This window comes from Lactuca sativa, chromosome 7, assembly GCF_002870075.4.
Source record: "Lactuca sativa cultivar Salinas chromosome 7, Lsat_Salinas_v11, whole genome shotgun sequence".
NCBI classification, from domain to species: domain Eukaryota; kingdom Viridiplantae; phylum Streptophyta; class Magnoliopsida; order Asterales; family Asteraceae; genus Lactuca; species Lactuca sativa.
In genome coordinates this window covers 137,945,819-138,089,997 of record NC_056629.2, presented here as the reverse complement: position 1 = coordinate 138,089,997, position 144,179 = coordinate 137,945,819, and the positions used below count along the sequence as shown (strand labels likewise).

At 39.5% G+C, this 144,179-nt stretch overlaps 1 protein-coding gene across 1 annotated transcript; it reads left to right on the top strand.

Annotated features, from left to right (window-relative positions):
- The first annotated feature begins 110,135 nt into the window (after positions 1 to 110,135).
- Positions 110,136 to 111,848, top strand: LOC128127334 (uncharacterized). The gene has a single exon (XM_052765798.1). It carries the CDS (start codon positions 110,136 to 110,138, stop codon positions 111,846 to 111,848), a length of 1,713 nt encoding a protein of 570 aa, XP_052621758.1.
- The last annotated feature ends 32,331 nt before the right edge of the window (positions 111,849 to 144,179 follow it).

Here is a 144,179-nt window from a genome sequence, read left to right as displayed (position 1 = left end):
GTTTTCTGATAGCTTGGTTATCCTACACTCGAATATCGAATATCTACTTTACTTATCCGTAATTTTGAATCTTTGGAGACACTCAGAGACGTACATTAGCTGTAAATTCGATGTTCTAGTGACTTCCAAAGGCGTACTTTAGACGTATTTCCGAAGCTCTTTCGACATCCAAAGGCGTATATTTTCGAAACTCTGTCGATATCCAAAGGCGTACTTTCGAATTATTTCCGAAACTCTGGTGGCACTTAAAGACGTACTCTAGCTGTAATTTCGAAGTTCTGTGCCATCCAAAGGTGTACTAGCTGTACTTTCGTGGTTCTGTTACTATCCAAAGGCGTATTTTATTAGTAATAATCCTAATTTATGATTAGTATGAATCCTTCGCAAATTATAAAATGTAACATAGATTATAACACTTTATAAAAAAAATCTACAATTAGTCTGAAAGCTAACTCTGCAATTCAAACTATTGGTTAATACGGTTTTCGATATTAAAAACATATAGAATATGAATATTTGAACTGAAATAATAAGTTTGAGTACAAGATTTCCTTGTACTTTTTCTTGTATTCCCCCATGAAAACATTTGAAAAACACGGAAAAAGGAGTAGGGGTATGAACTCACTCGTCGACAAATGTGTCGGCTAGGATGCTAAGTATCAGTTCGGGGATTGATTACGCGCGAGGTTCCTATGTAATATGAAGAGATACACATTTGTATCTAATTATACCTTGAACCACTAATCAAATATGAATAAACACTTCGAGACGCGAATACACTTCAATTCAAGTGTTTGGAGTGACCCGGGTGGCATCTATGAATGTGTATGGCCTAGATATGGAGTTTGCTCTTCAAGAGTAAACTCCTAAGGGAGTTTACGGCCCTAATGACCATTTCCCCATGAGTTTACGGCCGTAAACTCATGGGTGGTGTTCTTGGGTGCTTAATGGCCTTATAGCTCTTGAGGGATGGTGCTAGGTTTAGTTAAGACTATGGATGGGGACTAGATCAACTTATGGACCATTTGAGGAGTTTACAGCAGTAAACTAGGAGTTTACGGCTGTAAACTCTCAAGTACTCATTCCTTATGTGTTTTAGTGGTCCAAGATTAATCACATGTGATTCTAACTCATTTTACAAGTCATAGGATGAAGTTAAGGCACCATTTGACTCATTTATAGGAGTTTACGGCCCAGGAACCTTTCCTTGGGGGGGGGGGGGGGGGGTTATGGCCGTGAACTCCTAAAGGAGTGGTTTTCTTGATGATTAAGGCCCCTAACACAATGGTGGCTGGTTCTAGACTTTATTCCAAGGCTTAGGAGGTGTTTAAGGGGCATCTTAACACCTTAAAAGGTGTTTACGGCCTAAGAAAGGGGGTTTACGGTCCAAGCATGATCTTGGGCCGTAAAATCATGTTTACCCCTCAAATTTTAAGGTTTTGGTGTTCTAAGTCCAGTCTTGAAAGCCCCTAAGTCATATCTAAGCTCTAAAGGTGGTTCGGAAGGGTTTTAAGGGTCAAAAACCCCATTTGTATGTGTTTGCGGCCTAAGGCTGTTCCAGGGCCGTAAACACATGATTATGGTCCTATTTCATGATTTAAACATGAATTTGAAGGCTAAATATGTTATACTATGAGCTAGGATTGATTCCTTACCGATTTGGAGCTTGAATTGGATGGTTTTTGGATCAACAACTTGGATTTGAGGAGAGAGAGTAGAGAGAGTGAAAAAGCTTCAAATGAGGCTCACTCAACTTTAAATATGGTTTGAGTTTGATACACGGTGGAAATCTACCCGATACTGGCGTTAGACGGGGCTTTTGGTCGTACCCGATTTAATTGTCGTAACCCGACGTGGTCAAAACTAAAAAAAATACAAATAATAATTTGGGGTGTTTTCATGTGTTTCTAACAGGTTTGGATACTTACGAGATCATAATAAAAGTCTTAACTTAAATTACTTAAACCAAAAACGTAATCGGAACAATTTGCTAAAGACGAGTTTTATGGACGAAAGCGAGTTACGGCAATGGAATAAACTTTGGGTTGTCACAACGTGCAAAACAATATGCTATGGAACTGTTGTTGGGATCCTCTGAAGAATGTTTTTCCAAACTTCCTATTTATTTTCACAACTTGAAGAATCATAATCCTGGTACAGTGGTCTACATACAAACAGATTCTAAAGATCACTTCGAGTGTTGTTTTTATGAAATTAGGGCCAGGGTAAATACAATAAATTTGTTCTTATTTAATATATAATAATTTGTAAAAAAGGTAGAGTGTTTATGTATTCCATACAAATATATTGTAGATACGAACGTTCAAACGTTTTTGTCGTAAAGTCATAATTATGGATGTTGCCCATTTGAAGGTGGATTTTAAGCGAACCATACTGCATGCAATAGTTATGGATGGGAACAACCAGATAGTTCTTGTTGTGCACGAAATATAAAAAAATGAGTGACCTTACTTAGACATGGTTTCTTGAAAAGCTGTATGAATCCATTAGTGATTGTCAATATTTGACCTTTGTAACTGATAGGGGCAACGCAATTCAGGTTAGTATTGAAAATGTTTTCCCAAACACTCATCATGGAATGTGTGCTTTTCATCTACTAGGAAGCATAGTACACAGGTTTAGGAAAAATGATAAAACAAAAGTCTTGTTTTGCAGACTTCTGAGAGCTTACAAAACAAATGTATTTGAAAATTTGTGGTAAAGATTTAGTTCTACTAGGCCGCAAGTAATGGCGTACCTTAGTGAAATTCCACGTGCTAAATGGACTAGAGCGTATTCCCCGTCGAAACGCTACGATTACATGAACTCCAAACAGTGTAGAGTCCATGAATGCTTTATCTGTAGATGCAAGGAAGATGCCTATAAAACCCCTTCTTAAGTTCTTCCGCTGTCTTTCATAGGAATGGTGTAACAAGCGTCGCATGGATGGAGGTATGACTTTAATTTGGACTTTAATTAAGTTGAATAATAATTTAATTATATATATCACTACTAGAAAAACAGTCTTTTACGACGCTCATTGCGCGTCGTAAAAGGCTCAGACGACGCGCAAATGCGCGTCAAGGAAGGCCCTGTCATAAAAAGAGACGACGCGCATTTATGACGCTCATTTACGACGTGCAATTACGACGCGCGTTTACGACACGCAATGCGTATCAAGGAAGGCCCTGTCATAAAGGAAGACGACACGCATTCGCGTGTCGTAACCTTACGACGCGCGTGTTAATGACACGCAATGCGTATCAAGAAAGCCCCTGTCAAGAAAGGCCATGTCATAAATGAAGATGACACACATTTTTGCGTATCATAATTTTAAATGTTTAAAAAAATATATTATTTATATATTTACTTATTTTCAAATTAAATTTGTATTTAATGTTTCATAATAGAAATTAAAATATATATATATACGAAAAATAGAATCCATTGCATAAATCTAATGTCATACAATTCTATTTTTCTTACAATATATAAATTTGCATCTAATCTACTATGTACATCAAATTCCAACTAAGTAAAGTTGCATCTTTCCTTTCATAATTCTTTAAGACTAATGCTCCAAACAGTTGATTATATGGATAAGCAGTTGTACATTGGCCCATCTCACTCAATAATGACTTAGCCAAATTCAACTCCAAGTCTTTACTGCATTTTGCTAATAATGCTGCAAGATTTAAATCAAGTGGCTTCATTTTGCTGATTTTGTTCTTCAAGTATCTGTCATCAGTTAGAAATTTAGAATACAATTTCATATGTAAAGACTTCTAGTCTGATGTACATTTAAGTTTTTATATTTGTAATATGGATTGTTATGAAAGTAATTTATTCCATCAAATAAGTAAGATAAACATAGTTGACATAAAAGTCAATGATGGTGTCATTGACAAATGTGTCTGGTAGCAGCAAATCAATGTCTCTCTTACTAATGGAAACAACATCAACATCCTCTTTTGGATATATAACTTCTTCAAAAGGCTGGTCAAAGCTACAAGCATCCAATGAAATATAAAATCCAAGAATCGGATAAGAGCAAAACAGTCATATTTATTAATTTAACAAAAGGGCTGTTAAAGTTAACACAAGGATCAAAATTGATATGAAACTTTGCCAAAAGAAATCTTTTTGCACTTACTTGGGAAAATACTTTGTAAAAGGCTTCAGCTTCATCATAAGGTTGTTGTAGGAGATCATACACCAGTCTCTAAATAACCACCCTTTAAAAGTCTAACATTATATATATATATATATATATATATATATATATATATATATATATATATATATATATATATATATATATATATATATATGTATGAGTAAAAGTCAGTCTTACCGTTAGTAGGCCTCATTCACGAAGCTGGTCTATGAGGGGTGTTTAACGAAATTGCCTATAAAATGGCGATTGAATGGGTATCCACTCTTACCCACCGCACTCTTCACTAGTGGAGGGTCATTAGTCGAACGGGTAGGATAGGACACAACCTTCCATTATAAGTGATGAGTTATAAAAGAACTCTTTGATCGATTAGATCTTTGTAACAAGTAAGTAATGAACGTAAAGATAGTAAAAACGAAACACAAGTATGAATCAGAATGTGTCGAATGATTAGATTACTCAATCCTCAGCAGAGCTTGACTAAGAACTTCCACTGTAGAGGATTCTAGGGTTACAAAATAAGAACGATGAATATGCTAAACAATACTTCTCTTATCGTTTCTAATCCTTGCTAATCCTCTTGTTCTAGGATGCATGCAAGCATCTATTTATACTAAACCCTACAAAACTCACGGATGGACAGGCCCATACCGGAGATAAACATTGGACTAGCTAACGAGCCCAATAGACGCAACACAATACTGATCCTAACAATCTCCCCCTTTGCGTCAATTTGGAGCGAGACTATCGTTTCTTCTTGCTTGGACCAGCAGCAGGAGCCTTCTTTACTGTATCGAACAGACGTGTGATAAGTGCAAGGATTGTCTGTCTGAAGCGAATGTACCATTGAATCATGTCATCAAAGTACTTGATATCATTCGTTGTGTTCTGCTTGCATCGATGGATGATCCCTAAAACGTGTTCCAAACATGCAGTGGTGTAGAGATGTTTGTCTGCCAAGGGAAAAGACATTTCTGTCCTTCGTTCCTGGTAAACATGACGGAGTTTCTCTTTGGGTCAATCTTCCCCATCCTCATCATGTTGAGATCACTGGCAGAGCCAACAGGAGATATGGTGGGCTTTTTCTTGAATACGCTCGCTATCTCCTGATCCATCAGAGCAACTTCCATGACATAGCATACAAGCATCCTCTTAAAGTGGTCGATGATCGGACCATATTCAGCTTTGTTTGTAAGAAGGATGTTGTGCAAGATAATCCAGTCATGGGGATTAAGGTTGGGAAGATATGCAAGTGAGATGGCATGTTCAGCTTTGGCAGATCCCCTTAGTACCTTGAACCGTACGTTGGTGAAGTTGCCTTCCCTGAACGGCTTTAGGACCCGAACATTGACGATTTTTTGAGCGCTCCAAGTTTGGTATTATGGTTGAGCTGCCCTCAGATAAAATTCGACTAAGTCCCGATCAACCTGTGGATGAGGATGGGGGAACTCAGCAATGTTTTCAAAGGCATGAAAAACAAACACCTTTCAGGTCAGTGGCATATCGAACTGAGAGTCGACAGTGTTAGAACAATCTAAAGAGATCACAGGTTCTAGCCACAAGATACTTGGTGTTTCGATGGCTTCTTTAATCAGCTTCTCAAGAGTCCTAGGTGGAAAAAGAGTTTTCCTGCTCTCGAGAAGATCGTGGGCTTCTTTCTGTCTTCTTTCGGCTTCTTCAGCCTCTCTAGCCACACGAGCTCTGATGTCAGCCTCTTTATCTCGACCCTGTCGCTTCAAAAGGTCGGCAATTGTCTCCTTATCATCATCGTCACTCTCCTCAGCAATGTTCTTGCCTTTGTCTTTCACACCGGAACCTGAGGCTTGGCCTACTGGAGGAGGTTCGGTTGTGTGAGTTGCTGAAGTAGAAGGTGGTTGAGAGTGGTGGGGGTTATAGGGGGAACGGAAAAAGGAATTGTAACCGGTGGAGAGGAAATAGGAGAAGTAGAAATATGAATCTCTGGTGTAGGCGAACGTGGTGGAGTGTTACCACATTGAGATCCATCAGAATCAGAACCCGCTTCCTCAGATTCGCTTGAGGACGAAGCAATGATCAGCTTTCGCCTTGGCTGGTTTTTCGCTTCTTTATTGGAGGGGATTGGGCGGCTCTGGTGGGTTTCGTCTTCTTGGGAGATGGGCCTTTTGCTCCCTTTTCAACCTGCTTGCCCTTATTAGCCTTCTTTCCTCTGGGGGCAGGCTTGTCAGCATCATGAATCGATTTGAGCATCTCTGGAGTAAGGTCTCTCGGACCAGACCGTCGGAACTCCTTGTACGTTTGAATGATCCGGTTGTCGGCAGGAACATCACCATACATTGTTTTAGGGATAGAACCATTGAAAGGAAATTTGGATGCGTCAGAAACAATGATCTTCGTGGTATGGAAAGTACCAATTGAAGACATTGGAGCACCAGGGACAATGGGGACGTGGTACTTGTCCATCACCCATTTAGTGACAAGTGTCCAGAACCGGGCATATGAAATCTCTGAATGGCGTGAAGTGGAAGAAAGACTCTGAATGAGTTGTTGCCATAGGACCGACCCGTAGTCCATATTGATACCGTTGTAGATCCCGTACATGATTGATAGGAACAAACGACTTGCCCCGTCTGATCCAACACTTCTTTCAGACAAGCCCTTGAAAAGCACAGTAAACATCCCATTCCACTGAGGGGGCAGGCACGATTTCTTGAATTTCGTGACCGTTGTGAGCACCTCAGTGTACCCCATGTTGTAGAACATGTTGAACAGATGACCCATCGAAATGGTTTCAGGATTAACCCTTGACGAATAAGGTTCAAACCCTAACAGCGTATAGAATCTCTGCTTGGAAATCGACGCCTTGTGCTTAAAGACATCAAAGAAGATCTGGTCGACGACCTTGTCGTAGTGAGCTGTGGAAAAAATCTGTGACAGGAACTCCATGGGAACAGCTTCAGCCCTGGTAAGAGCAGGAGCGATTGGCAAGTATTTCAGGCATTCGATGATGGGAAACATGAAAGCGTCGTATGCCTGAGGAGTAAGATCAATGATCAAACTCTGCTGGGGATGAATAGGCAAGATCTGAGAAGTTGCGTGAACTGATGAAGAATCCGCCATTGTTGTGAGGAAGATGGGAGAGATGATGAACAGTAGAGGTTGGAGGATTTCTTGCTCTTTGGAAATATAGGTGCAGTAAAGAGGTAAACGGTGGTTTACATTACCTTTTATACTGTGGGTAAAGGAGAGAGAAGAATCTTTCCCAAATCTTTGACTGAAAAACAAAGAGTTTTTCGGAGGCGATTGACGCGTGACAGTGGGTGTTGCCAATGATCACGCATGAGAGAGAGTGTCAGTCCCTAATTACACGCCTTCCCATCAGGCGCCATTTTCAGATGAAACGGTTCCACTTCGCACGCGTGGCTATCTTGCGCCGTTTGAAATCAAATCGATTGGACTCCCGCCTGAGTCATCATTTTGTCATCTTATCCCTTTAGAGTTTAACGACATCTTTAAAATAAAATCGCCCACGTGGATCAATATCAACCACAACCTTTTTATAACAACCAATCCAATTAAAATGTCTTGAAATTAATGAAACCAGAATTTTGGAAAATCAAAAAAAAATTAATGTTGAGTGTGTAAAAGAAAAAGAAATAAAGCAACACTTTTGAGGGATTAGGTGATGTCAATAAAGACACGAAACAATTGATCCCGGGCACGAATCTCTTCCTTCAAGGTCAAGAGAGACCTTAAAGTGTTTGTGTGGTTTCCCGTTGAATAACGATCAGACACTTATTAAGAAGTGTTGAAAGGCTTCTTTTAATTAGGTTTAATAGGTTAGCTTTCGCTTCGATTCATAATTCCTGATCTTGATATAAGACAGAAATCGAATGAAGTACTTGTGAGACCAATGTAGTCTGTTGAACAAGTAGGTTGGAGATAATTTAAGTGGCAAGGTAAACGAATGTATGCGAAATCTCAAAAAAACTAAAATTGGATCCCAAGGGAAGAAATGTTATTGGATTTAACAATTTAATAGGAATCACTCAAAAGAAAAAGGGAGATTTCATGTTGTACCCTCATGGATAATTCCTTCAATTCATTAGTGAAAGCTAGAGCAAGTTAATTGTTCACCGTCAATGCATAGTAGGTATTGAATTGAGGGTTTCACTTAGCACGTAGTGACACGAAGCTAAGATCATGAACACAGAAATTGTGCAACCATAAACCTTAGTGGTAATGTCTGACAGCCTCAAGGGTTACGTTTGCGAAGCGAATGAGATGGAGAAAAAGTAATGTAGATGGTGTAAAGAGACCAAAGTACCTCTGCTGTGAAAAATAAGGACTAAGCAGAAAACTCTTATCTCATGTGAGAGGAGAGTTAGGTAGCTCATGATTAGAATAAATATGAGAGCCTAATTGGGAAGACAAGGTTTGTTTGTACCAAGTCAGTAAGGCTTTTATTCAGAATCAGGTGAGGCTTTAGACACATACAGCAACATGCTTCTAGGGACACTTAGCTAGTGAAATGATTTACCCACAAAGAGACATACAAAAAGATAAGAGCCAAAATTAAAATAAAATAAAGAAAGAGAAAAATAAATAATAATAATAAAATATTTTTGGAGTTTTTGAATTAAAAAAATAATAAAAAATATTTTTGGAATTTTTGATAAAAAGGAAAATAAGACATAAAAAAATATAAAAAATGTTGGAACCGAACCCGAGCGTTCGGTTTATTTCGGTTGAGAAAAATTTTGGAACCGAAGCCGAGCGTTCGGTCTATTCGGGTGAGAAAAATTTTGGAACCGAACCCGAACGTTCGGTCTATTTCGGTTGCCAAAAAAATAAGTTTGAAAAAGAAAAGAACTTTGAAAATAAGATAAATGAAATTGGAAAAATAATACAAAACATTTACAACAAAAGAAACTACCTTTGAGTGATAAGCGAAGATCAGATGATACAACCGAACCCGAGCGTTCGGTTCATTGTGGTACACCAGAACAAGACCCGAACCCGAACGTTCGGTCTATTTTGCATCTTACTTTTAATCTTGAGAGGTAATTTTTGGTACTGACTCCGATTCCATCATTCCTAGCCCTTGTAGAATTTTGTTGAAAGAAGCTTCAGGAAGAGCTTTGGTGAAGATGTCAGCCAGTTGATCAGTGGTTCGAACAAAATGAATTTCGACGTTCCCATCTTCCACATGATCCTTAATAAAGTGATACCTCATTGCTATGTGCTTAGTCTTGGAGTGTTGTACTAGGTTATGACAGATCCTAATTGCACTCTCGGAGTCGCAATATAGTGGGATCTTTTTCATATTGAGTCCATAGTCCCGGAGTTGGCTTTGGATCCAAATCACTTGAGATGTATAGGAGGCAACTGCGATGTATTCTGCTTCAGTGGTAGACAGAGATACACAAGTCTGTTTCTTTGATTGCCAGCTAACCAACTTCCCGTCAAGGAATTGGCAGCCTCCAGTGGTGCTTTTCCTGTCTAGTCCACAACCTCCAAGGTCTGCATCTGAGTAGGCTTGAACGAAGAAACCTGAGTTTGATGGATACCAGAAGCCGAGAGAGGTAGTTTGTTTTAGATACCGGAGTATGTTCTTCATAGCAAACATATGAGGTTTACGAGGATTCGCCTGAAATCTAGCACAATAACAAACATAAAACATTATATCAGGCCTACTAGCAGTAAGGTACATTAAAGAACCGATCATCTGGTGATATAGCGTAATATCGACTGCTGGCTTATCCAATGATGGAGTGAGCTTGGTGCCGAACGCCATTGGAACTTTAACCTTTGAGTCCCCCATCATGCCGAATTTAGCAAGGACAGTCTTGGTGTAGGCTTCCTGGTTAATAAAGATGCCTTCGGGTCCTTGTCTAATATTTAAACCAAGGAAAAAGTTAATCGGACCCATTGCGCTCATTTCAAATTTAGTCTCCATCAGCTTTCTGAATTCAGCTGTTAAGCTAGGATTCGTTGAGCCAAAGATGATATCATCGACATAGATTTGAACAATCATAAGGTGGTTACCTTCCTTCTTACGAAAGAAGGTTGGGTCAACCGAACCTTGTTTGAATTTGGACATCTTTAAAAACTTGGTTAGCGTTTCATACCAGGCCCTAGGTGCTTGTTTCAGCCCATAAACCGCTTTGTCCATAATATAGCAGTGATTGGGGTACTTTTCATTGAAGAATCCCGGAGGTTGCTCCACGTACACCATTTCTTCAAGTTCTCCATTTAGAAATGCGCACTTTACGTCCATTTGGTAGACCTCAAAGTTCTTGTGTGCAGCATAGGCAAGAAATATTCTAACAGATTCCAGCCTAGCTACAGGGGCCAAAGTTTCCTCATAATCGATTCCTTCCTCCTGGCAGTATCCTTTCACCACTAGACGAGCTTTGTTTCTTATCACATTGCCTTCCTTGTCCATTTTATTTCTGAAGACCCATTTGAGACCAACAACCGAGGCATCTTTAGGAGTTGGAATGAGGCGCCAAACCTTATTGCTTTCGAACTCATTAAGTTTGTCTTGCATAGCTTGAACCTAATCAGAGTGATCAAGAGCAGTATTTACTGTCTTCGGTTCAACTTTTGAGACGAAAGAGTTAAACATGCAGAACTCAACTTTTGAGAACAGAGATGCTTGCTTTGCCTTCAGTTGAGATCGGGTCAGGACCTTTTCGGAGACATTACCCACTACCTGTGAAATAGGATGATCTCTGGTCCATTTGACAAGAGGAGGGTAATTTGGATCATAGGATGGATCCAATTCAGCATTTACCATTTCTTCTAATTCAGATTGACTATCATCGTCATAAAACATATCGGCATTCTCCCCCTTGACTGATGAGCTTTCAGGTGTATCTTGACTTTCCGGTGCTACAGGACTTTCGGGTGCATTTGAGCTTTCGGGAGCCGCAGTACCTTCGGGTGCAGTAGAGCTTTCGGGTGCAGCTGGAGAAGAGTTCTCCCCCTCAACTTGTGAACCCAGCTGTTTTGAAGAAGATGGATTCTCCCCTCAACTGAAGCACCGTGCTGAGGAGGTTCATTTGAAACTGATACTCCTTCATCCATTCGATTGGCAGCGTCTTCGACGATTTGCTTCAGATGGTCAACTTTATTGTCTGCTGCATTGGCTTCTGAGAGAGTAGCCTTCTCCGGTTCATCGAATAACTTCACAAACTACTCAAATAAATTTGCAATCGAGGTCGTGACTTGACCTGTTTGAGAGAAAATTTCTCCAACTGTTTCTTTAGTGGCCTTCAACTTCTTGACGTAGCTGTCATCGAAAGTCACATAATACACTTCTTCAATCTTCCTCGAACGCTTGTTTAAAACCCTATATGCTTTCGAAGTAAGAGAGTATCCCAGAAAAATCCCTTCATCGGCTTTAACGTCGAACTTGTTACGATGTTCTTTAGAATTGAAGATAAAGCATCGTGAGCCGAATACATGGAAGAATTTAACATTTGGCTTCCTGTTGTTGATGATCTCATAAGGAGTGAGAGTGAAACGCTTATTGAGATACGAGCTGTTCTGCGTAAAACATGCTGCAGCAATAGCATCAGCCCAGAAATATAAAGGTAGAGAAGCGAAACTTAGCATGGTTCGGGCCGCCTCACACAAAGATCGGTTTCGTCTTTCGACAATCCCGTTTTGTTGAGGGGTGTAGGGGGCTGAGAAGTTGTGACTGGTTCCTTTTTCTGCCAAAAAGTCTTCAAATTCTTTATTTTTAAACTCCAGCCCATTGTCGCTTCTGATGTTGCGAACGACTTTCCTCAGTTGCACTTCAACCTGCTTAATAAACATCTTAAGCTTGAGAGTTGCCTCAGATTTGTGCTTCAGAAAGAACACCCATTTAAAACGTGAAAAGTCATCGACAATAACAAGAATATACTTGCTACCGCCAATGCTTTCGATAGATGATGGATCACGCAAGTCAATGTGAATCAACTCAAGTGGTTCAACAACTTTAGTGTTTATGATGGATGGGTGACTTTGACGACTCTGCTTCCCCATTTCACACGCAGCACATAAATGTTCTCGATCAAACTTCAGCAATGGAAGACCCCGAACATGACCTCCTGTGACAAGCTTGTTGATATCCTTGAAATTGAGATGGGAGAGCCTTCGGTGCCACAGCCAGCTTTCGTCAGAATGTGCTTTGGATAACAGATAGATAGCTGGATTTCCTTTGATAGGTTTGAGATTGAGAGGAAACATTTCGCCTTTGCGCTCTAATTTGAGAATCAATCTTTTTGTTGTCTTCTCTATTATTTCCGAACCCTCATCGTCAAATGAAACTTTAAGACCGGTACCTCCAACAAGCTGAGATACACTGATGAGGTTATGTTGTAGTCCTTCAACGTATGCAACCTTTCTAATCGTGAAGTCTCCATTTGTTATCATCCCATAACCTTTTATCGTGCCATATGAGTTGTTCCCGAACTTGACATTCCCGCCGTTTAGAAGAGATCGAAATTCCCTCAGCTCTTCCTTCCTTCCCGTCATGTGACGTGAGCAGCCACTGTCAATATACCATTCTTCGTCGAATTGCTCGTCACTGATAACCTGCAAAAATCAAGCAGATTTAGGAACCCAAAGTTTCTTGGGTCCACGTGAGCCTTTCACAGGAACAGGAATAGTAAGAGAAATGTCAATGAGATATGTTCTTTTTATTAGAGTTGTTTCATCTTTCTTGTTAATAGTGAAAACTTTAATTTTGTTAGGATTTGTTACAGTCGGTTTGGATTCAGGTTCAGGCGTTTGGGCCTTGGAATGCTTTTGTTCATTCTTGACTGAGGAAACCTTCGATTTTCCTTTCAAATCTGTTGAAGATTTTGGATTTTGAGTTTGAACAGAATTGGATTTAGAATGGGGTTGAGAAGACTTAGAATGAGAGAATTTAGACTGAGATGTTTTCTTGACTTGAGGTTCTAAGTGACCCTTTAGGTTTTGGTCATTAGTGGGACCGAACCTTGAATCTCGATAGCTTTTGTTCTCTGAACCGAACATATGCTTTCGGTAGCTGGTGTTCTCTGAACCGAACATTTCCCTTCGGTTGTTATTCCTTTCTTGCGGCCTGACAGTACTTTTCTCTGACTTTGAATTTTTGTCATGATAAGAGAAATGGGCGTTTTGAGATCGCCAAAACTGTTTTCGCTCTGAGAGATTCTTTTTGTATCTCAGATTCCTTTGCTGCTTTTGATCCTTCACTTGCTTCGGCTGTCGGTGGATGTTGGCTTTTTGCTTTTGCTTCCTGTCAGCCGGTTCACTTTTAACAGATGATGTTTCGCTTGAAGGAGTGACTTCTTCTACAGGAACTTCTTTTGCACCACTGGTACTTGGCAAATCGAAGTTGTCAGGCCTGTTTAGTGGCTCTAGCACATATCTGCCTTTGGTTTTCCAGGACATTCGCTATGGCATTATCTATAGGACCAGACCAGAAAAACTCATCACAACCATCTGCATTATCTTTGTTTACTATGGCGGTGAGTTCGGCTGTCTGATGTTCGGTTACTCCTGTGACCTTATACAGCTGATTTGGTGTTGTTCTCACCTTTTGGTACACCACGGCCTTTTCTTCAAGAATCGGGGACTTATTTTGGGATAAACGAGCAAACTCCAAAGAATTTTCAGAAATAAGATTTTTGTGGTTTTCGGGTTTTCTCTTGACAAACTCAGAACAGTCAACTTCATCCTCTACAGAAATTACGCTCATATCATCATCCTCATTAAGCTCAGACGCGTTTTCAACATCAATTTTATTTTTTGAGCTCAAGTTGGCATTCAATGAGTCAAATTTTTGTATGGTTTCGGTCCTTAGTTTCAGTTTATCATTTTCATCCAAAAGGTTTTTCAGCATGTCCTTATGGTCCTTGGACTTTATAAAAGATTCGATTTTGTCCAGACCATACATATAAGTCGGATTCACATCATCAAACGAAACTACACTTTCGCAATTATATGCTTCAGCATCGATTTCATCCTCCTTAAACTCAAGGAAGGGCAAAATCATGCGATGAATTTTCTGCCCTATTTCACAGTTCATATGAAGTTGAGTGATGTTAGCATAAAGCCGTTTAGCAATTAAACAAAAAACATTTCTCTGTTTCAGAAGTTTTAAATTGTCTCTTTGTAAATAAATATTTTCGTCCTTAGACTTTATCAGCTCCGACTCCTTCAGGTCTATCCACATCCTCCGTTCCTCACTCTTGGATGACACCCTGCTTATTTGGTCGGTTAGGTTAGAATTGGTGGCCCGTGTTTGAGTTAAACTGCTATCTAGATTTGAGATTCTTGAATTTAAGCTTTTTAATTCTTTTTCATATGAATTTTATGGGACTTTGAATGAAACAAAAACGGATTGTACCTTCTTGATCAATTCATCAACCTCATTGAACTGCACACAGAGAGGTTTTGCTGTGAAGCATAAGTCCTCTCGTTCCTTGGTGTCCTCTTTCCCACCGTCTGTATTGTATCCCCTCATTTGAGATACATCTGTTACCATCAAACACTTCCCACTGCTTTCATCACCTCTTGCAACATACGACTTTCCATGAGATGGCTTCCTGACTTCATCATCCTCTGAGTCGGTTGACCATACCTGCACGCCACCGAACTCATCATCCGCTGCCGAACCCTGCACAATTAAAGCATTCATCGAAGGATTAGTAGCAGCTTTCTTTCTCTTGATCTCTTCCAGCTTTTTCATCAACACTGCCTCTTCATCTTTTTCTTCATCCTTCTCTGCCATTTTATTTAGGACACAATCTTTGGCATAGTGGTTCTTTCCTCCACAGTAGTAGCAGTTCACACCAGAATCTCCTTCAACTTTCACCTCTTTCTTTGATTCTTCTGTCTTTGGTTCCTCCTTAACCTTTTCAGAACTGTAGCTTCCCTGCCAATTTCGGTTCTTATTGGTAGGGAACCTTTTCTTAATGAACCTCTTTGGATTCAACACCATCATTGCATAGTCTTCAGAAGTAAGATCATAGTCTTCTAAGTTGAGATCTTCGTCTTCTACCACACTTTTGCTTTTAGACAGGAGTGCCAAGGACCCCAAACTTGAGACCACATTTTTCTCTTGCAAGACAATCTTTTCTTGGGATTTCAGAATCCCCACCAGCTTTGCCAATGAATAAGATTTAAATTGCTCATGAGCTTTAACAGTGGACACAACCGCTTTCCACTTGGATCTAAGGCCATTCAAAAAGGTTACTTTTTTTTCAATCAGCTTCCTTTCTATATCGTGTTTGATCATCTTGCTAAGAAGATGATTGAAGCGATCAAACGTCTGAGTAACAGTTTCATTAGAGTTTTGTTTAAATTCACCAAACTCAGACAAAAGCAAGTTCTGAATAGAACGCTCCAAATCTTCATCTGTGGAATATAGCTCTCGCAGCCTATCCCAGATTTCTTTAGCCATGCTGCATGAACTCACCAGCCTGAATGTATCTGATTGAAGAGCGAATCGAATCAGTCTCAATGCTTTAATATTGCATTGAAACTTTTCCTTTTCGTCTTGAGCAACATCCTTTACGTCCTTTAACAGATCGTTATACTCTTTCTGAGTTTTAATGATTTTTGATGTTCCTGAGTGAGCAAATGGTCCAGATACGATTGCTTCCCAAATAAGGTATCCATTGTCTTCAGATCCGATGACATAATCTTAAAAATGATGCGCCCAGACTTCGTAATCCTGGGTGTAAAGAATAGGAATCTTCATCATTGATCCAATGTTGTTTGAGATGTTGATGATTTTAGATTGTGACTCGTCCATGCTTGATCGCTTAACCTGTTTGAAAGATCAGACTTGTAATATGTAATATTAGGGCAAAACAAATAAATGCTGAGTTACGTCAATTATGGAATGACGACTCAATAAATATTAGTTAATGCGGAGTAACCCTAATCGCAAACTCTTTCACAGAAAAGATGTGTATGAATTACACAGCCTCCTGCTCTGATACCAATTGATGAGTTATAAAAGAACTCTTTGATCGATTAGATCTTTGTAACAGGTAAGTAATGAACGTAAAGATAGTAAAAACGAAACACAAGTATGAATCAGAATGTGTCAAATGATTAGATTACTCGATCCTCAGCAGAGCTCGATTAAGAACTTCCACTGTAGAGGATTCTAGGGTTACAAAATAAGAACGATGAATATGTTAAACAATACTTCTCTTATCGTTTCTAATCCTTGCTAATCCTCTTGTTCTAGGATGCATGCAAGCATCTATTTATACTAAACCCTACAAAACTCACGGATGGACAGGCCCATACCAGAGATAAACATTGGACTAGCTAACGATCCCAATAGACGCAACACAATACTGATCCTAACAATAAGTATAATGAATTACTAAAGTAACTAAATTTTTTTCAAATTTCCAATCTTAGTTACTTAGGCAAAGTGAATTGATGCAATTCCATGAAATTACACTTTGTCCCCTTGCGAAGACGTTAGTGGAGCATGTGTGGTTTACCGGGTCACTAAATGGGTCTAAGCAAAGGTAGCAAAGGGTGACTCAATGTTTGTCATAGTTCGGTGGAGCGTGTGTGGTTTACCGGCACATCGAATAGGTGACTGTAACATGTGAGGGCACCAAGTAAGTTTGCATGGTTATTCACACCCGCATTGTGATCCTCGGCATCCCAGTCACAAACTAGAGGGGCATATCGAGATTTAAACATGCCATTGAAATGTTCAATGAATCTCAAAGGATCTAGGAGTTTTCATAGATTTAAAACTTAAATTTCTTTTTCGTTTTTCATGGTGGAATTTAGTGAATCGTCATTCACTTACCTTCAAATATTCTGCAACCAGATTACGGCATTCCTTTTCTAGGTTGTAGCATATTGTGTTGGGTCCTAGCCTTAGTATCTCATTTGGGTGATGTACTAAGGACTCAATCAATCAACTAACTTGAATTTGTTTCTCCTGTTTTGTAGATGTCAAAGTTCGACAACTATGGTCTTCCCAAATCCCATGGAACAAGCATTCCACATGAAGATGATACTCCACGATTTGATCAAGGAACAAGAGATCATGCTTCACTTCCTCCACCTCCTCCAATTGTTCTCCCTAACCCACAAGATCGAAGAATTGAAAGGTTCAATATCACTAAAGCTCTATTAGAAATGAAACATGAAGATGGTAAACCCGTGTGTGCCCACGTTCTAGGAATGAAATCACACATTGATAGGTTGATAATGTTGGGTGCGTCATTCCCCGATAAGTTGGCTGTGAACTGGGTTCTACAGTCACTTCCTGAATCATATAATGAGTTCAAAAGAAAGTATTATATGATGGATCATGACGATAACCTCATTGACCTAACTTACATGCTCATTGCTGCTGAATCAGAAATGATTTGGCATAGCAATGGAGTGTATTTGTTGGGAAAGTCAACCGACCATGCTTCCGAGGACTTTCTAGGAGAATCGACCTACGTTTGCTGCCAAGAGAAAGGGCGTTGGATAGAAGTCTGCCAAGAGAGAGGACATTCCAGAAGATGGGAGAGTCAAAGAGAATGGCTATACTTCAGGTAAAATCCACTATCTAACTCCATTAAGTTCCTATTCGTTGATTCTTAATATATGATGTGATAAGATTGCATTTGAATGTTTTGCAGGATCGGTGAAAAGAAAGGAAGCTTGATGAAAGAGCAAGATGAGTCTAATCACAAAGAAATGGATCTCGATCGCATGGACTTGAAGATTAGATTTTGAGCTTAGATAATTATAATATATAGTTGTTAGGAATTTTCTTTTTGAATACATAGTTTTCAATGGATTTTGCATTGTAAGGACAAATGTTTTCCACTGCTTTTATAAATAAAATAAATTTTGGTTTGACTTATTTGTTTATTTCCTTGCAATGAAATCATTATGAAAATTGATGTTTGCATATTTCTACAACGAGTGGATATGATTCTTATTTATGATAATAATGGAAAAGTCGAGAATTTACCAAATGGGGAGAGTTTCTCATCGCCCAAGTTTCAATTGGGCAGAAACTTGGAATCATGCAACTTGGTTGCACGATGAATGACAAATTTCATATTTGGAAATTAGACTAATTCATTGACAAAGTGTCAAGTGAAGGACTAGGAGATCGAGTACACAAAGTTGCATGTTGATCAAGTCCACCATAAGAGTAACAAGATATTTGTAACGCCCAAAAATTTCAAAACAATTTTTCATTTAAAAATAATCGTTTAATTCTTAAAAACACTTTACTTGAAATCTCATTCATAATTGAATTACAAAACATAACTCCATTTTCACTTGCATAATAAACCAGGGTCCTCAAAACATGACTCTTTCTCTGGTGTGTACAATCGAGCCGGTGCCGTCCCGTGATCCTGAGAGAAACCTGAAACACATAACACAAAACACTGTAAGCACGAAGCTTAGTGAGTTCCCCAAAATACCGCATACAACACATACGCCACTCGAGGCTACAGTACGACCCTCCGGTCGGTGTGTCTCAGCGGGACCCTCCAGTCCCGTAGCTCGTTGGACCCTCTGGTCCGGTCATAGCTCGTTGCGCCCTCTGGCCCGGTCTGAATCATTGGACCCTCCGGTCCGGTCTATAAACTCCGCATAGCATAAATCACAAAGACATAATGCATAGCATGTCACATACAATAGGATAACATAATACTCAATGTAAGCACATACGACCTTCCGGTCACACAATACTACCACTCAAGGTAACGTAGAGTGAGAAGACTCACCTCGTGGAAAGTCTAAGATCTCGTGTACTCAATATCTCCAAATCCCAACGACGACTCTACCTCACCTAATCATAAAAATATCATTTAATAATCAAAGACTTCCACAACTAAAACTTTACCCCTTATCATCATCCCTCAGAGGGTAAAAGACCATTTTACCCTTCCTTGACCCATAGTCTCCATGTTGACCAAAACCCTAAAAGACAACAAAAGTCAACCCTATGAGTACGCTGGGCGTACTGCTTGACGTACGCGGGGCGTACATCGCCAGCCCATGGATCGGGGTCTCCACCCAGTACGTTGCGTGTACTGGGAGTTACGCCCGGCGTAACCATCAGATTCTAACATACTTCATTTCTAGTCTTAATCGGTTAAGCCATTACTCCAACTTCTAGATCTGACTCTGCTTGTGCATCTAAACCCATAAAGTCGAGACCTTTAAGCCTTGGCATGGTTGTAAAGGCTCCAACACTTCTTAACATCATTCTATTCCTACTCAAGGACCTAGATCTCATGCATGGTGCAACATTCACGTCCAAGGTGTCATTTTTATGAGTCTACAACTCCAAAAGACCAGAAGTATGATGGATCTAAGCTTATGGAGACCATTTGCACAAAAAGTCTCCACCTTTGGGACTAAAACCCTAGAAAATGGTACTTGAAGCATATAACATGAACCAAGTGACAAGATCCGAACTTTTTACCTGATAATGAAGCTTCAACCCTTGCAAAGCTCAGATCTACACTTGAACACCACTTCTAGCCTTCCCAATGAGTTCTTCTTCTCCTTTGCTACCTTGGAATGGCACCACCAAGCTTAGAATACTCACAAAATGGCTTAAGAACGAATGCACACTCTCTTTAGGGTTTCTCTCTGAGGGATGGTGGCTGAGAAGTCCAGCCACACATTCTTTTTATAGCCCTCCCAAGGAAATTAGGGTTTTTAGGTCTGGACCGGTTACGCCTAGCGTAATCTTGGGTACGCCCAGCGTACCTGAGGGTGAACGTGTCTAAATGAGGCGCGCGGGTACGCGCAGCGTACACCTTGTACGCCCAGCGTACTCGCCTATCCTGAAAACCCTAAAATGACAACATAACCAAGATGAATACCTTGATTTCGGGCTGTTACAATTCTCCCCCACTAGAACCAGACTTCGTCCCCGAAGTCTCATACTGAAAACAACTCTGGATATTGATCCCGCATCTGAGACTCGGACTCCCATGTCAGCTCAGACCCCTTCCGATGTTGCCACTGCACTTGTACCAGGGGTACTTCCTTGTTCCTCAGAACCTTAACCTTCCGATCCCTGATCGCCACTGGTCTCTCCACATAGTTCAGGCCCGCATCCACCTGAATATCATCCAATGGCACCACTGCTGACTCGTCGGCAATACATTTCCTCAACTGCGAGACATGAAAGGTATTATGGATCTGTCCCAACTCAGCAGGTAGATCCAACCGGTAGGCTACCCTGCCTACCCTAGCAATTATCCTGAAAGGTCCAATATACCGGGGTCCCAACTCGCCCCTCTTCCTGAATCATATCACTCCTTTCCAAGGAGAGACCTTCAGGAGTATAAGGTCACCGACCAAAAATTCGAGCTCGGATCGGCGCCTGTCCGCATAACTCTTCTGGCGACTCTGAGCGGTCAACAACCTCTGCCTGACCTGCTGTATCTGTTCTGACGTCTGATGCACAATCTCTGTACTTCCTATCACACGTTGCTCTACCTCTCAACAGCAAATGGGGTCCAATACCCCCTTCCCTACAACAGCTCAAAGGGCGGCATACTGATGCACTAATGATGGCTGTTGTTGTAGGAAAACTCTGCCAAGGGCAAATACGGGCCACAATTCCCCCCGAAATCTAATACACATGCCCGAAACATATCCTCGAGCATCTGAATCGTTTGCTCGCTCTGAAGTGTCCGCAGACATCACCATGGTAAACTCTAGCTCATTTCTCACATTCATCTTCGATCCCGAGCACTAGGTCAGCTTTTCGCCCCACAGCTGAACCCCCAAAGGTCACACATAACATGATCCAAAACATCTCACTAACTTCCTCCCCGTGACGACTATCACAGCCTAGTGACACACAAGTCACGAAATTCCCTATTCCTCATAAAGAAATACAATCCAATCGAAGATCGACTCAGCTCTAAATTCTGGCGTCTGCTGTGCATATTCTCCGGCGCCTCGCTGACCCTCCCGACAGAGACGGAGACCCCAGTCTCGCCCCGGTTTTAACCACCAGGCTCCAAAAACTAAACACTAGGGCTACTCAAGCCTAAAACTCTTCTACATCAGGCACTTATCGGAGAACACTCCATCATCACACTCTCTTGCCATCTAGTGGGTACTATGGCTTCCCACAACATTACGATAGCCTCTGACTAGTGAGTACTACGGCTCCTCGTAGTATCACAACGCCAACTAAATAGTGAGTACTACGGCTCCCCGTAGTACCACGACTCCCTCCCTCTGATTTGTGAGTACTACGACTTCCCGTAGCATCACAACACCCTCTGACTGGTGAATACTACGGCTCCCCGTAGCATCACGACTCTCTCTCTCTCTGACTTGTGAGTACTACGGCTCCCCGTAGCATCACAACACCCTCTGACTGGTGAATACTACGACTCCCCGTAGCATCAAGACTCTCTCTCTCTCTGACTTGTGAGTACTACGACTCCTCGTAGCATCACAACACCCTCTGACTGGTGAATACTACGTCTCCCCGTAGCTTCACCCTATACTATCATTCTCATTACAACGCCACACTATGTTCACTAACTCATGCACAGAAGACTATCATAGATAGCTACACACACTTGCCCCGATATGCATTACAGACTCGGGAGGTAACCGCCATAAAACAGAACCTACCTCTGCAGAGATCCACTTCCTTAAATAATCCTTCTTGATGACAATACACGAAGGGCTCCCACTGGAACCATGGATACATGATACATCACTAGTCATCTTAAACCTAAGACTCTAAATAACTCTGAAATCGGGATGGTATACGCGGAAACCACAAAACACCTTAATAGAGCATCACAATGTCATGTCTCTACCATTGATTCCCTTACTCCCAGCACCATACACATACAACAATACATTTCCTCTAAATCCCATAATAATTTCCTATATCATTGGATGCGCAACTTCAGTGCATCCAAACACTCAATTGGAATACAAGGAAGGCGCTAATCCTTCAGAACACACTGATGATCTTCCGAAACCCTTTCCACTACTGCTCAAAATCCAAGCAAGAATACACATCCCAGCCCGGGAGTTGGATGCTCGACAATCTTCTTCCCATATTTCAACCCAAAAGTTCTCTATTGCCCATACCATCATTACGAGTCTACGACTTGAAACGACTCTGACCACCACCAGATTCCTGACCATTGACCACCCGCCGTGGAGACACCCATCCTTCTCCCAGACATATACCACATGCTTTATCTTGCCCTACACCTTTCCTTGGTCACCAATGACCCTGATCTCATGAATTCAAGCCGCAGGAAGCATCCAACCCCTAACCGCTCTTGCACAAATCTCTGGTTCTCTCAATAAGTCACCCGGTTCTCCCCCACTTAGGGTTCGAACCATCACTATCTGACACATCAACAACCTCACGAACTATTTTCACCAGCAATAACGCACCTGCCCCTAGAGAGTGCTACACAACGCCCGATAATCCCCTTTAAGGAAATCAATCGATCTCATAACTCTGAACCTCAAATGAAATCCTCAAGAACTTCTCGTTACGACCGCCTCTAGTCGTTCCAAGTCTCGTACCAATCCAATACCAAACAACCCAACTGTCCAATAACATCACTGACTCCTAGACTGGACCACGAAATCATCATATTCCCTCACCTCGACTCATCAACCGACGTTCCAACACATGGATCATCCCAAGAACAGGGACCCACTCCCATATTCAATACCCAACATAGATAGAAAAACCACTGCACTGATTAACTCGATTGGACTCTCCACTGATACCTCTACAATACGCCCTACTATACTTAAATAGGTGTAACGTGGTCCTCGACTATCTTAGTCCCAACTGACTATCTGCTCATGGTAAATCACTGTCTCGCAGCACACATGCTACCTGATACTCTGATGGAAAATTATCATCAATGACAACCTGCAGGGTTTTACCCCCAAACCCGAAACTTAAACATCAGGCCTCTCAAGTTCTGCACACGAACATAAATAGCACCACTCAGGTCATGGAAGGTGACATTTCCTCTATCGACTGATTGCTCAACTCAGACCGAAATTTTCCCCTCCCTCTAACTCCTTACCAAAATACTCTGATAGGCTCTCGACCTCCCTTCCAAGGGACTCCTCTTCAAACTCAATCATGGCCCACAAGCCTAAAACCCATAGCGTCCAATCTCTACCTCATCAATTGTGACCGGATAACCGGAGAACCACAAGCATCATTCACTACGAACCATGGTACTCATCCCATGACATCTCTTCTCAATATGCTCCGGTGCATGGTACCCAAACCATAGCATCACTCCTCCATCTGCTCCGATGTATGGTACTCGAACCATAACATCATTCCGTCAATCCGCTCTGATGTATGGTACTCGAACCATAACATCACTCCTCAATCCGCTCCAATGTATGGTACTCGAACCATAACATCACTTCTCAATCCGCTCCGATGTATGGTACTCAAACCATAACATCATTCCTTCAATCCGCTCCGATGTATGGTACTCGAACCATAACATCACTCCTCAATCCGCTCCGATGTATGGTACTCGAACCATAACATCACTTCTCAATCCGCTCCGATGTATGGTACTCGAACCATAACATCACTCCTCAATCTACTCCGATGTATGGTACTCAAACCATAACATCACTTCTCAATCCGCTCCGATGTATGGTACTCGAACCATAACATCACTTCTCAATCCACTCCTTAGAACCTTCGGAATACTCCCTGTATCAAGTATGGGTCCTCTGCTTTCAGTAGTACGGGCACATACTACCTGCCACATCTACCCATACTTTCCACATGGACTATCCCGAAGCTCCTAAGTAGCTGCTCGACCTTCTCGTTCGCCAATTCCGTCGCGCGCTCTCTCCCTAGCGAAATTCTCTACTGTGCCAGCGCACTCATCTGGCTAAGGTTACTCCCTAGGCTCTTCCTAGATTCCCACACTTCTCTGCCATCAGCTGCTGAAGAGCTCCTAATGATGCCAGCCATCTACCTCCTGAATATCGTCATATTCTCTTGGTAGCTGACTCCCATCATCGAGAGTTCCACAAAGCACGAAGCAAGCAGCATTCGAGCATCGAAGAATATATATAACTCACGCTGGGTGATAACTCCGTTTGCTCTGCTCATCCTCAAAAGTACCACCGAACTATGCAACTCTCCCCCTCGCGGGTTCTAACTATTCTTTCTCTAAGTACCACGGTACTTATCTAGGTATCTCCCCTATATTACTCCTCTACTCAAATCCCCTAAAGGATTCCAACTAAATATTCTCACTCATCACATACTCAAAAGCACATCGCATATAACAACAATCCCTAGGCTAAGGCAACACAAATCAGGCCACTCTAATCCTAAGATATGAAATACCTAGCCTGTCTCTAGCATGCAATAATATCTCATAAAGTGCATCATAAATATCTCATGTCACAAAAGTAAGGGTATTTAGGGAAATCACCGTTCGGGCTCTGGCTGATTGTACACACTGCTCATTCTCGCTTTCTCTTTGAAATCTTATTCGCTTTAGAAAATTATTTCTTTGAAAACTTTTCTTACTTCCTCAGTTTGAGTCCAGATTTACCCAAAGGAGCATCCGAATCCCTCAAACCAAGGCTCTGATACCAACTTGTAACGCCCAAAAATTTCAAAACAATTTTTCATTTAAAAATAATCATTTAATTCTTAAAAACACTTTACTTGAAATCTCATTCATAATTGAATTACAAAACATAACTCCATTTTCACTTGCATAACAAACCAGGGTCCTCAAAACATGACTCTTTCTCTGGTGTGTACAATCGAGCCGGTGTCGTCCCGTGATCCGGAGAGAAACCTGAAACACATAACACAAAACACTGTAAGCACGAAGCTTAGTGAGTTCCCCAAAATACCGCATACAACACATACGCTACTCGAGGCTACAGTACGACCCTCCGGTCGATGTGTCTCAGCGGAACCCTCCAGTCCTGTAGCTCGTTGGACCCTCTGGTTCGGTCATAGCTCGTTGGGCCCTCTGGCCCGGTCTGAATCGTTGGACCCTCCGGTCCGATCTATAAACTCCTCATAGCATAAATCACAAAGGCATAATGCATAGCATGTCACATACAATAGGATAACATAATACTCAATGTAAGCACATACGACCTTCCGATCACACAATACTACCACTCAAGGTAACGTAGAGTGAGAAGACTCACCTCGTGGAAAGTCTAAGATCTCGCGTACTCGATATCTCCAAATCCCAACGACGACTCTACCTCGCCTAATCATAAAAATATCATTTAATAATCAAAGACTTCCACAACTAAAACTTTACCCCTTATCATCATCCCTCAGAGGGTAAAAGACCATTTTACCCTTCCTTGACCCATAGTCTCCATGTTGACCGAAACCCTAAAAGACAACAAAAGTCAACCCTGTGTGTACGCGGGGCGTACTGCTTGACGTACGCGGGGCGTACATCGCCAGCCCATGGATCGGGGTCTCCACCCAGTACGCTCCGCGTACTGGGAGTTACGCCCGGCGTAACCATCAGATTCTAACATACTTCATTTCTGGTCTTAATCGGTTAAGCCATTACTCCAACTTCTAGATCTGACTCTGCTTATGCATCTAAACCCATAAAGTCGAGACCTTTAAGCCTTGGCATGGCTGTAAAGGCTCCAACACTTCTTAACATCATTCTATTCCTACTCAAGGACCTAGATCTCATGCATGGTGCAACATTCACGTCCAAGGTGTCATTTTTATGAGTCTACAACTCCAAAAGACCAGAAGTATGATGGATCTAAGCTTATGGAGACCATTTGCACAAAAAGTCTCCACCTTTGGGACTAAAACCCTAGAAAATGGTACTTGAAGCATATAACATGAACCAAGTGACAAGATCCGAACTTTTTACCTGATAATGAAGCTTCAACCCTTGCAAAGCTCAGATCTACACTTGAACACCACTTCTAGCCTTCCCAATGAGTTCTTCTTCTCCTTTTCTACCTTGGAATGGCACCACCAAGCTTAGAATACTCACAAAATGGCTTAAAAACGAATGCACACTCTCTTTAGGGTTTCTCTCTGAGGGATGGTGGTTGAGAAGTCTAGCCACACATTCTTTTTATAGCCTTCCCAAGGAAATTAGGGTTTTCAGGTCTGGACCGGTTACGCCCAGCGTAATCTTGGGTACGCCCAGCGTACCTAAGGGTGAACGTGTCCAAATGAGGCGCGCGGGTACGCGCAGCGTACTCGCCTATCCTGAAAACCCTAAAATGACAACATAACCAAGATGAATACCTGGATTTCAGGCTGTTACAATATTCGTCATGATTTACTAAAGGTTTAGTAAATATGATTATACTTATAAGATTACGTTTAAAAAGTTTAAATCAATAGCAGAACGAATAAGAAGAATCAAGTAAGCAGAAAGGTAAAAGTTTCTCCATTCTAAGAAGAAGGAAGAGAACCTTTTATGCTTTATGATAGGTCTTAATGATTAAGAACCATATCTCAATTGATCCTCTAAGTGAGTCTTAGTACAATTGTATGTCTAAGAAGAGGAATCAAGAATTGAAGAAATGGTTAAATCAAGAAGTCAATCATACTTAGTTCCAAAACAAGTCTTAGAGTTAAGATTGTGACATTGAGTGAAAAGTATTAAGAAGGTTTATAGCATTCATCAAATATGGAAAGTTGTGATGTCTTGGATAAGACAAAGACCAACTAGGACCAATTTATGAAGTGTTTTGATAAAAACTACACTAACTCTTGAATATTTGTTTGTCAAGAAATGTTTATTGACAAGAGAATCTTATATGTCAAGGAGTCAGTGGGATTCTTAATCAAAATAAACCTTATCGATCATCACTAGCACACGAGTTGAGGTTTGCAACCTATCGTGTTGACACTATTTTGTTTCTGTGCCATTCCAATCGAATTAATTATGCATATGAGTTCTATGAGTTCGCATTTGAATGCATAAAAGGCAAGGACCTTGATCAATGAAAAGTACATTGGTAGGAAAGGGTGAGCTGCTTAACTACTTGGAAGACATGGTGGGCAGCTGTGCTGCCATAAGGCAAAAAATCAAGATTAAGAAAGTTCGGTCCATATGAGTTTGAATTTGTCGTAAACTTTGGTTTTGACAAATTCACATGGATAGGAACACATACACCATTAAAATCTAAGTGTCATAAGATTCCCTCCTTCATGAAAATGATTGTGAGGAAATGCTTTCACTAAGAAAGATTTTAAGAAGATAGTATTTATGAAATTGAATTCTCGAATTCAATTATGGTTACAGTATCCCTTTCCATGATTCGAATTGTGAGATTTGGCAATTAGTCTAAATTGCTTAGACATACATATGAGTTATCTAAGACAAAGGTGTATAAATTTAAGAAGCCTTGATAAAAGATTATCAAAGCAATGGGTATTAGAAACATGAACTTAAGAAATTCAATAAGTATTGTTTTTCTGGAAGTTAAGCTGGTTTCTGAATAAATGTCAAAGCTAGTGGGAGCATAAGTGTTATGTTCATAATAATCATCATGAAAGTGGGAGCATAAATGTTATGATTGCATGATTATTAAGGCAAGTATTGCAAGTTAGCAATATTAATTATAGAAAACAAGAGTTATACTTTTCAAAGTCGCAATGGTTGTAAAGTTGTTTTCCTATAATTAAGGGAGAGAATATTATTATGCTTCATTTCAAATTTAAAGGTTTAGGTTGTGAAATGTTAATAAATTTAGTCAAGGAAACATAGTGTCTTCTCAAATTTCGATTATGATTACGACATTCCTCTTCATAGTTTGAATTTTCAGAACGTAGCACATAAAATATTATGGAAGAAGATTGATAAAGTATTGAACCTTCGTGTAAGACATTATGCATCGTGTCCCATACGCTTCGGGTATAGGATCGATTGCAAATGCTAGAATATTTGACCATTCTAGTAATTTTCCAAATGTCTAGCGCATTTAGAGGGAAAAGGGACAAGAATCGGTTTTGACTAAAATAATTAAACAACTATCAAAGGACAATCCAAATTTCGCCGAGGATTGGTCGCTTGTGAGTAGTTGGAAGTATAGTATTGGAAAATATGGAAATGTTTCCATATTGGATGGACCATATCGACATTATTATGAATAGAAAAGATTCTGTTAAGAATAAGTTGTCATATGGAAAATATGGAAACGTGTCCATATTGGGAATTGAATATTGAAAATATATGTCTAGATTAGAAACTTTTATGCAAAAGGATGTTCAAAGGAAATTACTTTGAGTGAGAGACATCATATCTAAGGAATTGTATTGTAACAATCTCCGATAGAGGACCTTGTAATTCATTGGCAATAGTCTTTGTGACTTTGGTGTAGTGATATTACGAAAGGATCATTGCATAAAATGTTAGAATCTAGCATATTCTATAAGTGGCAAGAATTTGATATTCTTACACTTATGAAAAAGTATTAGGAGTTGTGAAATGAGGATGATTGGAAATGTGTTCAATTTGATCTATTTCACAAAGTAAGAACCATAGGTAAACATTGTGTGCATGCTAGGAGCATGGGACAAGTGTTGTAATTCAAGTAAGAAGTTAATTACCCGAAACGACAAATAATGAGTAATCGATATGGTGATAAATAAAAGGAGTTTTATTTATACTCAAAGGTTTGAGGCCATATAGGATTATTATTATTCTTGTGTTTCACTTTGCATGTTTTGACTTCCTGAATAATTTAATTGGTTAAGAACAGTCAAATTATTAGAACGGGCCACAGTCGTTCATATGTTGGAAGTAGGTATGGATGAAGAGTGTCGTGAATTGGTGTATGGATTGTCTAAAAGAGTATTAGACATAAGCAAATGTTTGTTGCAACGTTCATGAGTGCTTATGAATATGATTTAAGCATTGGATTAAACCCACGCTCACTTAGATCACTCCATGGATTATATCACGAGTTATTGGTGAGACGATAACATCTTATATTCTTGAAACCGAGATGTGTGAGTTGTATCTTGCAAATCGGTTGCACATTGATAATATGTAAACGCACTAGTAACTTGGTGTTATAAAACATATTGTTGTGTGTGATTCGGTGAGTGAGTGCAAGCGAGCATTGAATCAAAGTTTATCCGTTCCTTTTATCCAAAGTAGGATAAAAGCAATATCTTTGGGCCCCTCGATGATTTAGTGATGACAAACGTAAATGCTTGGCTGGGCTAGGGCTAATTTGATTTGTTCAATTAGTCAGTCATCATAAATCGGAAGTCGAGAAATAGTACAAAGAGAATGATTTGAAATCATGTCTCATACGATATCTAGAATGGACGAATGTATGATCCCTTATCTAAAGGACACGCGTATCTGATAGGATTAAAGTTGACAGCGGCTTTGGAAAGCTACGATTGCAAATCAGGATTAGAAGTCATACGCATAATAGTTATTAGACTTATCCAAGTGGGAGACTGTTGGACTAGTGTCTAAGTCCATAACTATTTTGGTATGTACTTGACCCGATGGTGCATGGTCATTTTAGGTTGCCTTCACCAAAGCAACTTGATAGGATGAATTATGGAGAGAAAGGATTAAATATGATTTATTAATATATTATGAGAATAATATATTAAAGAAGAAAGCATATTGTTTAATTAATATTAGTCAATAATTAATTGGTAATTATTTTTGTGACTAAAAGAGATTAATTAAACTTAAGGGACTGGAATTGTAATTATAAGATAATTGCAATTGGGCCATGGATTGCCTTATATTAAGGAGTGGAAGAATTCTATGGGGGAACCCATAAGAAATCGTCCAAGGCCTTAAGGAAAGGGATCCATGGGTTGCTTAGGGCTTAAGCATCCAAATTAGGGTTTCCTTGTTAGATAACCTTAATAGCCTAACTATATATACATCCCTTATGACCCAAAAACGTGGACAAGACTTCTCCTAGGGTTTCACACGTTTTAGGGTAGCCTCCTTCACCTCTCCTCTTCATTCTCTTGCTATTGGTGTTTGTGAACCATTAGAGGAGTGACATTTGTGACTCTAAGCTTTCTAAAGTCAATACAAGGAGGAATTGGGATTGTTATTGCTACATAACAATCAAGGTAATATCTTAAACCTATTCTTATGTTAATATGATTATTTGTATGCTAGAATTAGGGTTTATAGCCTTGGATAACTTGCATGTACAATAGAGAAACCTAGATCCAAGCATTAGGGTTTGTATGAGCACATAGGATGTTCTTATAGCCAAAACCCATCAAAACCTATAGTAAGAAGGTGTACTAGATGTAATAGTACAACACATAATGCAGCGACTTGTTTCGGCATTGGTCCCAATAAAGCAAAAGAAGCCTAAAAAGTAGCACAACGTCATGTAGTAAGACAAAAGGGAAAGGGACGCAAGGGACACACAGGACGCAAGGGACACAAGAGACGCACGGGACGTAAAGAGAAGACTATTGTTTAACGTTTGATTTGAATGATTGATGTTGTATTTATAATTAAGTATGTTATGTCTCGGAAGACGTTGATTGTGTATTTTGATTAATCTATCCAGGAAATTAGCTTTTGTTATCAACATAACACAACTAAGGCTTACATAGAAAACACAATAAAAATACATATAGATAACCTAAAAACATAAGAAGCGTACAACATTTTTTTACAAGTTATTAACTTCCGGGAACTACTTTGGATATTTTTCTTTCTCCAGTGTTATATAGTCATCTCTAATTCTCATTTTATCTTCAAAATGATCCTTTTGCATACTAAGATCTAACATATTTGCATCCTTCTAAGCAACCTATTTTTCAGTCATTTTGACACTCTTCTTAGTATTTTTGATCCATTATTTATGCTCTTTTATTTTCTTTTCCTTGATATATATTCATTGTTCAGCCTTTTTGCATTATGATGCAATGAATTCAATACGTTCAGTGAGATCCTGGGATGACTGTTTATCCTGTTTTTGTTGTCTTCGGCCGTTTGCAGTTCTTTCATACTTTCATCGGAAATATATGGCCCTTCCGAATAGGCTATAGCAAAGGGGTCGATTTGATCACAATAGTAACTATTAACTTCGTTGCAGGAGCAAATCTGAAAATTTGAAGATGAACTCATAATGAAGTTGAAAAAGGATATATTTTTATATGGACTTTGAAAATTTAAAGACACATGACACCGTCAACTGTTCAGTGTTAAAAAGGGGGATGGAAGAAAAACAATTGAAAGGGAACCTCATCAAGGTGGCACAAAGCCTCTGTGCCAAGTTTGATGCCGAGAATGCCAAGGACACAGTTAGGGAGCGTGACCAACCTCACGAAATCATGATGATCGGCCCAAGAGAGGAAGGCAGAAGGAACATGGTGATATAGATAATCTCACTATATCCATGCAATGATTGACGTTTTCAGCTAAAGATGCTTGAAGAGCTGGATGGCGAGGCGACGACCCACTAATAATCCAAGGGTCCATAAAAAATGTTACGATCCACCGGGTGTACATCGATACAGGCAGTTCAGCGGACATCATATACGAGCATTGTTTCCGCCTTCTACCCGATAGGTGGAAGGAGAATCTCAAACCCACAACAGGATGACTAACAGGTTTCACAAGGCACAGATTATGGCCCCTAGGCAAGAGCCACTTTCCTTTCACGCTGACCAGCCACAACAAAACAAAGAAGAAGACAACTCTCATAGATTTTGTCGTGATAAGGCATCCAGAAGAGCATAACATCATCCTTGGATGGATGACCCTACTCAAATTCGGGGAAGTCCCGTCAACAGTGCATGGAGTAATAAAGTTCAGTACAACGAAAAGACCAGGGACGGTCCTGGAAACACCGTCGAGAGAGTTACGATGTTATGAAATCATCCAGCCGAAAGAGATCATGTAGAAAAGCAAGAAGTCACAGGTAGAGCCGGCAAGTGTAAAGAAATCATCAATTAGGAATACCCAGACCAACTGGTTGGCGCAGGCAGCAATCTCCCACTAGCCACAAGACAGGCGTTTATCAACCTCTTGAAGAAATACAAGCATGTCTTCGCTTGGACCCCTACGGACATGGTAGGAGTAGATAGGGAAGTTATGGAGCACAAGCTTATGATCAAGCCAGGTACCTAGGAAACCAAACATGAAAAAGGGTTCAAGAAGGAGACAGGAACATGGCAATCAATGTCGAGGTTGCTAAGCTGAGCAAGGTAGGGATACTTCGGGAAGCAGTCTTCTCGATCTGGATTGCCAACCCCGTCATGGTGAAAAAACACGACGGCTCATGACGCATGTGCATCGACTATTCCGATCTAAACAAGGCGTGCCCCAAAACTGCTACCCCTTACCATAAATTGATTAAAAAGTTGAATCTTTGCAAGGTTTCAGACTAAAATGCTTCTTAGACGCATATAAGGGGTACCATCAAATCTTGATGAGCAAAGAGGACGAGGAGAAAAAAGCTTTCTACATGGACCACGAGGTTTATGCTATACCAAGATGTCGTTCAAACTGAAGAATATAGGGGCGACCTATGAACGCCTTGTCGACTCTATTTTTGCCAAGAAAATTGGAAGAAACATCGAAGTATACATCGATGATATGGTCATAAAAAGCCCAGATGACAGGAGGCTACTGGAATACATGGAAGAAACGTTCAAAACATTGGAGAAGGTCACGATGAAATTAAATACACGGAAATATACCTTCGGTGTCGAGGAAGTCCAATTATTGGGATACTACGTCACCACAAAAGGAATTCAGCCTAGCCCAATCAAGGTGGACGAGTTGATGGAGGTACCATCCCACTACACCCGGTGGGATGCTCAGGGGCTGATTGGTAAACTGATCGCACTAAGCCATTTCATTTCCAAATCAACAGAGAAAGCCCTACCGCTTTTCCACACTCTCATAGGATGCATCAAAAAGAATAACTTCCAATGGACAACACCAGCTAAAGCAACACTCAAGAAAATTTAGGAAACCTTAAAAAATTACCTATGTTGGCGAGTACTGTCCCCGGCAAAACACTGCAAGTATACCTCTCAGCCTCAGACGAAGCCATCTCTTTGGTACTGGCAGTAGAAAGGGAAGGAAGGCAAGTGTTGGTTTACTTCGTTAGTCGAGCACTGCAGGGCCCCAAAACCAACTATCCCATTCTCAAAAAATTAGCGTTAGCACTCATCTAACGCGACACAATGCTTGAGGCGCTATTTCCAAGCGCACCAAATAGAAGTGCTAACAAACTGCCCGATCAAACAAATACTACTCAAGCCGGAAACATCTGGGTGATTGGTGAAATGGGCAATCGAGTTGGAGGAACATGACATCAGCTATCGCCCGCGTATTAGCATCAAGGGACAAGCGTTAACAGATTTTCTCCTCGAAATTTCGGGTAAACCAAAGACATCAATCCAGAAGAAAGAGTCATTGGGGATAGGCCAGCCAAAGGACGGCCAGGAGTGGACCCTATACACCGAAGGAGCATCCAGTAAAGAAGGGTTAGGGGATGGCCTGGTCTTAACAAGCCTAGAGGGGGAAGAGATCACCTACGCTATCCGCTTCAATTTTCACAATTCTAAAAATGAAGATGGATACGAGGCGTTACTCGCCGACCTACGAATAGCAAAGTAGATGGGTGCAGAAACTATACTAGCCTTGACGGATTCAAGGTTAGCAGCTAATCAAATCAACGAAGAATTCGAAGTGAGAGACAAGTGAATGGAGAAATATATGAAATTCTTGCAACGGCATGTCGAGCATCTCAAAGAGTTTGTTGTTAAGCAAATCCCAAGAGGGGAAAATAGAAGAGCAGACACCCTCAGTAAGCTAGCATCAACATTCTTCGATCACCTATCTAAGAAGGTCCTAGTGGAAGTACTCAGAGAGAAGTATAAACGAACAGCAGGTACACACTATGGCGCCATCCCGGCACACATGGATGCCATCGATAGTTGAATACCTACAACATGGCATTTTGCCAGATAGCCATCGATAAGCTAGAAGAGTACAGATCAAAGCACTGTTGTACGCAATCATGGATGGAAGATTATATCGAAAGGAATTCATGAAGCCATGGATAAAATGCGTAGAGGAAGCCAAGGGAAAAGAGGCACTCCAAGAGGCACACGTCAGCCTGACAGGTGCACACGAAGAGCAAGGGCCCTTGCAGGGAAAATACATCGAATGGGCATATAGTGACCGACCATACACCAAAATATGTAGGAGGTAACACGAAAATGTGTAGAGTGTCAGACTTACTCCCTAATCCAAAGGAACCCACCAATGCCTCTGAAAAGTATCTCTAGTCTGTGGCTTTTCTACCAGTAGGGAATTGATATCGTTGGATCATTCACATATGCCCCAGGCAAAATAAAGTACATGGTAGTCTCGGTAGATTACTTCACTAAGTGGATAGAAGTCGAGCTGTTAGCATGCATATACGGAAAACATATGATAAAGTTTCTATGGAAAAATCAAATAACAAGGTTTGGAATACCGAAGGTACTCATCAGTAACAACGGATTCCAATTTGTTGAGAACCCGATTTGAGGTTGGTGAACTGAGAAAGGAAATGAGCAATGATTCACATAGCGCACCCCCAGACCAATGGCCAAACCGAAGCGTCCAACAGGATGTTGGTAAATGGAATTAAGATGTTCTTGGGAAAAGCTAAGGGCAATTGGGTCGAAGAACTACCGGGAGTGCTTTGGCCGTACAGGACGACGCCAAGAACGAGCACAAAAAAACTCCCTTTAGCCTAACCTTCAGCACGGAAGCGATGTTGCCAGTACCACTAACGGTAGGGTCATTCCGAACGACCCATTTCGAAGAAGAAATCGATGACAAGGATCTAAGAGCAAACATGGACCTCATCAAAGAGAAGCGTAAGCGGTCAAACATCCGTCAAGCAGCCTACAAAAACATTGTGGAACGGTACTATAACCAAAGAGTCAAAGAGAAAGCTTTCAAAGTATGTGATTACGTCCTAAGGCGAAATAAGGAAAGCCATGCCCAACCACAAGGAAAGCTAGGCCCCACGTGGGAGGGACCATACAAGGTCATTGAGGCCTATCGCAACAGTGTATATACGCTCGAAACAATGGAGGGAAGGCCAATCCTAAGAACATGGAATGCCATAAATCTAAGGAAGTTTCATTTCTAATCTGCTGCCTGGACTGATCTGTAACACCCATAAAGTTCAAGCCAACTTAAAACTTTTTCAAACATCCAAAAGCCATTAGTTATTATAAAATGTTTTCAAAATAGTTTCATATCGGAGTATCCTAGAAACCATAAGTCCAAAACGGGAGGATGTGTAGGGTCACGCCTTCAGCTTGCCAAGATATCTGAAGCACCTGAAACAATAAACTGAAACTATAAGCACAAAGCTTAGTGGGTTCCCCCAAAATACCCATACACACAACAATACACGTATAATTATAAACAACATACTATGGGTCCAATCAACCATCGGGTTGGAATACCCCAGGCCCTCAACCATCGGGTTGGAATGCTAATATACTATGGGTCCAGTCATCCTCAAGATGGAATACCCTCAGTCCACAACCATCGGATTAGAATTCCCACATACTACGAGTCCAATCATCCTTGGGATGGAATACTCATAGCCCACAACCATTGGGTTGGAATGCCTAGGTCTGTTGGCTCTCACACAAAGCAGATAAGCCTCAACCACCAATCAAACATGTGCATATATATCAGATAATCACATAACAGTCTATAGACAAGCAAACCGATCTAACAGATCATAACAACATAATAACATCCTACCTACCAGGATACCGATCTAACAAATCATACTAGCCTAACATCATCCTATGTACCAGGATACTGATCTAACAGATCATAACAATATAATACCATCTTATCTACCAGGATACTCATCTAACAGATCATAATGGGATAACATATCAGGATAACAATCCAAAATGGTCGGCCTTAGTGCCTTAGACCCTTAAGTACAGTGAGGAAAACTCACCTCATACTGCTGAAGTCCCGCAGGAAAAACCCTAGTTGCTAGATGACAGATTCCCAAACTGTCAACATCAAACAACACCCAATTAATAATTGGGTTCCAATACATAACCATAAGTCCATGCTTGGGGTAAAAGCCTACTTTACCCCCAACCTAGATTGATTCAAGCCCAAGGCCCAACTCACACTCCAAAGGCCCAAAAGTCAACCAATGGACCAAAGCCCAACATATGGCGCAATTTTCCAAATTAGGCCCATGCCTTTCCAATGGGCCTTATCCTAAAGCCCAATCCAATATTCTAGTCCATATACTTGTTCTTGGATAGCCCATTAATAGCCCAATCACCAAAGCCCAATAGTAAGACCTAACTCAAGGCCCAAGCGAAATTAGGGTTTATACATAAAATGACGATTAGGTTTAAGTGATTCTTACTTAACCCATTAAGGACTTAATCCATTAAGTCCATCACTCTACTAGATAGATCATACGGTGTGTTCGGGTGTAATTCATAATTCAATTCCAATGATCCAACGCGGGTCCCGAAAAATTCAAATTACAAAAATTAGGGTTTCCAACCAATTAATCCAAATTAGGTTTTTACGTTAATTAGGGTTTCAAAGGTCAGGCACCACCCACTACCACCTCGGCTAGCGGTGGTCAACGGCGGCAGCAGCCACCTCACTGTGGTGGTTATGGTTCTAGTCCAATTATTTCCAAGCATCCCAGAAGCAATCTAAACACAAGCAAAAGCACACAGCCACCCAACACGACGGCTGGTGGCGGCGAAAGGCGGCAGCCACCACCTCACGGTGGTGGTTATGAGTTTTCTTTGATTATTCTGTCACCGATTACAATATACAACAAAAAATCCCAAATAAACACACACACTAAGATAAACATACACACATAGCCACCCTTGTGGCGGCCGGTGGTGGTACATGGTGGCAGCCACCACCTCACGGTGGTGGCAATGGCTTTTCTCGCAATTCCGACCAAACAACCCCAAACACAACACATACTCGTAATAGAAATACACACACGTTTTGTTTGCAAAAAGGACCCAGCCACCCACCTGGTGGCACATGGTGACAGCAACAGCAGTACCGGCGACGGCGGCCACCATGGTGGTTCTTCACGACTTGGTCTCATCAGAAAATGCACATACCTGCATTTTCTACCCTGTTACAGCAACACACGCATCCACTTCATGAGTCCACGAACCCAGCCACCATTTCACGGTGGCATACGGCGGACAGAGGGTGTCAACGGGATAAAGCGGCCTTCTGAATGGCAACGATGATGTAACTATCGGAAAGTAAATGGAGAAAGGAGAACGTGGTGCGAGACCCACCGAGTACAGCAGCAGCAGTGGAGCGACATTATTCGTGAACCTCATCGGCAATTTGAGCGACGACAACACTGGGAGGTTGACGGTTCACACCGGCGGCAATGTTGTTGGCTGGGAACGACAATCATTTGGTGGCCATGACTGACCAGAAGAACGTGCATGGCGGCGGCGCCGGTGGGGAAGATATAAGGGTAGTGGTGGCGGCTGCATCCTTTCTATAGGGTTAGGGTTAGGGTTTGGACAGGTGTGACAGGTTCTATACATCGAGCCTCATATTACTTTATCCCATAATGACAACAATAGTCCCTTCCTCCTGAAATAATTTCGAAATAGCTCCCACATTTACCCATTATACCCCTGCTCCTATAATTCTTTTCATAATCAGTCCAACAGTTACCAAACAGCCTCTCCTCTACTATTTATTTTCAACTGAAGTCCATATGTTACCATTCAGCCCCTTAGCCTCCAAAATCTCTTCAAATTAAGTACCAATAATTTACCAAGTAGTCTCTGCCTTCATATATATATTTACAAAACCAATCTGGAACTTACACTTTAACCCCCCAACTTCTAAGTTATGACAGTTATCTCCTCGAAACCAACACCTTACTATATAATTATTGATTTTAGGGCTACTATTCATTCATTACCTTGTCTATTTATTTATTTAATAAACAAGGTGTTACATGATCACCCGGGGGACATTCAGCGCCCAAGGCTCAGTGCACTTGGGCATACCACTTCACCTTTCCTTTTATGAAAACAAAGTACTCAGTGTATCTACAAGGCTACGTGTAGCCATATTATGAAAATACTCAGTGTATTTGAATGGCCATCCTATTAAAATACTCAGAGTATTCGAATTAAAATACGTAGTGTATTTACAAGGCTAAGAATAGCCAAAATATTAAAATACTTAGTGTATTTACATGGCTAAGGATAGCCACTTTATTAATTATATTTACAAGGCTAAGAATAGCCATCTTATTAAAATACTTAGTGTATTTACAAGGCTAAGAATAGCCACCTTATTAAAATAGTTAGTGTAGTTACAAGGCTAAGAATAGCCATCTTGTTAAAATACTTCATGTATTTACAAGGCTAAGAACAAGCCACATTATACCCAATACATTGGAACGGTCTACATTAGTATCTGACACTCTCGTAGGCATAATAATTGGCGTATCCTTTGCGCCTAGCGACTAAAAGCAATCACCCATCGCTATGTTGCAATCCTACGCTTGAATAATGAAAAGAAACGATAACATGGGTTCAGAACAAAACCATGCACACAGGATACAACAAATCGCAAGCAAAAGCAACAACAACGAGCGTAAGCAAACACCCTTCACATTACTAAACGTTGAAAAGTTATTACAAATAAGGCCAAGAAGGCCACCACTATCAAACACTACAAAACCATGAAACAACAAGTAACAAATGCTTCATACATTTCTTTCACACTGTGACAACCCGAAATTTCTTCTGTTTGAGCCGTTAAAAATAAATCAATTAGGAATTTATTTCTGCTCTTGTTAACATTATTTTGGGTCTAATTAAATATACTAAGCTCAGTACAATCAAAATTTGGGTCCAAAAACGCGTTTTCTATGTCAAAGCATCGCATCCGGGCCAAACACTCCTTTGAGAGGAGTGTACGGCCGCAAATTCGAGTTTACGGTCGTACACCCCAACCCCACCCCTTGGCCGAAAACTCCAACCTATATATAGAGTACTTTTCTTTCATTTCACACTTTACACTCTTTAAAGACCTTCTCCCTCTACTCTCTCTCTCTCTCTCTCTCTACATCCATCGATTTTTACTCTAGGATCCTCAAGAATGTAAGGGATTCTTCACCTTGATTGTGTTTCAATCACTTATCTAGTGATGAATTCATGTTTCATCTCATTTAATCTCATCTTTGTGTAGATTTTCTCTCTCACCAAGAACACCAAGAACACGCACTAGTTCTTGGTGGCTAAAAACCTCATTTCAAGGTTCCTAATAGTAAGTAACTACTCCATATGCTTGATATCTACTAGAAACCTTTGATTTTCACCTAGAAATCGACCCAAAAAGCATGAACACGGAGGGTTTACGGCCGTACACACCTCATGGACCGTAAACCCAAGTATTTCGTCAAATATTGACCTTAAACACTCATTTTAGCCATATACGGAACTTAGAACACTTCTGGGAGGCTAGAAAGGACCTTGAAACACCATAAATCGCACCTTTCATCGATTGTTTACGGCCGCAAACTCATGGGCCGTATACCCATTGGGCCACAAACACTTGGGCCGCAAACTCATGGGACGAAAACCCCATTGGGTCGCAAACCCATGACCATACACCCATTGTTGTGACCGCAAACTCCCCTCCTTCAATCACATGTGATTCTAACACATAGTTCCACGTGTTTCCTATTCCCTAACGTGGTTTCCCTCCGTATCAAATAGTGTTATGCCCTCATCTAATACATATATGTGCTTCTATATGTTGAATAGGATCCTTTTGTGTCCGAGGCTTCATTTAACACTCAACAATTCCTATCTACTTACACTAGAATCCCACGTCAAACAGTGAGTTCATACCCCCTACACTTTTATGATTTTTAAATGTTTTTAGGGGGGATACAAGCCAAACACAGCATTTTCAACAAGTCAAACTTATGCAATTTATACAAATTAATGATTTTCATAAAGCATTTAGACACTTAAACCCTTTTGTAGTATGCGGAGCATAAGGAACGTTTTCCTAAATTTAATTTCATGGTTTTCGAACATTTCACGAACAGAATATTTCAATCAAACTATAAAGGGTATAGTTTGGGGATTTCATTAACCAGTCATACAAATGCAAACTACTTACACAGTTGAATACATAAACTATGACATATTTAGTTTATAACATACATTACTACGAGAGTACAACAGTAAATAATTATTTTAGTATAATTATTTTTACTCTACAAAACACACATCGGTTCTATATGCGATAGAACAGTACACTTTCATATTATTACACGCAAAGTCGTTAACTTAATTGGGAGACACGTCCTTGGGCGCTTACAACATTAACTAAGTGGAGGACTACCCTTATGATCCAGAATTTCCTAGAGGGAAAGCGTGGCTTTTGTGTATAGATCTATACGGGACTGACTATCCCGCACCTGGCTGCTAGCTACAGTCGGACCAGTAGGTCTACGGGTGAAAAACGTCATAAAGGATATCGGCGTCCGTTTCACGTCGTATCCAGTTTAAGTATGGTCATAAAACTCGCCAATCGTACCACTCTTTTACGCAATAATATCCCTCTCATAAACAATTGCTTTACTAACATAAGTGTGATACTTATGCCTTATGAGTTTGGAACCATTAAAGCAACAAACACACGCATACCAGGGAAATAAGGGATTTTCCCAAACAAACAGAGCATACTTTACATAGGGATTTTCCCAGACAAACAGAGCATACTATACATACTGGTGGTAGCCAGGGTTTTCAAATGGATACATTTCATATACTGGTGATAGCCAGGTTTTCGATACAAACGATACTTTACGTATAATGAAAATTTAACATTTATACAAATTCAGTGACTAGTTCTCATTACAAAAACATGCTTATGAACTCACCAGCTTTATGTTGATACGTTTTCAAAACCGCTTGTATTCTTAGGACAACAATAGACAGGTACCCTTGTCAGCTTTTGGAGAAGACGGAGCATTTTGGAGTCACTTCTTTTACTTTTGTCATATACTGATGTATACCAACTATGTTTTTCAAACAGATATAAATATTCATATGCAATGTAATGGTTGTGTTTACTTTGATTATTATGATGCAATTGTTGTGATACTACGCATGACATCATCCACCCCCCGACGTTTCCTTCGTTTGTCTTACGGTTCGGGGGTGTGACACACACCCCAAGGGCCAACACACGGTACAAAAGTACCTTAAGAATCAACTGGATCATCACCACCATCACCATCGCTTCCTATCACCGCACCTTCATTACCCTACTATCACCACTATTACCGCCACCATCATCGCAGTTGCCGCCGCTATACCACCATTGCGACTAGCATTTCAATTAGCATGTCGTCAGGAACTTCATAAACATTGTCTAGAGCACAATGCTACCACATATCCGCTATGTCCAAATGTCCCAAGCCCAATAGAGAATCATGATCCATAGTGGTGAAAGCGAGCAAGGCATCACTGAGATTAGTAGTGTGACTGGATCGAGAATCACTAACATTAGGATCAAAAGAACTAAAATCCACCTCAGCCTTCAACCCGCTGTGGTCGGACTCCTTACGGGCGACGAACGCAGCATGCATGATCTGATTAACAAAATTAGTGAACTCCGAATGCTTAATTAGCTTGTCCATGATGCACATAACTCCCACTTGTAAGAGCCAGTCCCGGTCACAACAAACATCCTCTACCTTAGATCGAGCCTCCTCGAGGAGCTTATTGCGGTCACAGACATCACGCTCCAAACTCTCATTTTGAATTATGAGCCCCTCGTTAGCCTAGGTCAAGGATTCCACTTTCACTTGCAGGGCAGATAGAATTTCTTCCGCATCAGTTTTCTCTAAAGAAAGTAGGGCACCCCTTTGGTTGAATTCATGAACATCCTTATCAAGTTTAGAAATCCGATGTTTCAGTTCGACCTCCCGAGCACCATAACCCGTATGGGCAACTTCCATCTCGTTAAGTATTTGGATGCGACGGGCACCAATGACCAGATAAAACATGGCTCGGATAGCAGCATAGGACATGTTATGAGCCAAGGCGGGGCTGCCCATGGCCTCCAGATCGGTGACGACAGTAGGTGGAAATGCATGGCAAACAAATTCTACAACATTGGTGCGAACAGACAAACGGGAATCATTCTATAAACTCCAAGAAGGAACAAACACGTTAGATCCAAAATCACCCCTAGAAGCCCCTTCGTTGGCCGAGGTTTGATGCAACTCACCCCCCCCCCTCGCGGACCCCCGGGGGAAGAAAGATCAGAAGAAGATGGCTGGATAGGTTGAACAGAAACAATGGGCTGCTTAATCGCCCCTTGATCCCCCTCGGACTATTGCGTGTCATCAACAGGGATCGCAATAACTGTCATGGGCGTGGATGAGATCGATTTCAATAAACGAGTAAAATTGTGCTAGATTGAACTCACATCCCGATGTTAAAGACATCGGTGGAGGTCTCCCCCATGGATAGGATGGCCTTCCTCTTAGCCATGGCTCATCGTATGTCAAAATAATGGCATCCTTGTTGTCCGCGACTACCTCCGTATGGCCAGAACTGACAACAAAAGATGGAGCAACCATCATGATAGGTTGGGCAGCCAGGGGTCGTTCCCCGACAGTCGATGACGACCTTTCCACAACTGGCAACACTGGAGGAGCAGTCACGGTGAGCCGATTGACCTGGCAGGGCAGAGGAAGCGTTTGAATAAGATCAGTTTCCCGGTGATCCAAATTTCCCCCGATACCACTTCTGCAGGACTTCGTCCATAGAAAGAGGGGATTCAACACCTGCAAAACCAAAAGCAAGCTAAGAATTTATAAACAAAATGTAACACTTGGAATCTTGAGGATCAATTGTAAGGAATGAATCCCATTTTGGAGGACTAGACACGGTGTATTAAAGGAACCAACATGGCGTGTCTAGTTAAGGAAAAGCGCAGTTCTCATTAAGGTCAACACGACGTGTTGGTGTCTAAACACAGCATGTTGGAAGTTGGGAAGGAACCCTAATTTTTAGGATGTTGCACCCTATATAATCTCTTTAATCCCCAACGGTTGGTCTCATTATCAGCCTCCATTGACACTAAAACCCTAAAATCGATCTTTAAGTCTCTTGTTGGTGTTCTTGAGCTAATAAGAATTTATTGGTGCTCATTGTTGGTCTTTGTAAATGAAGATGAGATCTTGGAGTTGCTTTGTTTGGGGAAAAGGCTTTAGATCCAAAATCATCATCTTGTGAGGAAGCTTTTTGAGGTATCAAGTTTGCATCTTGTGTTGTATATGTTTACATCTCTCCTTTTGTGCTTTGTTGTGATTTTGGTCACTTTGTGGGTTAAGGAGAAAGTGAAAACGTTTTAAGGGCTTGTTATTCCATATTTGAATTTGTTTTGGTCCCTTTGAGCACAAAGGTGCAAGATTTATGAGATTTTAGGTGTCATGCATGCATTAAGTCAATTATTAAGTCCCTTTTAAGCTTAAGAGTTTTTTATAGACAAACATAAACATAAAGTTGGCAAATTTACATGGTTTTCAAGCTCAAGGAAGCCAAATCTATGTTTTGGGGTTATGTCTTCATGGACCAAGTGTTTAATGGTTAAGCCCTTTCATAATCAAGCTTTGTTGTAACGTTTGGTTTAGGTATTGGTCGGTTTTCAACATTTTTAGAGTTTTGGGCTGGGACTCGACGAGTTGGGGAGCTCCAACTCGTCGAATCCAAATCATATTGGACGTGGGACGAAGGACGAACTCGACAAGTTGGAAGGCACCAACTCGACGAGTAGGAGCTAAAAATGGAAACCCTAATTTTCAGGATTTGTACCCAATTTAAAGGCCTTAAGCCTCACTTGTAGCCTCCATTATTGATGGGTTTTGAGCATCCTAACAACCTTAAGGTGCACGTACAACCCTAAATGCTTTGGATCTATGTTTTCTCTAATTATACATGCAATTTGATTTTCCAAAGCATTATCCTAACTAGCATACAAAACATGGGTACTTGTATAGCAAAAACTAGCTAGATGACATACCTTGTCTTGTAGCTTGTTTCCTTGGACCTTTAAGAGCCTAGCACCCTAAATGTGATGCCTTAAATGCTTCACACACCACCACCAACAATGGAGGACTTGATAGAGGATTACTTGCACACAAAATCGACTATGCTCTACCAAAGATCACCAGTATGCTGATTTCATCATCCAAGGGCTTCTTATATAGTATGGAAAGGATTAGGGTTACATCCATGTAAACCCTAATGTGCATGACCTTTCATCTTACTTAGGATCCATAGGTTAAACCTCCATGGACTATCCATAGACTACCATGTTGGTTTTAGCCCAACCTAAATAACCATAGGCCCACACTATAAGAATCATCGATTTACCAAATCAACCCCTTATATTTAATTAGTCTCTTTTGATCACTAAATTAATTCCATATTAATTCTTGATCAATAGTAATTAAATAATATTATTTCATATTAATAAATTAGAACTTATAATATATTAATAAACCATAAATATCCTCTTCTGAAAAGTCCATCCTTACAAATGTTCTGGTGAATTGCAACCCAAATAGACCATGCTACTCTCGGGTCAAGTACATACCTATTATAGTTATGGACTTAGACACATTATCCAAAAGTCTCCCACTTGGATAAGTCTAATAACTATAGCTGCAAGTATGACCTAAAACACCGACTAGTAATCGTAACTCTTAAAAGCCTCTGTCTGTAACGTCCCAAAAATTACAATAAATTTAAACTTTTGAAAACATTTATATTTATAATAATGTCACAACTAGAAATTTTGGCACCTTGTAACTACAACACTTATAACAACTATGAATCAATAACATGAAATCATGCATGATGCTCATTCTATAACAACAAAACTTCATCAAATACTTCATTTTAGCCCTACAAATGGTCAACAACGAATTGGAAACCTATGAAATCCCAATTTGAGTTCATTTTGGACTAGGATTTCCTTATTGGGCCTAATGGACTAATAAACTTCCAAATTATCCATCTTGAATCTAGAACTCTCTAATGGGCCCTAAATGGACCCACATACATGAAACATAATATTTTGGGCCTTAATGGGTCACAACCAAATTAATTTAGCCCCATTAGGTCATAAAAATTACACTTTGAGTTATTTGGGTCAAGCATCATATAACTTAACTATAATATGGGCTTAAGGATAAAAAGACCAAAATCTTCTCTTTCCCTCTCCATTCTCGGCCCAAGCCCAAAAAGAGGAAGAGTTGACTTTGTGTGTGTGCCACCTCATTTTTACATAAAGGTTTTCCATGCAACTCTCATATTTCCATGCAACCATCCTTTCACTCATCTCTCTTCTTCTCTCTTTCTTCCTCTCGGCCAAACCCAAACACACATACACACTTCACTCAAACTCTCTCAAAAGAAACTCTCTCCACTCCTCTCCAAATTTTCGAGATCTAGGAAGCTTTCAAGGAGATTTTCCCACAAACACATCATCTAAGGTAGGTTGATGTTAAATCCATGATCTAGCTACTTCATTTCATCCAAAATCTCTTCTAAATCCATTCAATCTTGTGATCTTGCACCTTAGAAGCATCTAAGTTCGAGATCCTCCAAGAAGACTTGCTAGGATCGAAATTTCTTCATTTTTTCCTTCAAAAACCGAAAACTACAACTCAAGGTGAGCTTCATACCCCTCTTTTTTCGGTTTTCATATGTTTTATGGGGGAGAATAAAAGAAAATGTGTAGATCTATGTGTATGTGTATGCTATGTGTGATTTTAAGCATGTATGTGTGTGATTTTATGTGCTTTTGTGATAAATATGTAACAAAAAGGAGTGTTAATTCGAGATCTATGACTTAAGAAAGGGAAAAAAACATAATATAAGTTATTTTACACTAAACAAGTCAAGAAAAACAGCTTATAAGGTTATGAGGATCATATTCTAACATAAAACCCATTTTAGGGCTTAAATTGTCAAAAATTACAAAACTTGGGTAAAAACTATCAAGCCACGGTTTCTTGAGGGTCAAAGGAGTCAAAACAGTTTTTATAATCATTTTTCTGAATATTAAAATTTTCAAAGGACTTGAAATGCAAAAATTTAGCTTATTGGGCTAAATTTGGGCTTTTCGGCCCAATAAGCCCAAAATTTGCGAAAATTGAAGTTTTAAGGGGCTGAATTGTAACATTATGTAAAACAGGGGATACGAAGTGAACAAAACTATTTCAAAGGTCAAAAATGCTTTTAAATTCCAAAAAGGATCAAAAATGTAAGCTTTTTATATTTTGGACCAAAACTATAAAAGTTGCAAAATTTGGGGTTCTAATCGAGAAACACCATTCTGGAAGGGCTAAAACTGTTTACAAAATATAATTTGGGTTAAAAATATCTTTTCAACAAATTTATGATACAAAAGTGTCAAGAAAATGTTTTAAGGACTAAAAATGAAATTCTTTTATATGAAGGACTAGAAGTGTTATTTCTATAAAAGAAAGGTAGTGAAAGGTCAAAGTCATACTTTTAAACAAATTAATTCATTAAGACAAAATACAAGATATCCGACTACCGACAAAACAGAAAACGAATACAACTTCAATACCAAATATCGTTATAAACGAATTGATTCGGTCTCGAATCAATACAAAACAACAATCGTTAAATCAAAACTCTCCAAATAGTTATGTGACGACTTAAATGAATAAATCTACAAACTTTGGGCTTATGAGTTTCAAATCATGTTTGTTGGGCCTTGCAAGCCCACCAACATGATCTTTGGGCCCAAAGGGATAATGCTTATGTGTTATTGGGCCTTCAATGACCCAATATTTTATAAAAGGACTTTCAATAGCTTTTATGTGCTAGCGGGCCAAAGTGTCTCGTTAGAAAAGCTAGTAAGGTCACAGTAATCAAGTGCGAGTTGGACCATCGTGTCTTTCGCATCCGCGACAGCCTAAGGTACTTACGATGGTGGTGGGACATAATGCCCCCTTCTCTTCGTACGCTAAGGCTTACGAGAAATCAAAGTAGACAAAATTTGGACGATATACAATGTGGATTAATCAATATTCATTCGTTAAGACAATACAAAAATCAGTAATCACGAATACATTTCAACATCAGAAAACATCGGGTTTTCCGGGGAATTTAATACTACTCGTTCGAAATTTTATAACTATAATACAAAATACCCTTCATATATATATATATATATATATATATATATATATATATATATATATATATATATATGTTTTTAAAATAATTCATGCATCAACTTATGGATCTTCATGCTTTGATAAACAAAAGTCTTTTTAGAAAATATTGGATTTTCTGGTTTTACAAACTACCCAAATCATTTTATCACAACATTGCTTATGAACTCACCAACATTTCATATGTTGACGTTTTTCCAAAATAACTTGTATTCTCAGGTATCAGGTAAGCGTAAGAGTATTATGAAGTAATGTTAGACGTTATGTTGTTAAAAACACTCAAACTATTTATGTTATGAATGTGTAATGTTAAAACAATGTACTTGATGTGAACAATTCCAGTTGTAATATATTGATGCATGGTGACGTTTATGTTATGATTCATGTATATTCATTGTGATGGTATTCAATTAAAGTCATGCGATCCCTCGGACGTTTCCGCCTTCTGGTTCGGGGGTGTGACAAATAAAAACCATTAAATCCATTAATTAACCAAAACTGTTAAGTTTCAAGTATTCAAATAACATGTCAAAATCAAAACATACTTCCAACAACACTAATCCATTTATACTTCAAAACAACAACGGAAAATTAATATTATTAAAATCCCATATCAAGAGTCTATGATAAGGACCCAATCTTCAATCGTGCCAGTGTACAGTCAAGCTAAAGCTACATTCATAGCATATGTACCTGTAATAATCATTTTATAAAGGAAAGGGTAAGCATGAAGCTTAGTGAATCCCAATACAACATAACAATAGAAGTATTACACCTTACTCCTACATTTCATACCATCACCAAATATGCAAACATCCATATAATATATTCGCATTAAAATCATACATCTCGTGTGTATTTGGGAACACATCCCAAACAACACCCAAATAAAGACTCGATATTCAGCCGATGAGTCCACGGACTTGGCGTTTCCGCCTTCGGTCCCCCTGGCTTGGTACAATAGCCTTCTGTCAGTCGGCTCGGTATTCAGCCGTCGAGCCTAAACATATTGACTCGGTATTCAGCCGTCGAGCCCAAACATATCATGCATATACATTCCACATAACAAATAAGTACATTAAATATAACTAATGCAAAAAGTATTACTTTAACTATCAAGCATATGGTTCCTAGTCTCACCCGAACTAACAGTAGGCATATAATACACTAAGGTTATGAAGTAAGGAACTCACCTCCAATAGAAAAACACTCTCCAAAGTAGCCCGAAACACCCTTTACACTAGTTAAACCTTCAAGATTCCTAATAATATCAAATAGAGTTAAGCTTTGGTCCTTTGATATCTCAAAAGTATAATGACTCATTGGTTATTTTTTTCATATTTAAACATAAAAGTTATGGTCTGTTCGACACCTATTTTACCCCCCTTAAACACCTTATTTTCTAAAACGGTTTTACATGCATGAAGGTAAGGTCCTTATCTATAAAATTAGTATTTTCACACCTACGTATGATTTTTCTACAATTTTTTATGATTTTTACAAAATTGTATCACAAAATAGTTCATTACGGACCAGTCTGGGTAAATGATCGATTTCAGGCATTTATGGCATTTGGTCAAAACTTATGAATTGTATAGGACTCAAGAAGGAAAGTCTGTGATTTGGTTTCGATCAAAAAGGGTATTTCGTGACCGATATATGACCTCTCAAAGATCTGGACAGATTAGGGCATTTCAAGAAATTCACAACTTGGCTTTTTAGGGTTAATTAACTTCTTAACCCATTAAGACTTATCCAATGAGGCTTATAATGTGCCAAATGATTCTTTAAAAGCGGGGAACTTCATTAATACAAAAATCAATGAAAATATCAACTCTTACCCTTGAAGTTTCTTGCTTTAAAAGCCAATACAAACTACAATGTCTTAAATGATATAATCACCAACTAGGGTTTAATGTTTAAACCCAAAATAACCCTTAATGCAACCCAAACTCTCAATAGGGATGGAAACCACTACCACTGCCACCATGGCAGTGGTAGTCGAGGTGGCTGCCACCACCTTGGCGGTGGTGGTGTTGGTAATGTTAATGGGGTGGAGATCGGACTAAAACAAGAAGAAAGAAAGAACTTACTTGTACCAAGGTTACACCAACAACTAGCCTTCTCTCCTAAGCTCGATCATTCTCTCCTCCATGTCTTCCCTATTTCAGTCTCGACCTCTCCCGCTCACTATTTGTTGCTGCTCAAAGCAAACACACACACACTTGCAACACGTCTCCAATGTGAACTAGGGATCGGACCTCCAACATGAAATAAAGGTTTGGGCTAGGGCTGACGAAAAGACAATGCAAGCATCAAGATTGGGCTATAAGCCGGCAGCCCCATGATCACGTCAAAAATATGGCAGAAATCATATATTTCCTTTTTTGGGCCCCTCAAGTTTCCCATATTGGCATAAATGGTCCCTAGTTCACAAAATCCTTATGATGAAAGTTTCCAAACTTGACTGTTTCAACCCCCAAACATAAATAATTTTCTATTGGGTTAATTATTACCGTACATATTTATTTAATATTATTAAGTATTATTTGTTTATTTATTTATTATTTAAAAGAAAAACGAATACCGAAAAATGGGATGTTACAACTCTACCCCACTTGAATTAGACTTCATCCTCGAAGGCACTGCTATCGAATCAATTCAAAAGAAGTCCCCTATAATTCTGATTCCATCTCCCATGTACACTCAGAACCCTTCTAATGCTGCAACTAAACTTTTACTAATCTAATTTCTCTGTTCCACAAATCTTGTCTTTTTCTCCATAATAACAACTGCCTTTACAACGTAAGTAAACTGTATTAAAATATATAACCTATTAGGTGGAAACCATGCTATTTCATTCAGTGTATCTTTCCGAAGCTAAGACACATAATGAAAAGTTGTGAATCCACTTCAATTCATCTAACTGTTCTAATAGATATGCTACCTTCCTCACCCGAACAATAATCTTGCATGGACCTATACACCGAGGTCTTGATTTCCTCTCTTATGCAACCACATCACCTCTTACCGATATAAAATTATAAACAAGTTATAATCTCCTACCTAAAAATCCAAATATGAGCGTCGCGTGTCAATGTTGCCCTTCTATCGATGTTGCATGGTTACAAATCACTTCCATAACATTTGACTCGACTCGTTCACCTTGAGCACAATGTTTGTGCTCCATAGTACTTGATAACCAACTCGCCTAAGACGTAGGTGTCCTATGCTTGTTGCCATATAATAGAACGAACATGCAACACAAGATTGTAAGTGCTAAATCACAACTGAGTAGCCGTTTCCTCCTGACACCTTTCCAAAAACCAAGGCATGAATTGTATATCCCTATTAGAGACTGTAGAAACTAGAATCTCGTGTTAGGCTACGACCTCCCTAGCATAGATATTTGCTTCTACCTCCAATATGTCAACACAGACCTAACTGTAACATGTTAAATAACCCTGACCATCCTAGTCAACAGTCAAAATCTCGCTTAAAACTCTCGCATTTGGTGTTCTCATCCAAAAACACCACTTCCTCTACCTTTTCCAACAACTCCATCAGAGGAGTAAACATTTCCATACGTAGAAACATAGCCTAACTCCTTGCAAAAACTTGCATAAATCTAAAATTTATGATTTGTGATTTCCAATACTGATCCTCTAAGGATGACGATCATTCCTACTTCTTCTTACATGAAACTGATGAGAATTGTAATCGAGATTTAGAAAGCAATCATGATTATATGAATGAAAAGTAAGAACACAAGGAGTAAATATTAATCTGATCTTATATTGATGAAGAAACTGATTACAGACTTAAGCAGAGAAACATGCGAATGACTAGTGAATCACTCGTTTAATCAATCGTTACTCTACTTCTAACCTCAGTCCCTATTTATAGGAAACATGAGTGTACACAAAATATACTAAGGCCTTAACAATACGCTTCACACAAATGAAGACTTAGTAAAATAATTAACATGCGAAATTAAGAACAAACATTTCGACTTTTACAATTTCTAGACTCTACATTCTCCCCCTTTGTAAACAGTCGAAGCTATTCAGTTTGTGAGATTTTGAACAGCTGAGTGCATTGTTCTTCGGATTTGTGAATACCAAGTGATGATCTTTTTAAGCTACTTCTTGTCTCCTTCATTATTCTTCGTGCAATTATTCATACGAACAATGAAATTCGGATATTGCGAAGTGGTGTATCTTTCAATCTCTGAGACTTGAAACAAAAATCTTTTAGGCTTCCCCTTGGTGTCTTTGCCTGCGAAAACCATGCCAAAAGGTTTAAGGCATATCTCCCCGTCTGCAACCTTCTTCAATTCTGGTTGAGGCAATGTTGATTCCCAAGGAACTGTGACTTTTCTTCCAAGGCCTGATGCGAGTTCTTCATCAGTTAACGCCAAGCAATCATAGTAGTTATCTATGAATATCTTGATATGTGTGAAACCAAGTCTGAACACATTAGTATCATATCCTTTGAGCTTATTTTCTTCCATGTCTTTCAGGATAAGAGCCACTTGAATGAGATCATTTAGATTCATTAAGGGAAAGTCAGCAATGGTAAAATCGAAAGGCTTGTTATCTGCTCGGACAACGAAGTATCGAAAATTTTGAAGCATGTTCTCGAACATTTCATCCTTCTTGATAGTTAGCACTTTCTTTATCTTCATTAGAGACCAAACTTCCTCTTGATCCTTCGCAAGTACAGCATGAAATCTGATTTTCATGTAGGTGTATTCATCAGCATTTTCAAACTTTTCACTGATCTTGTACTGCGCTGTGATAAACATCATTTTGTTTATCGGAAAGTCAAGTTGGCATCTGTCTGAATTCGCAACATCATAACTTCTTCCAGGCTTTTTCTCAAATCCGTACATGTGGTTTCCCAAGACTTTGGATTCGATGGTTTCGAATGAGTACAACTTCGCAGGATCACCCTTGTTCAAAGTTGGTGGATCATTTGCTCTTTGCCTTAGAATGCTCTGAATATGTCTTTGTTTTTCCATTTCAGCTTGCCTCTGCTTTCTTTTCTTCTTTCGACTTTTCATAAGCCACCTCTTTACCTTTTCCAGTATCCACTGTTTGAGGTTTCGCACTCGAACTCCTTCCTTCTATTGAACCAATTATAATTCCCTTAGGAATTGGCTTTGTAAATGGCTTTGTTGTTACTATTGTTGAAGGAATTGGTTTCATGAGTACAAGCAAAGTTGTTTTAAGCTGAGTCGAATGTAGCTTTCCAAAGGTTTTCTCATCATCCCCTTTACTTCCTTTTCTTTCTCCCCCTTGCACCCCTGTGAAAGCAGGTGGGGCATTCTTCGGTAAAATGGAAGTAAAATTTCTGATTGGGGCCAATGCGTTCTGAATAGCTTGCTCCAAAGTATTGAATTTAAGCGTTAAGAATTCCGGAGTAAGAATTGATTGTTGAGAAGGCTTCGAAACACAACTTTTTAATTCAGTCACCAATTGAATTAGTTTTGCGACTGCTCCTTATCTTCTTTGTACTTGGCTTCGATAATTGGAGCAAGTGACTGATAATCAGTGACAATCTTGGTAAGTGCTTCAGCAACAACATCAACACGTTTTTGCACTTCCAAGTTTTGCAAATTAAGATCTTGAAGCTCTTTTGCAATCTCCTTCTTTAACTCCTCAACCTTGAAGTTGACATCTTCCCTGACCTTCTTCACATCTTGTACAAAAAGAACATATCGTTCTTTTGTAGCAGTTGTCAAATCTTTTACAGCACCATCAAAAGATTTCCCTTGAGCTTGAATATGAAGCTCATTATTCTTATTAGAGTCATCAACTTTCGCAGCTATTCTTTTCTCTGCAGCTTTGATCATTCTTTCAACCTCCAAACCCGAGACAGGAGACTTTGTACCAGAATCAACTTGTGATTGAAGGATTGCATTCAACTTTCGATTCAGGATTTTAAATTGCTTACCTGACATAAGCATATGATCAGGGATTTCCTCCTCCTCTGAATCAAAGTGTAAAGCTTCAAATGTTCCTCCAAAACCTCCTCCTTCGGTTTCTTCATCAGACTGAGCTTGCGAAGATATAGGTTGTGGTGTTTCAGGGGATTGTGATGGAAACAATGTAGTGAAGGGATGTTGTAAAGGATGACCAAAGATTGATGATGTGGTTATATTTGTATTCGGGAGAATGAATGGTGGTAATGAAGTAGATAAGTTCTCAAATGAGATGGGTAATGAAGTAGATAAAATGATTGGCATTATAGTTTCGACACTCGTGATAGGTGCCCCCGTATCAGATACGTTAACAACCATATCAGAAGTAGGTACCTCCTCATGAATTGATTTGGTAGTGACTACTTCTAGTGGAATGGTTGTTGTAGTGGAAATTTGCGAAGTAATGGGAAGAGAGATGTTTACCATTAGTGAAGTTGAAACAGGTGGAGTCTCAGGAACCACTTCATCTTCTGATGACACATTGCGAATAATCATCTTCCTTTTCTTGTACAACTTCTTAGTGATGTGCTTCGCAACATCTTGAGCTCTTCTTTTCTTTGACATAGGAGAAATAGGAGCTGGAATTTCTCTAAACATAGCCCCCTTACTACTCACTTCAGTTTTGCGAATAGTAGGAGAGGCAGTCTTCTTATGTGACAACTTGCGAAGCTTCTTTAAGACCCCTGACTTAGTCGGTATGCTCTCCTTCGCAAGTTTGGTAGAAGGCTCAACTTTCTCAACCTCTTCATCCTTTGAGACTTTTGGAGATTCACGTTTTTCCTCCTTTTGAGTCTTCTTCTTCTTCTTGGATGACTCACCACTGACTTCAAGTAGCACTCCAGTTCGCACATTAGGATCAAAAGTCTTCATGTATCGAACTAACACCTTGTGAGTAGAGGACACTTTGCAAAACATTGCATCAGGAATTCTTGCAACACTTGTGAAGATATTCGCATCATCTTCAACAGCTTTGGGAAATTGGTACAAAGAGAACTCTGCGACATCTCCTCCTTCAGGAACTTGAATTCCTTCTTTCGCATATACTTTTTCCAAAATCAAACTCCAGTACCTTGCACAAGAAATCCCTTTATGAACACTGGTGTTTTCTAAGATTTTGATTAACTCCTTTCAAAGCTGAGTTCCATAATTGACACTTAGATCGTAGTAAAGGCTCATAACCATTGCATAAACCTCCAGTCTTCCCCTGTCTAGACCAACACTCCTTCCGGTCAAGCATCGTAGAAAGATTCCAAACAAGAAGTTCCAAATGCAGGGTAAGCTTGATTTCCTAAAATCAATTATCTTTTCAAGAGTGGGTTGATGTCCCATCTCATTGAACATGAAGATAATTTGTGAGTTGGTTGGCTTAAAGAACGGTGGGTTATGAGGAATGTTCAAGAAGTCGATGAACATGTTCTTGGTAAGACGAACCCTCTTGTTATCCACCAGGTTGAAGGTTATCACATCTGTTGCATAGTTGAATGACGCAGTTGATGCCGCCATTGACAACCAAGTCATAGGAACTGGGAATGAACTGAACATAGCAGTTGACAATGCTGATTTTTTTAGTGCAACGATCAACATCTTCAATACTTCTGGGTAAGATGAGACATTGGGATCAACTTGGAAATTTGTGCTTTGAATCTTCATGAGGGACTTTGAAATAACTTCTTATGTGTTTGATTGAGTAGCAACCATTGTTAATCTGAGAAATTTCTTGAAAGAAAGATTAGGGCTTTTTGTTCGTCTGAGAATTTTGAATCGCGTAATGATTCTCATAAAAGATTATCCCTTTTATATGTTAATCCCAAAGATGAACCCTTTTCAAAAATATAGTAGGCTACGTGTTCCTGGAAACATGCAATCAATAGCCGTTGTAATGATCATGCCCCATAAAGTGCCATGAAACTAGGGGCAACGGTTACTGGAAACTGTTCGTGAGTACAACTGTGTGAAAGAAGACCCTTCGGTATCGAGGTTGGGCTCTTTCATTTATGGGATTTTAAACGAAGTCATTTACCAGTCTTGCGAAATCTTCAGCCTAAGTTGGTATTACTTAGAACCTCAAGGATTTTGTGAGTGCATGTGATTCAAAGAAATGAGATAAGAAGCAAGTTAGTTTTTTTTGGGATTATGTGATGTCAAAATTTAGTGACACAAAGCAGTAAAACTTCGGGAAAAGGTTACTTCATTAATTACCAAGAGAGGTAATCAACTGCTTTCGCATTTTCCCGTGACATATAATCGAATACTTATAGAGAAGTATCGAAGGGCTTCTTTTATAGGCTTAATATGGTGGTTTGCGAATTTTGTTACATATCATCCTAAACATAAGGTGAGTAATTGTAACCGAAATTACTTGTTTGAACATTGTGTTCAGGAACAAGATTGCTTTGGATTATTTGTGAAAAGTGACAAGGATTTTAGATATATACTCACACGGAAATTATGTTCAAAAAAAATTTAAGTGCTGGACCCTGTTGGGAAACAAACTTTGTGGGCTTTGAAAATTTGATCAGGATCACTCATAAGAATGAATATAATTTGGAGTATATGAAATATTAGGTACAGAAACAAATGTTTCGTAAAAATCTGGAACATAGTTCCCCGTCAATTCCTTAATTTGCGGAGTTTGTGGGTTTCACTTATTTCACGGACTCATGAAACAATATCATTAACACGGAATGATGACATGTCTAAATCACAATTGGTTTGATCAAGTGACCTCATGGACATGTGTCTTTGTGTGTGTATCGTGTTAAGAAATTTTGTGATGAAAAAGATTGGTTATAAGATCGAATGTACCTCTGTTATTTGTGGACCAAGCAGAAAACTGTTTACTCATTTGAGAAGAGTAAGGTAGCTCTTTTGTCTAATGCGAATATAAGCCTGATTGGGATGAAATTTTCATAAGATAATTTCATTAAGGCTTTCGCTTCTCACACATAGAGTCATATGAGGCTTGGGTCAACATGCTGCAGCATGCTTCTAGGGACATCCTAACTAGTACATAGTTGAAAGAAATGATACCTTCCCATAGAAACATAAGCATGACCTCTTTGCATTTTGCTCTTGACTAATACTGAAAACACACAAAACTTAAAGAACAAAGTTAAAAGAAAAATATTTTTGTGATTTTGTATTTTTCAAATATAAAAGAACAAAAACGAAATCTAATTTTAACAATCTTAAGAAAATATTTTTGAGTTTTATATTTTTCGAAAATGAAAGACAAAATAAAAGAAAATCTTTTTGTTGTTTTTGAATTTTTTAAAAAATAGACAAACAAATGAAAATATTTTTGGTTTTTCGTGTTTTTCGCAAAGCAAAAAAGAATAAAATTAAATTGAACCTCAGTTACCAAATGTGCGAATGCGAAGAAATGCGAAGCCGCTTAACGCACAGTAACTTCTGAATGATTCTGATTCAGAGCTGGTGAATGGACCTTTCATTCTTGTGTGATTGATTTTGGCACTGAATTCGCATCGATCGTCCCTAAACCTGCTAAAGTTCTCACAAATGATTTTTCATCAAAAGGTTTAGTAAAAATATCAGCAAGTTGTTCAGTGGTTTTAACAAAATGTACTTCCATATTCCCATCTTCCACATGATCTTTGATAAAGTGATATCGAAGAGCAATATGTTTTGTCTTTGAGTGTTGTACTGGATTATGACAAATGCAAATTGCACTTTGCGAATCACAATACAAGGGAATCTTTTTCATATTTATAGCATAATCACGAAGTTGACTCTGAATCCAAATGATTTACGAAGTGCAAGCAGCAGCTGAAATATATTCAGCTTCAGCAGTTGATATAGCAACACAAGTTTGCTTCTTCGACTGCCAACTCACCAATTTTCCATCCAATACTTGACATCCACCACTTGTACTTTTTCTATCCAAAGTACATCCTCCTAGATCAGCATCTGAAAAAACTTGAATGAAGAATCACGATTTCGAAGGATACCAAAGTCCTAACGAAATTGTCCCCTTAAGATAGCAAAAAATATTTTTCACTGCAGTTAAGTGAGGTTCTCTGGGATTAGCTTGATACCTAGCACAAATACATACTGAAAACATAATATCAGGTCTGCTTGCAGTTAAGTACAATAAAGACCCTATCATGCTTCGATAAAGTGTTAAATCAACAGCAGAAGTATCTAACGAAGGAGTTAGTCTTGTTCCCACTGCCATTGGTACTCTAAGCTTCGTGCTGTTTGTCATTCCAAACTTTTCGAGCACATTCTTTGTATATTTTTCTTGGTTGATTAAAATTCCATTCCTGTTCTGTCTTATATTTAAACCAAGTAAATTATTAATTTTTCCCATCATGCTCATTTCAAATTGACTCTTCATGAGATTTTCAAATTCAGTAGACAATGCTGGGTCGGTTGAGCCAAAAATAATATCATCAACATAAATTTGAACAAGCATAAGATGATTCCCAACTTTCTTGCGAAATAATGTGGGGTCAACTGATCCTTGTTTAAATTTAGATTGTTTCAAAAAATTTGTAAGTGTTGCGTACCAGGATCTTGGTGCTTGTTTTAACCCATAAACTGCTTTGTCTAGTATGTAAACATGATCAGGATGTTCCTCATTTATAAATCTTGGTGGTTGTTCAACATAAATTGTTTCTTCTAGTTCTTCATTTAAGAATGCACACTTAACGTCCATTTGAAAAACATCGAAGTCTTTGTGAGCTGCATAAGCTAAAAATATGCGAACTGCTTCGAGTCTTGCGACAGGAGCAAATGTTTCTTCATAGTATATTCCTTCTTGTTGCGAATAGCCTTTAAAAACTAGTCTAGCTTTATTTCGAATAATATTGCCATCTTTGTCGGTTTTATTTTTGAAAATCCATTTTAATCCGACAATCGAAACATCAGAAGGTTTAGGAATTAATCTCCAAACCTTGTTTCGTTCAAACTCAGCTAGTTCAGATTGCATAGCAACAACCCAATCTGAGTGTTCCATAGCATTCTTTACTGTCTTTGGCTCTATTTTCTAAATAAAAACATTAAACATACATAATTCTTGGTTCGTATTCAGTACCTCATTTTTCGCACGAATTTGAGCTCTTGTCAACACACCATCTTGTGGATTCCCAATCACTTGTTCTTTGGGATGATTCCTTGTCCATTTCTCAAGTGGTGGAAAATCAGGATTGAATTCCAATGGTACATCTTCGTACATATCTTCATTTTTAGTTCCTGCAACAGAAAAATTATCATTTAATTCATGAAATTCATCATTTTCATCAAGATTAATTGTCTCTGTTTCATCATGCTCCCCCTCAACATGATGTTCATCTTGATGCTCCCCCTCAAAATGATGTTCATGTTGATCATTTAAAGGTAATTGCTAATGCTCCCCCTCAACTTGATGACTCATAGTCTCATTCTCCCCCTCGAAAGTTTGCTTTCCCTGTATATTTGTGGTCGTATGCTCCCCCTCCATACGAACTTCAGGCACACTTTCGCAAGATATTGAATTCGTAGTAAGTGTTGAATCATCAGTATGTTTTGAGGATTCTGATGTTTGATTATCAGAAGCATGAACGTCCGCGTCAATTTCCCTGTCATGAATTCTGAAAATTAAGTCATAATCAAAATCATTGATATTTGAATTTTCAATTTGAGTATCTGAATCAACAAGAATTGATTTATTTTCAAATTTACCATCCGTTTGTTTAAGATAGTAATCATCAAACGTTAAGTTGAAAGTTTCTTCAACTTTTCTTGTTTGCTTGTTTAACACCCTGTATGCAACTGAATTTTGCGAATATCCTAAGAATATGCCTTCATCAGCTTTCGCTTGGAACTTGGTCAAATTATCTTTTAGATTCATTATAAAATACCTGCAACCAAAAACATGGAAAAATTTTACATTAGGTTTTCGATTGTTGAGTATTTCATATGGAGTAATATTGAATCTTCGATGAATGAATGAACGATTCTGGGTAAAACATGCAGTCGACACAGCTTCAGCCCAAAGATATTGAGGTAAGTTCACATATGTTAGCATGGTCCTTGCCGCTTCGCATAGAGACCTATTTCTTCTTTCAACAACACCATTTTGTTGTGGAGCATATGGTGATGAGAAACTATGCGAAATGCCTTTGGCTGTGAGAAATGAATCCAGCGTTTGATTTTTAAACTTAGAACCATTGTCACTTTTAATTATGTGAACATTCTTTTTTAAGACTCATCTCAATCTTTTTGATAAAATTAATCATGGTATGAGCAACTTCAGATTTTAACCTGAGAAAGAATACCTTTGTAAATCGAGAAAAATCATCAACAATAACTAAAATGTACCGCTTTTTATTGATTATAGCAGCAGTCGACGGTCCAAAAAAGTCAATGTGAAGAATTTCCAATGGTACCACGATTTTTGAATCTATCACAATTGGATGACCTTTTCTATGTTGTTTTCCTTGTTCACAAGCTGCACACAAAGTATCATTGTCAATTTTCAGTACAGGTAAACCTCGAACCAAATCTTCAATGACAAGCTTGTTAATATTGCGAAAGTTCAAATGAGACAATCTTCTATGCCAAAGCCAGCTAACATCATTAGAGGCCTTCGACAATAGACACACTGCAGGTTTGCCCACAATCGGTTTGATGTCGAGTGTGAACATGTCTCCATATCTTTTGGATTTGAGAAGTACTTTATTTGTCTCTACTTTCGAAATGATACTTCCTTTTTCATTGAACACAACCTGATTTCCAGTACCCACAACAAGCTGCAAAGCACTAATCAAGTTATTTTGAAGACCTTCGACATAAGCAACCCGATTAACTGTGAATTGTCCATTTGTGACTTTTCCATGACCTTTCACTTGACACTTGTGACTGTTTCCAAATTTGACTACTCCAGCATTTTCCAAGCTTCTATAATCTCTCAAGTTTTCCTTTCTTCCAGTCATGTGACGAGAGCAACCACTATCAATATACCATTTCGCATCATATTGCTCGTCACATACTACCTGCATTTAATGAAAGAATTTAGGAACCCAAGACTTGTTGGGTCCTTCATTAGTAGCATTGAACAAATTCTTTGAATTTAAAAACCACGTTTTCACTTTGTCTGTGACACTATCGATTAAATCAACATCATCAGATCTAGATATTGAAATATAGTTGTTCGATAGTTTTGGATTTCGATTGAATTTCACCGCATCCTTCACAACCTTCGCAACTTCTACAACTGGTTTCCACTTTTGTACTGGAACTTGCGAATCATGAGATGATGAACTACCAGTACAAGACTCATTCACAAACTTATCGAATGTAGTCTTTATCTGTTGCTTTGAAAACTTTCCATTTTGGTATTGTTTTCCTTGCCCTTCAAGCCAATTTTGATCGTATATACATCAGATTTTCCTTTTGTATACGAAACTTTGGTCGGTTTTGTGATCGAAGGATTTGGAAAATTTGGTTGTTTGGGTGAAAATTTTGGTTTTGTTTGAGTTTTGACATTCAAAGTTGGTGAATTATTCATTAATTTTCTAACATTTTGAAACTTACGATCATTCACAAAATTTTGCGAAGTCTCAAATTTTCTAATGTTGTCAAATTTTCGAATAGATTAATCCGTATTTTTCATTGAAATTTTGTCAACAGCATATATTGGTTTGTGAAAACTTGTATCCTTTTGTTTGTTTGTTCTTTGAAATTTTGATGGTTTTGTTCTTGGAATTTGTGCTTTCGCAACTTTAGGTTTATCATTAGGCACAACTTGCCAAATGATTGCTTTTAATTTCTTGCTTTTCTTTTTGAAACATTGTTTTCTTTTGAATACTTTCCAACCATCAACTTAAATTCATGAGAATTCAATTTCACTTCCATCTTTGGTTTTTCATCTTTTTCAAAAACTTTGTTTTCTTTTTCACTTTTAACCATCCATTTTTGCGATGATTTTTGGCGTTGAAAAACATAAGAGTTTTGAGTTAAATTGTTTTCTACCATATTTTGATTTGCAAAGAAACCTTCGGTAGTTGACCTTTTGTTGTCATTTTCAACCATTTTATTGAATTCAGGCTTGATTTTCTCACCATTTCCAGCTATGACGAAGACTTGATTTGGAAAAACCGTGTTATCAGTGCATGTAAAATTCATATAGACCACAGTGTTAGTTTCCAAATAATGTGCACCTTTGTCATTAAGAACTTTGTCGAATTCTTTTGTATCACCAAACACTTGATTAACAACAACACGTTGAGGTGATTCATGCGAATCTTTCACTTCTTCTTCGTCTTCATCAGTGTCATCTAACTTACAGCTTTCAACTTCCACATTGTCAAAGTCACAAGTTTGCGAAGTAAAGGGTTTATCATTTTCATCCTTCACTATCGAATCAGCTATAATTTCTTTACCTTTGACCTTAGATGTTATATTAATGATAGACAGTTGAGAACAATCAACCTCTTCTTTCTCTTCGATCTCACTGATTTCACTCACATTATCTGAATTGTCATCGACATCAGCATAATTGTGTTGAGAATCAAGAGTTGAAGTTTCAGTTTTCTTTAAGATTTTCACTTGTTCATTCATTGTCAAACTTTCATTAACAATATTAACCAATTCATTCGTATTCAAAAATTCATCAATTTTGACAATACCATATGTGAATCTATCATCAGGTATTTTGTCAAATTGAGCAATAGTATTCTCGCAGTCATAAGAAACAACATCAACTTTTTCGCATTCAAATTCAAGAAAATGTAGTAGTTTCCTATGTTGTTCTTTGCTTATCTCAGATGAATGATGTAAAGCTGTTAACTTCGCATATAAACGTTTAGTAGAGTTACAATAAATGTTTCGTTGTGCTAGTAACAACCTAACTTCTTTATCAAGATTCTCCCTATCACAATTTACATTTGTCATTTGTAATTCAAGTTTATCTACTCTACTTCGTTTTATTTCTAATTGTCTTCTTGTCTCAACTAGTTGCGAATTTAGATTTTGTGCTTCAGTACTAGCAGACACAATAACAGCATCAAAATAAGCAACAGTATCATCAAATGAAGTTATTTCAGCATCATAAGCAGATAAAGGAATATTAAAGGATTTAAGAATAGTACATACCTTAGTGGTCATTGGAGATTTATTGGTGGACTTGGACACAAAGCATCGTCCAGAAACATTCTCTTCGCAATTTTCTTCATAACTTGAGAACATTGCACCATGAGTTGGGTGCCTCATCTCTTCATCATCAGATCCTAAAGACCAGATCTGATAAGTTCCACTTTCTTCTTCTTCAGACTCTCCTTTCGCAACCAAAGACAATCCTTTCGACTTCGCATGCACCTCCTCAAGCTTCTCTGAGTAGTAGGCTTTGTCTTTGATTTTGCTATTCTTGTCCTCTTTCTTCCTCAACATGCAATCAGCTGCGAAATGATTCGCACCATTGCAGTAATGACAATCAACTCTAGAGTCACCTTTTAGTTTCTTCTTTGCTTTCGCATCTTTCTGCTTTTCTTCAACCTTCTCAAATTTCTTCTTCTCCTCACCTCCAGCTTTTATGAAACCACTCTTCGCATCAGTTTGCTTTCCTTTTGATTGAAAGGCTTTTTGAAAAATTTCTTAACTCTGTTGTTCGAATAAAATGCAACTGCTTCATCATCTGAATTCATTAAGAAACCTTCATTATCTGATTCTTCATTCTCACCAGCATCAATTTCAGTAACCTTCGAAACTAAAGCCAATGGACCTCCTAGACTCTGTTTTGATTCTTCAAACATTTCTATAACTTTGCTTTCATGTGTTTTTAGCTGGTTGTAGAGATCATTCAAGGTGGAAGTATCAAAACTTTGTTGGTTCTTTATCATCATACTCACACTACGCCACTCCTTGCAAAGACCCATGATGAATGTCAGATTGAATTCCATGAGAGATCTTGTGATTCCATACCTGCTGTAATGATAAACAAGCTCATTCAGACGATCATAGTAGTTTTCAATTGTTTCAGCATCCATTTGTCTGAATTCCTTAAGCTCAACAAGACATTGCTTAACAGAATTGATCTTTGTCTTCACACTGACTTGATACTTCTCTTTCAGTGTGATCCAAATCTCCTTGGCTGTTTTACAACTATGAATGTAATTGTAAACCACAGGAGGCAGTGCATCTCTTAGCTCCCTCATACATCTTTTCTCATTCTTCTTCAGGCGATTCTGTTCTTTAGTAACATCGTTTGAAGAAGCAGATGCTCCAATTGATTGAACATTTACAGGAGGTAGAACTATTCCATTGATACAATTCCAGAGCTCTTCATCAATTCCATTTAGTAATCCTCTATCCTATCAGCCCACTGATCATAGTACTCAGGGATTAACATTGGAATTTTGGTTGAAGAACCAAGCAAGTGAGAGAAAGAAGTCATGGTATTCATGTTGAAGTTCGCCATTGATGAACACGAGAATTTTTCAGAAAATTTTGAAAAACTTGATCAATTTGTGAATTGATCAAATGAAATGATCACCGATTGCTAATCGATCACTCGACTAAACAATTCAAATGCAGAATCGATTCAAATCTGAAGATCAAGAGAGATTTTCAGAACCAAAATACGCGGAAATTTTTTGAGTAAATTCACTACTCAAAAAGCAAATGATTCTAAAACGAAAATCAGATCAATGCAGTTTGAATCTGGCTCTGATACCAATTGATGAGAATTGTAATCGAGATTTAGAAAGCAATCATGATTATCTGAATGAAAAGTAAGAACACAATGAGTAAATATTAATCAGATCTTATATTGATGAAGAAACTGATTACAGACTTAAGTAGAGAAACATGCGAATGACTAGTGAATCACTCATTTAATCAATCGTTACTCTACTTCTAACCTCAGTCCCTATTTATAAAAAACATGAGTGTACAAAAAATATACTAAGTACTTAACAATATGCTTCACACAAATGAAGACTTAGTAAAATAATTAACATGCGAAACTAAGAACAGACATTTCGACTTTTACAATTTCTAGACTCTACAGAAACCGAGTAGTCTCTCAACAAGGAATTTTACCACTCCCAAATGAAACAACATCTTGATCAACACCCCCCTCAACATCTTGTTAGGGTTAATGATACCGAAACACATCTATATAACTTTATCACTCAAGTTGCCTTCCTATCGAATTCAACATTTTCAACTACATGAATGAAACATAGCCTACAAACTGGCTATCGATCTTTCATCGGCACGCCCAAATCACATTCTTACATTGTTCCTCTTCATACCCAAGGTCTCGTACCTCATACCAAATGTACATCATGTACCCTCATCAATTAGTTATCGAATAATCAGACCAACTATTCTAAACACATATTCAAATACATACATATTTTAAGCTTATAACCAAATGTTGTGGGTCTATATGTATGTAATCATCATTCCACAAACATGTAGGTTTCTAATTAACATTTTTTTCATCTCACTATAACTCATCGGTCTTCATATCATCCTAATCAGGTCGGTTTGGTTCACGAGCAACACTTCTATGGGCCTATAAGTATATCACCATCATTCCACTGACTTAAAGGAATTAACCATCATCCTACATCCTATCACAGCAGTACCTAAGAACAAAATGAAATATTGAACCATAAGAACCCAAACAATACTATTCGGTTTGCGAACCACGCCTCGAATCTCCAAGAAACTATAGGAGAACAATAAAGAAGGGACTCTTACCACGATCCTAAACCATAGCCTATCTAAATACATAAAATATGAGTCGATGCTTATGACTCAAAATGCCTAGCGAACACTTAGCCAAAAAGAAGTTGCACCCTCTATAACGATCGAATCTGCGACATTCTTGAATACCTAAAACGCGACAACGATACGCCATACCTGAACCGAATCACCCATCTCGTATGGTTTTATGTTGTTTCTTTCTCTCTCAAGCGCGACAACTAGAGAGACTGGAGATTTCAAGAATCTGTAGCCGTTGTCACAAGCTTTCCCTACCATACTAAGGTTCGTACAGTCCTCAAACCCTTATTGTTGTGAGTAACTTTCCCTCAAATGGAATCTGAAGAACCTCTACTAATACCAAGGATGGATCATGTACCAATATATTTTAAATGATTCACACCATTTAGATCCAATATGATTAGTCTTATTACGAGACTAAGTAGACCTTCTTCCACACGAAACTCTACTATAGAACACCCAAAATAAACTAATATGGAACCCTATACGAAGCTCAGATGGTATCCCCAACAAATCTTCAAGGGACACATTTATAAAACTCTCTAGCAACCTACTCATTTTCAACCATATACTATTCTTCATCGCCATACATATTCTTCACAATAGCTAAATACGCTTCCCTGTAATGCAACAGGTAATTCTGAGCCCTACGACCACACATATCATTGTGCTCCAACTAAGGTATCACTCTGAGTTGATGGTTCTTCCCCACTTGGGTTCGAACCCATACCTGTTTGTGATGACAAACAATCCCCACATCAACGTGCCCATCCTTCTATCCCCACTATCACCCGTAGTTCCTACATCGTTGTCAAAATGAATCAATTCGTAACATATAGATAAAGTCATCTAAGGTGCACCCTTGATAACTATAGGTAACCATCACCATCCTATCATCGATGACCTCATCCACAAGAGAATGGAATAGACTCCACATATCACGAAGTTGCTGTCCCAAAAACATGAGATATAAACGAGGTGAAAAACTATTATTCCTAATCATTAAGGTAGTCGAGTAAATAATTTTTGAGGCTACATAGACCTACTCGTGAAACTTCCCAAACATAGTCACACTATAACTAGTACATATCCCGTTATATATACCAAACGTATGTAACAACGGTATGATGACGACATTATAAAGCACAAAGAATACATACATACTATGTATTGAGGCCCTACCTCCAGTTTTTGCAAACCATAGATACCAGGACCTATGTCACCCCTATCTCTAAACATGTGCATTTGGCCCTAGTGTAACCAAGTAATAACTACATCTCCATTGAGCAGTCCTGGTGAGCATGTCCCATCCGTTCATACCTACCGCATTTGAACTTGTACCGTACGAACACGACGATTCTTCCACCATTACCCCAGATGTTGTGGTTCTTCCAACATCCCTTTATTAGCACAACATTGACAACTTCTAGATATTTGTCAACAGAGTCATGCCCCATGCCCGCTTTCTCTTTCTCAGTTGCATCTCCAATCCAAGGTCTCTCTTTCCTAGTCACCTCAACACTCCTTTTAGCAGTTTGCACATTTGTAATCTGCTCCTTAAACCTGACAACCAACCTATCAAATCAATTTAGTAGCTTATCTCCAATCCGCCTAATGATACAAGACAACTCCTCTAGTAAAGTCTGTGAGACCTCAATAGCAATTTATTCACTCACTGATGTGTTGTCTAAGCAAATCCCTAAACTTTCTACTCCAAGTTGCGTAATCACCATTCTATTTAATACAAACAGAACTCATCCTCACATATTCAAATTAATTTCATTACATTACTCTCTACATAATCGCTCACTGTTATCATGTATCATCATCCCCAATTGCATACAACACCACTATCGCAATTATCTCAAGTATCTCATTGGCAATCAGCATAGTAACATATCCCATCGTATGGATCTCATAGTCACCATCCTTAATCTAATAAGAAGACTTATGATTACTACAATTTAATAAGACACCAATAATCTTAACAATATTACCACTCTTAGCTCCTTGGACCTTCCGTGACTTCTCCCGACCCGAACATTGATCTTATGCTTCAGATAGTAGGAGCTCTACTACGATCTTTCACACTTATGCATGTTCGTTTCAAGATCCATTATGGACTATCTAATTTGCTCCTTGTCGTCAATTTTTATCATATATAATCTCTACACTAGCAATTCATATCATTTCCTAGTGTAATGATTTCATTTTCATTCCTCTACTCTAATCCACAAGGAAGCTCCTCCAGCATTGACATGTCGCCAAATTAATGCACAGTCATACACAACGTGAAGCCAGATGGTCATTCGAATATCAAATTTCGTGCCAGAACTGTTGGACTCAAACAAGAGTTGTGTACTAGGCTAAATCAGGCATTCTAAGTCAATTGGCTCGTATTGCATATAAATCATTCACTAAACAAGCTATCAGTGCTAGTATAAATTTCAAATGACATATAGCAGGCATTCAATATGACATGAAAGTAATAGGCTATCTAGTGCACATACATATTATGTTCTAGAAAGCAATAATTCACATCAAACAATTAAATCCTTTTTGTATCGGCTCCAGCTGACTGTACACACTGCGTCCCCGATCCATGTCCCCAAAATGTTCATTATTCTTGTTAAAATGTTTAAGAAAACATTTTTAAGCCGTAAACTTGAGTTCAAACACACTGAGATGTGTCTGATTCACTCAAGCTATGCTCTGATACCAACTTATAACATCCCAAAAATTACACTAAATTTAAACTTTTGAAAACATTTATATTTATAATAAAAACCATTAAATCCATTAATTAACCAAAACTATTAAGTTTCAAGTATTCAAATAACATTTCAAAATCAAAACATACTTCCAACAACATTAATACATTTATACTTCAAAACAACAGCGGAAAACTCATATTCTTAAAATCCCATATCAAGAGTCTATGACAAGGACCCAATCTTCAATCGTGCCAGAGTACAGTCAAGCTAAAGCTTCGTTCATAGCATATGTACTTGTAATAATCATTTTATAAAGGAAAGGGTAAGCACGAAGCTTAGTGAATCCCAACACAACATAACAGTAGAAGCATTACACCCTACTCTTACATTTCATACCATCACCAAATATGCAAACATCCATATAATATATACAAATTAAAATCATACTTCTCTTGTGTATTTCGGAACACATCCCAAACAACATCCAAATAAAGATTCGGTATTCAGTCGTCGAGTCCACAAACTTGGCATTTCCTCCTTCAGTGCCCCTGACTTGGCACAATGGCCTTTGGTCAGTCGGCTCGAAATTCAGCCGTCAAGCCAAAACATATTGACTTGGTATTCAGCTGTCGAGCCCAAACATATCATGCATATACATTCCACATAACAAATAAGTACATCAAATATAAGTAATGCAACAAGTATTACTTTAACTATCAAGCATATGGTTCCTAGTCTCACCCGACCTAACAGTAGGCATATAATACCCTAAGGTTATGAAGTGAGGAACTCACCTCCAATAGGAAAACACTCTCCAAAGTAGCCCGAAACACCCTTTACACCAGGTCAAACTTCAAGATTCCTAATAATAGCAAATAGATTTAAGGTATGGTCCTTTGATATCTCAATAGTATAATGTCTCATTGGTTATTTTTTTCATATTTAAACATAAAAGTTATGGTCTGTTCGGGACCTGTTTTACCCCCCTTAAACACCTTATTTTTCAAAACTATTTTTCAATCATGAAGGTAAGGTCCTTACCTTTAAAATTAGTATTTTCACACCTCCATACAATTTTTCTACAATTTTTGACGATTTTTACAAAAATGTATCACAAAACAGTTCATTACGGACCAGCCTGGGTAAATGATCAATTTCACCCTAGTTAGAGGCATTTATGGCATTTAGTCAAAACTAATGAATCGTATAGGACTGAAGAAAGAAACTCTGGTATTTGGTTTCGATCAAAAAGGGTATTTCATGACCGAGATATGACCTCTCAAAGATCTGGACAGATTAGGGCATTTCAAGAAATTCACAGCTTGGCTTTTTATGGTTAATTAACTTCTTAACCCATTAAGAGTTATCCAATGAGGCTTATAATTTTCCAAATGAGTCCTTAACAGCGGGGAACTTCCTTAATACAAAAATCAATAAAAATCTCAACTCTTATCCTTGAAGTTTCTTGCTTTAAATGCCAATACAAACTACAATGTCTTAAATGATATAATCACCAACTAGGGTTTAATGTTTGAACCCAAAATAACCCTTAATGCAACCCAAACTCTCAATGGGGATGGAAACCACTACCCACTGCCACCATGCCAGTGGTGGTCGAGGTGGCTGCCACCACCTTGGCGATGGTGGTGTTGGTAATGTTAATGGGGTGGAGATCGGACTAAAACAAGAAGAAAGAAAGAACTTACTTGTACCAAGGTTACACCAACAACTATGTAACACCTTGGTTTCAGGGCTAAGCATATTTTTCAATGTAATAGACTAGGTCAACTATTGTAACTCTTTTTGAAGTAATAAAGATGAAATATTTGAGTATTATGTGAATTATGTGTGTTTATGTGTTTATTATTTAATTATAAATGTATAATTAATAAAGAATAAAAATAAGCGTCAAAAAATAAAGTGTGATATAAGACCTATATCTTTATATAAAGTTTTAGTGGTCGAAACAAGGATTCTGGGGATATAAGGAATGCCGAAATCCGAGTTATAACGAAGAAGTTATGACCCTTCGAAGTTTCGCGTCTGAACCGGTACGATACCGAGAAGCGTAAATAGTGAATTTACGATAGAGCGAGATTTAGCCTAAGCGATCTAAACGAAAGTCGTAGAATATGTTAAACTAAGAACATATATAAAAACAACGCCCAAATCTGACTTCGTATGAAGAAGTTGTGATTTTTCGAAGTTTCGGATTAGTAGTGTACAGCCCGAAATTCGAATATTAGATCGAGTGATTTTTAGCCGACACGACCTAAACGAGAATCGAATATCTCGTTAAGAGTAGCGTAACGAGAAAAATATGGGCGAAAACGGACGTCGGATGAAGAAGTTATGAGGATTTAACGGACCAATCGTGTCCCGGCCTGTTAATAATATAAAATTTAAAATCGAGTCAAAACTAGCCGACGGAGTCTAAATGAAAGTTGTAGAGTACGTTCCCACCTTCGCATGGATATAAAGAACGTCAAAAACGGAGCTTGTACATGAAAGTTACGAATTTTTAATGTTGGAAAGTAAAATTGCGAAGCTGATGCATGGACTGATGACATGGCTTAATCCTGACTGTCGCTTGCTGATCACGGCTCGCTTCGGATGAAGGACACGTCGCCTCGCATTACGCCCCGCATCCGAGGTCCAGTATGCCCCGCGTACGTTCGCTTCTTATCCACTCTGAGGTCGGTCCACGTGCGAAGCCAGCTGGAAGTCTTATCCGAGGAGTACGCCCAGCGTAATGTCGAGATCAGGCGCCTATAAAAGGCATGCGAAGGGTCCGAACTTCTCACTCATTTTTCACACCAAATCTCTTTCTCTCTCTAGTTTCTTTCTCTCTCTAAGACCCCAAACCACCCCTAAACCCTAGATAAACCCCCTAGCACCCTAAGGAAGCCCCGAGGCTCCCGGAGTCCCGAGAAAAAGGAGTCTTTCGGTTTCGAAACGCTGCTCCAATTAAGTTCCGGTTTTCGATAAAATTCGTTGTAAGTGAGCTACGCTTACGCAATTTTAATATACCTTTCAAATAATTATAGGAATGTTATTAGGTCCTTAAAATAATTAGTTGGGCTATTATGAGTTATATTGAGTGTTATTAACGTTTATATAATAATAATAATAGTCAGAATATTAAGTTGTCGCGGTTATCATTAGACTAAACCCTAGTGGTATTGATACTAGGTTTTATCAAAGGAAAATTGTTTTAAGAGTATCGAAGCGATATCCGAGTGCTGAGTCACCACCTACTTAGGTGAGTGCATAGTTACTTTCAGCTTACACATAGATATGAAGTATTTTATATAAATTACGTGCTATGTGTGCATATTATCTGAATACCTGCTATCTATGTCGGATGAACATTGTTATACATTTTTTCAATGATTTAAATTGTATATGTATTTTATATCTACGAAAATGTTAGGGTAAAACATGGGTAGATGTAATAGGTGATGTGTGATAAAATGATGAGAGGCCTCGATGTTGATGGTGTTTGATTCTGTCATCTAGCGGAGTATGGATGACGACCACGGACTCGTCTAGACAGTCTAGTGGAACACTAGCAGGCTCGCAACCTGTAGGTGTCTGTGAACGATGTGTTCACTGGTGTACTCCATCCCCCACATGGTTGCCTTTAGGACATTTATTGCTGAGGAATCTCGTTAGCAGTAGTGTCCATCCCGATGATGATCCTTAGGGTAGGTCCCTTATGATAGGTGTTTTGGGACCTAAAGTAAGGATAACGGGAACGGATAATCGGGTTATTGTTGATTGATTAAAATTAATAAACTTATTTATTGTGGGTTGAAAACCCTATGTGCTCATCAGACTCCCAAGCCTGACCCACTCAGTTTTATGTATTACAGGTAGTGGCGCTTGAGCATAAATATGCTGTTTGGACGAGGGATTACGGATATAGGCCTGTAGATATGAAATAATGTAGTAAGGCTTATACTGTACTGTTTATGCTTTTGATCTGTACAAACATGACATCCCAAGTCTTTTAATGAAATACATTTATATGGAAATGCTTTTGATAAATCTTTATCATATTTTGTTTTGGGACAAATTCCGCAACACTTTTATTTAAAATGTTACTCTGATTTTTAAACAAAGCATAAATAAAATCGGTCTTTTCTGGCCGTGATTTTGGGGATGTCACAGTTGGTATTAGAGCATTAGTTTAAGCGAACTACGAATTTGTAGGATTTCTAGACTTAAACTTAGAATGCTAAGCGATGATTGTGAGGTGTGAGCACTAGCTTATTTTAGGAATTGTGCCTGAAATTGCTTTTATGTGCTAAATGCTTTGTGCATGATATGATGTTATTTGTTCGGATCTATGGTCTGTTGCCGACCGGATCTGGAAACCTTATTTGTTTAGGATTCTAAAACGTACGACTACGATATTATAAGTAGCATGTAAACGTTTCGGAGTGATAAGGACGATTTAAACGTCTATCCTGAATAAAGATCTAAATTCACCTTATTCAGTGTATAGATCAAGATGGCAAGGACCCGTAGCGGAAACGTGAACGAAAATGGAGATAGGAACCAACCCCCAGTGGTTCAGCAAATACCTGTTGTTGAAGAAGTTGCACCTAAGCCAGTCACCATGGCTGGAGTTCAAGCCATGATTCAGGCTATGCTAGCTGAACAAAGGGAAGAAATGAGACAGATGCTCCACGAAAATAGGGACGAACCTACCATACATGTTGAACCGACGAAGCCAGTTCCCGAGCAATCTGAGGAAGGGAACTACAGCCGCCAAGTGAGTCAAGTAGGGACTCAAGGTGAGCAAAGGGATGGCCCAGAAGGGAGAAACATCAAGGATGGGCAGATGTACAAAAATTTATTGGGTGCAAAACCACCAAGTATCTCAGGAAGCCTAAAGCCTGTTGAGATTATGGATTGGATCTCCGAGATGGAGATGGTTATGGATTGGATCTCCGAGATGGAGATGGTGTTTGAGAGCTGCGACTGCAGCGAGAAGCAAAAGAATGTCTTCGCTGTGAGGCAATTAAAAACTGGAGTCTTAAGCTGGTGGAAGCTATTGGCAGATACAATGCCGCGAGGAGAAGCTCTGAAAATGTCATGGAATGAGTTCTTGGAACAACTGAAGGTGCAATACTGTTCAGAGATAGACTTGATTGATCTGAACAATGAGTTCCAAAATTTGAAGAAGGGGAGGATGAGCATCGATGACTATGTTGTTGCATTCACGGAAAAGATGAAGTTGTTCCCATACCTAGTGCCAACCGAACTTTCCAAAATTGAGAAATTCGCAAACGGACTGCCGGCTGATTTTGGCCTAACAGTCAAGATGGCAACCACTCTGAAATCAGATGTCCGAGCAGCTAAGAATGTGGAGACCCAACAAAAGGAAAGAGGTCTGGAAAGGGCTGAGGTTAGTGAGAAACGGAAGTTAGATGGATCCTCGAAGTCCAACAAGAAGAGTAGATTCTCGAAGTCTGGTTCGAGAGGAGGAGGATCAGAAGCGAAGTGGTGTGACAAGTGCAAGAAGAAGCACTTTGGGAAGTGTGACGGAGGGGTCACTTGTTTCAAATGCGGAAAGCCTGGGCACTATGCCAATGAATGCACACTCACCCAGAAGGCCTGTTATGGGTGTAATGAAGAAGGGCACGTTTTGAAGGACTGCCCGAAGAAGGAGGAGGCAGGAAGACCCAACATACCTCCGAAGCCGAAGGCGAGAGCCTTCCAAATGACGCTCGAGGCTGCGAAGGAGGCGGCAGAAGTCGCTTTCAGGTACCTTTCTTGTAAATGGTTTGCCTGCAAATATACTATTTGATTTCGGAGCCAACTACTCCTTTGTGTTGCATAAATTTGGTCGGAAATTAGCATTGGCTGTAGAAAAACTTGATAATGCCCTGATTGTAGAAGTTGCCAGTGGCAAAAACGTACCTGTTAGTTATCGTATTAGGAACATCGTCATTGACCTAAACGGAAACGAATTCCATGAAGAGCTATTACCCATAGAGTTAAACGGTTTCGACATCGTTTTGGGTATGGATTGGCTTAGCGCCAACGATGCTGAGATTCAATGCCAAAGGAAAATAGTAAGGGTAAACCCACCCGGAAAGGAATCATTTATGGTGTACGGGGACAAACGCAGAGTGAATTCCGGAATCATCTCCTTGATGAAAGCCAGGAAATGTTTGTCCATGGATGTGCATCATACTTGGCATTCGTAATCGATGCTAAGAAGGAGAAGAAAGAGGTACAGAATATACCAGTTGTGTGTGATTATCTGGAAGTCATTCCCAAAGATCTTCCCGGGTTACCACCTGATAGGCAAGTGGAGTTTCGTATAGACTTGTTACCAGGAACAACACCGATAGCAAAGGCACCTTATCGATTAGCACCGACGGAGATGAAAGAGCTTATGACGCAACTTCAGGAGTTGTTGGACAACGGTTTCATTCGACCTAGTTCATCACCCTGTGGAGCTCCGGTGTTATTCGTGAAAAAGAAGGACAGATGCATGAGAATGTGTATACACTACCGAGAGTTGAACAAGGAAACGGTAAAGAACAAGTATCCATTGCCGAGGATTGATGACCTATTCGGTCATCTGCAAGGTTCGAGCTACTTCTCAAAGATCGATCTTAGGTCAAGATATCATCAGCTGAAGGTGAGAGAGCAGGATATTGAGAAGATTGCATTCAGAATAAGATATGGACACTATGAGTTCTTGGTTATGTCATTTGGACTAACCAATGCTCCTGCAGCATTCATGGATTTGATGAACAGGGTTTGTAAACCATTCCTTGATAAATCTGTGATAGTGTTCATCGACGACATTCTCATCTACTCGAAAAGCCAAGAGGAGCATGGCAAGCATCTACGGGAAGTATTAGAAGTGTTGAAGAAGGAGAAGCTTTTTGTAAAGTTCTCCAAGTGTGATTTTTGTATCCGAGAAGTTCAATTCTTGGGTCATGTTGTTAACCAGGAGGGAATAATGGTTGACCCTGCAAAGATCAAGGTTGTGATGAAGTGGGAACGTCCGAAGAGTCCCATGGAGATTCGAAGCTTTCTAGGATTAGCCGGATATTATCGATGATTTATCCAAGGCTTTTCTTTGATAGCCGCTCCATTAACAGCTTTGACCCATAAAGGAGCTACGTATACATGGAGTGAGAAACATGATGAGGCATTAGAGAAGCTAAAGAAGAAGTTATGTGGCGCACCGATACTTTCTCTACCCGATGGAGTTGAAGATTTTGCGGTTTATACTGATGCTTCTGGAGTCAGGTTGGGTTGTGTTCTGACCTAAAGAGAAAAGGTGATAGCATACGCATCTCAACAATTGAAAGAGCTCGAAAAGAACTACCCCACTCATGATCTGGAGTTGGCCGCAGTAGTTTTCGCTCTAAAGATATGGAGGCATTACCTCTATGGAACAAAGTGCAAGTTGTTCACTGATCATAAGAGTCTCCAGTATCTCTTTAATCAGAAAGAATTGAACATGAGGCAATGACGCTGGCTAGAGTTACTCAAGGACTACGACTGTGAGATACTTTACCACCCAGGTAAAGCAAATGTTGTTGCTGATGCTCTCAGTCGGAAAGTCAATCTTGAAAGAAAAAGGAAAAGAGCGTTAAGAATTGAAGTCGTCTTGACGATTATGGAAAGTATCAGGAAAGCTCAGGAAGAAGCTTTAGAGAAGAATGATCGAAAGGAAGAACGTTTGGGCAAAACGTTAATGTTCGGTACAAACAACCGAGGACTGAAGGTATTCCTAGATCGGATTTGGGTACCTAAGACGGGAGGAATAAGAGAACTTCTAATGGAAGAAGCACACAAGACCATGTAATCGATTCATCCCGGTAGGACTAAAATGTACAGGGACCTAAAACCCTACTACTGGTGGCCGATGATGAAGCTCGATGTTGCGAAGTATGTTGCCGAGTGTGTGACATGTGCAAGAGTTAAGGCACAACATCAGAAACCGTATGGGAGTTTAGAACCTTTACATGTACCCATGGGTAAATGGGAAGACATTACCATGGATGTTGTGACTAAACTACCTAGGACGAAGAACGGACACGACATGATTTGGGTAGTCGTGGATCGTTTCACCAAGAGTGCACACTTCATAGCAACCAACGAGAAGTGGTCTATGGATAAGCTCGTAAATGCTTATGTGAAAGAGATAGTAAGACTTCACGGTGTTCCTCTTACAATTGTATCAGATCATGATAGTCGTTTCACGTCGAGGTTTTGGAGGAGTCTACAAGAGGAGTTGGGTACAAAGTTATGTTTGAGTACTACTTACCATCCGCAAACTGATGGTCAGAGCGAAAGAACGATTCAGACATTGGAAGATATGTTGAGAGCATGTACCCTCGAATTCCAAGGGAATTGGGACGAGCACTTACCTCTAGTAGAATTTTCCTACAACAATAGTTTTCACTTGAGCATCAAGATGGCACCTTATCAAGCCTTGTATGGATAGAAGTGTCGTACTCCGTCTTGTTGGCTTGAAGCCAGAGAGAAGCAGTTTATGGGCCCCGAGATAGTCCATGAGACTGCTGAGAAGTTAAAAGTGATTAGGGAAAGAATGTTAGCAGCTCAGGATCGTCAGAAGAGCAATGTTGACAAGAAAATACGACCGATGACCTTCAAAGTTGGGGATTCGGTTTTGCTAAAAGTCTCACCGTGGAAGGGACTTATATGATTTGGGAAACGAGGAAAGTTGAGTCCAAGGTTTATTGGACCGTTCAAAGTTCTTCAGAAGATAGGGAACCAAGCTTACAAGCTAGAATTGCCCGAAGAACTCAATGGTATTCATAACACCTTCCATGTGTGTTATTTGAGGAAATTCACGGGAGATGTTCCCGACATAACTCCAATCTCATAGTTAAGGATGGATGAGAATAAAAGGCTGATCGAAGAGCCTCAGGCAATTGTTGACCGTAAGACTAAGAAGTTACGACGCAAGATGGTCGACTTAGTGCTAGTCCGATGGAAACATTCGAATGGGCTGAATCTCACTTCGGAAACAGAGGATGACATGATGAGTCGCTATCCACATCTGTTTGTTGATGCATGATTCTGGGACGGAATCATCCTAAGGGGGAGAGAATTGTAACGCCCGGGTTTCAGGGCTAAGCATATTTGTCAATGTAATAGTCTAGGTCAACTATTTTAACTCTTTTTGAAGTAATAAAGATGAAATATTTGAGTAGTATGTGAATTACGTGTGTTTATGTGTTTATTATTTAATTATAAATGTATAATTAATAAATAATAAAAATAAGCGTCAAAAATTAAAGTGTGAGATAAGCCCTATATCTTTATATAAAGTTGTAGTGGTCGAAACAAGGATTCCGGGGATATAAGTAACGCCGAAATCCGAGTTATAACGAACAAGTTATGACCCGTCGAAGTTTCGCGTCAGAACCGGCACGATACCGAGAAGCTTAAATAGTGAATTTATGATAGAGCGAGATTTAGCCTAAGCGATATAAATGAAATTCGTAGAATATGATAAACTAAGAACATCGATAAAAAGAACGCCCAAATCTGACTTCGTATGAAGAAGTTATGATTTTTCGCAGTTTCGGATTAGCGGTGTATAGCCCGAAATTCGAATATTAGATCGAGTGATTTTTAGCCGACACGACCTAAACGAGAATCGAATATCTCGTTAAGAGTAGCGTAACGAGAAAAATATGGGCGAAAACGGACGTCGGATGAAGAAGTTATGAGGATTTAACGGACCAATCGTGTGCCGGCCTGTTAATAATATAAAAATTAAAATCGAGTCAAAACTAGCCGACGGAGTCTAAATGAAAGTTGTAGAGTACGTTCCCACCTTCACGTGGATATAAAGAACGTCAAAAACGGAGCTTGTACACGAAAGTTACGAATTTTTAAAGTTGGAAAGTAAAATTGCGAAGCTGATGCATGGACTGATGACATGGCTTAATCGTGACTGTCGCTTGCTGATCACGGCTCGCTTCGGATGAAGGACACGTCGCCTCGCATTACGCCCCGCATCCGAGGTCCAGTATGCCCCGCGTACGTTCGCTTCTTATCCACTCTGAGGTCGGTCCACGTGCGAAGCCAGCTGGAAGTCTTATCCGAGGAGTACGCCCAGCATAATGTCGAGATCAGGCGCCTATAAAAGGCATGCGAAGGGTCTGAACTTCTAACTCGTTTTTCACACCAAATCTCTTTCTCTCTCTAAGACCCCAAACCACCCCTAAACCCTAGATAAACCCCCTAGCACCCTAAGGAAGCCCCGAGGCTCCCGGAGTCCCGAGAAAAATGAGTCTTTCGGTTTCGAAACGCTGCTCCAATTAAGTTCTGGTTTTCGATAAAAATCGCTGTAAGTGAGCTACGCTTATGCAATTTTTAATATAGCTTTCAAATAATTATAGGAATGTTATTAGGTCCTTAAAAGAATTATTCGGGCTATTATTATGAGTTATATTGAGTTTTATTAACGCTTATATAATAATAATAATAATAATAATAATAATAATAATAATAATAATAATAATAATAATAATAGTCAGACTATTAAGTTGTCGTGGTTATCGTTAGACTAAACCCTTTTGTATTGATACTAGGTTTTATCGAAGGAAAGTTGTTTTAAGAGTATCGAAGCGTTGTCCGAGTGCTGAGTCACCACCTACTCAGGTGAGTGCATAGTTACTTTCAACTTACACATAGATATGGAGTGTTTTATATAAATTACGTGCTATGTGTGCATATTATCTGAATACCTGCTATCTATGCCGGATGAACATTGTTATACATGTTTTCAATGATTTAAATTGTATATGTATTTTATATCTACGAAAATGTTGGGGTAAAACATGGATAGATGTAATAGGTGATGTGTGATAAAAAGATGAGAGGCCTCGATGTTGATGTTGTTGATTCTGTCATTTAGCGGAGTATGGATAACGACCACGGACTCTTCTAGACAGTCCAGTGGAACACTAGCAGGCTCGCAACCTGTAGGTGTTTGTGAATGATGTGTTCACCGTTGTACTCCATCCCCCACATGGTTGCCTTTAGGACACTTATTACTGAGGAATCCCCTTAGCAGTAGTGTCCGTCCCGATGATGATCCTTAGGCTATGTCCCTTATGATAGGTGTTTAGGGACGTAAAGTGAGGATAATGGGAACGGGTAATCGGGTTATTGTTGATTGATGAAATTAATAAACTTATTTATTGTGGGTTGAAAACCCTATGTGCTCACCAGGCTCCCAAGCCTGACCCACTCAGTTTTATGTATTACACGTAGCGGTACTTGAGCATAGATATGATGTTTGGACGAGGGATTACGGATATAGGCCTATAGATATGAAATAATGTAGGAAGGTTTATATTGTACTGTTTATGGTTTTGATTTGTACGAACATGAAATCCAAAGTCTTTTAATGAAATACATTTCTATGGAAATGCTTTTGATAAATCTTTATCATATTTTGTTTTGGGACAAATTCCGTGTAACGCCCGTAGATTAGGGCTAGTCAAGTTAGAGACAATAAGCATCAAAAATGACTTGTTGATGAAAGATTATTTAGAAGGATTAATCTTAACCAAGTTGTAGTATATGTCTAAAGGTTTCCGAAAATATAAAGAACGCCGAAATCCGAGTTATAACGAAGAAGTTATGACCTGTCGAAGTTTCACGACAGAACCGGCACGACACAGCGCGACATAAATAGTGAATTTACGTTAGAGAGATATTTATCCAAAACAATCTAAATGAGAATTGAAGATCTCATCTATAGCAGTGCAACGACGGAAAGACGGACGAAAACGGAGTTCAGATGAAGGAGTTATGAATTTCGAACGGAGTTTTCCTGTCCCGGCCTACTAAAAATAATATATAAGTAATATATTTATAATATATTAAAAATAAAGTCAAAATTAGCCAATGGAGTCTAAACGAGAGTTGTAGAGCATAATCTCACCTTCGTGTCGATATAAAGAACGTCGAAAATGGAGTTTGTATGCGAAAGTTATGAATTTATGAAATTCGGGGCGCGAAACCCCAAAACTGTCAGAGACCACGACGTGGCAAGCAGTGCCATGACGTGGCAAGTCTCCTGACACCTCCGGGAGTCCCCCAGATGCAACTTGCAATGACGTATGCAGTGACGACCAAGCCCACGACGTGGAAAAAGGGTGCCACGACGTGGCAAGGGCCAAATTTGCCCTATAAATAGATTTGAAGGGCCAGCCGACTATGGTTGCTCCATCCCTTCTCTCCCACTCCCGATACACCCTTTAAGCCCTATTTTAACCCCCCAAAGCCCCGGTATCAACCCCGAGACCCGAAGCAAGTCCCAAAGCCCGAAGATCCCAAGGAGAAAAGAGTTTCCGAGCCGAAGCTCTGCCCGCGAGAAGCCCGGTGTGCGAAGTGATCCCGGTTTTACCAAAGAATACTACTTCTGCAAGTCGTAGTGCTGTCTGATCATCTTCTGATCAAGTGAGTGTATAGTCACTTTTATCTTACACATAGATATGAAGTATTTTATAAAATACGTGCTATGTGTATATATATTGTTGTTTATATGTGTCAGTGTGTTGTTACTTTCTTTTAACACATAAATATAAAGTATTAGCTATGAAATACGTGTTATGTGTTATATATTATTTTTCTATTTGAGATGGGCATGGAATTGATGTTTTTATACGGGCGTTAAATGATTTAAACTGTGTTTGTATTTATATCTACAAAAGTGTTGGGTAGAACATGGGTAGATAGGAATAGTTGGTGACGATGTGACTTCGTGCCTATTAAGTAAACCCTGGCGACTATGTGACTTAGTGCCTATCGAGTAAACCTTGGTGACGATGTGACTTCATGCCTATTAAGTAAACCCTGGCGACTATGTGACTTAGTGCCTATCGAGTAAACCTTGGTGACGATGTGACTTCATGCCTATTGTATAAACCTTGGTGACTATGGAGTTAGCGCCTACTGTTAAGTGAACCTTGGTGACTATGGAGTTAGCGCCGCTTAAGTAAACCCCGGCGACTATGGAGTTAGTGTCTGATAACTATGGATTTAGTACCTGATAGATAAACTCTGGCAGCAATGGACTTCGTGCCTATTCCTTAGGTCAATCCTTAGGAATGAATGAATAAAGGATAGTTGATTCTTAGGGTAAAACCTTAAGAGTAAAGAAGATAATGGGGATGGGTAATTGGGTTGTTTGTTTAATGATTGAATATAATAATTGTATTATTGTGGGTTGAAAATCCTATATGCTCACCAGGCTCCCAAGCCTGACCCACTCAGTTTTCTTTGCATTACAGGTAATGGCACAAGGGTATAAGTTGGTGGACTTGACGAGAGATTTTGGATTATAGATCAGTAGTTATAAATAACTGTTGTAAGATCTATTTTATATTGTTTATGCTTTTGGTCTGTATCGGAACATGACATCCCAAGGTTTTATTATTTAATGAAAATACATTCTCTTTGAGAAACGTTTTGATAAATTTTATCATATTTCGTTTTGGGAACAAATTCCGCAACCGTTTTCTTTAAACGATTACTCTGATTTTAAAACAAAGCATAAACAAACCGGTCTATTCTGGCCGAGAAATTGGGGATGTCACATTCCACAACACTTTTATTTAAAATTTTACTCTGATTTTTAAACAAAGCATAAACAAAATCAGTCTTTTTTGACCGTGATTTTGGTAATGTCACAAACTAGCCTTCCCTTCTAAGCTCGATCATTCTCTCCTCCATGTCTTCCCCATTTCAATCTCGACCTCTCCCGCTCACTATTTTCTGCCACTCAAAGCAAACACGCACACACTTGCAACACGTCTCCAATCTGAACTAGGGATCGAACCTCCAACATGAATAAAAGGTTTGGGATAGGGTTGACGAATAGTTAATGCAAGAATCAAGATTGGGCTATAAGCCGGAAGCCCCATGATCATGTCAAAAATATGGCAAAAATCATATATTTCCTTTTTTGGGCCCCTCAAGTTTCCCATATTGGCATAAATGGTCCCTAATTCACAAAATCATTACGATGAAAGTTTCCAAACTTGACTGTTTCAACCCCCAAACATAAGTAATTTTCTATTGGGTTAATTATTACCTTACATATTTATTTAATATTATTAACTATCATTTGTTTATTTATTTATTATTTAAAAGAAAAACGAAAACCAAAAAACGGGATGTTACACTGTCGAACTGTGTCGCGCCATTTTAGATAAGTGGTCATATAATCCTCTGTTCTCAAGATATCATGTAGAAAAATACATGGAACATAATCAATCTTATTGTCCAGAATTTGTTTCCCAATTTCTGATTTGTTTGACATAGAACTTAATCGAACACATCAATTTACTTCTGACCGGGCCTGACACATAAGTCAAAACAAAATCATCGAGGGGCCCAAGATATCGTTTTTAATCCTCAAAGGACCAAAAGGAACAAATAAACTTCGAATCATATGCTTGTATTAACTACTCGTTAAATTGTACATAACAACACGTTTTATAGCATCAAGTTACTGATGCGGTTTCGTACTTTTAATGTACAACCAACTCATACTCAACAACTCATATCTCTTGGTTTGAAGACTTATATGATATTATCGTCTCACGATCACTCGAGATAAATTCCATGAAGTGATACAAGTGAGTGTGGGTTTAATCCAATACTCAAACCTTATGAGCACTCATGAATGTTGTAGCAAACTTTGTTATATATAATACACTTCAGACAATCTACAAGCCAAATTCATGACACTCTGGCATCAATACCTACTTCCAAAGTATGATCGACTGTGTACAGTTTGAATAATATAATTATTTTGGAAGTCAAAACATGCAAAGTGAAACAATAGTAAATGATTGACACAAGATAGTAACATTACTTATAAATAAAAAACACATTTTATTTAATCATCAAATGTCAATTACATTTCAACTATTACAAGTTTCAAAACTATCTAATCATTAAAACTAATATCATCCTTCAGTCCGATGCGCCTCGCATGCTGTAAGTGTTTAACCCTACTCAGTCCCTTTGTGAGGGGATATGTTGGGTTCTCTTCACACGATACCCTCTTTGCTACGAGGAGTCCTTCTTGTTGGAATAGTGTCTAAGGCTGCAACTATATTAGGCAAGTATTTGACCCGGCTGTGCATGGTCCTTTTGGGTTGCCTTCACCATAGCAACTTGATAGGATGATTTATTAAGAGAGAGTAAATATTATTGGTATATTATGAGAATAATATAAAGAATAATATATTGTTATTTGATTAATATAAGTCATAGAATTAATTGGAATTAATTTGGTGACTTAAAGAGATTAATTAAATAAGAGGGTATAAACTATCAATTGTTTGATAGTTAAACTTTAGACTGTAAATCCATATAGATATGGATTGGACGAATTCAAGAAGCTAAAGGATAGCTCAAATCGTCCATTGCTTATCTAAGGAATGGATTTGGATAGCCTTAAGAGAAGATTATCCAATTAGGGTTTAGGTTGTAACCCTTAAGGAATGGATTTGGATAGCCTTAAGAGAAGATTATCCAAATCATCCTCCTTGCTATTTGGTGTTTGTAAGCCATTAGAGGAGTGACAATTGTGACTCTAGAAACTCCAAGACAGCAAGATCAACAAGGAATTCAAAGGTATGATTCTAGATCTGTTTTAACATTGTTCTTATTCCTAAATAGTCATTTGAAGTCTTGGATTCAAAACATGTTTAAGTAGAAAGCCTAGATCCGAGCATTAGGGTTTTGCATGCGCACATAGGAAAGTTCTTATGGCTAAAACCCATCAGTGGTATCAGAGCCTAGCTTAGTTTTCATTAAATTGTTGCTTAATTGTCTGAAACTAAACTGCAAAATTCGATTTCTGTGTTTCTGAGTCATGGACTCGGCGAGTTCCATAGTGGACTCGGCGAGTTGGCCTGACTCGGCGAGTCACTTGGTGCACTCGGCGAGTCCAAACGTCAGGAATGGCCAGATTCGGGATTTCTTCATGATTATCTTATGGAAACTTACCTTAATCATATTGGATCAACCCTAATCTGATTTTTTGATATATATGACTATTATCTTGATATAATTAAAGATATTTATCAACTAATAAAATATTTAATTTCCTTATATGATAAATAATTAATTATTTTGATTATTTTGGTAATTATCTTGCAAGAAATCTTGAATAAATCAAATATAGATAATTAGGAAATTAATTGTTAATTGAAATTATTTGTTATTTGATCCTCCATGTTTTAAATGTTTAAAACTTGTCCTCAAGTTTTGAAATTTATATTTTGTAATTAAAAGTTTTAATTTAGACAATTTAAATTTCAAACCCTAGATTTTAAAATGTTTAAAATACAACCCTATACTAATATAATATTACAAGATTAATATATATATATATATATATATATATATATATATATATATATATATATGTATATATATATATATAACTAAAATGCTATTCTTACCGTTAGTAGGCCTCATTCACGAAGCCGATCTATAAGGTGGGTATAAGGTTGCGGCCTATAAAATGGCGCTTAATGGGTGTACACTCACACCCACTACTTGCTTGATCGGTGGAGGGTCGTTAGCCGAACGGGTAGGATAGGGCAACCTCATCCTCTCATTAAAAGTATAATAGGAAATACAAAGTAACTACACATATTTTAAAATTTCCCAATCTTAGTTACTTTAGGAAAAGTGAATTGATGCAATCCCATGAAATTACACTTTGCACCCTTGCTAAGAAGTTAGTGGAGCGTGTGTGGTTTACCGGCACACTAATTGGTTCTAAGCAAAGGTGGCAAAGGGTGATTCATTGTTTATCATAGTTCGATGGAGCGTGTGTGGTTTACCGGCACATCGAATAGGTGATTGTTACAATGAAGGCACCATGTGAATTTGCATGGTAATTCACACCCGCTTTGTGATCCTCGGTATCCCAGTCATAAACTAGAGGGACATATCGAGATTTAAACATGTCATTGAATAGTTTCAATGAATCTCATCCGAACCTAGGAATTCTCAATACATTTAGAACTAATAGTTAGGTTTTATGGTGGAGAATTAGTGAATCGTCATTCACTTACCTTCAATTTATTTGCATGTTAGATTACGGCATCCCTTTTCTCATATGTAAATGTTATTGTTGGATCCTAGCCCTAATTTTTCTTATTGGGTGATAATTAGGGATTCATATTCTAATCTATCTTTGTCCTTTCTATTTGTAGATGTCGAACTCAAACAACACTGCTGCTAGTTCTTTCACGTTGATGAGCCTTTGTCAAAAGGTCACCTTCGATGGAACGAACTTTAGCGAATGGATAAGATACATTCGCACCATTGCTCGCTATGAGGATAAGGAGTATGTCCTCGATGAGAAGCTCAAGAATATCAACCCTGAAAATGCTACTCCGGCTGAAATTACCGCTTTTGAAACTCATGAGCGAGATGTAACGAAGGTACATTGCATCATGATAGCCACCATGAACTCCGAATTCCAAAAGTCCTACGAGGACATGTACCCGTACGAGATGCATCAAGACTTATTGGAGAGATACCACCAGAACACGAGACAAGAGCATTATGAGATTTTCAGTAACATGATTTCCGCTAAGATGGGTCATGGAGAATCTCTTACCGTGCACCTGCAAAAGATGCAGAGGTATGTCGACCGCCTTCGCAAGTTAAATGTTGACTTTAGGGAAGACTTGGAGATCGACATGGTGCTTCACTCTTTGCCTCCGATGTACAATCAATTTAGGATGACCTACCACATGAACAATGAGGAGGTCACCCTAAGCAAACTCCAAGGTCTATTGAGGGTCACTGAGAGCAACTTCAAAGACAAGTCTGTTGCACCAACTCCCAATCCACCTGTTGCTCCTGTCTTGGCTATTGGTCAAGGAAAGGGAAAGAAGAGGAAGGCTTCGTCTAAGAACTATCGCAAGGTTAAAGCCCGAGTTGGTGCCTCTTCTAGTGGGACCAAAGTTGATCCCGCTAAGCCCTGCCCTAACCTGAAGGAGGCAGAGTGTCACCACTACCACAAGATAGGACATTGGAAGAGAAGCTGCCCGGAATACCTGCAAGCCATCAAGGAGGGAAAGATCAAGCCATCTTTCGCAGGTATATATACAATTAAATCTAACGATTCTAATCATGCTATTTCTTGGGTTCTTGATACCGTTTGTGGTTATCACATTTGTTCTAATGTGCAGGGACTAAGAAGAAGTAGGGATGTGGAGCAAGGAAGAATCAATCTAATCATGGGGAACAGAAGATCGTCGCCTGTGACCAAGATTGGAGTGTATTCTTTAGTGCTTAGGAATAGCTTATGTTTAGATTTGAGCAATTGTTGTTATTCGCTAGAAATGGATAGAAACATCATTTCATTTCATGGTTTATATAGACAAGGTTTTAGATTTTCTTTTAATAATGAGAATGGTTCTATTTTGGCTTATCTAAATGGTGTCTTTTACTTTGAAGCTATACCATGTAATGGAATTTATGAAACTGTTATGATTGTTGATAACTTAGGAAATGATGTTTTGAATATAGATTCTTCCACTAGTATGGATAAAGCATCCTTGTGGCATTGTCATCTTGGACATGTCAACAAGAAACGCATAGCCCAACTCCAAAAGGATGGAGTGTTGGAGTCATTCGACCTTAGGGAAGATGACACGTGCGAGTCTTGTTTACTTGGAAAGATGACTAAATCACCCTTCACGAGTAAGTGTGAAAGGGGTGAGGGTCTATTGGACTTAATACATACCGATGTATGTGGACTGTTTAGATCAACCACGAAGGATGGGAACCGCTTCTACGTGACTTTTACCAATGATTATAGTAGATATGGGTATATCTATTTAATCAAGCAAAAGTCAGAAACTTTTGAAAAGTTCAAAGAGTTCAAGAATGAAGTGGAGAATCAATTGTGCAGGAAAATCAAGATGCTTCGATCCGATCGAGGAGGAGAGTACCTAAGTCTTGAATTCCACGATTATCTCAAGGAGTGTGGAATAGTTTCGCAATTGACGCCTCCTAGGACACCGCGGTTGAATGGTGTGGCAGAAAGGCGTAATCGAACCTTATTGCATATGGTTCGCTCTATGATGAGTCATGCTTCACTACCTAACTCTTTTTGGGGGGTATGCCTTAGAGACTGCCGCCCATACCCTTAACCGAGTCCCTACTAAGAAGGTTGCCAAAACACCTCACGAGATGTGGATAGGGAAAGCTCCCTCGTTGGCACATATCAAGGTTTGGGGTTGCGAGGCTTTCGTAAGACGAGATACTCACGACAAGCTCGAACCCCGAAGTGAGCGATGTATTTTCATCGGCTACCCGCAGATATCCTTTTGATATCTCTTCTATAGACCGAAGGACAATGTTGTCTTTATTGCGAGGAGAGGAGTTTTCTGAGAGCGAGAACTCATAGGCCAAGGAGACAGTGGGAGGCAAATCGAGCTTGAAGAGATTCAAGAGTCGATAGATGAAGGAACCTCTACCGCTGGCACTCAACCCGAGGAGGAAACTTCGGTTGAACCGATTGACGAATCCTTACCTCTTAGACGTTCCGATAGAGTTAGAGTTCTACCCCAGTTTTATGGTTTTCATATTACTACCGAAGGGGACACGTATATTAGTGATGGTACACTAATAAATCTTGATGAACCTAATAGCTACAAGGAAGCCATGGCAGGCCCGGAGTCTGCGAAATGGAAAGAGGCAATGGATAGCGAGATCCAATCCATGTATGATAACCAAGTTTGGAATTTGGTTGATTATGTGCCCGGACGAAAGACTTTGGGTGCAAATGGATCTTCAAGAAGAAGACCGAAGTGGATGGGAACGTACACACATATAAAGACCGACGTGGATGGGAACGTACACACATATAAAGCGCGATTGGTTGCGAAGGGCTTTACTCAAACTCCCGGAGTTGACTATGATGAGACCTTCTCACCAGTTGCAAAGATAAAATCTATTAGAGTGATGCTAGCGATTGCCACATTTCATGATTATGAGATTTGGCAAATGGATGTCAAGACCGCTTTCCTTAATGGAAAGTTGGCTGAGGATGTCTACATGGCTCAGCCAGAGGGGTTTGTGGATCCGAAGCATCCAAATAGAGTGTGTAAACTTGAGAAGTCCATTTATGGACTTAAGCAAGCGTCTCACAGATGGAATCTTTGCTTCAATGAGAAAGTCAAAGAGTTTGGATTTGTACGAAGCGAAGATGAGTCTTGTGTATATGTCAAAGCCAATGGGAGTATAGTAAGCTTCCTCGTTCTATATGTCGATGACATATTAATCATAGGAAACGACATCCCGACTCTGCAGGAGGTTAAGTCCTGGCTCGGGAAGTGCTTCGCTATGAAGGACCTCGGAGAGGCTTCTTACATTTTGGGAATAAGGATAGTAAGAGAAAGAAGTAAGAGACTAATTGGACTTAGTCAGAACACTTACTTGGAGAAGGTACTAAAACGTTTTAGTATGGAAAACTCAAAGAAGGGCGAATTACCGATACAAAGTAATGCCAAGTTGAGTAAGAGTCAAAGTCCGAGTACCGAAGCTGAGATAGCAGAAATGAGCCGAGTTCCATACGCTTCTGCAGTTGGCTCAATCATGTACGCTATGACTTGTACTCGCCCTGATGTAGCCTTTTCTTTGAGCATGGTTAGCAGATATCAAGGGAATCCTGGCAGAGCACAATGGATTGCGGTGAAGAATATCCTTAAGTACCTTCGGAGGACAAAGGAATGGTTCTTAGTCCTCGGAGGGAGTGATGACTTGAAGGTGCGAGGGTATAGTGACGCCAGCTTTCAAACCGACAAGGACAACTACCGTTCGCAGTCGGGATGGGTCTTTACCCTGAATGGAGGAGCAATGACATGGAAGAGTTCCAAGCAGGAAACCGTAGCTGATTCAACGTGCGAATCAGAGTACATTGCAGCAAGCGAAGCGTCGAAGGAGGCAATATGGCTGAAGAACTTCATCGGTGATCTTGGAGTTGTACCTGCCATAAAGGAGCCCATGGAGATTTTCTGTGATAACGAAGGAGCGGTTGCCTTGACCAAGGAACCGAGGGATCATGGTAGATCACGACATATCGACAGAAAATATCACTTCATTAGACATCGTGTAGAAGAAGGACAACTCGTAGTGAAGAGGATATCATCAGAAGATAACCCAGCAGATCCGCTTACGAAGGGACTGAGTAGGGTTAAGCACTTGCAGCATGCTAGGAGTATTGGGCTGAAGGATGATATTAGCATAGATTAGATTGTATTAGAAACATGTAATAGATAAATGTAATTAACATTTGATGATTAAATAAAGGGGTTTTATTTATGAGTAATGTTACTATCTTATGTTAATTGGTTAGCTATTGTTTCACTTTGCATGTTTTGACTTCCAGAATAATTGAGTTTATTAGGAATAATCGAATTGTTCAAATTGTCCACAATCGTTCATATGTTGGAAGTAGATATGAATGAAGATTGTCATGAATTGGTGCATAGATTGTCTAAATGGTATTAGACATAGCAAAGGGTTGTTGCGACGTTCATGAGTGCTTATGAACTGGTTTTGAGCATTATAACAAACTCGCGCTTGCTAGAATCACTTTATGGAATATGATATAAAAGGGTGATCGCAAGACGATAATATCATATAGTCTTAAAACCTAGATATATGGTTTGTTATTTGTTAATTGATTGTACATTGATAATGCGAAAACGCATTGGTAACTCAATGTTATAAAACGCATTGTTGTGTATAGTTGATTAATGAATAAGTAAATGCATATAAGTCGAAGTTTATCTGTAACTTTTATCTAAGAAGGTAAAAGCGATATCTCGGCCGCTCGATGATTTGATTTGACTTATGTGTCGGGCCCAGTCAGAACTGAATTGATGTGTTCGATTAAGTTCTATGTCGAATAAATTAGAGATCGAGAAACCTAAATGCTTGACTAACCATTCCATAGGATTGTCAGCATGATATCCAACAGAGGACTGTACGATCCCTTATCTAAAGGACAAAATTGATTAGATCAGAGTTTGACAGCGTCTTTGAGAGCTACGATTGCAAACCGAATTGTACTTGTGCATATAGTTACTAGACTTATCCAAGTGGGAGACTGTTGGAATAGTGTCTAAGGCTGCAACTATATTAGGCAAGTACTTGACCCAGCTGTGCATGGTCCTTCTGGGTTGCCTTGACCATAGCAACTTGATAGGATGATTTATTAAGAGAGAGTAAATATTATTGGTATATTATGAGAATAATATAAAGAAGAATATATTGTTATTTGATTAATATAAGTCATAGAATTAATTGGAATTAATTTGGTGACTTAAAGAGATTAATTAAATAAGAGGGTATAAACTGTCAATTGTTTGATAGTTAAACTTTAGACTGTAAATCCATATAGATATGGATTGGATGAATTCAAGAAGCTAAAGGATAGCTCAAATCGTCCATTGCTTATCTAAGGAATGGATTTGGATAGCTTTAAGAGAAGATTATCCAATTAGGGTTTAGGTTGTAACCCTTAAGGAGTCTACAAGTATAAATAGACCCTATGGCATAAGGAAATCGGTACTTCATCAAAAGTATAGAAACCCTGGCCGAATTCCTCCCCTCTCCTCTCTCCCAAATCATCCTCCTTGCTATTTGGTGTTTGTAAGCCATTAGAGGAGTGACAATTGTGACTCTAGAAGCTCCAAGACAACAAGATCAACAAGGAATTCAAAGGTATGATTCTAGATCTGTTTTAACATTGTTCTTATTCCTAAATAGTCATTAGAAGTCTTCGATTCAAAGCATGTTTAATTAGAAAGCCTAGATCCGAGCATTAGGGTTTTGCATGCGCACATAGGAAAGTTCTTATGGCTAAAACCCATCACTTCTTCTATCTAATGTCTTAAGAAGTGATATTTTATGTCGATGTCCCTGGATCTACCATGATCCCTTGGTTCCTTGGCTAAGGCAACTGCACTTTCGCTGTCACAGAAAATCTCCATAGGTTCCTTTATAGCTGGTACAACTCCAAGGTCTCCAATGATGTTCTTCATCCATATCACCTCCTTCGCCACTTCGCTTGCTGCTATTTACTCTGATTCGCACGTTGAATCAGCCATAGTCTCCTACATGGAACTTGTCCAAGTGATTGCTCCTCCATTCAGGGTAAAAACCCAACCCGACTGAGAGCGGAAGTTATCTTTTTCGGTCTGAAAGTTGGCGTCACTATACCCCACCACTCTCAAGTCATCACTCCCACCGAGGGTAAGGAACCAGTCCTTAGTCCTCCACAGGTACTTGAGAATGCTCTTTACCGTAGTCCAGTGAGCCTTGCCAAGATTCATTTGATATCTTTTGACCATGCTCAATGCAAAGGCCACATCAGGGCGAGTACAAGTCATAGCATACATGATCGAACCAATAGCGGATGCATACGATATTCGACTCATTTCAGCTATCTCAGACTCTTTACTCGGACTTTGAGTTTTACTCAGTTTGGCATTTCTCTGCATCGATAAGTCACCTTTCTTGGAATCCATCATGCTGAATCTTTTCAACACTTTCTCCAAGTAGGTACTTTGACTAAGTCCAATTAGTCTCTTACTCATGTCTCTCATTATCCTTATCCCAAGAATATAGGCAGCTTCTTCGAGGTCCTTCATAGCGAAACACTTCCTAAGCCAGGACTTAACCTCCTGCAAGGTCGGGATGTCATTTCCTAAGAGAAGTATGTCATCCACATACAACACCAGAAAGATAATAGTACTCCCACTAGCCTTCACATATACAAATGACTCTTCCTCGCTTCTCGAAAATCCAAACTCTTTGACTTTCTCATCGAAACAAAGATTCCATCTGTAACATTCTTGTTTCAATCCATAAATGGATTTCTCAAGCTTGCACACAGGCTACTTTGCATCGACAAAAACCTCTGGATGACTCATGTAAGCATCCTCAGCAAACTTTCCATTAAGGAAAGTGGTTTTTACATCCATTTTCCATATATTCATAATCATGAAATGCAGCTATGGCTAGCATAACCCTAATAGACTTAATATTCGCTACTAGCGAGAATGTCTCATCATAGTTAACTCCTGGAGTTTGAGTAAAGCCCTTTGCAACCATTCACGCCTTATAAGTGTGTACTTTCCCATCCATGTCGGTCTTCTTCTTGAATATCCATTTGCACCTGACTGTCTTACAACCCGGTACATTGTCAACCAAGTTCCAAACTTGATTGTCATACATGCACTGATTCTCGATGTCCATCGCCTCTTTCCATATAGCATACTCGGGGCCTGCCATGACTTCCTTGTAGTTGTTAGGTTCATCCAAATTTACCAGTGTGTTATCACTAATAAATGTATCACCTTCTGCAGTAATATGAAAGCCATAAAACTCAGGTGGAACTCTAACTCTACTGGAACGCCTCAGAGGTACGGACTCGTAAATCGGCTCAACATGAGTTTCCTCCTCAAGTTGATTGCTAGTGTTTGAGGTTCCTTCACTGCTTGACTCTTGAAGTTCTTCAAGGTCAATTTGTCTCCCACTGTCTCCTTGGCCTATGAGCTCTCTCTCGCGAAAGGCTCCTATCCTCGCAACGAAGACAGCATTGTCACTCGATCTGTAGAAGAGATATCCAAAGGACTTCTGCGGGTAGCCGATGAAAATACAACGCTCACTGTGAGGTTAGACCTTATCGTGAGTCTCACGTCTCATGAAAGGATCGCAACCCCAAATCTTGATGTGCGCTAACGAGGGAACTTTCCATGTCCACATCTCGTGAGGTGTTTTGGCAACCTTCTTAGTTGGGACTAGATTAAGAATATAGGAGGCAGTCTTTAAGGCATACCCCCAAAATGAGATAGGCAACGAAGCTCGACTCATCATGGAATGAACCATGTCTAGCAATGGTCGATTGTGCCTCTCAGCCATACCATTGAGCTATGGTATCCTAGGTGGCGTCAACTGTGAAATAATTCCACACTCCTTAAGATAGTCAAGGAACCCGATACTAAGGTACTCACCACCTCGATCGGATCGGAGCATCTTTATCTTCCCGCCCAGCTGATTCTCCACTTCTTGTTCAAACTCTTTGAATTTCTCAAAGGTTTCTAACTTATGTTTGATTAAGTGGACATAGCCATATCTAATATAATCATCAATAAAAGTCACATAGAAGCGGTTAGCATCCCTTGTGGCAGTTCTGAAGGGCCCACACACATCGGTGTGTATGAGATCCAACAAACCTTAACCCCTTTCACAAGTACCAGTGAAGGGTGACTTGGTCATCTTTCCAAGTAATCAAGATTCACAAGTGTCATCCGACCTTAAGTCGAATGACTCCAAAACTCCAGCCTTTTGGAGTTGGCCTATGCGCTTCTTGCTGACATGTCCAAGACGACAATGCCACAAGCATGCCTTATCCAATTCATTGGAAGAATCAATGTGCAACACATTATTTCCTGAGTTGTCTACAACCATCATAGTTTCATATACACCATTACAAGGTGATGCTTTAAAATAAATAACACCATTATAATAAGCATTAATAACACCGATTTCATTATCAAATGAAAAACTAAAACCTTGTTTATACAAACCATGAAAGGAAATAATATTTCTCGCCATTTCAAATGAGTGGCAACAATTATTAAAATCTAATTCTAAACCACTACTAAGCAATAAAGAGTAAACTCCAATCTTGGTGACAGGTGAAACCTTCCTATTCCTCATGATCAAGTTTATCTTCCCGTGCTCCACATCCTTAGTTTTTTTTAGGCCCTGCACATCAGAACAAATGTGAAATCCACAACCTATATCAAGGACCCAAGAACAAGAATGTGATGAGTTATTAGATATAATAGTATAAACACCTGCATGGGTGGCCTTAACCTTCCCATCTTTAACATCCTACAAGTATTTGGGGCAGCTTCGCTTCTAGTGCCCTTTCTCATGACTATAGAAACACTCTTCTTCCTTAGGAATGGTAAAGGGAGCAGCAGAACCAGCCTTGGTGCCACTTGAAGAGGATCCATCAAGAGACTTTCCCTTGCGGTTCTTAAAGGGAGCCTTCCTCTTCTTCCCCTTCCCTTGTACAATTGCTTAAACAGGGGCGGTGGTAGGAGTAGTAACAATCGATTTACCTTTGAGACTACTTTCAACAGTCCTCAAAATCCCTTGAAGTTTGCTAAGTGTGACCTCCTACTTGTTCATATGATAGGTCATGCGTAACTAATCATAACATGGAGGCAAAGAGTGTAGAATGATATATATAGCCAGCTCCTCATCAAAATTCACATTCAACTTTAGCAAACGGTCCACAAACCTTTGCATTTTCTACAAGTGGGTCGTGATGGTTTCACCATCCTTCATCTTAGTTGTTATCATGGAAGAGATGATTTCATACCTCTCTTGATGAGCACTCTGATGGTATCTTTCCATCAGGTCCTGGTGCATCTCAAAAGGGTAGAAGTCCTCATATGACTTTTGGAGTTCAGCTTTCATGGTGGCCAACATGATACAAGACACCTTGGTGGCATCCTTCTCATGAGTCATAAACTCAACAATCTCCTCAGGAGTAGCATAAGACTCATCGATTTCTTTAAGCTCCTTATCGAGGACATATTCATTGTCCTCATAGCGAGTGACCATCCTGATGTTCCTAATCCAGTCATTGAAGTTGGAACCATCAAAGATGACTCTCCCACACAAGTTCATGAGATAGAGAGAGAAGGAGCTAGTAGAGTTTGAGCCAGAAGCAGTGTTGGAAGACATCTAAAAAGAAAGAAAGACAGAGTTTAGATTAGATTAAAGTCCTTAATATAACACCCAAATGAAATATTAAGGCTAGGACCCAACACAATATTTTACAATTTCGAAGAGGGATGTCGTAATCCAACTTGCAAAATATATGAAGGTAGGTAAATGACGATTTACCAATTTCCAGCATGAAAAACGAAATAGATTATTAAGTTTTAATTGGATTGAAATTCCTAGATTCCTTTGAGATTCATTGAACATTTCAATGACATGTTTAAATCTCGATTATTCCCTTCAGGTTTGTGACTGGGATACCGAGGATCACAAACAAGGTGTGGATAACCATGCAAATTAACTTGATACACTTGATATCATTTAACACCTAATCGATATGCCGGTTAACCACACATGCTCCACTGATCTATGACAAACATCAAGCTACCCTTTTCCCCCTTGCTAGTCCAATTTAATGTGTCGGTTAACCACACACGCTCCATTAACGACTTGGCAAGGTGCAAAGTGCAATTTCATGGATTAGCATCAATTTCACGTTTTCTTAAAGTAACTAAGATTAGGAATTTAATAAAACATTTAGTTACTTCATAATTATAATTATACTTTTAATGAGAATTAGTGTCCTATCCTACCCGTTCGGCTAACGACCCTCCACCAGTCAAGGAACCGGTGGGTGAGAATGGACACCCATTAAACCATCATTTTATAGGCAATAACCTCATACCCCCTTATAGACCTACTTCGTGAATGAGGCCTACTAACGGTAAGACCGACTTGTCTTATACATACATATAATTATTAAACATTTAATATTATAATAGTATAAGGGTTGAATTTTAAACTTTTAAAAATTCAAGGGTTTGGAATTAAAGTATTCATAAGTGTGACTTTACAAATTCCAAAACTTGAGGGCAAGTTTTGACACTATTCAAAACTTTTCATTTTCTTAACTTATGAGTTTAATGACTTTTAAAGAAAAGACTTTTCGTTTTCCATAACTTGAGGACAAGTTATGGAGTCCATTAAAACCATTGAGATCATTATTTTAATTAAGACAATAATCAAAAAATACATACATGATCTAGTTAAACTCATAAGCACAAGATAATTCATATCATCAATCTTCAAGAAATTAGCCTAATCATATAAACTAAACAAATCTTGAAATTATGACAATCATCTTTTAATTGGACAAGCATGATCATTACCTTATGAAAAAACATATTTCATGGTTCAAAAAACAGTTGGGGTAATGATCCTAATCCAATTTCTTGCCAAAACTCAAAATTCTGCACACTGGACTACCAACTTGGCGAGTACATGAACTGGACTCGTCGAGTTGGTCCATTTCTGAGTGCACTCGGTGAGTTCACCTATAAGAATGCAAAAATTCGATTTTTTTAACTTTGAAAACCAATAAAACATCAAGTATAATAGAAAACAATCTCAGGCTCTGATACCACTGATGGGTTTTGAGCATCCTAACAACCTTAATGTGCACATACAACCCTAAATGCTTTGGATCTATGTTTTCTCTAATTATACATGCAATTTGATTTTCCAAAGCATTATCCTAACTAGCATACAAAACATGGGTACTTGTATAGCAAAAACTAGCTAGATGACATACCTTGTCTTGTAGCTTGTTTCCTTGGACCTTTAAGAGCCTAGCACCCTAAATGTGATGCCTTAAATGCTTCACACACCACCACCAACAATGGAGGACTTGATAGAGGATTACTTGCACACAAAATCGACTATGCTCTACCAAAGATCACCAGTATGCTGATTTCATCATCCAAGGGCTTCTTATATAGTATGGAAAGGATTAGGGTTACATCCATGTAAACCCTAATGTGCATGACCTTTCATCTTACATAGGATCCATGGGTTAAACCTCCATGAACTATCCATGGACTACCATGTTGGTTTTAGCCCAACCTAAATAACCATAAGCCTACACTATAAGAATCATTGATTTACCAAATCAACCCCATATATTTAATTAGTCTCTTTTGATCACTAAATTAACTCCAAATTAATTCTTGATCAATACTAATTAAATAATATGATTTCATATTAGTATATTAGAACTTATAATATATTAATAAATCATAAATAGCCTCTTCTCAAAATTCCATCCTTACAAATGTTCTGGTGAAATGCAACCCAAATGGACCATGCTACTCTCGGGTCAAGTACATACCTATTATAGTTATGGACTTAGACACCTTATCCAAAAGTCTCCCACTTAGATAAGTCTAATAACTATAGCTGCAAGTATGACCTAAAACACCGACTAGCAATCGTAGCTCTTAAAAGCCTCTATCGAACTGTGACACGCCATTTTAGATAAGTGATCATATAATCATCTGTTCTCAAGATATCAGCCTGACAAATACATGGAACATAATCAATCTTATTGTCCGGCATTTGTTTCCCGATTTCTGATTTGTTTGACATAGAACTTAATCGAACACGTCAATTTAGTTCTGACTAGGCCCGACGCATAAGTCAAAACAAAATCATCGAGGGGCCAAAGATATCTCTTTTAATCCTCCAAGAACCAAAAGGAATAGATAAACTTCGATTCATATGCTTGTACTAACTACTCGTTAAATTGTACACAACAACACCTTTTATAGCATCAAGTTGCTGATGCGGTTTCATACTATTAATGTACAACCAACTCATAGTCAACAACTCATATCTCTTGGTTTGAATACTTATATGATATTATTGTCTCACGATCACTCAAGATAAATACCGTGAAGTGATACAAGTGAGCGTGGGTTTAATCCAATACTCAGGGCCTTTCAGGACTTAAAGTTGCCAACTTTATCAAGTCTTGGCCCTCCTTCATGCTCTAAGTCCCTTGACAAGCCTTAAATAAGTGTTTTTGGCCTTTAATGCCTTGCATGGATGTCAAGTTTGCAACTTTACGTGGTATCTCAGCCCTAGGGGGTTGGATCTGAAGTTTGGGACCTTGGATCAAGTTAGGCCAGGGGTAGAAGTAGTTATATATGGATGAGTGCAATGAAGGATTAGAGTTTTGTTCTGCATGAGTTTATGGTCTTCTGGACATTAAGGAAATCGACGAGTTACATAGGTAACTCCTCGGCGAGTTAACGAGTTACTCAGGTGACTTGACGAGTTGTTGGATGCACTTGACGAGTTGAGGTCAACATTGACTGTTAACCTTGACTATTGACTTTGACTTTGACCAGGAGTTGACTAGGGTTGAGCATTCAATATTAAAGGCCTTTTTGGTATTGGGCCTTCTTGGGTTAGGCCCATTGACGGATTATGGACATTATAGTATTGGGCTTTGTTTTGGGGCTTGGGCCTCGGTTTTGGATCATGCTGGGCCAGAGGTAGAATGGTCATTCTATCCCATGAAATGGATTAAGGATTATAGTATGGAACCCAATTACTAACTGGGAATATCGATTGGTATTGATAGTACCGGAAGTCGGCAGGGCAGCAGCTAAGGATGTCATTCGGGAAGCTTCTGCATTCAAGGTGAGTCTTCTCACCATACCAATGGGTCTAAGGCACCAAGGCCGACCCATTTATCTAGTTGTAATGAATATTGCAGATGTGCTATTGATATATTATGTATTTATGTGAAGACCATGTGGGGGGTTCCCATGGAAAGTAGTTATATATGTTGTATGCTAGTTGATTGTGTAGTATTTGGTATGCTAGATGTCTTTGTGATACTTGCATGGAAGACCCCAGGGGGTTCCCAAGGCAATTGGATATAAGACTATGTGGGGGTTCCCATGGCTTTCCAGGCTAAGACCATATGGTGGTTTCTATGGCAGTGGGCTAAGACCACATGGGGGTTCCAGTGCCACCCGGTGTAAGACCTTGGAGGGTTTCCAGGGCATCCTCATATGTTTGCATGTTTAGCTCATATGTTTGTATGTATGGTTTGTATGGTAGTTAGTGAAGACCGTGTGGAGGTTCCAATGGCAGTGGGCTAAGACCATGAGGGGGTTCCTATGGCACCCAAAGTAAGATCTTGGAGGGTTTCCACGACATCCTTATATTGTTTATGTGATTGATATGGTTTATGTAGCTGTTATAACTGATATGGATTATGTGGTTATGTGGATTGTGTGGGGTATGCTCTGGGGAACTCACTAAGCTTCATGCTTACAATTTTGTTATGGTTTCAGGTATCATTGTTTTGGAAAGGTAGGGCTCAGCTTAATCGCAGCACATACACCCGTATTTTTCGCATTATGTGATTTTGGGATGAACTATGATAAATGTTTTTAATTAGAAATGTTTCCGGAATACTTGGATTAAAAGATATTTGTGTTTTGACTGTAACAAAAATGAAATGTTTACCCTTGATTTTTGGGTCATTACATTTATAGGCTGGGTTTTTGGACCTTTTGGTAGTCCATACCCTATGGGTAAAGATGGAAACTTTACCCCTATAAGTCTCATTTTGGTCTAGATTTGAGCTTTGGAGCTATAGGAATCGGAGATAGTAGCTTAATGTATTAAGATGTGGAAACTCGAGCAAACACGATGTGTTTACAAGCCAACACGACGTGTTGGCTGGGGTTTTCCCGATTATCTGGATGATGGAAGAATATGGCGTGTTTGCAAGTCAACAAGACGTGTTTGGCTAACATGGACTATTGACTTTGACTTTGACCATATGTTTGAACAAGGTTGACCGTGAGATATTTTGGGTATTGGGTGTTTATTTGGAATTGGGCTTTTGGATTATTGTATGGGGCCTTGGTTTTGGGCTAGGTTATAAAAAGGGTAAAAATGTCTTTTACCCTGGTTTGGACACTTAGTGTTGGTTGGATCTGATTATTGATGGGTGTTTAACTTGTGATTGATAGCGTGGGGATCTTGATGGGTTTTAGCCATAAGAACTTTCCTATGTGCGCATGCAAAACCCTAATGCTTGGATCTAGGCTTTCTAATAAACATGATTTGAATCCAAGACTTCTAATTACTAATTAGGTTAAATAACAACATTAAAACAGACCTAGAATCATACCTTTGAGTTCCTTGTTGATCTTGAGGTCTTGGAGCTTCTAGAGTCACAAATGTCACTCCTCTAATGGCTTACAAACACCAACAGCAAGAAGAATGATTTAGGAGAGAGGAGAGGGAGGAATTTCGACCAGGGTTCTCTTACTTAATCAGAGGTGTCGAATTCCCTATGCCATGGGGTCTATTTATACTTGTAGACTCCTTAAGGGTTACAACCTAAACCCTAATTGGATAATCTTCTCTTAAGGCTATCCAAATCCATTCCATAGATAAGCATATGGACGATTTTAGCTATCCAAAAGCTCTTAGGATTCGTCCAAGGCATATCCTAATGGATTTACAGTCTAAAGCTTAACTATCAAACAATTGACAGTTTATACCCCTTTATTTAATTAATCTCTTTAAGTCACCAAATTAATTCTAATTAATTCTATGACTTATATTAATCAAATAACAAATATATTATTCATTATATTATTCTTATAATATATTAATAATATTTACTCTCTCTTAATAAATCATCCTATCAAGTTGCTATGGTGAAGGCAACCCAAAAGGACCATGCACAACCGGGTTAAATACTTGCCTAATATAGTTGCAGCCTTAGACACTATTTCAACAGTCTCCCACTTGGATAAGTCTAGTAACTATATTCATAAGTACAATTCGGTTTGCAATCATAGCTCTCAAAGACGCTGTCAACTCTGATCTAATCAATCTTGTCCTTTAGATAAGGGAACGTACAGTCCTCTGTTAGATATCATGCTGACAATCCTATGGAATGGTTAGTCAAGCATTTAGGTTTCTCGATCTCTGATTTATTTGACATAGAACTTAATTGAACACATCAATTCAGTTCTGACCGGGACCGACACATAAGTCAAATCAAATCATCGAGCGGCCGAGATATCGCTTTTACCTTCTTAGATAAAAGTTACAGATAAACTTCGACTTATATGCATTTACTTATTCATTTACCAACTATACACAACAATACGTTTTATAACACCAAGTTACTGATGCGTTTTCGTATTATCAATGTACAATCAATTAAAAAATAATAAACCATATATCTAGGTTTTAAGACTATATGATATTATCGTCTTGCGATCACCTTTTATATCGTATTCCATAAGGTGGTTCCAGCAAGCGCGGGTCTATTCCAATGCTCAAAACTAGTTCATAAGCACTCATGAATGTTGCAGCAATCCTTTGCTATGTCTAACACCATTTAGACATTCTACACACCAATTCATAACAATCTTCATTCATATCTACTTCCAACATATGAACGATTGTGGACCATTTGAATAATTCGATTATTCCTAATAAATTCAATTATTCTGGAAGTCAAAACATGCAAAGTGAAACAATAGCTAAACAATTAACATAAGACAGTAACATTACTCATAAATAAAACTTCTTTATTTAATCATCAAATGTCAATTATATTTATCTATTACACGTTTCTAATACTATCTAATCTATGCTAATATCATCCTTTAGCCCAATACTCCTAGCATGCTGCAAGTGCTTAACCCTACTCAGTCCCTTCGTAAGCGGATCTGCTGGGTTATCTTCTGATGATATCCTCTTTACTATGAGTTGTCCTTCTTCTACACGATGTCTGATGAAGTGATATTTTCTGTCGATATGTCTTGATCTACCATGATCCCTCGGTTCCTTGGTCAAGGCAACCGCTCCTTCGTTATCACAAAAAATATCCATGGGCTCCTTTATGGCAGGTATGACTCCAATATCACCGATGAAGTTCTTTAGCCATATTGCCTCCTTCGACGCTTCGCTCGCCGCAATCTACTCTGATTCGCACGTTGAATCAGCTACGGTTTCCTACTTGGAACTCTTCCATGTCACTGCTCCTCCATTTAGGGTAAAGACCCAGCCCGACTGCGAACGGTAGTTGTCCCTATCGGTCTGAAAACTGGCGTCACTATACCCTCGCACCTTCAAGTCATCACTCCCTCCGAGGACTAAGAACCATTCCTTCGTCCTCCGAAGGTACTTAAGGATGTTTTTCACCGCAATCCAATGTGCTTTGCCAGGATTCCCTTAATATCTGCTAACCATGCTCAAAGCGAAGGCTACATCAGGGCGAGTACAAGTCATAGCGTACATGATTGAGCCAACTGCGGAAGCGTATGGTACTCGTCTCATTTCTGCTATCTCAGCTTCGGTACTCGGACTTTGAGTCTTACTCAATTTGGCATTGCTTTGTATCGGTAGTTCTCCCTTCTTTGAGTTTTCCATACTAAAGCGTTTTAGTACTTTCTCTAAGTAAGTATTCTGACTAAGTCCAATTAGTCTCTTACTTCTTTCTCTTACTATCCTTATTCCCAAAATGTAAGAAGCCTCTCCGAGGTCCTTCATAGCGAAGCACTTCCCGAGCCAGGACTTAACTTCCTGCAGAGTCGGGATGTCGTTTCCTATGAGTAATATGTCATCGACATATAGAACGAGAAAGCTTACTATACTCCCACTGGCTTTGACATATACACAAGATTCGTCTTCGCTTCGTACAAATCCAAACTCTTTGACTTTCTCATCGAAGCAAAGATTCCATCTTGGAGACGCTTGCTTAAGTCCATAAATGGACTTCTCAAGCTTACACACTCTATTCGGATGCTTCGGATCCACAAACCCCTCTGGCTAAGCCTTGTAAACATCCTCAGCCAACTTTCCATTAAGGAAAGCGGTCTTGACATCCATTTGCCAAATCTCGTAATCATGAAATGCGGCAATTGCTAGCATCACTCTAATAGATTTAATCTTTGCAACTGGTGAGAAGGTCTCATCATAGTCAACTCCGGGAGTTTGAGTAAAGCCCTTCGCGACCAATCGCGCCTTATATGTGTGTACGTTCCCATCCACGTCGGTCTTCTTCTTGAAGATCCATTTGCACCCAACGGTCTTACGTCCGGGCACGTAATCAACCAAATTCCAAACTTGGTTATCATACATGGATTGGATCTCGCTATCCATTGCCTCTTTCCACTTTACAGACTCTGGGCCTGCCATGGCTTCCTTATAGCTATTAGGTTCATCAAGGTTTACTAGTGTACCATCACTAATATACGTGTCCCCTTCGGTAGTAATATGAAAACCATAGAACTGGGGATGAACTCTAACTCTATCGGAACGTCTAAGAGGTAAGGATTCGTCAATTGGTTCAACCGGAGTTTCCTCCTCGGGTTGAACGCCAGCGGTAGAGGTTCCTTCATCTATCGAATCTTGAATCTCTTCAAGTTCGATTTGCCTCCCACTGTCTCCTTGGCTTATGAGTTCTCGCTCTCGGAAAACTCCTCTCCTCGCAACGAAGACAACATTGTCCTTCGGTCTATAGAAGAGATATCCAAAGGATGTCTGCGGGTAGCCGATGAAAATACATCGCTCACTTCGAGGTTCAAGCTTGTCGTGAGTATCTCGTCTTACGAAAGCCTCGCAACCCCAAACCTTGATATGTGCCAACGAGGGAGCTTTCCCCGTTCACATCTCGTGAGGTGTTTTGGCAACCTTCTTAGTAGGGACTCGGTTAAGGATATGGGAGGCAGTCTCTAAGGCATACCCCCAAAAAGAGATTGGTAGCGAAGCACGACTCATCATAGAGCGAACCATATCCAATAAGGTTTGATTACGCCTTTCTGCCACACCATTCAACTGCGGTGTCCTAGGAGGCGTCAATTGTGAAACTATTCCACACTCCTTGAGATAATCGTGGAATTCAAGACTTAGGTACTCTCCTCCTCGATCTGATCGAAGCATCTTGATTTTCCTGCCCAATTGATTCTCCACTTCATTCTTGAACTCCTTGAACCTTTCAAAGGTGTCTGACTTTTGGTTTATTAAGTAGATATACCCATATCTACTATAGTCATCGGTAAAAGTCACATAGAAGCGGTTCCCATCCTTCGTGTTTGATCTAAACGGTCCACATACATCGGTATGTATTAGGTCCAATAGACCCTCGCCCCTTTCACATGTACTTGTGAAGCGCGACTTAGTCATTTTTCCAAGCAAACAAGACTCGCATGTGTCATCTTCCCTAAGGTCGAATGACTCCAACACTCCATCCTTTTGAAGTTGGGCTATGCGTTTCTTGTTGACATGTCCAAGACGACAATGCCACAAGGATGCTTTATCCATACTAGTGGAAGAATCAATATTCAAAACATCATTTCCTAAGTTATCAACAATCATAACGGTTTCACATATTCCATTACATGGTATAGCTTCAAAGTAAAAGACACCATTTAGATAAGCCAAAATAGAACCATTCTCATTATTAAAAGAAAATCTAAATCCTTGTCTATATAAACCATGAAATGAAATGATGTTTCTTGCCATTTCTGGCGAATAGCAACAATTGTTCAAATCTAAAACCAAACTATTCCTAAGCACTAAAGAATACACTCCAATCTTGGTCACAGACGACGATCTTCTGTTCCCCATGATTAGATTGATCCTTCCTTGCTCCACATCCCTACTTCTTCTTAGTCCCTGCACATTAGAACAAATGTGATAACCACAACCGGTATCAAGAACCCAAGAAATAGCATGATTAGAATCGTTAGATTTGATTGTGTATATACCTGCGAAAGATGGCTTGATCTTTCCTTCTTTGATTGCTTGCAGGTAATCCGGGCAGCTTCTCTTCCAATGTCCTATCTTGTGGTAGTGGTGGCACTCTGCCTCCTTCGGGTTAGAGCAGGGCTTGGCGGGATCAACTTTGGTCCCACTAGAAGAGGCACCATCTCGGGCTTTCACCTTGCGATAGTTCTTCGATGAAGCTTTCCTCTTCTTTCCCTTCCCTTGTCCAATAGCCAAGACAGGAGCAGCAGGCGGATTGGGAGTAGGTGCAACAGACTTGTCTTTGAAGTTGCTCTCAGCAATCCTCAAGAGACCTTGGAGCTTGCTCAGGGTGACCTCTTCTTTGTTCATGTGGTAGGTCATCCTAAATTGGTTGTACATCGGAGGTAAAGAGTGAAGCACCATGTCGATCGCCAAGTCCTCACCGAAGTCAACATTTAACTTGCGAAGGCGGTCGACATACCTTTGCATCTTTTGCAAGTGCACGGTAAGAGATTCTCCATGACCCATCTTCGCGGAAATCATGTTAGTGAAAATCTCATACCTCTCTTGTCTCGCGTTTTGGTGGTACCTCTCCAATAAGTCTTGGTGCATCTCGTACGGGTACATGTCCTCGTAGGACTTTTGGAATTCGTAGTTCATGGTGGCGATCATGATGCAATGTACCTTTGTTGCATCTCGCTCATGAGTTTCAAAGGCGGTGATTTCGGCTGGAGTAGCGATTTCGGTGTTGATTTTCTCGAGCTTCTCATAAGGGACATACTCTTTGTCCTCATAGCGAGCAATGGTGCGAATGTATCTTATCCATTCGCTAAAGTTCGTTCCATCGAAGGTGACCTTTTGGCAAAGGCTCATCAACGTGAAAGAACTAGCAGCAGCGTTGTTGGCGTTCGACATCTACAATTAGAAAAGGACAAAGATAGATTAGAATAAGAATCCCTAATTATCACCCAATAAGAAAATTAGGGCTAGGATCCAACAATAACATTTACATACTAGAAAAGGGATGCCGTAATCTAACATGCAAATAAATTGAAGGTAAGTGAATGACGATTCACTAATTCTCCATCACAAAAACCTAAACTATTAGTCCTAAGTGTTTTGAGAATTCCTAGGTTCGGATGAGATTCATTGAAACTAGTCAATGGCATGTTTAAATCTCGATATTCCCCTCTTGTTTGTGACTGGGTTGCCGAGGATCACAAAGCGGGTGTGAATTACCATGCAAATTCACATGGTGCCTTCATTGTAACGATCACCTATTCGATGTGCCGGTAAACCACACACGCTCCATCGAACTATGATAAACAATGAATCACCCTTCGCCACCTTCTCTTAGAACCAATTAGTGTGCCGGTAAACCACACACGCTCCACTAACATCTTAGCAAGGTGCAAAGTGTAATTTCATGGGATTGCATCAATTCACTTTTCCTAAAGTAACTAGGATTGGGAATTTTTTTTTTTTAAAAATGTGTAGTTACTTTATATTTCTTATTATACTTTTAATGAGAGGATGAGGTTGCCCTATCCTACCCGTTCGGCTAACGACCCTCCACCAATCAAGCAATCGGTAGGTGTGAGTGTACACCCATTAAGCGCCATTTTATAGGCCGCAACCTTATACCCACCTTATAGATCGGCTTCGTGAATGAGGCCTACTAACGGTAAGACTAGCATTTAGTTATACATATATATATTATTCTAGTAATATCATATTAGTATAGGGTTGTATTTTAAAACTTTTAAAATCTAGGGTTTGAAATTTAAGTTGTCTAAATTAAAACTTTTAATCACAAAAGTAAATTTCAAAACATGAGGGTAGGTTTTAAACATTTAAAACATGGAGGATCAAATAACAAATAATTCCAATTAACAATTAATATCCTAATTATCTATATTTGATTTATTCAAGATTTCTTTGAAAGATAATTACCAAAATAGTTAAAATAATTAATTAATTATCATATAAGGAAATTAAATATTTAATTAGTTGATAAATATCTTTTTCTAGATCAAGATAATAGTCATATATATCATAAAATCGGATTTAGGTTGATCTATTATGATTAAGGTAAGTTTCCATAAGACAAACACAAAGAAATCCCGAATCTGGTCATTCCTGACGCCTCGACTCGCCGAGTGCACAAGGGGACTCGCCGAGTCAGGCCTACTCGCCGAATCCACCTTGGGACTCGCCGAGTCAGTGACTCAGAAACCTAAAAATCGAATTTTGCAGGTTTGTTTCAGTTAATCAAGCAACAATTTAAAGAAAACCAAGCTAGGCTCTGATACCACTGATGGGTTTTAGCCATAAGAACTTTCCTATGTGCGCATGCAAAACCCTAATGCTTGGATCTAGGCTTTCTAATAAACATGCTTTGAATCCAAGACTTCTAATTACTAATTAGGTTAAATAACAACATTGAAACAGATCTAGAATCATACCTTTGAGTTCCTTGTTGATCTTGAGGTCTTGGAGCTTCTAGAGTCACAAATGTCACTCCTCTAATGGCTTACAAACACCAACAGCAAGAGGAATGATTTAGGAGAGAGGAGAGGGAGGAATTTCGACCAGGGTTCTCTTACTTAATCAGAGGTGTCGAATTCCCTATGCCATGGGGTCTATTTATACTTGTAGACTCCTTAAGGGTTACAACCTAAACCCTAATTGGATAATCTTCTCTTAAGGCTATCCAAATCCATTCCATAGATAAGCATATGGACGATTTTAGCTATCCAAAAGCTCTTAGGATTCGTCCAAGGCATATCCTAATGGATTTACAGTCTAAAGCTTAACTATCAAACAATTGACAGTTTATACCCCTTTATTTAATTAATCTCTTTAAGTCACCAAATTAATTCTAATTAATTCTATGACTTATATTAATCAAATAACAAATATATTATTCATTATATTATTCTTATAATATATTAATAATATTTACTCTCTCTTAATAAATCATCCTATCAAGTTGCTATGGTGAAGGCAACCCAAAAGGACCATGCACAACCGGGTTAAATACTTGCCTAATATAGTTGCAGCCTTAGACACTATTCCAACAGATCTATCAAGCCAGCAACTAGGAATTATCTGAACAATTCGGCAATGTGAGGTGAGTTTTCCTCACTATGTTTAGAGGGTCAAAGGCACCAATGTCGGCCCATGTTTTGCTATGTAGAGTGTTAGATGTATGTATCACTCTTGCATGTGTATGTGTTTGTATGCTTGCTGGGTGGGGCCCGATGGTGATAAGTCATGTATGGTATGTGGTATCTTGGGGAACTCACTAAGCTTTGTGCTTACGGTTTTCAGTTTATGTTTCAGGTACTTAGGTTTTCAAACGGAAGAGATCGGGATGGTTGCAGGGCACACACCACATGTTTTTTGCATTCTGTGATTTACTCTGATTTTATAATGTTTTGTTAAATCTTAATTACCATGGTTTTATGGAAATCATATATATTAACGATATATTTATTTGATAAACGAAAATTTTATGTTATTATTTTTCGGATGTTTCACAAAATCACCATTTCCAAACACGAATCCTTCTTTTTCTCTTCTCAGAAAAAGGGGGGAGGAGGGGGAGGTAGAATAGTAAGGAAAGAAAGCAGAACTACCCACCATCAGTAACAGTGTAAAAGATGGGCATCTTCCCCCCAACGCCTCCAAGAGGGGCTCAACCCAACACCGGTAAGCATAACCTCCAACTACTCCTCAGACACAACTTGAATGGTGTTTAGAAGATCAATAATAGCCTGGTTGTGAGGGTATAGCTTAGGAGTAACATCGACAAATTTGTTTGCCCAATATCGCCTGCGGCCGACACGATCCTGGTTGACCCACAACCATTTATCTTGCCAGTTCTTCGGGGTCTTTCAATCATGAACCAAGGTGTACCCTCCTTGTCGAACATAGAACATATATTTGTCACCTGTAGCGCATAATCTAAAGAAGAACTTAAAGACAAAGCAGTCAGGGAGCACCCCATTGACCCGATAAATCATCTCAAATGCCACCACTTTGTTAACAACATTTGGAGTGAGCATTTGGATACTACAACCATTCTTTTGCAAAAGCTCCACATGAAATCAGTATAGGGAAGACGCATACCAACGTCGAGGGTTTTCAGATAAACACCCACCTTGCCTGGGGGAGGATATAAGATCATCGAATCAGGAAACAGGAACTCTACTCTGTCAGCCGGTGAAAGGCCATAAGCATCGATAAGGAGCTTGAACTCAACTTCAGATGTAATGGTACCGGATTGAGTAGCCATGGAACCAAGAAGAATGCCCTAGTTGAAGTAGATGAAGAAATAGGAGGAAAAAGTGGTGTGAATAAAGAGCCCCCTTGACCTTATAAAGAATAAGGAAATGTGGGATATTCAAAATCCCTAACGTGATGATGTAACCAATTGTCATAATGGGCAGTCACGTTGCCATAAAAACCGAACAAACGACCGAATCAGAGCTCGACGCATGTACCGAGCAGTTAAGCCCAAAACATCATAGCTGGTCTAGCAACGCTATGACTACTGGACTAGGGAACTTGATGACATTCCCTGGTACAAACAAATAAGTCGCGCGTAGACGCACCAGAGAATGCCCCAAGGCATGTCATGCCTAGCGGACCAGGCCCAACGGAGTCTAGCGCCCGTTGGCACCTCTAAGAGCAGGGCGCTTGTGGAGAATGCACGGTCCTTCCAGGGACGCCTTCTACTCCGAGACAAATATAACGGCCTCAGGCGACAAGGAAGACGCTTAGAGCATTACCGCCTTAACCAATTGTTGGCTCTGATAGATTAACGAGCATGATTATCCAATCAGCGTCCTCGATCATGTCGGGTCTAACGCCCTTGTCCAGTCGTTGGAACCTGAAAGTGAACCTCTAGCAATCCTAAGTACATATTCCGAAGGTTGCTGATTCTGAAGATGGATATGATCCAGAAGCTGTCCGGAGCTGGTTAAAGGGAGTGAAGAAATTCAAGAGCTCATTCCGGAACTGATCCTTTTGTCCGGAATAGTCATCGATCCGAAACAAAGCTTCATCTCCGGAACATCACTAGTCCGGAATGAAGTCATTTTGTGTGTTATGTATTTATTAATCTTGTCTTGTATTTTGATGTGATGTTTCATAGGACTTAGTCTAAAGTTGTTTAGGACAATCAGAATGTCAGGCTTATGTCTTTTGTCCGGTCTTATGTAAACATCAAGGTTAATTCGTTGTAACTTAGTCTCCTATAAATAGGAGCTTTCAATACAATTCAACTACGAATCTTTCACTCTTACTTTGGCATTTTATTCCTTATCATATTTATAACATTCTTCTTGTTCCTCATTTATCAACTTTACTTTGATCACTATTTAATTGTTCTCATTTAATGTCTTGATCATTTGTTGAATTGATTATCTAAGACTTGACTGGTCTTTCCAGTCTTGACTTGAACATCCATTATTAAGCAGACATTGATCTCAAGCATTCACTCAAGGTTTGAGTTTTCAAACCTTGTCCCTACGCAAAGATCTTGATCTAACAATTGGTATCAGAGCTCAAGTGGTTGTCCTTTGAATCCATAAGATCAGATTATCGTTGGTTTGAATCTTCCTTGGAAATTCAACCATTTCTGTGTTAAGGATAAAAGTTCTTCTATATACCACTAAAGCTCTAAGATATCTTGATTTCAATGGCTACTTCAAATCCTCAATAAATGATTTCAATGCAAATCGCAAATAGCGTTGGTGGCCCTACACGTGCCCCATTGCTAGTTTTGGAAGAATATGATCACTGGAAAGTTAGAATGGAAAGATTTTTACTAGCCAAAGAGAAAGGTGAACAAATCTGGAGATTCGTTACACATGGTCCTCATGTTCCTATAAGAACAGTTGTAAGAGATGCAGCTGCTCAACTCATGAGAAAAGATGAAGTTCGGCCAACTCCTCTAACTGCAGATGATATTGAGAAACTGCATGCTGATCAAATCGCCTTCTCTAAAATGGTGTTTGGTGTTCCTCCATCACTCTTTGAGCACATTAAGTTATGCAAATTGGCCAAAGAAATTTGGGACACTCTACTAGATCTGATTGAAGGTTCAGAAAACATGAAGGATAAGCGTCTCACCTCAGTTGTTAATGACTTTGACACCTTCACTACCACTCCAGGTGAATCTGTAGCCTCAGCCTCCAACCGATACCGAATCATTGTTAACAACATGACAGCTCACAGGATTGTTCGAACTCCTCTCGAGTATAATCTCAAGTTCATTAACAGTCTTGGTAAGGGATGGGGAAATGTTAAGTCCTGCCTTCAAAGCAATGTTTCCTTAAAAAAATTGAAACTCTATCAACTTTTTGATGAGCTTCAAGGACATGAATCAAACGTTGCTCAAACCATTAGAGAACTTTCTGGAGGACCACTTACTCTAGTCAGCTCTTCTGAATCAATCATTCCGAACACACTTGCTCCGGAACCTTACAAACCTATGGTTCCACTACCTCAGCAATCCCCAACTTCACTTCCAACTCACAACTATCCTAATAGTGATTTTGAAACCTTAAATTCTGAACTCCGTTTCCAACAAGAATTTGCCTTACTTTCCATGAAATACAAACGACCTTTCAATTCTTCTTACAAATCTTATCAAAATAGATTCAACACTCCTCATCAAAACCATCCTCAACCATATACTTCGTCGGAACCAAAACAAACATCCGAAAACCCTCAGAAATACGAGCCTAACCTCACTAAACCACATTCGACCCCGAAATCCTCTAAAAATCTCAACTCAGAAAAGCCAAAAATCCTGTGTCACAAATGTGGTCATGCAAAACACTTTGCCAAAGATTGTCTTGCTGATGCACCTCAAAAACCAAAAATCAAAGACTCAGCTTACTATGTCCGAAAAGCACAAGAATTGGCTGAAAGCGAGAAAGCATTTGTTACTACTGTTTCAAGAGATGTCGAAGGATACTGGTCGTCGGGAGATGATGATGATGATGTAGTAACTGGAAGAAACATGTGTTTAATGGCCAGAAAAACCGTGGTATGTGATGAAGGTTATTGGTCTTCTGGTTCCGAAAATGAAGAAGATCATGATGAACCCAACTACTGCTACATGGCTACCAATGACCCACCAGGACGAAGCATTGTTCAACAAGTAAAATCCATGATCTATGATAATAATTTTGATTTGACTTTATGTGAACCTTACTTGAACCAGATTCAAACAGATATGAATATTATCTATAAAGCCTATGAGTCAGCCATAGAAGCCAGTGAGAATAAAGATTGTGAATTAAGCCGTCTTAGATTACGTTTTGAGGATAAGAAATTAAAAATCGAGTCTTTAGAGCATGAACTTGTTATGTCAAAAGATGAATGTATCATTTTGCAAGATAAATTTAAATTCACTTATTTCGAATGAAATATTTTGATTTCTGACAACAAACGTCTCAATGCCAAAATTGATGCTTTGCATAACTCTGTTGACATGCTTGAAGCTGACATTCGGATGACTCATAATTTCCGTCATCCATGGTCAAAAGCTCCTGGTCTCGGAAGTGAATTTCCGAAAGTAATTTTTAGTCCCCTGAAGGATTTGCAAAATCTGACATTCATGGGAGAGGTTCCAAACATTCAACATTTGGATACTCATGTCTCCCCATTATCACCCCTTCCGGAGACTAAAAGATCCTTTGAGTCCCAAATTCTCGAGTTTCAACCCATAGTTGTTAAATGTCTTGATTCCACGCCTCCTACGCCTCTGATAAACCTGGACCTAAATCAGAACATGGAATATCATCATAGTCTTCAAAACTGTGTAGATCATGTTCCTATAACCAATCACGTCAAAAACTATATGATTGAGGAAATCATTCCGGAAACAACTGAAGTCAATGCCTCAAATTTTGCATGGGAATATGTGATTGATAATGTTGAAACTTCAAGCAATCAATCCACTGATTCATGTGAATCAGACTCTGTAGTCCTTTCTAAATCCAAATTGCTTCCCATTTCTCCAAAGTTTTCAAATCCATCCAAAGGTCAGTCCTATGGATCCTCTAAGAGAAAACCAATGTTGAATAGAAAAGATATTGTAGATCCCAAGGTAGAAGCTAGGAATGCTTACAATAAGGAAATTAAGAATAGACAAAATTCTAGGTTCCTTGCCAACTCAAAAACAAACTCATTTCGGAACAACCCAAGGATGGCAACACATCAAAAACATAGTCAAAGCTCTTTTGTTCCAACTCGAATTCTGAAAAGACCTTCCAAATCTCCCGATCTTTCGAATCCAAAGGAAGTCCTTAGATCCACAGCACCTCAAGCTCAAATTAAAGTCAAAACCATCCGAAATACTTTCACTACTCCTCAAAGTGTCTCATCTGTCTTTATTGCAAAATCTGATGGCACAATTTTCAAACCAAAAATTTCTAAGAACATTGTGCCCTCAACCAGATCCACCAGCTCAAATCATACTGTCTCAAAATCTTTAAACAAAAATCTTGTGTGGAGAATCAAGTCATCGGTTAGCAAATCAACTAACTCAGAGATAGCCAAAAGTGTCACTCCTTCAAATATCTTCTCTTTGAAGAAATCTGCTCTGAACCCTCGTATAGTTGAATATGACTACTGGATAGATGAAAAGACTCTAGCGTTCTGTCTGTTCCCAAAGAAAAGCAATCTCACCAAGAAACAAGTAGTTGTTCCAGTGTCTAAATCAAAGTCTAAAGTCCAAGCCTACGTCCCAAAGCCCAACTTGGAGCCTAAAAGCTCCATTGCTCATTAATTTCTCTTTTGCAGGCACTTTGTGCTTTGGAGCAAGAAACAATATGGTATATTGATAGTGCTTGCTCCACGCACATGACGGGACAGAAGGACTTTCTACGAGATTTAAAGCTCTCTCCAAATGTTGGTTACGTAACATATGGCAACAATTCAAATTCTCAAATTCGTGGTTATGGAACTCTCACCAATGGAAACTTCTCTATTTCACATGTTGCTTATGTAACTGACCTGAAACATAATGTAATAAGTGTTTCTCAGCTTACCGACTCAAACCGACGTGTGGAATTTTGCAAAAAATATAGCTATGTGCTGACTGAAAACCGAAAAGAATGTTTGATTAAGTCTCTTCGCAACAAAAACATGTACCCACTCGACATCAACATGATCATTGGCAAACCACAACTCTGTCTTCTTTCCAAAGTTGTTCCCAATGTTAGTTGGCTAAGGCACCTAAGGCTCGCACATCTAAACTTTTGGTACATGAATGATCTCGTTTCAGGCGAAATGGTAAGAGGTTTACCTATTCTCAAATTTGAAAATGATCATTTATATGTTGCATGTGAGTGTGGTAAGCAATCAAAAAAGGGTCATCCCGTCATCATCGAAAAATCCATTTCGGATCTTTTGGAACTTCTACATATTGATCTTTGTGGACCATACACTGTAGAGAGTCTTCATCATAAGAAATACATTCTTGTGATTGTTGACGACTTTACAAGGTTTACTTGGATTTTCCTCCTTAGGCTAAAATCCGAAACAGCATCAGAGCTCATCAAGTTTATCAAAGGAATAGAAGTTATTATCAAACTTCCTGTAAGAAGAATTTGAAGTGACAACGGCTCGGAATTTGTCAATGCCACCATTGAGAAGTTCCTCATAGAAAAAGGAATCGATCACAACTTCTCAGCTCCATACATTCCACAACAAAATGGTGTAGTTGAAAGATGTAATAGAACACTTGTTGAAGCTGCTCGATCCATGCTCAATTATGCAAATATCCCTCTCTATCTTTGGGTTGAAGCTGTATCCACCACTTGCTTCACTCAAAACCGAAGCATCATCAATCAACAACTCAATATGACTCCATACGAAGCAATGAATGGTCGAAATCCATCCATCTCATTCCTTCATATCTTCGGATGCCGATGTTTCATCAAAAACAACCGTGATCAGCTTACAAAGTTTCAACCAAAAACTGATGAAGCAATCTTTTTAGGATACTCTTCTAAATCCAAGCCATACCGAGTTCTCAACCGAAGAACCCGTGTTATGGAAGAAAGCTTTGACACTACCTTTGATGACAACTTTGTTCGGAATTCTGGCCCCACTCACATCACTACTCACATCATGGAGTCTGATGCTCCTCCGCCAGGATGTCCGAACCCTCAAACCATTCTTGAGGTTGACTTTGAAACTCTCTTTGGTCCGTCTGAAACAGCTCTTGATTCCGAATCACGATTTCGTCCGTCTCTCATTCCAATTCCTTCTTCGGAAGCCTCAACCTCTCAAAACCTCTCTGGTCCTCCTCTTAACCTATCTTCGTTTGATTCTGAACCTTTTCAACCTTCACATGTTGAGGGGGAGAATAATGCAAATCCCTCTCTTGAATCAAATATGGATGGCTTCCAAGATGCAGCTGCTGACTTCGATGACCCAAATCCTCCCAACATTGACGAAAATGGAAATTTCTTTGAATTTCCCTCTGATGATGATGTAAATCTCTCTGGTTCTGGCTCAGCAGTGCAGGGGGAGCATCACTCCAATACTCAAATCATTCAGGGGGAGAAAATCACTTCTACTGTTGATATAGGATCCTCTGTTGCACAAGAACTCCCTCGATTGCATGTTTGGACGAAAGATCTGATGGGTTTTATCCATATGAACATTCCTATGTGCACATGCAACCCTAATGCTTGGATCTAGGTTTCTCTAATTAATCATACATTGAATCCAAGACTTCTAATGGCTAATATACAATAATAACAATATGAAATCAGAGATTAAAAGTTTACCTTGAATCCCTTGCTTGATCTTGTTGTCCTTGAGGCTTTAGAGTCACAATTGTCACTCCTCTAATGGCTTACAAACACCAACTAGCAAGAAGATGATTTAGGAGAGAGGAGAGGGGAGGAAGAATTCGGCCAGGGTTTCCTTAGAGACAAGTGTGTCGAATTCCCTCAACCCATAGGGTCTATTTATACTAGTAAGGCTCCTAGGATTTCACCCTTAAACCCTAATTGGATAACTTAAGCCCTAAGCAATCCAAATCCTTTCCATGATAAGCCTTGGACGAAATCTAAGCCTATCCAAAGCCCTAGAATCCGTCCCCCCTTATCCCTAAAGGATTTATAGCCCAAAGTGCAACTATCAAACAATTGACAGTTTATACCCCTTCATTTAATTAATCTCTTTAAGTCACCAAATTAATTCCAAATTAATTTATGACTTATATTAATCAAATAAAAATATTATTATTCCTTATATTATTCTTATAATATATTAATAATATTCCTTCTCTCATTATAGATCATTCTGTCAAGTTGCTATGGTGAAGGCAACCCAAAAGGACCATGCTCAACCGGGTCAAATACTTGCCTAATATAGTTGCACCCTTAGACACTATTCCAACAAGATCATCCTCCAAACCAGGTAATTGGCAATCCCAATGTTGGTGTTCAAACTTGCTCAGCTACCAACATCCAAAACGAATGCCACTTCTTAGCTTTCATCTCCATGGTTGAACCAAAATCTATCAAGGAAGCATTAGAGCATGCTGATTGGATTACAGCCAAGCAAGATGAACTGGCAGAATTCGCACGCAATGAAGTGTGGACTCTTGTACCTCCTCCTCAACATCACCCTATTGTAGGGACAATATGGGTATTTCACAACAAACTAGACGATGCATGTATTATCATTCGAAATAAAGCAAGATTGGTAGCAAAAGGATTCACTCAAATTGAAGGTCTTGATTACGACGAGACATTTGCTCCTGTTGCATGACTTGAAGCTATCAGAATCTTTCTTGCTTACGCAGCTCACAAAGGTTTCAAAGTTTTTCAAATGGATGTTAAGAGTGCTTTTCTAAATGGTGAACTTGACACCGAAGTTTACCTCCAACAGCCCCTGGTTTTATCAATCTCTCTTTTCCAAACCATTGCTACAAACTTCGGAAGGCTGTCTACGGACTCAAGCAAGCTCCTCGAGCTTGGTACGATACTCTCACGGATTTTCTCAAGTGCTCAGGTTTTCAAAGGGGTATTCTAGATCCCACGTTATTTCGAAGATCAAATGGAAAACACCTCATGTTGGCACAAATTTATGTGGACGACATCATTTTTGGATCTACTGATTCATCTATGGTTGCTGACTTTGCCAAACTTATGGTCAGTCGTTTTCAAATGAGCATGAATAGAGAGTTAAGCTTCTTTCTTGGCCTTCAAGTTAAACAGACTAACAAAGGCATTTTTATTCATCAAGAGAAGTACATTTCTGAGCTCCTTAAGAAATACTCTATGGATACAAGTGCCTCTGCCAAGGTTCCCATGGGATTCGGTTACAAAATATTTGCCGACCCTTCGGGTGTTTCCGTAGATGAAAAGAAATACCAAGGAATGATTGGATCCTTACTCTATCTCACCGCAAGTCATCCTGGCATAATGTTCTCAACATGCTTATGTGCTAGATTTCAAGTCAATTTGAAGATGTCTCATCTTTTGGCTGTGAAACAAATTTTCCGGTACCTCAAAGGCACAAAGAATCTCGGAATCTGGTATCCAACAAACGAAAGTTTCCTTCTGCAAGCTTACTCGGATTCCAACTATGGTGGTCTTCAACTCGATAGGAAAAGTACATCCGGAGGATGTCAATTCCTAGGTGGTCGCTTAGTCAGCTGGTCATCCAAGAAACAGAACTACATTGCTCTCTCAACAGCCGAAGCTGAATACATTGCTGCTGCTAGCTGTACCTCTCAAGTTCTATGGATGAAATCTCAACTCTTGGATTATGGTTACCATTTTCAATGCACTCCTATCTACTATGATTCTCAAAGTGCCATTTCCATCTCGCACAATCCAATTCAGCACTCCATGACAAAGCACATTGACATTCGGTACCATTTCATTAAAGATCATGTTCTAAATGGTAACATCGAAGTTATTTTTGTTCCATCCGATGATGAAATTCCTGATGTCTTTACTAAGACATTAGACGAAACCAAATTTTTTGGATTTCTGAACAAAATGGGTATGATGATGCTTGATCCTCATTTCTTTCAGGAGACATGTTCTCTCTGATCGAAGTAATTCAGCAAAAAAATATGCTTCGAACTCATTTATTTTATTTCGAAACTATTTTTTCCTCTGAATTTACAAGATCCATTATTTTTTTGTACTGATTATTCCTTGAGTTTCTACAGTTGTCCAGGTTAATTTCAAAATTTGCTCCGGAATTTCAAAAATTGCTCCGGATTTTCAAAATGCTCCGGAACTTCAAAAATTGCTTCGGATTTTCAAAATGCTCCGGAACTTCAAAATTTGCTCAGGATTTTCAAAAAATTGCTCCAGATTTTCAAAATGCTCCGGAACTTCAAAATTTGCTCCGGAATCTCAAAAATTGCTCCGGATTTTCAAAATGCTCCGGAACTTCAAAAGTTGCTCCGGAATCTCAAAAATTGCTCCGGATTTTCAAAATGCTCCGAAACTCTTCAAAACTGCTCTTGAACATCCTTTCTTCCGTATCATGCCCTGTCCGGAACAACTCATTTGGAATTCCAAAAGGTAATCAGGTGAAATGTTTTCTTAACGGTTACTTTTCAAGAAGATCCTTATCCAATCTTCCTCGTTTTGTGTGACACGATTGCACGCCCTCTTAATTGGAAAAACGAATTGATGGTTGCATAACCCCTTTTGGACGAATTACCTTGCCCTATCATGTCAACTGTCACTTCTCCTCACCCCAACATTAATTGCAACCCGGAAAATCTTGGATCATCATCATCACTTATCCAACCCGACCCGGATTTCTTTACCTATAAAAACCTTTTTGCATCTTACCTTTACCACTTTACAATCTCGTGATTCCCAAACCTCTCTAAAACCCTTAACAGTCTTCATGTTCTTCAAAGCACTCATCATCTTCAACAATGGAACCATCAAAGCTCCAAAATCCAGCTGCTCAAATCCCAAAGAAGTCGATTGCCAGAAAGAAATCATCTAGAGGATCAAAAGGGTCATCGTCTTCAACGGATCAAGAACCGTTTCTTCGAGATACCACCCAACTATTTTCCCTCAACCTGCTAGATTACGATGACTCCATTAGGATCATGATTGAGTTTCTTGCCCATCATCCTCTCTCCATTCCAATTAAAAAAATTCCAAATCCTCCCCTTCCTCTTTCTCATCTTCATCGTGCCTTCACAAGCATCAAGCTTGAAGACGATGTATTAATGGCTTCCATCATCGACGATCGACGTATTCCCATCTACAAAGCTACCTTTCTCAAAGTCATTGGAGTATCCCCAAACCCTGTTGGTTTTACCGTTGTAGAACCATTCGCTGAAGAGTTTCAAACATTTCTCACGTTCATCGGGTACAATCAAGACTATCGAGCCAAAGATTTCAAAAAGACTGTTGTTTCCGGGCTCTGGATTGTTCTTATGCACTTCATAATCCGTGGTCTCTCTGGCAAGCATGGCGGAACTGATATGCTTAGCAAAGATTGGCTGAATGTGGTATTCAGCATTTACTCCGAATGAAACAACGCCGTTGATCTTCCAGAAGTTCTATGGCAAGATTTCTGTAAATTTGCCATCAAAAGAAAACCAAACAAAATCTCAAGCCCTAGGTTTTGGTAACTGACTATTGAGCAGATCTTCAAGGAACTACACATTCCCATTCCGGTGAGCACAATTCCTCCGGAGGTATGTGTTTCTTTCAAACTCGTTAAGTCTAATAGAATTCCTAACCAATCCTCCTTTGGTCCAGTCAGAAGGCTTCCGGACAACATGTTGGCTCTTATCCCTTCCGGATCCCCTTTTCTGAAACATCATATAGAGACTTCGATTGTGTTCAACCCAACACAACCTGCCCCAGTCTCTGTTGAGCCTATTCCGGAAGAGGCCACTCAGTCCGAATCAAGAGTTAAGAAACCGGACAAACGCAAGGCCTCTCCTTCCAGACCCAAGGCCATAAAGAAACCCAAAGTCGGTGCCCCCTCTCAAAAGAAGGTTATCCATGACATTCCGGCTGATTCTGACCGTCCGAACACCCCTCCCATCCACTCATCTGAGGTACCCCTCAATGTTTCAACTTCACAAGCACACACTCACGGGGAGTCTGCACATGATCCACCCTCACCCTCCCAAAAGGGTGTTGTTGGTGTTGAACAAAGTTCCTTCCCCCCCCCCCCTCCTGGAACACACTCACGTGTCATTTTCGCCAATCCTCTTATTTCTTCAACACGCACACACTCCGGAACCATTGTTCCGGAACCTAAGCATCCGGAAGAAGGAGAAGTCCCTTCGTCTTCCGATGCCACAACTGGTCTGATACCCGGAAGGCGTACAAGACGACCAGGTGCTAATGACCCCTTGTGGGAAGATTATGTTGACAGGGCCACATCCAGGCGTCCGGATTTGACTCGAGCTCAAGTTGAATCAACTCTTATTCCCATGAGGAATCGAGCCATTCAAAGCAACACTCCCTATGTTCCTCCCTCAGATGATGACGCAATCAACGAACTTGCTTCGAAACTTCCTCAAAATGTCATTCCAAAAAGCCCTTTTCATGTTGATCCGGAAGATGAGATTCCCGAAGAAGTAATGTTGGAGGACAACGCAACAACAATTTCGGATGCTCATCTCACTACATCAGTCCATTTTCAATCTAGAGCCTCCGGATCCAAGTCTGCTTTTGACTTCAGAACTTCTTCCTCCTCCACTCCGGTTGATGATCCAAATTCTCCGGTTCAAAAAGACGATGATGCAACCAAATCGGGTCCTTCCTCTAATTCTGACACTCACCATCCCCCTCCACAACATTCAGACTCCGATTCTGAATCCTCTGCTGGTGATTATGTTGATCCATTTGCCATGCTGGAGATCCGAACCAACGTCTCTGACACTATGGCTAAAGTGTCCTCTGTAGAGACTTCCGTTGCTGAGCTGAATTCCAAATTGGATCAAAAAGTCTCCGGACTTGATTCAAAACTTGACGCCATCCTTTAGTCTCTTTCTCAATCATCCAGACCATCTACAGCCGAGAGAGAAGCCCAGCTTGATCAACTGATTTCCATTCGGTTGAAACATACCTTTGAGCAAATCGATACAAAATACGATGCTCTGGTCGACAAATACCTCAACACCATCTCCTCCATGCTCAAGGTACATGACGACCTTGTGTTTGCTACCAACAATCTCATCAAGCAGACTCATGTTCGTCATGAGAAACAAATTCAACGTTTGGAGAAGGAAATCCTAAAGAAGGATGAAATGAACCTGATCATCCAGCAAGTCCTCATCAAACTCCTGTGCTCAACTTGGAACATTGTTGATGTTCCGAACAGGAAGTTTGATGAAATGATTGAAATTCTTAGCAATACCTTCCAACATCTCTCGGCTCAAGCTCCCACCTCCGAAGCATATGACACCATGACTCTTCAACTCTCTACCGGTCTTCATAAGGTATTCTCCAAGCTTGATGAACTTAAGCATGATTTGTCCCTTGCACCGGTTTCCAGGGTCACCGATGCAAGAAGGGGAGAAGGCCCCAGCCAAAAATGGAAGCCAGCTTCAGAATACTCTCTCCGGGACGAAGACTTTGATTCCGAAGAAGATGTACAAGTTCTCTCCGAAATCTTGGGCATCACTACAGGAACCAAAGAAGATGAATGTAACAACCCGAAATTTCATTGTCACTTCTTATACGACAACTTGTAATCCAATCCGATCAACCAGACGTCATTTTCAATTTCGTTTCAAATTTCACCATTTTATTAAGTCATTAGTTTATATTGACCTAAAATGACTTAATGGGTGTCTTAATACATTTATAAATCATTTTAACACCCCACTTTAGTAATCGGAATAATTATAGAATCGGCCATATCGAGTCACGACAATTTGGTCGGGATGACCAAAAGCCTCACTTAACGTCGGTATCGGGTAGAATTCCGTCGTGTCCAATTCCCAAACACTATATAAATTGTTTTAAGACTTCATTTGAAGCCTTTTGCCAATTTCTCACTAAACTCTCACAACCTCTCTCCTCAAGCTAGAATTAAGGTCCAAATCTCAAGTTTAAGGCTTCAAATCTTTAAGGTAACCTCCCTAACATGTTATTCAACATCTTTAGCCTTCAAATTGATGAATTAATTGAGTTTTGGGACCAAGAACATGATTTTACGGCCAAGGAGCAAGCTTGGGCCGTAAACTCCATTAAATGGGGTTTTTAAGCCAAATTACCCTTCCAAATCAAAGTTGGGACTTAGATATGACTATAAGGCTTGCAAATCTAGACTTAAAACAATTAAAACATGAATTATGAGGGACAAAAGAGAGTTTACAGCCAAGGTATGTTCTTGGGCCGTAAACTCCTCTTTAATGGGGATTTAGTGCCTTTAAACATGTCCAAATGCTTTGAAACTCAACCAATGGCCTTGTGGTAAAATCTAGATGCATCTAAAAATAGTTTAAAGGTTTGAAACATATCAAAAATGTCATTTATAGGAGTTTACGGCCTAGGAACACACCCTTGGCCGTAAACTCATAAAATCATGTTAATGATGCATCAAATACACTCATATGGCTTGTATAAATTTCTAGAATCACATGTGATTGTTTTAAGCATCAAAAACTAACTTTTTCATGGGTATAAGAGAGTTTACGGCCTTAGAACATACCTCTAGGCCGTAAACTCCAAAAAGTGTGATGAATGATGTTCTAAATTCATAACAAGGCTTGGAAAATTAACTAGAATCACATGTGATTGTCCTTTGAAGCTCAAATCAATTTTCCTTGGCCATAGGTGAGTTTACGGCCGTAAACTCTTATGGGGTGGCCGTAAACTCCCAATTAAGTGTTAAAATTTCATACAATCCATTCCAAGGCATTTTAGAAATCCATTCCAACAATCCCCATGTCCATTTAAGCCCTTAAACAATCAAAATCACACCAACATGAGTTTACGGCCGTAAACTCATGTGTGGGTGTGTTTTGTGGTTGTAAACTCATTTAAATGTTTACACGTCCGAAGATGTCACCCGGGTCACTCCAAATGCTCATTTTGAGGTGTTTAACCTCGTTGGAGTGTAATGTTCCATATGATTAGTGAATGTATCCCTAATTGTATATATATGGACATTATTTCATTTTACATAGGGTCATCACGAGTAAACAATCCTTGAATCAACGTCTAGTATCCAAAACCGACACATTCCCGAGTCCGGTGAGTTCATACCCCTACCCTTTTTCACTGTTTTTCACTGTTTTCAGGGGGGCAACACAAGCAAAGTACAAGGGTTTTCTTGTACTCAAAACTTATTTTCATGTGTGTACTTCACATTTCATATGCTTTTAATATTGATTACACAACTGATAACGAGTTGAATACACAGATTACTTAAACATTTATTTGTGAAATGAGTTTTATAAACTGTTATGTTTTATATATTTCACAAATGGTTTCCACATTTTATCAGTTAAAAGCATGACTTATAACACATGAATAATATATTTTGTACACTGTCTTGTCCTCGGTAACATTCCACAGAAATACGTGAATGGAGGATTACCCTATTATTACTAGTAAATTTGTTATTCTGTATGATTGAAGACACGTCCTCGGCAAACACTCCACAGAGATACGCGAGTGGAGGACTACACCCGTAACCAGAATCTCTGGAATTTAGAGAGCGTGACTTGAGTGTATAGATCTATACGGGGCTGACTACCCCACACCTGGCTGCTAGCTACAGCCGAATCGAAATGGTTCAAGGGTGACGAAAGTCATAAGGATTGTGGACCACTTATTGCCACAAGGCTGTGGACTACTTATTGCCACAGATTCAGTCTTTAGTATGGTTATGGAACTCGCAACTAGGATAACAGAGATTTACTTATAGTAATAATGAACCACATACAACATTTTACAGATAACCAGGATTCAGTTTACATCTTTTACAAATGATAACCAACATTCAGGAAGGTATGGGACCTTCCTGGGAAATCTTGTACATAACCAGGTCTAGCAGAATACATCTTTCACATTGAAAACCAACATACAGGAAAGCATGGGGCATTCCTGGGTAACATACACATAATTATGAAAAAGTAACAAACTGGATAACATTACATCTTTTACAATTTGTATCATACAATAAGGAAAGTATGGGACTTTCCTGGTAATACATGATAAGTAAACAGAACAGTTTAACCAGTCAGATAACCAACTATACATTTTCACATGAATAAACATGTTTTCAGTGTACAAACTTACCATACCTTACATTTGTGAAACAATAACCAACTATTAAGAAAATATGGGATTTTCTTGGTGCATATAACATTTTAGAAACAGAAAGGAAACTCGAAACATGTTCACAAACAAAAACCGCTTATGAACTCACCAGCTTTATGCTAATTTTCAAACCGCTTGTGTTCTCAGGTCAGCGTTAGAACAAGTACCCGAAGATTTCTTTTGATCAGAAGACGGTGTACATGAAGACCCGTTTCATTTTGTCTATATATATACTATGTATCACAATTGTACAAACTTTACATTTGAAACAACTGTAAAACTTTATTATGTAATGTAATGGTTGTTTTACTTTACTTACTATGTGCATTGGATTTGATACTCAACGTAGAGTCAACCCCGGAAATGTTTCCGCCTTCGGTTTTCGGGGTGTGACAGATCGGTATCAGAGCTCTTCTTTATAGTGAATAAAGTATACCAAACCTTACATGGTATAAAACTATAAACACTAAGGGGCGTAAGTGCTCTGAAATAAAAGTATCTCCAGACTACAAGTATTTTCAAAAATATACAAGTATACCGAACCGTCGAGATCCGTATCTATAAGTAGAACAAAATATAAGTAAATGGGTGTTGTGTATTGCAGTTAAACCTGGGCAGTTATGTAGTCGTGTCTAGGGTCAATATAGCCTGGCCAACTATATTCATTCGAGACACGGCCAACATGTGCTTGGGAGTAATTGTGGTATGCGGGCCTAAAACTTACCCTAATACCACAAACATCGAGCCAGTATCGTAACAAACCATGAAATACTATGGGAGTATTTCTCGAATAATCATACATGTATAGACCCCCGATCATTCCATTAGCGATAGTATACTTGCTTCAATAACTCTTTCCTGCTTTACCGCTTAATTGGAATAAATACCTGTCATATCTCTCGATTCAGAGGACTTATCATCCTCTCTCTTTATTGATCTTATTAGATCAAGATGCCTCCCAGGAAGAGACCCAGCTCCAACAACCCTCCGCCACCTCCTCCTGAAATCGATCCCGTGTTATTTCAAACAGTTGTTACCGCCACGGTTGTAGCTGCCATGTCCCAGCTAAATACCGGTGGTTCAGGAGGTAGTAATCAAAGTCAAGATGGTAATCAGGAACGCCGTAAGGAGGGTTCCTATAAGGACTTCATGAATGCGAAGCCTTCTTTCTTCAATGGCACTGGTGGTGTCATTTCCTTATCCCGATGGTTCGAGAGAATCGAATCCATCTTCGAAATCTGTGCCTGTGATGAATCCGATAAGGTCAAGTTCGCAGCTTGTACCTTCCTTGATAAAGCATTGACTTGGTGGAATGGCCGAGTCAAATCCTTAACTCTTCCTGTAGCCAATGCCATAGGCTGGGAGGCTATGAAAGAACTTCTCCTTGCTGAATATTGTCCCAGAGGCGAAATGCAGAAGCTAGAGCACGAGCTCTGGAACCTGAAGATGAAAGGTTCCGATATTACTGCCTACATTTCCCGATTTGATGATCTTGTTCTTCTCTGCCCTGGACTAGTCACCCCTGAAAGCAAAAAGATCGAGAGGTTTATTTGGGGATTAACCAATCCGACCAAAGGTCATGTCTTAGCTGCTCGCCCAAATACTTATGATAGTGCTAAGACTTTAGCCCAAGCTATAATTCACCACAGTGATGATGTTGAGGAAGCCACCACTGCTACCCCTGAGTCGACCAAAAGCAGTGGTGAGAAAAGAAAATTCTGGAAGAAGAAGAAGGGTCAATCTTCACAAGGCTCCTCCAAAAGACAACAAACAGTAGCAGTTCATGCTGCTACTACCCCCGTAACTGCTGCTTCTGTTGTGGGATCCACAGCACCAACTCCTACCAGCCGATATGTTGGTAACCTCCCTCTTTGCGAAAAATGCAGGTATCACCACAACCCTGGTCCCTGTCGAGAACTATCCTGTACCAATTGTGGTAAGAAGGGGCACACTGTTCGATACTGCAAGGCTCCGACTCAATCAACAAATCAATCTTCTGGAACAGGCATTGGTCAAGCCTGTTATAACTGTGGTGAGGCCGGGAACTATAAAGGAACTGCCCCAAGAAGACTACTACTGGCAACACCGGAAGGGTCCTTGCTATGGGATGGGAAGAAGCAGTTGCCGATCCTAATGTTGTCTCGGGTACGTTTCTTCTCGACAACTCGTATGCTAATATTATTTTCGATTCGGGCGCTGAAAGAAGTTTTATTAGTCATGCATTCAAACATAACCTAAAACATGATTCCCAACCTCTAACTGAAATGTTTACCGTCAAAATGGCAAACGGAGAGAAAGAAAGTGCGAGTGAGGTATTCGTAGATTGCACTCTTACCTTAAACGACCATTCATTTCCTATCGATCTTATGCCCGTATCCATAAAGAGCTTTGATGTCATTATTGGCATGGATTGGTTGAGTCCCAATCATGCAGATATCCTTTGCTTCGAAAAAGCCATCCGTCTTAACCTTCCTTCGGGTCAAACTTTAGTGATCTATGGCGATAAACTCGGTTCCAACCTTCGTATCATTTCCTGCATCAAAGCTCAGAAACTCCTGCGAAAGGAGTGTATTGCATTCTTAGCCCATGTAATCAATGAGAAACAAGAAGTTAAAGACCTCGCGAGCATCCCCGAGGTCTGTAATTTTCCTGATGTGTTTCCCGAAGAGCTTCCAGGAATTCCTCCCGAACGTCAGGTCGAGTTCCGTATTGACCTAATTCCTGGAGCTACTCCCGTAGCAAAATCTCCGTATCGCTTAGCTCCGGCAGAAATGCAAGAGTTATCCAGTCAACTCAATGAGTTGCTCAGTAAAGGATTCATTAGACCGAGTTCCTCACCCTGGGGAGCTCCGGTTTTGTTTGTCAAGAAGAAAGATGGATCCTTTCGGATGTGTATCGACTATCGTGAACTGAACAAGTTGACTGTCAAAAACCGATATCCTCTTCCTCGAATAGATGACCTTTTTGATCAACTCCAGGGAGCCAGTTACTTCTCTAAGATAGACCTTCGGTCAGGGTATCATCAGTTGCGAGTTCATGAAAGTGATGTGCCCAAAACAGCTTTCAGGACTCGATATGGACACTACGAGTTCGTAGTGATGCCCTTTGGTTTAACCAACGCACCGGCAGTGTTCATGGATCTGATGAACCAGGTGTGTCGTCCTTATTTGGATAAGTTTATCATAGTATTCATCGATGACATACTCGTCTATTCCCGAAGTGAAGAAGACCACAAACAACACTTAAGGCTAGTGTTGGAGACCCTGTGATCCGAGAAGTTGTACGCGAAGTTTTCAAAATGTGAGTTCTGGATACGGAAGGTAACTTTCCTCGGTCACGTGGTAAGCGGGGAGGGTATTCATGTAGATCCTTCCAAAATTAAAGCAATAGAGAATTGGTCGGCACCGAAAACACCCACAGAAATTCGTCAATTCTTGGGTCTCGCCGGCTACTATCGACGATTCATTCAGAACTTTTCTAAAATCGCCAAACCTTTAACCACTCTAACACAGAAAGGTGTACCCTTTTGTTGGAGTGATAAACAAGAAACTGCATTTCCAAACATTGAAGAAAGCCTTATGCAGCGTGCCTGTTCTGTCTCTGTCCGAAGGGATAGAGGATTTCGTCGTCTACTGCGATGCGTCTAATCAAGGTTTAGGCTGTGTGCTTATGCAAAGAGGAAAGGTGATTGCCTACGCCTCAAGGCAGTTGAAAGCACACAAGGTCAACTATACTACACATGACTTGGAACTAGGAGCCATAGTCTTTGCATTGAAGATTTGGAGACATTATCTCTACGGAACCAAGTGCACAATCTTCACTGATCACAAGAGCCTACAACACATCTTTAATCAGAAAGACTTAAACATGAGGCAACGACGATGGGTAGAATTACTCGGTGATTATGAGTGTGAAATCCGTTACCACCCCGGCAAGGCCAATATGGTAGCAGATGCCCTTAGCCGAAAGGATAGTGCAGGCCACAAAGTGAAGAACCAGACGATGACCATCCATTCCAACTTACCCATACAAATCCGAGAAGCTCAGTTAGAAGCCCTGAAACTCAAGAACATGACAACTGAAGCTTTGAGAGGAATGGAAAAGAAACTTGAGATCAGAAGTGACGGAGCCCATTGTTTCATGGATCGGATCTGGATTCCCAAGTCCGGAGGATTTAGAGAGTTAGTCATGGAGGAGGCACACAGAACCAGATACTCTGTTCACCCGGGCTCTGACAAGATGTACTTAGATCTCAAGAAACAATATTGGTGGCCAAATATGAAGGTTGAGATAGCTTCATTTGTGGGCAAGTGTCTGACTTGCGCCAAGGTAAAAGTTGAACACCAGAAACCCTCGGGTCTGCTCCAACAACCGGAGATACCTGAATAGAAATGGGAGATGATCACCATGGATTTCATCACCAAACTACCCAAGTGTTCGAGTGGGTATGATACCATTTGGGTGATTGTCGATCGTTTGACAAAATCAGCTCACTTCGTTCCAATCAAAGAATCATACAAGATGGAAAGACTCGCACGGATATATATTCAAGAAGTAGTCCGACTACACGGTGTACCTGCATCCATTATCTCTGATCGAGATAGCAGGTTTACTTCCCGATTTTGGCAGTCTCTCCAGAAAGCCCTTGGAACCTAAATAGACATGAGCACGACATACCATCCTCAGACCGACGGTCAAAGCGAGAGAACAATCCAAACCCTGGAGGACATGCTTAGGGCATGTGTCATTGACTTTGGAAAGTCATGGGACGCACATCTACCATTGATCGAATTCTCGTACAACAACAGTTACCACACCAGCATTAGGGCTGCCCCATTCGAAGCCTTATACGGTCGCAAGTGCAGATCCCCTCTGTGCTGGGCAGAGGTAGGAGATACACAGTTAGCCAAGAGTCGAGTCCCCGACAGCACACTTACTGGTCCTGAAATCATCCGTGAAACCACTGAGAAAATTATCCAAATCCATGAACGATTAAAGGCCTCGCGCGATCGTCAGAAGAGTTACGCTGATAATCATCGGAAACCACTAGAATTCCAGGTTGGGGACCGTGTTCGGTTGAAGGTCTCGCCCTGGAAAGGCACTGTATGCTTCGGTAAACGTGGGAAACTTAATCCGAGGTACATTGGACCTTTTGAAATCATCGCCAGAGTTGGTCCGGTAGCCTATAAGCTTCATTTACCTCACGAACTTAGTAACATCCATCCCGTCTTTCATATTTCAAACCTCAAGAAGTGCCTATCCGATGAAACCCTAGTAATTCCCTTAGACGAGATAGAGATCGATGAAAACCTCAACTTTGTGGAGGAACCAATCGAAATCATGGATCGAGAAGTCAAACGTACGAAACAGAGTCGCATCCCGTTGGTGAAGGTTCGTTGGAATGCCAAGCGGAGACCGGAATTCACTTGGGAACGGGAAGATTCAATGAAACAGAAGTATCCACAACTCTTTTCTAATCCATGATTTGTATCTTGTCTTGTGTTTTAAACTTTGAATTTCGGGACGAAATTCCCTTTAACGGGGGGATAATGTAACAACCTGAAATTTCATTGTCACTTCTTGTACCACAACTTGTAATCCAATCCGATCAACCAGACGTCATTTTCAATTTCGTTTCAAATTTCGCCATTTTATTAAGTCATTAGTTTATATTGACCTAAAATGACTTAATGGGTGTCTTAATACATTTAGAAATCATTTTAACACCCCACTTTAGTAATCGGAATAATTATAGAATCGGCCATATCGAGTCACGACAATTTGGTCGGGATGACCAAAAGCCTCACTTAACGTCGGTATCGGGTAGAATTTCGTCGTGTCCAATTCCCAAACACTATATAAATTGTTTTAAGACTTCATTTGAAGCCTTTTGCCAATTTCTCACTAAACTCTCACAACCTCTCTCCTCAAGCTAGAATTAAGGTCCAAATCTCAAGTTTAAGGCTTCAAATCTTTAAGGTAACCTCCCTAACATGTTATTCAACATCTTTAGCCTTCAAATTGATGAATTAATTGAGTTTTGGGACCAAGAACATGATTTTACGGCCAAGGAGCAAGCTTGGGCCGTAAACTCCATTAAATGGGGTTTTTAAGCCAAATTACCCTTCCAAATCAAAGTTGGGACTTAGATATGACTATAAGGCTTGCAAATCTAGACTTAAAACAATTAAAACATGAATTATGAGGGACAAAAGAGAGTTTACGGCCAAGGTATGTTCTTGGGCCGTAAACTCCTCTTTAATGGGGATTTAGTGCCTTTAAACATGTCCAAATGCTTTGAAACTCAACCAATGGCCTTGTGGTAAAATCTAGATGCATCTAAAAATAGTTTAAAGGTTTGAAACATATCAAAAATGTCATTTATAGGAGTTTACGGCCTAGGAACACACCCTTGGCCGTAAACTCATAAAATCATGTTAATGATGCATCAAATACACTCATATGGCTTGTATAAATTTCTAGAATCACATGTGATTGTTTTAAGCATCAAAAACTAACTTTTTCATGGGTATAAGAGAGTTTACGGTCTTAGAACATACCTCTAGGCCGTAAACTCCAAAAAGTGTGATGAATGATGTTCTAAATTCATAACAAGGCTTGGAAAATTAACTAGAATCACATGTGATTGTCCTTTGAAGCTCAAATCAATTTTCCTTGGCCATAGGTGAGTTTACGGCCGTAAACTCTTATGGGGTGGCCGTAAACTCCCAATTAAGTGTTAAAATTTCATACAATCCATTCCAAGGCATTTTAGAAATCCATTCCAACAATCCCCATGTCCATTTAAGCCCTTAAACAATCAAAATCACACCAACATGAGTTTACGGCCGTAAACTCATGTGTGGGTGTGTTTTGTGGTTCTAAACTCATTTAAATGTTTACTTATGGAGAGTAAACTCAAGTCCCAAGTCCCTAGTGCCATTACACATCCGAAGATGTCACTCGGGTCACTCCAAATGCTCATTTTGAGGTGTTTAACCTCGTTGGAGTGTAGTGTTCCATATGATTAGTGAATTTATCCCTAATTGTATATATATGGACATTATTTCATTTTACATAGGGTCATCACGAGTAAACAATCCTCGAATCAACGTCTAGTATCCAAAACCGACACATTCCCGAATCTGGTGAGTTCATACCCCTACCCTTTTTCACTGTTTTTCACTGTTTTCAGGGGGGCAACACAAGCAAAGTACAAGGGTTTTCTTGTACTCAAAACTTATTTTCATGTGTGTACTTCACATTTCATATGCTTTTAATATTGATTACACAACTGATAACGAGTTGAATACACAGATTACTTAAACATTTATTTGTGAAATGAGTTTTATAAACTGTTATGTTTTATATATTTCACAAATGGTTTCCACATTTTATCAGTTAAAAGCATGACTTATAACACATGAATAATATATTTTGTACACTGTCTTGTCCTCGGTAACATTCCACAGAAATACGTGAATGGAGGATTACCCTATTATTACTAGTAAATTTGTTATTCTGTATGATTGGAGACACGTCCTCGGCAAACACTCCACAGAGATACGCGAGTGGAGGACTACACCCGTAACCAGAATCTCTGGAATTTAGAGAGCGTGACTTGAGTGTATAGATCTATACGGGGCTGACTACCCCACACCTGGCTGCTAGCTACAGCCGAATCGAAATGGTTCAAGGGTGACGAAAGTCATAAGGATTGTGGACCACTTATTGCCACAAGGCTGTGGACTACTTATTGCCACAGATTCAGTCTTTAGTATGGTTATGGAACTCGCAACTAGGATAACAGAGATTTACTTATAGTAATAATGAACCGCATACAACATTTTACAGATAACCAGGATTCAGTTTACATCTTTTACAAATGATAACCAACATTCAGGAAGGTATGGGACCTTCCTGGGAAATCTTGTACATAACCAGGTCTAGCAGAATACATCTTTCACATTGAAAACCAACATACAGGAAAGCATGGGGCATTCCTGGGTAACATACACATAATTATGAAAGAGTAACAAACTGAATAACATTACATCTTTTACAATTTGTATCATACAATAAGGAAAGTATGGGACTTTCCTGGTAATACATGATAAGTAAACAGAACAGTTTAACCAGTCAGATAACCAACTATACATTTTCACATGAATAAACATGTTTTCAGTGTACAAACTTACCATACCTTACATTTGTGAAACAATAACCAACTATTAAGAAAATATGGGATTTTCTTGGTGCATATAACATTTCAGAAACAGAAAGGAAACTCGAAACATGTTCACAAACAAAAACCGCTTATGAACTCACCAGCTTTATGCTGATTTTCAAACCGCTTGTGTTCTTAGGTCAGCGTTAGAACAGGTACCCGAAAAATTCTTTTGATCAGAAGACGGTGTACATGAAGACCCGTTTCATTTTGTCTATATATATACTATGTATCACAACTGTACAAACTTTACTTTTGAAACAACTGTAAAACTTTATTATGTAACGTAATGGTTGTTTTACTTTACTTACTATGTGCATTGGATTTGATACTCAACGTGGAGTCAACCCCTGAAATGTTTCCGCCTTCGGTTTTCGGGGTGTGACAATGAAGACTTTGATGCCTACATTCCGGATGAAGCTCCCAAGGTGATTCTTGCTCTTCAAGCCCCCAAGATAACAAAGCCAAAAGCTCTTACTGAAGAACAGAAGAGGATTTGGTCCGCTGCTTTTTGGCCATCATCTCTTTCAGATGCCTTTGAAATGGCAGTAAAAATGGCCAAGGCTAAATCCTTCCTCACTACTCAAGCCTTCCGAGCCACTCCATCCTCCACCACTTCTGCATCAATTCCGGAACCAACTGTTGCCCCCATTGATCAAGGTTCACCTCTTCGCACTCCGGATGACATTCCGGAAGAACCACTTTCAACTCCTCCTCTGGAATTTGTTATTGATGAAAATATGAAGATGGCCATTGAAGCTCTTCAGAAGAATAAAGGGAAGAAATCAGTGACTTCGGAACAAAAAGAGTATCACTCCGGTCCTTCCCCTAAACAAAAATCTGGTTGGTCTGAGGCAGAAATCCAAAAGGCGCTGGAAGATAGCATCATGATTCAAGCCTTAAAGGATCATCCTGATCCAATGCGTGGTATCTCTCCTCTCTGTCATGAAGGAATTCTTCAAGCCAAGGATATCATTCCTGCTCTTTCTTATGACATTCCTTCCCAAGATGCTGACCAACTGGATCTCCCTCTCTCTCTCCCTTCAGCAAGTTCTATACTAAGTTTGCTCCTCTCCATCCAAACGACAATCTGGAAATGATCATCCAGACTGAACATGAAAGGCTTAAAATCTTTTACGTCAAGAATGCTCAACCCTTCAAGGAAGTATGGACAAGGAAGAGGATCACTAAAGTTCAGGGCTTTGGAAGAAAAATTCTTGTTAAATTCGAACTGAACTGTCCTCTGTTCCGATTTCACATTCTCCGGAACAAACCATCACAGAAGACTGTTACTGATGCGGATTTCCCTTCCATGAATCCGAACGACATCCTCATTCTTGTTGCGTACTTCAGAGAAAATCAATTGGATGACATCGGTATGGGTGCCTATCATTCTACTCTCAACTTTCTTAAAGACTATGTTGCTGAGTTTTGCAGATGTGATTATGAACTTGCTCATCTCTACGGAACCGAACAATTTGTGGGAAAAATTGACTTTATTCTTCCGGAAGCTGAACTTCTTGCAGATGGTCCAATAGAAGAACTGGTTCTAGGGTTTGTCTACACCACCAAAAGAACAAACAAAAAGGACTTCTTTCGAGTCCTTGACAAACACCTGGTTCCTACCAAAGCTCTGCAAAAGTTTATTTCTCGTGCATCCAAGTCTGAAGCTCCAGAACAGGTTAAAGCAAAGTTTGTAAGTCAAGTGACTTGGTACATCGCAGTACGAGAATGGTTATTCCGAGCCTTCACCTTCATCAAGGAAGAAATGAACTAAGCTTGATGGATTTCTAAGTTCACTTAGGGGGAGATTGTTGGAACCTGAAAGTGAACCTCTAGCAATCCTAAGTACATATTCTGAAGGTTGCTGATTCCGAAGATGGATATGATCCGGAAGCTGTCTGGAGCTGGTTAAAGGGAGTGAAGAAATTCAAGAGCTCATTCCAGAACTGATCCTTTCGTCCGGAATAGTCATCGATCTGAAACAAAGCTTCATCTCCGGAACATCACTAGTCCGGAATGAAGTCATTTTGTTTGTTATGTATTTATTAATCTTGTCTTGTATTTTGATGTGATGTTTCATAGGACTTATTCTAAAGTTTTTTGGGACAATCAAAATGTCAGGCTTATGTCTTTTGTCCGGTCTTATGTAAACATCAAGGTTAATTCGCTGTAACTTAGTCTCCTATAAATAGGAGCTTTCAATACAAGTCAACTACGGATCTTTCACTCTTACTTTGGCATTTTATTCCTTATCATATTTATAACATTCTTCTTGTTCCTCATTTATTAACTTTACTTTGATCACTATTTAATTGTTCTCATTTAGTGTCTTGATCATTTGTTGAATTGATTATCTAAGACTTGACTGGTCTTTCCAGTATTGACTTGAACATCCATTATTAAGTAGACATTGATCTCAAGCATTCACTCAAGGTTTGAGTTTTCAAACCTTGTCCCTGCATAAAGATCTTGATATAACACCTGTACAAACTAACAAAGGGACTCAGTAGAAAAGGTCACCCTAGGTGCCTTGTAAAGTAAGTTGTTCTCTCCCAGTTTACACATAATATAATACCAAGTCTATCCACTGACTTGACCGTCGGAGCGTTTTTCCGGGAGTTTCCTCTCAGAGAACGACTAACTATCCTTCCTTGTTGTGACCTTGCAGGTTCATTGGAATCATCAGAGACGTACGACACCACCATCCGGGGACCAAGTCGCATGAAACTCATAATGTCAATTTATACAATATTTAACTCTGCAGAAGTAACTTGGCAGTCCGCATAACTGACTTGTCAGTCCACATAACTAACTTGGCAGTCCGTTGGCAGTCTGTGTAACTAACTTGTCAGTCTGCATAACTGACTTGGCAGTCCGTGGAAGTAACTTGGCAGTCCACTAGCAGTCTTCATAACTGACTTGTCAGTCCGCAGAAGTAGTTTGTTAGTCCGCAGAAGTAGTTTGTCAGTCTGCTGGCAGTCCGTGTAACTGACTTGTCAGTCCGCATAACTGACTTGGTAGTCCGCAGAAGTAACTCGACAGTCTGCATAACCTATATTTTTTATATAATAAAGCTTGTATCTATATGAAACTCACATCTTTTATTCACAAAAAGGATGATTTCACAAAATGGCGTCCAATGTACCAACTTTTTCGAACGCAACAAACCAATCAAATGCAGTAGCTTTGTCAAATGGTACATGTCCATGGACGACAATAGAGGCGTTTTGTAACATCCCAAAAATAATTAAGGTAAAAATTCATTCTTAAGTTAATAAATCGTTAATACATATAATTTCCATGAAACCAAAGTGATTTAGAATTAACAAAACTGTCACATCATGTTTAAAATATAATGCTTAAATAATAATCCCGGAAACCCGAGAAGTAATTTTATTATTATTTTATATTATTATAGCCCAAAATAAAATAATATTTATCGGGATGTTAGTTCGGGGGTTAAAGTGTAGTCAAGGGACTTCTGTTGAAAAGGTTTTGTAGAAGGATGGGTTGTTGGGTAAATTGCGGATTGGATTTGAAAGGAGTTTCTGGAGTTAGGGTAGAAATGGTAACTTTTGGATTAAAGTGTAGTCAAGGGACTTCTGTTGAAAAGGTTTTGTAGAAGGATGGGTTGTTGGGTAAATTGCGGATTGGATTTGAAAGGAGTTTTTGGAGTCAGGGTAGAAATGGTAACTTTTGGATTAAAATTGAAAGAAAAAGAAGATGGAGGGACTAATTTCGTTATTATGGGAAAAGTGTTATAAGGGAGTCGGGGTATAAAAACCCGCTACCCTCTCAAACCTTAACCGTAAACCCGTTATGATGTAGCCGTCACCCCACCTCCATCCAACCGCCACCACCTATTACTCCTTCGATCTCCGACGACGCACCATCATCCCCCCTTTCATGCATGTTTTTCCAACCGGCGAAGCTAACCATTGATGTTGTCACAACTCAAGTCACTAACCTTCTCCTTCTCTTTCTCTTCTTTTTATTGTTTGTCGCTGCCACTATCGGGTTGGTTGCGCCGTCGTCGTGCCTTGCTATTGAGAATGAAGCTACCGACGAGGATCACCGGGAACACCCGCTGCCACTAGTCTTTGGTGCTTCTGTTGTGGCTGAATAAGAAGATCGATGGTGGCACGTCGAGATTGAATAGGGTCAGGGCATTTCTACGGTTAACGGATGCTGCTGCCGGCTGTTTCGCTCACTGCCGTCACCGCCCACCACATGTGGGTGTTGGGTTTCATTTTCGAGCAAAGGTGCATGGGGTTGTCTCTTATGATGTGGTGTCATGTCGATCCAGTTGTGTTTATGTGGGTGTTTGTTTGATCGAAAATGTAAGAGTGAAGCCATCACCACCACCGTGAGGTGGTGGCTGCCACCATCTACCATCGTCGGTCACCACAAGGTGGTTGTGTGTATGTGTCATTTATTAGTGTGTGTGTGTGTTATTTTCTTGATTAAAGCTTTGTAAAATGTATTAGATAGTGGAATAATGAAAAAGAAAACTGAAAACCACCATCGTAGGGTGGTGGCTGTCGCCTCCTACTGTCACCGGTCGCCGTGTCGGGTGGTGGTGTGCCTTGTTCGTATTGTGACTCGTTTGGGATGTTTGGATAAGAGACTAAAACCCTAATGGGCCTAATGAACCCTGATTAATCAAAAGACCTAGCTATTGGGCCTATTGGGCTAAGATGGGGTTGGAAACCCTAATTAGGGTTTAGAAAACCCTAATATTGGATTTATGGGCTTGGACTTAGCGGGACCCACATTTGGGCCATTGGAATGGAATTGTGTATTAAGCCAAATCACACCATATGATTTAATTAGAAGGGTGATGGACTTAATGGATTAAGTCCTTAATGGGTTAAGTTCTCACTTAACCCTAATCGTCATTTTATGTGAAACCCTAATTTCACTTGGGTTTATTGTTGGGCCTTTCTTTTGGGCCTTGATGATTGGATTATTAATGGGCCATCCAAGATCAAGCAAATAGACTAGAATAATTAATGCGCTTTGAGGTAAGGCCCATATGACGAGTTGGGCCCAATTTGGAAAATTGGGCCATAGATGGGCCATAGTTTGGGCCTTTATGATTATGTGATATTGGGCCATTAGAGTATCAAATGTTGGACTGGACTGAATGGTTGGGCCTTGTGGTAAGACCTTATAAAGGTTTGGGCCCAATTTGGAAAATTGGGCCATATGTTAGGCTTTGGCCCATTACTTGACTTTTGGGTATTTAGAGTGTGAGTTGGACCTTGGGCTTGGAACCCAATTATTAATTGGGTATTTTTTGATGTTGACAGTTCGGGAATCTGTCAACTATCAGCTGGAGTTTTATCCGCGGGACTTCAGCAGTGCCAGGTGAGTCATCCTCACTGTACTCAAGGGTTTAAAGCACCAAGGCCGACCCTTTGTTATGTTATTGGGATTATTATTGTTATGATCTGTTAGATCGGTATTGGATGTGGTTATGCTTAGAGACCTATAGTTGGTCTGACTGTCTGCATTCTAGTTGTTATGCTAGTTAGGTACGTATGTAGGACTATCTGTACTATTATGTGATTATATGTATGTGCTATTGTTGTGTTATATGTCGACTTATTATGTAGGATGAGTTGAGGTGAAACTGCTCGATGCGGTAACCAACAAACCCGGGAGCATTCCAGATACGAGCTGAGGGAGACTCGTACTGTGGGCTCGATGGCAATCCAGATGTGAGTTGTGGGCTCGTAAGGCAATCCATACTCACACTGTGGGACCAGGGGGTAATCCAGTCTGTAAAGTTGTGGACGTAGTACATGCTGTAGTTGTATATGTGTTATGTGAAGTGTATATGTACGTTGGCATTCCAACCCAATGTTGAGAGCCTGGGGTATTCCATCCCGATGGATGATTGGACCCACAATATGTTGTTTATGATTATATGTGTATTGTTGTGGGTATGGGTATTTTGGGGGAACTCACTAAGCTTTCGGGCTTACAGTTTCAGTTTATTGTTTCAGGTACATCAGGGGATCGTGGCAAGGCAAAGGTGTGATCGTACAGCTCCTCACTTTTTATGTCTTTGTTTTTGGGATACTCTGATATGATACATTTTGAAAACAAGTTTTGTAATGGTTAATAGATTTAAAATGTTATTATAAAGTTTAAATTTGACATGATTTTTATGGGTGTTACAAAAACATTATCAAATCAAAGTAAAACACATAATGCGGAAACATATGGTGTGTGCTCTGCAATCATCCCGAGCCCTTCTTTTTGAAAATCGAACTACCTGAAACATAAAACTGAAAACCTTAAGCACAAAGCTTAGTGAGTTCCCCAATATACCTCATACCACAAATAACAAAACATATAATGGGCACTGCCCGGCCATCGGGCCCCACCCGATTATCTAGCTAAGCTTGGCAGTAAATTGGTCCCTGCCCAACATGCATATAACATATATCAAATAAACACATATACATTCAACAAAGATACATAGCACACAAACAATCATCGGGCCCCGATCAGCATCGGACCTTAGACGGGAAAGCATATAAACACATACACATGCCAGAGTCACGAATACAGTCAGCATACTAACATATATAAACATGGGCTGAAATTGGTGCCTTCGACCCGCTAAACCCAATGAGGAAACTCACCCTCGCACTGCTGAAGTCCTACGGATAAATCTCAAGTTGCTGGCTGACAGATCCTCGAACTGTCAACATCAAAACAAAACCCAATTATCAATTTGGGTTTCGATGCATAACCATAAATCCACACGTGGGGTAAAAACACCATTGTACCCCCTAACCTAGCTTGGTCCAAGACCAAGGCCCAAACTCACACTCTGAAGGCCCAAAAGCCAAATAATCAACCAAGACCCAACTATGGCCCAAATTTCCAAATTGGGCCCAAACCCCTTACATGGGATTTACCCTAAAGCCCATCAAAATATCCTAGTCCATAGACTTTTTCTTAGACGGCCCAATAAGAACCCAAACACCTAGGCCCAAAAGAAAAGGCCCAACTCAAGCCCATACATAATTAGGGTTTTCACATGAAATGAAAATTACGGTTAAGTAAAAACACTTAATCCATTAAGGACTTAATCCATTAAGTCCATCATTCTACTAGGTTAATCATACAATGTGATCAGACATAAATCATAATTCAATTTCAACGGTCCAAAACGTAGGTCCCAACAAATCCCAAACTAAATCTCTAAAATTAGGGTTTTCTAAACCCTAATTAGGGCTTCCAACCCAAACACATGCCACCAAGATTTTTTTGGTTAATTAGGGTTTCACTAAGTCGGGCACCACCCACTGCCACCTCGGGGGATGATGGTCGATGGCGGTTCACAGCGGCAGCCACCCAAACACGGCGACGACTCGAGGGATAATTCCAATAACCGAACACATACACACATAATATGCACATCAATAACCCACACACCCATTCACACACACACATCCACCTCCTCATGGTGGCTGGTGACGGCAAAAGAAGCAAACTTGGCGACAGCCACCATGGTAGGCTGCCATGGTGGTTCGCCTCACCTCCGACGGACATAACAACTCCTCCACATGCTTCACGGGTTCTAACAGCAACACCCACATACACACAACACAAAACCACAATTCTCAGCCACCAACAAGGCGGCTGACAACGCCGGAAACACAGAAACGGCGACCAAAGGCCACCGGCGACAACAGACGACGTACACAACGTCAAACCACATAAAAGAATGAAGAAGAGGAAGGGTGGGTGGCGGTTAGCCTTACAGAGAGCTTCCTAGCCACGCATGACCCATGCAATGACGCACATAGCTACAATCACCAGTCTTGGTGGCTATTTCGGCAACCCACGACGTCCGACAGCAGGGTTGTGGTGGTGACGTTTCAACGGCGAGGTAGCAGGCGGAAGGGTGGCGGTCGAAATCGACTAGGTGATGGCGGCTAACAAGGCTCCACATGGTGGCAGATGATGAAAGAGAATTTAGCTTTAGGGTTGCATCAAGAAAACGAGGGGGAAGGGATATCGAGTTAATCCCGTGTCTCATTCTCAAACATATTCCATTTTTTTCAAGTTTGGTCCCCTTCTACCATATTCTTTTCAACGTAACTCCAATTTTTACCAAATATCCGATGACTTCTTAAAATCTTTACAAACCAATCTGAAAATTACACTTAACCCCCAATATTCAAAAGTTATGACATTTTACTCCCAAAACCAACGCCTTGCTAAATTACTTCGGATTTAAGGCTACAATAAAATAACATAAGAAAAATTATATAATTTACATCAAGGGTTTAGGGCTTATTTTTTATTTACTTATTTTATTTAATTTAAATGGTTACATGTTGGTCCTAACACGATGTTGGATTACCGTTTACGAGGGTGTAGCAACAATGGATGCCCTTCATTTCCTTGTAAGTGATGAATGGTCCCGCCTAATAGCTTTGTTCAACCATGAGTTAGGAGAAAGATGTAATGCCCGCATTTCCAGGCTAGCCATTTTCGTTGATGTAATAGTCTAGGTTAACCCTTGTAACTTTTTTTGAAGTATTGATGATGAAATATTTGAATATTATGTGTTTTATGCTTAGTTGTGTGGCTTAATTGAATTAAGAATAAAATAAGCGTCAAAATTAAAGTGTGAGATAAGCCCGATATCTTTTCATAAAGTTTTAGTGGTCGAAACAAGGATTCCGGAGATATAAGGAATGCCGAAATCCGAGTTATAACGAAGAAGTTATGACCTGTCGAAGTTTCGCGACAGAACCGGCACGACGCCGAATGGCGTAAAATATGAATTTAAGATAGAGCAATATCTAGCCTTAGTGATCTGAAAGAAAGCCGTAGGGTTCATTAAACCGAGAGAGTGCATAAAAAGAACGCCCAAATCTGACTTCGTATGAGAAAGTTATGATTTTCCGAAGTTTCGACTTAACGGTATGCAGCCCGAATACTCAAATACGAGATCGAGTGATTCTTAACCAAAAAAATATAAACGAGAGTCAAAGATCTCGTCAATAGTATTCCAACAATAAAAAGACAAAAGAAAACGGAGTTCGGATGAAGGAGTTATGAATTTCGAACGGAGTCTTCCTGTCCCGGCCAACTAAAAATAATATATAAGTAATATATTTATAATATATTAAAAATAAAGTCAAAATTAGCCAACGGAGTCTAAACAAGAGTTGTAGAGCATAATCTCACCTTTGCGTCGATATAAAGAACATCGAAAACGGAATTGTACGCGAAAGTTACGAATTTCTGAAGTTCAGGGCGCGAACCCCAAAGTTGTGTTAAAGACCACGACGTGGCAAGCAGTGCCACGACGTGGCAGGTCTTGTGACACCTCCGGGAGTCCCCCATACGCAACTTGATCAAGCCCACGACATGGAAAAAGGTGCCACGACGTGGCAAGGGCAGATTTTGCCCTATAAATAGATTTGAAGGGCCATCCGTTTAGGGTTGCTATTTTCTCTCCTCTCTCTTCCGTTTTACCTCGATTTACATGCAAGAAATATCCCGAAGCCCCGGTATCATCCCGAGACCTGAAGAGAGTCCCGATGCCCGAAGATCCCGAAAGAAAAGAGTTTTCGAGCCGAAGCTCTGTCCGCGAGGAGTCCGGTTTTTGAGAATATCTTCCAGATCTACCGAAGAATACTACTTCTATAAGTCGTAGTGTTGTCCGATCATCTTCTGATCAAGTGAGTGTGTAGTTACTTTCTTCTAATGCATAATTATGAAGTATATTATACGAAATACGTGTTATGTGTATATTTTGTTGTTATATGCGTGAATGTATATTCACTTTCTTCTATCTCATAGATATGATTTATTCTCTATGAAATATGTGTTATGTGTATGTGTCTCATCTGTTGTTTGGAATATGTATTGAATGAGAATGCTATACAGGTTTTAAACTATGTATAAAAATATATATTTTTATCTACTAATATGTCGGGTAGAACATGGGTAGATAGTTGTGTGATAAACAGATGAGAGGCCTCGATGTTGTTGCTGATTCAGTCATCTAGCGGAGTTTAGATGACGACCATAGACTTTTCTAGACAGTCATGTGGAACGCTAGCAGGTTCGCCACCTGTAGGTGTTAATGAACTTGGGTGTTCATTCATTGTACTCCATCCCCCTCATGGTTGCCTTATTTGACTTATATTGCTAAGGAACCCCCGAAGCATGTGTTGTCGCCCCGAAGAAATATTCTTAGAACTAGGTCCCTTATGTTAGTTGTCTTAGGGACGTAAAGTGAATAACGGGAATGGGTAATCGGGTTATTGTTGGTTTGTGGAATTAAATATAATTATTTATTGTGGGTTGAAAACCCTATATGCTCACCAGGCTCCCAAGCCTGACCCACTCAGTTTTATTTGTATTAGAGGAAGTGGTGCAAGGGCATAAGATGGATGAATCATCAAGTTGTTTTGTTTACAAGTCTGTATATGTATATATTTGTTCAAAGACTTGTAATGTTATCATCTATGCTTTATGGTCTGTATCGGAACATGACATCCCGAGTTTTGATTATATAATGAAAATACATTTCTTGATGAAATGCTTTGGTAAATATTATTTTATCATACTTTGTTTTTGGGAACAAATTCCGCAACTCTTTAAATCAAAGGATTACTCTGAAATCATTTTAAAAGCATAAGTTAAACCAGTCTTTTCTAGCCGTGATTTTACGGATGTCACAGTTGGTATCAGAGCATTAGTTTAAGCGAACTAGGAATTTGTAGGATTTCTAGACTTAAACTTAGAATGCTAAGTGAAATTGTGAGATGTGTGTCTGTTGTATTTTAGACAGGAGCACTAGTTTATTTTAGGAAAATTGCCTAAAATGCTTTTATGTGCTAAATGTTATATGTTTGCCATATATGATATTATTTGTTCGAATCTATGGTCTGTTGCCGACCGGATCTGGAAACCTTATGTGTGTAGGATTCTAAGCGTACGTCTACGAATTTAGAACTAGCATGTAAACGTTTCGGAGTGATAAGGATGATTTGAATATCTATCGTGAATGAGGATCTTTCACCTTATTCGGTGTATAGATCAAAAATGGTGAGAACGAGGAGTGGAGTTGGAAATGCTGACGAAAACAGGAATCAACCACCAGTGATTGAGCAAATACCTATCGTAGCAGCAGCACATGAGCCGATAACAATGGATGGTGTACAATTGATGATTCAGACGATGTTGGATCGTCAGATGGATGAAACGAGACGTTTGCTTCAACAGAATCGTGAAGAATTGTTAATTCAAGTGGAAGAGCCCGAAGTGAATGGAGGGCGGTATGAAGGAGAGAACTTCAGTGGATCTATTGGTCAAGCCAACCCACCGATAGTTAGGCAAAACAATCAGGATGAAAGGAATGATGGAATAGGATGCAAGTATAAGGACTTTCTGACTTGCAAACCATCGACCTTCACTGGAAAGGAGGACCCAATCGGAGTGATGGATTGGATCTCCGAAATGGAGTTAGCCTTCATGACTTGTGGCTGCAGAGGCAAACTGCAGACTACCTTTGTAGTGCGTCAGTTCCGAGGAGGATCCGTTCGTTGGTGGAACACTCTAGGGAAGACTTTAAGCCCTAATGAGCCACTACAATTGTCATGGGCAGAGTTCTTGGCGCAATTCAAGCGCAAGTTCTGCTCGGCTCAAAATCTATTGGAATTGGAGAATAAGTTTCTGACATTGACGAAAGGCAGCATGTCAGTTGATGAATACACTAATAAATTTACAGAAAAGATGGAATTTGCTTTGCGTATCGTTCCAGATGAGCTGCAAAAGGTTGACAGGTATGTAAAAGGACTCTTATAGGAGTACGCAGTGCCAGTTCGTCAGGCACTTTCTCTAGAGGCAGCTATTAGGGCTGCCAAGTCTGTTGAGGACATGATCAAAGGAAGAACCTCCAGCAAGGTTGAAGTTGCCGAGAAGAGAAAGTTTGAAGGAACTTCAGGTTCCAATAAGAAAAGCAAATTTTCGAAGTCTGATTTGAAAAAGTTTTGAGGAAAAGGAGGCGAAGCAAAATGGTGTGATAAGTGCAAGAAAAAGCACTTTGGGAAATGTAGTGAGGATGTAACCTACTACAAGTGTGGAAAAATTAGGCATTTTGCCAATGAGTGTCCGTCCAACAAAAGGATGTATTTTGGTTGCAATGAAGAGGGGCACATTTTGAAAGACTGCCCGA

What these genes read in the sequence shown, in the direction of transcription:
- LOC128127334 (XM_052765798.1), top strand. Translation starts at nt 110,136, where the DNA reads ATGATTTCAATGCAAATCGCAAATAGCGTTGGTGGCCCTACACGTGCC.